At 37.5% G+C, this 125419-nt stretch overlaps 2 protein-coding genes, 1 long non-coding RNA gene and 1 other non-coding gene across 5 annotated transcripts; 2 read left to right on the top strand and 2 right to left on the bottom strand.

The window, feature by feature from the left end:
• The first annotated feature begins 15347 nt into the window (after positions 1-15347).
• On the top strand, positions 15348-30083 carry LOC134801001 (uncharacterized). Its single transcript, XM_063773497.1, has 5 exons — positions 15348-16177; positions 18264-18399; positions 27299-27501; positions 29119-29279; positions 29924-30083. The coding sequence occupies exons 1-5, from the start codon at positions 15455-15457 to the stop codon at positions 30030-30032; spliced, it is 1332 nt and encodes a 443-aa protein (XP_063629567.1). The 5' UTR covers positions 15348-15454; the 3' UTR covers positions 30033-30083.
• Positions 30084-60557: 30474 nt separating this feature from the next.
• Positions 60558-64651, bottom strand: LOC134801262 (uncharacterized). Of its 2 annotated transcripts, XR_010145655.1 has the most exons (4): positions 64473-64651; positions 64221-64388; positions 62940-63041; positions 60558-61700 (listed from the first exon to the last, which is right to left on the bottom strand). It is a non-coding gene; the product is annotated as an uncharacterized LOC134801262 (long non-coding RNA). The 2 variants fall into 2 exon arrangements; XR_010145654.1 differs by having other exon boundaries at positions 64221-64651.
• Positions 64652-77876: 13225 nt separating this feature from the next.
• LOC134801000 (facilitated trehalose transporter Tret1-like) lies at positions 77877-107145 on the top strand. The gene is made up of 7 exons (XM_063773496.1): positions 77877-77989; positions 93861-94016; positions 94419-94501; positions 99935-99997; positions 104755-104915; positions 105199-105374; positions 105630-107145. Exons 2-7 carry the CDS (start codon positions 93869-93871, stop codon positions 106571-106573), a joined length of 1575 nt encoding a protein of 524 aa, XP_063629566.1. The 5' UTR covers positions 77877-77989; positions 93861-93868; the 3' UTR covers positions 106574-107145.
• Trnat-cgu (transfer RNA threonine (anticodon CGU)) lies at positions 81937-82008 on the bottom strand. Its single transcript has one exon. It is a non-coding gene; the product is annotated as a tRNA-Thr (tRNA).
• Positions 107146-125419: the final 18274 nt, after the last annotated feature.

Genomic DNA, 125419 nt, shown 5'->3' with positions numbered 1-125419 from the left:
ACCGAGTATCTCCACATGCGACGCTATAAAAATACCCGCGCTCCACCCCAAAATCTAAATGTAGGAGATATAAAGTACAAAGGAGTGTCAAAATTTAAATACTTAGGCTGCACCGTTACAGACACCAACAATCGTGACGAGGATATCAATATCAGGATCCAGAATACCTTGCGATGCAGTGCAGCCCTTCATAAGGTGTTAGTTTCCAAGCTCCTAAGTAGACGCGCCAAAATCCGAATCTATAAGACCGTGATTCGCCCAATCCTGACCTACGGATGCGAAGCGTTGACTCTGACACTCAAGGAAGAAAACATGCTGCTAGTGGCCGAGAGGAAGATCCTCCGTAAGATACTGGGCCCAAAAAAAAAGACCGGACGGAAGCTGGTCAGTCCTTACGAACCGTGAAATCGAAAACCTAGTGGCTGAACCTAACATCATGGGAGAGACTAAAGCTCACAGACTCCGTTGGTTGGGCCACCTTGAGAGAATGGATGAAGATCGGAACGTGAAAAGAGCATACCTGGGCCGACCAGCAGGAAGACGTCCTATCGGACGCCCCAGATATCGCTGGTGCGACATGGTGGAGGCGGACCTGCGCGAACTTCGAGTCAGCAATTGGCGAGAGGTCGCACAGGACCGAGAAAAGTGGCGCTGTCTTGTGTCGGAGGCCAAGTCTCATTTTGGGTCGCTGAGCCAACGGAGTAAGTAAGTAAGTAAGTAGATACATAAGTAAATCATTGTGAACATGCGTCATAGCCTGAAACGGATATAAATATTACAGCAGCCTGAGTCATAGCTCATATCATAAGGCACTTTCTGACAGATAATCCATTACCAATTACAGCACTATTTTAATTAAGGAGCTCGTCGTATTAATTGTGAGATGAATCATATATGAAAGAGACTGTCAACTAGGCAGAACAAGTAGTAGGTTATTGGTTATTCATGTTTAGTTTGCTGTTATGCGAAAAAACATGCAATAAATAATTTTAAGTCCTTCTTTTATTTTAAGTCTTTCTCCGGGAGAAATCCCACGGGGGCAGTGCCGCGGGAATAGAATTTATATATTTTTACTAGCGACCTGCCCCCGATATACTCGTAAGTCTAGTGAAAATAACCGTGGATCATTCAAAACTGTCACTCTATACTGAATTACTATGACTACAAACTATTATGAGTTGATCGCGAACATACAGACGGATAGACAGACAGACGCGGCCGGGGACTTTGTTTTATAATAATTATAATAATGTAGGGATACTAGTAATACGGTGCGAAGCAAAAAGTTCTCGGCCATAATTTTTAGTGCTAGTGGAAACATACAGGTATTTAATGCACAATAACAATTAACAACCATTTAATACGTTTCGTCACTTCACCTCACCAATTGACTTCACTCTAAGCTGGACAATGTTCCGCGTTACCCGCAAGACATAATCAACTCTATCTCGTATAGCTAAGGTCGATAACCGTGAAGCTGGAGTTAAGACCTACTTAAGGTGCAAGGTGTTCCTAATGTGGGTGTAGCGGACGCGAGTCGGACGCTCAAGAGAACCAGTGCGAATGACAACCATGTCATACATGCTGGGGTTTTTTCAGACACCTAACTACTCATAACTTTACAACTAATATTTTATATCCTAAAATAGTAAAATTAAGCTTGTATGTCCTCTGAGGCGGAGCGGAGTGGGGAATCACCAATAGCATTGGCTGTAATATCCGCTCCGCAGGCTTACCCACACCTCTCCGCTCTGCTCCGCCTTTAAGGACAGGCTGCCACAGTTTTGTTGCTTCAATTTATTCAACCGATCAGTCATTTTAGTACAAAATAGGTACAAAACCAAATAGCTTGTGTCTTCTTCTTCTCAGCATATTTGCGTCCACTTCTTAATGGTGGGACAAATCTGATCTCATTCTACTCTCTGACTGATTGTATAGCTTCAACTCGCTAAGCATTTAGAAGAGCAGCCCAGTTAACCTGTGGAGGGTCGCTTAATGAGACCGTTTTGATAAAGCACCCTGGAAATAGGGCCGGTATCATGGAGTGTTTCATTTTGGCATTGTTCGGGACGGGGGAAATATCGCGGAACAGGGTAAAGGTGGGTCAACGGCTATAAGTCTACCTTGTAGGTATACCATTCAGTTTGGCACTGACATAAACGCTATTAGCGTGAACGTAACTTACTTGCTATGTATTTTGCTCGTACTGACATAGTGAGAACGAGATGTATAGAAAGTAAATTACGTTAGGCGCTAGAGTATGTCAGTTTTGACATTGCCAGGTGTCAGTGACTCATGGTACGGCTACTGAGGTGGATGGTAAAGTTATTATGGTCAGTTATGGACTGGTTGAAGGCTTGGCAGCATGATGCTGATTTGTTACTTAACATAAAGTACCTATAAATGAAATACTTATTATTGTAATATAGGTAGAAGGCCCCAACGTTGTCTGTTCTCTTTATTGTTTTATATGTGTGCTCTTGTAGGGATGTGAAAAGTCGATTTTAATCATGTTATATATCGATAAACGCTACACAGCGGAACGAAATAGCGATTAATTGAAGCTTCAATATCTTCGTTAAACATAAACATAATTGAAATGCTAATGGATAATGAATATATTATAATATAATAAAATAATACAATTATTGCGGAACACATATTTTAGTAGGTATTTATGTATTTTAATTAAATATCTGAACTTTCCCTTGATTCCCTGCTGGGGCGTGACGATGAAATTGTGATCTGATAACCACAATAAAGAATAAAAGCGTTTTTGTTCATTTTAGGTATCGTTAAACCTTTGAAGTAAAATTAAAATTGCAAGAAATGTCGATAGTTTATCGATATGACTTTATGGACATGGCTACAGCAAGGTGGTTCCACATTGTTAATCGTACACTAAACAAAAGTGGTCACAGTGACAGCTCGCTTAGACGTAATCTTTAAGTATATTATATCTATGGTAGGGTAAAGGCACCAGTAGTCAGCCTTATAACGACTTTTTTAAGTTTGAACGTTCAGCATTTCTACAGGATTAGTCGGATAATTAAACAAATGACATAGTTAGATCAATTGTTTATCATAATTTTAAAACAAAATATAAAAAAAAATAACAATCCTCTTTATAATATCTCTAATTAAGTTTAAACAAAAAGTGGCACTTTTCTCCAGTAGTCAGCCTCCAAAATCCAGTAAGCAGCCTCTGTGTACCCAGTACTCAGCCTTTATAATATTCATAATAATTTGATCAAAATCACTTATATTTATATCATAACATTCATAACCAACAATATGATTATCATTATTTTTTCTTATAAGTACATACAATTCTTATGACACGAAATTTGTTAGTTAAGTACTATAGTACTTAACTAAAAAAATTGTCAAGCGGACCCCAGGCTCCCATGAGCCCTGGCAAAAATGCCGGGATAACGCGAGGAAGAAGAAGGTATCCGGTAAAAAATAATGAAACGATTCTGATGCAGATCTAATAATCATTAATAAACAAAGTCATATGTAATCACCTACCAGGAAAAAGCAAAATGATAGTTATGTATAGTTAACGTCATAAATATGTATACACTCTTGAACCTTATTTCAATCAATCAATCAATCTTTTTTATTGCGAGAACATAGTTGAATTATAATTATATAAGGTGATAACATTTTTAAAAGCGTCTTATGTTCTACCAGAGAAGGCATGCAATATAATATTTACAATAAGCTATTTACAAGTACAAAAACAAACTAACAAATCAATATATACACTAATGTCAAAAAATAATAGAAAATCAAATGTCTAAATATTACACAAAAATAAATTACTTGGTCAAATCAAAACAAATAGGTACGTAACAATTTTATAGTATTAAGTTTTTATGGTTATTAGGATCTTGGCAACTAAATATTATTTACTAAATAGTCCTTTACGGAGTAAAAACATTTGTCTAGCAGCCATTTCGTAAGTGTTTTCTTGAAACAATTTGTAGGACATTCTATGATACATTTAGGCAGCTGGTTATAAATTTGGATAGCCATACAGAACGAGTTGTTTTTGTGAAGCTTAACTCTAGAACTCGGCAAGAATAATTTATCTTTGTTTCAAGTGGATCTTGGATAGAAGGTACTCTGCTTTTCAAAAAATTCAGGATGTTCTCTTACAAACAAGCACATCTGTTTGATGTACAAGCATGGAAGTGGTAATACTTTTATTTCTTTAAATAAGGGTCTACATGGTTCTAAGTAGTGTGTGTTACAGACGGCTCGTACACATTTTTTTTGTACCAAGAATGCATCATTAATATCTACCGAATTCCCCCAGATAATAAGCCATAGCTAAGTAGAGATGACACATAACCGTGATAAGCAGTTAGTGCTACATCTCTAGACGAGGTTCTGCTTAACTTTCTTAATGCAAAGACAAACTTGTCCAATCTATCACATACATAGGCAATATGAGCTTTCCAGCTACAAAATTTGTCAATAAATATACCTAGGAATTTGGTTGTTTCGACTTCTTCTAATTGGTAATTATTATACTTTACGTTCAGATCAATGTCAGTATTTTTATATGTCCTAAATTGCATAATGTTCGTCTTGTTAATGTTTATTTTTAATTTATTGGTGTGTAGCCAGTCAATTATATCTGCGAGAGTTTTATTAATGTTATCGTTAAAAGTATTTATGTCATCTGATTTAATTATTAGAGTAGTGTCATCAGCAAACATTATGCAATCTTGTTTAATATGCAGTGGCAAGTCATTAATATATAAGATAAAGAATAAGGGCCCTAAAATACTCCCCTGGGGTACACCACAGCTATTGTGGCTGTACTGTGATCGCTTAGTTATCAGTTCTCCATTTTCAATAGTTTGTATTTCCGTACATTGCTTGCGATCTGAAAGGTAGCTATTTATCCAACTGTAGGCATTCCCTCTTATGCCATACCACTCTAATTTATTTAAAAGGATCGAATGGTGGACAAAATCAAAAGCCTTGCTCAAGTCTAGGAATATAGTTGCTACGGGCATTTTTCTGTTTATCGAATCTGTCACTAGTTTTATAAGGTTAAAGCATGCTAACGTGGTTGAGCTACCCTTACGAAAACCATATTGATTTATGTTTAAAACACAATTTAGAAAAGATGATAACCGATTATGCATGGCTTTCTCTATAACTTTCAACGAGATAGGGTTTTAAAATGTGGCCATATTATTGGCGGCGACGTACCAAGCAACGTCAATGGCTGAGTATTGGATCCGCGGAGTGAAGTGAAGAAGTTCCAGTGGTCAGCCGCATTATAACGTAATTTCAAATGCGGCTGACTATTGGGTTTTACTTAAAATTGACTAGGGCATGCCTAACTAAATTTGAAAATGTAAAATTAACGGTCCTAACGATCGCATTGGCTCGAAAATAATAAAATAAACGAATAACCCAAAGGTCAGCCGTGGGGGGCTGAACACTGGATTTTTTGGAAAAAAGTGTTATCCAGTGGCCAGCCGCCTCAATTTATAAGTGAAATATTGATATTTTCATCAAAACATAATCCAATTTAATAGATAAACTAATAAACAAACCAATCATTAACAAAAATAATAACTTATAACATTAAAACATAGTTTTTCTTGCCTGTTAAGAGAACACCACGTGCAGTAAAAAATATGGCGGACATGACACTTTTGCACTCGTCGACAAACAGCACCTGTAAGAACGAGTATATTTCTTCCCCCCGTTCCCTCACCGCACCTGTCGTGTGACGTATTAACCAATAAGGAATCAAAGCTCCTATTTGAGTACTCGCGATTTGTTTAAACGAATATACCAGATATTTATGACCAATAAACGACTCAAAAGGCTGACCACTGGTCCCTGGCTGGCCACTGGTGCTGTTACCCTATAAGGATTGGGTGTTGGGAAAACTCAAAACTCAACTTCTATTAGAAAATCACAGTGCAACTTCTTTACCGATCGATATGTGGATAAAACCGGTTGTTTTGCCGAAATCAAAACCGAAGGTTAGGTTTTGCTCTACTTTCGGCCGAGACAGAAACCGAAACATTTTAAAATAATAATAGGTATTTATAGAAACATTTTTTAGTAAAGTAATTCTTCGGCCCTTGAGAAAAGTGAAGTTCGGTTAGATAATTTTGAAATACTTATATTTCCCGCGTACGCGAACTAGAGTAATGTAATCAGAGGGCCTACCGCGAACCACGGTCGACGTGTTGCCTCCCTGTCACACTTACGTACCAATTTACAAGTGCGACAGAGAGGCAGCACGTCGAACGTGATTCGCGGAAGGCCCCCAGTAATCAGCGGTTCGTTATGGAAGTCGGTTGACATTTGCATAATGCCCGCCAACTAGCGACCGAGCCGGATTGGATCCTCCATTGGCATAATAGGATATTCTACTATGTTCCAATCAACATTAACCAAAGATTCTCAACGAGAATTTTATTTACTAATTTATCTGTTAAATATAGAAAAAGTCGAATTTTCAAAGTGTCTTTGAACCTATAATTAGATTTTTATACAGGGTGTTTGGTACATCGTTTGCCAAATTAAAACGGCAGATAGGTTGAGTCATTTGCTATCTTCCCAGGCCTAGAAATTTTTAATTTTGCGCACGTAATTTTTTTCAGCTCTGTGCCAGTTTTTCGTAAATTTCAAATTTTTACTTGCGCAGTAGTAAAAAAAACCATGGCCAATTTTTTTTTCTAGGCATGAGTAGATATCAATTGACTCAACCTATCTGCCGTTTTAATTTGGCAAACGATGTACCAAACACCCTGTATAAAAGAGTTTTACAATCCAGCGCGGGAACGCTGTCTGCGTGTTGGGCACCCTCCCGAGGGCCCCATTACCTATTTTACCTATTTTAAATTTTTAGTTTTAGTCATTTTAATTGTAGCTAGTTTTAGTTTTATATTCCTGTTTATGACCTTTAGTAATTTATATTAATAAATGAGTTACACAGGTTTTTTATTTTATGAAATAGGAGGCAAACGAGCAGACGAATCGCCTGATGGTAAGCGACTACCGGCGCCCATGAACACCTGCAACACCAGAGGGGTTGTAAGTGCGTTGCCGGCCTATGACAAAGTGTGGCAATGTCATCGTTAAATTCGTTGATGCCAAACTTTCTATGAAAATATGACATCTAATATAATGACACCCTTTGATCTATTCAAACCGGTGCAAAGTTAGCTTGGACGGATTCTAGCTTAGACAGACTTTAGTAAAATTCATTCAAATCACAGTACCGTAAAATGGGGTGAGTAGGGATTGCGAGGAGAGTCGGGTTATGAATGAGGAGAGAAGGGATGACAGGGGGGTGAGATAGTTTTTAAAGGCTACTGCTACCGAAATAATGTATTCCTATTACAAATGGAGCTACAGTAATATTCATAATAAAAAAAAACGATTCAACAACGTTTCAAAGTCACCTTTTGTATGAAATCCCATCTCACCCCAACTACGAGGGACTACGGGGTGAGGAGGAATTTTGTGTTTATCGTTAAAGTTATGAAATGGAACTAGGTACCTAAAATCATAAAAACACTAAAATACAAACGGCCGGAACATTTATTAATAAAATTAAGTTTGCATAAAATGTAAAAATAAAATGTTATCGAGGGTTGAATGTCAGTTTTGTCCCTACTCACCCCATTTTACGGTATATTGTTCGGTGACTTCATATTTGTAGTAGTATGGTGACTCACGACGCCGAGGAACAAAAGCTCCTTGTTGCAACACGTACCCATTATTGTTAATGTTAACACTGAAATACGACAGACGCGTAAATTGCTACTTTTGAAAGCTGCAAGATATTGTTATTTATTGTTATCATTTTTTTAGCTGTAAGATTTTACACGAGCAGTTGTTGGTTCTAATGAAACAGTCACCGGATTAGGTATAATTATTGATCGTAGTGTTAGCATAGGTCTCCGTTTTTTGACCGCAGCGTTAGCAAAGGTCTCCGTTTTAACTCGGGCATTTAGCTTCGCATTTAGGTACTCATTAAGTAAGTATGTTCCATTGGGCTCGGGGTATGAAAATTCATACCTTTTGCGGTGGAAACGGCGGGCTGAGTTGAAACAATTTGTGCGTGACATAGGCCGTCGACTTAGGCAAAAGAGAGAGGATTTCGGCATAAGGATACTTATCCGTGGCACGTCACATTTAGTTTGCAAGTCCGAATTTGTTATAATTAAAGCAAACGTTTCTTTCAGTGAAGTCACAATTAGACTGAATCCATTTGCCATGACCATAAGATCATAGGGTCTCTCGGCCGCTGTCGCAACAGACTTGAACCTGTGACCTGTGTGTGCGCATTCATTGCACTCACCTTTCAGAGAGGGGGCACTCATAAATTACCACCAGGTTGCATACTTTGAGACTTTGAGCTAGACGATAGATCTTATTATATCTCTAGAAAAAGCAAGCCATATTGCAAATGTTACTTAAACTATCTAACCAATTCTTTGTTAAGTATGTATTTAGCTTTACAGTGATGTCAAAATAAGATCAATTTTATAAAATTTGAATGTCGCTGCGAGACCAAGTTAGACCAGGGACAAGCCCAGTCGAGACAAAGGTCCTGTGAATATGAAACAGACCGCTAATCGAGTCTAATTGTCTCATTCTCTGCCTCGCGTCGCACGCGCATGTTTCATACCCATATTTGTGAAGTGTCAATTTAATAGCTAAAAGTATTGCTGAAATCTGTTCGGTAAAGTCGCTCTCTGAAGATTGAACTCTGTGGTTCTTTAAGCAAATTGGTTGTAAAGTCGGGTTTTATACTTCGCCTGCATGTTGTCAGTTTTATTGGAAAAAAGTGTTTGAAAGTATAAAAACTTGTGGAAATATATTCTGTGGATGGTAAAATACCAAAAACTGTTTTTAGTGGAAGTTTTACAAAAGTACTTACTGTTTCGTGGTATGTGAGACGTGTATGAGTATCTATTTATCTGGTAAGTGGAGTTACCCATGAATGAAGATACTCATCCATACTGAACTGAAGGCAAATTTTGAGAATAGGTATATCGAGAACTTTCCATGCTTGTGGAAAATTTCGAAATTTTTGCATCATTCCGTCAGAATTAGGAACATTAGTACCTACCAATGTTTTAAGGTACCTACCTTAAAACAATCAAACTATGTATACATATACTAGTACTTCTTACAATCAACAAGGTCTACAACTTCTAAACGTAATTGAGTTGGTATTAAGAACCAATGTTATACCTATTTGGTTAGCTGCATTTTTTCTTCTCCTTAAGTGTAAACATAAGTATTTAGCCATAGAGCTAATACATTCCAATAATAGTCCCACTTAAACGAAGATACTCAAGTAAATAAATTTGGGACCATAGCTGGAAGCCTTTGGACTATGGATGGGTGATTATAACTATGTTTCCGCCACAGATAGGGCCCCCCATAGTCCAGCGGAGGTTTCGAATGAGTTATTTTTAAGTCATATGATATGACCTGTAAGTAAGTCCCCATTCCCTTACCTACGCGGGACTTCTTAAGTAGAAGTCTGTGACCTGCTTAATACGTGAGTAATCTAGTGTTTATATTACGTCCTCCATAATAACATCAAGCATTCGTATTGGTACTAATTACAATTAGGTACCACTAGAATGATTGGTAACATAACATCAGGTGAATCATAGGTTAACAGATACTTACTTAATTAAAACAAAGGTTAAGGGCCTGCATATTGAGAGTCAGAGTATTGTACACCAAATTCTGGCTGATTGTGCTGTAACCAAATACTAATTAACCCTACCACCATTTATAACCAGAATAACCACTCATATTCAAACAATAAATAATTTGTATTTGCAGTGCGCAAAATGACGAACTGATTAACGTTAAATATGGCAGATGTTATTATTGTGGACATTGTGGTTAAGTAGGTAGGTACCTACCTAATATTTATTTGGTTTAAAATTTAATAATTAATTTTAAAGCAATAGAGATGAAAATTATTGTCCGTAACGTAGACAAATAGGTAATTAGGTAGGTACCAACATATTAGGCACCTATGCATTGGAGGCTATTGCGTGACAGCAGCACCCTCTTCGTCAGATAGTACAGTCGGCAAAAGTAATGGATGAAACAACTCACTAAGGGTCGGTTGCACAAACCGTCTGTTGCCGTTAAAGAGTTCGCAAAATTTTATGGTCCTGCCAATTGCCAAAAGACTCCATTAGACTTTTGTTCATAATTTATTACTTTCTACTATTAAAGACGAAATTCCTTTAGAAATCTAAAGCGAATTCCAGCTAATTCGAAAACGTCGTTAAAAGCTCAGCTCTCGCTTACTTAGTACAGGAACAATAAGCAAAACAATGTTCTATTCAGCTCGCGACTAACTTCATAACTCTTGCATTCAAGTAAGTTAAATCAGCGAGAAGTTGGCTGCACTTTATATTACGCCACTTGGGAATTAACGACGTATGTAACTGTACTCGATATCTTAAATTCAACCTTATGTAGCGTGGAATACAGTTGAGATTCCTTTTGATTGTTACCTAAAATTTTGACGTCTTGATAGTTATAGGTACACGTTAAAGGTTAACGCATACATACTTAACGTACTCGATCAGTCGATAGGCTATAACAAAACTTAAAAAAAGTTTGTTTGTTGTTGGCTGATTCAACTTCTAAACTACCATATTTCCTACAATGTAAAACGAGGTTGGGGAGAGCCATGATTGACCTTCTGCTGTCTCTAGATGCCGGGCGAATAATTATCTTCTGTTCTATCAATTGCATCTTAGAAGGTGCTCGCGATGTCCTGTGTATTAGCAATCACAAAAACAAGCGTGCATTTAATGCAAGCGAGTAAAATGCCATTTGATCTTCCACCCAGAACTAGCAGCCTAAAATCGACTAGTAAATTTTTGTCACGAAGTTTTCCTTCACCGCCGAACAACTGGCAAATATGAAACGATATTTCGTACATTTCCAGGACGCTCATTCATTCAAGACACAAGACACTCGACGACCTACAAATAGAAAGCCGTTTGCGTTAGGCCTTAGCGTTCCGTGTGTTTGTGACCTATTCACCGTGTGAAAGTGTGCGTTAACCTTAAGGTACAGAGTTTACCCTGCCTCCTGAATGCTAAGTAGGCATTTTTATTCGCCCGCTTTCAATTTAAGTTGGTTCGTACTTGGGCTTCTTACTTTCCAGAGGCATACCAGTGTTTCCAAGATTATGTTCCAATATTTTTATAAAGGGTTCATCTAAATACTCGATAAAATAACTGCACATTATATTTCAATATGTTTTACTTGGAGCTTTATGAATTTGACTTGACAAGCGAAGCGAATGTCGAGCGAAATTCGAATTCGCGCGCGATTCCATAATATGCCAAGACTCAAGCGTAACGTCAAGTATAGACTACGCAACTACGCATACGCAAGTTACACTAGGCGGTACGGTCTATTCAAGGTGCCTGGGGATAGAGTCAGTCCATGAAAAGTCTGCGGCGGATTTGATAGCCCACGCAGTGCACGTGTTATTTTAAACGTCAAACTTCTATGAAATTATGACGTATAAATGACACTTGCACTGCGTGGGCTATCAAATCCGCTGCAGACTATTCTTGGTCCGACTCTAACTTCTGGTTTTATAACCCCCCTTTCGAAGTTACGCGCATGCACCTTACCTAAAATAGCCAGAATCTGTGAATACTTCTTTTTAGGGTTCCGTACCTCAAAAGGAAAAAAAACGGAACCCTTATAGGATCACTCGTGCGTAGGGTTGCCAACTTTTTTTTGGTGGAATATAGTATTTTCCAGAATAATAAGGCATCAAAAATATAGTACATTTCAAAAAAATATAGTACTTTTAGATAAAATACTAAACATGAGTGTAATATACGTTTAATCGGAAATATAGTATTTTAGCGTACTATATATTTTTCCCAAAGTATGTAGTACAGAGAGCCAAAATATAGTACAATACTATATAATATAGTACGGTTGGCAACCCTACTCGTGCGTCTGTCTGTCTGTCCGTCTGTCACAGCCTATTTTCTCGGAAACTACTGGACCAATTAAGTTGAAATTTGGTACACATATGTAAATTAGTGACCCAAAGATGGACATGCTTTTTTATAATTTAAAAATACATAGGTTCGAAGTTATTTAAGAAAACTACTGGGTCTAAAATTTTGAAAAAAATACAAAAAAAATAGTTATTTACCTATAGATGACAGGAAAACCTATTAGAAATGTGCAGTCGAGCGTGAGTCGGACTTAATGTACGGAACCCTTGGATCGCGAGTCCGACTCGCACTTGGCCGGTTTTTATATGTTATTTTAGTTATACTTTAGGGACACACGTAGCGACGTTTGTCCTATAGAGTCAGAAAAACGTATTTAAAAACGTATTTTTATTGAATATTTACTTACAGTAAAGAGGTTCCATAGACGCCAGTGTGTTGACCTCTCTAATGCAATGATAGAGGTCTTATGGAAATGGTTATTGACTCGACGTCTGGCAGTTAAACACACATTTGAAGGGCACAATCGGTGCAGAAATAACTTAACCAAACTTATGTTTACGTACACACGATATGTTTGCTTAAGTAGGGTTAGACGGTGAATAATAAATAATATACAGGGTGGAAAGGCACGACGATCCTTCCCGGAAGTATTAGGTCGTTTAAGTGATACAGAGACTATTGGTAATGGTAAGAATCGTTAATTGAGTAAAAAATAAAAATTGCAAAAATACTACTTTTTAACTGTGGTGATAACCCTATAGCATGTGCACATGACGGCTAGATTAAGGATCTCCGTCGGGAAAGCTCGGGACTTTACACTTTTTTCCGATCGTTGACAGTATCGCAATGATGTATGAATGACGCATAAATGTCAAATAAATCAAATGCATGCAAAAATATTACAAACAATTTTATTACTTTCTTAGATAATTACTTTTTTCCAATATTTAATACTATCTTCTTTTCACATACGGTGTTCAAATGGAGGTATCCGTGTATTACAACGCCGCCGCAGCCCGTACCCGAGTATGTCGATGCACATGCGATATAGTGTATGCTCTTCGTCATTTATCCTCCGCAGAAAGCACCAATTAGCCTTTGTCTTATTTCGTCCGCAGTTTCACATTCCGTTTGGTTTGGTACACCATATCTTTTACACAGCCCCACAAATTTAAATAGCCACGAGCATCTAACATTTTTATTTGAAGAATATGACATTCAATAAGTATAGTTCAATGAAAATTTAATTTCAAACATCAGACGTCTTGTCTATTTCCTACCACGCAAGAAGGTTTGTTAGTTTGGTATTGAAGAAGTATTTATTCTTGATTTATTCTTAGTATTTCATTTTTGCAAGTTCATTTGGTGCAACTAACACAACCTACATGTAATTTTTTATTATTTTAAATAGTTTCCAATTATTCGAAAATAATTTTGTGAAACGTGTTAAGAAACTAAAACCTTTTTATCAGTCAAGGAAACCAGAGATATTTATAAGACGATTGCGTACTTTTGAGTGGTTGTCAATGTCACCATTTGAACTGTCGTTGTAAACAATGTTGTGGTTAGTATTATTAATATTAAGGAATAACATAACTATTTGATTCAAGTATTGAACAAGTGGATCCACTAAGAAAGCGAAAATCCTGCAATGATTCTTACCGTGCTGTAAGCAGACCTAAAAATGGTTAGATGGCAACAAATTAGCATAATTTCCTGTCGAATACTGATTGTTTACAAGTAAGTTCATTGACCCTGTCACCTGTTAGGGTTAGAACAAAGTAGTTTTTTGCGTGGATGTTTAAAAGGTCATAATTTAGAAACGGTTGCCCATATTAACATAGTTTCTATGGAGAAAATATAGAGCTTAGGCTAAACTATCTCCCATTTCCGGAAAGGATCGTCGTGCCTTTCCACCCTGTATAATAACATAAATATTTGGGGACAATCTTACACATACTTATATGTAGATCTAGCCCCAAACTAAGCAAAGCTATGGGTACTAGGTGACGATATACGTAAGTACATACTACTACTTGGTTGGCGCGGATACCCAAAATGAGTCTTGGCCTCCAACACAAGAGCACGCCACTTTGATCGGTCCAGAGCGGTATCCCGCCAGCTTTCGCCGACGCCCAGCTCACGGAGATCTGCCTCCACTCAGCCAGTGCCAGTGGAGACGTAAGTACATACTTGTATAGATAAATAAATACATAGATAATAGGTGTACAAATGTTCATACTAATAATAGGGTTTGGTGTAGAGTTAGGGGTAGGGGTAACCCTACTTGGGTTACGTTAGGTACGGTAGGGTAGGGTGCGAGTTTTTAGTTTTAAGATATATTTTATAATAATATGTATGCTAGTTTTAAACTATTTATCTATGGGCCAATAGTTGCCTGAAAATTAATATTTTCATTTCATTTCATACCCTCAGACTGTGATCGAAATAAATTATTTTGCACTATCCTCCGCCTGCGACTTCGTCCACGTTTATAACGGTCTACTCTATTTTCACCTCCATATGGGTTGAAATTCCAGAACTCCTAGCTTAGTGAAGTTTTGCATTTGAAGAATACATATACGTTTTAAATATCATGGGCCAACCCTCAATGGTTTAGGTTGTGTGTCTATCGGTATCTACCTATATAACGAGACTGGTATATATTGATTAAATAACCATCCAACATTACAATGATTTTTTTAATTAAGCCGAAAAGTAATAGACTTAGGGAGGTATTCTACCAATCCAATTTCTTTGTCCAATAAGTATTGCGTCTCACATTTTGCTTTAATGAGAGAGTGGGACGCACTGACATTGGACAAAGAAATATGACAGGTGGAATACCACCCTTAGTAGAGACAAGAACTAACATAATCGCAACGACTTGGATATGTAAAAAGTAAAAAGAGTAAACTTAAGTTTGCGTATGTTCTAATTATTACAGTCTAATGTAATTTTTTTTATGACAAAGGTTATTAAGGATTGCGAGGAAGCCCATAAAAACACATGGTAACATTAGAATTTTCATACTTGTTTAGGTAATGTGACAACCCTGTAGCTTTATTTACAAGTCTCGTTGAAGATCGCGAGGATAAACAAGGGATGTTGGTTCAAGGAATTATAATAACTATGTGAAATAGAGGTAGACAAATAAAATATTTAAATGTAGTATTATTATAGTATTAAGAAACGACGAGGCCACAGTTAATTAATTTGGTACGTACTAATAGAGATCTAAAGCTCGAACGCAATAATTCTGTTATGATTTAATTTTGTCTTTTTCACATAATCAATTTCTTACCACTGTAGGTACTGTACTGTTCAATCTTTGTTACAGAACATCAAGAATCATAAGAACCGTTAACGGAGGATTTTAAAATTAATTCTACCCAGTATCGTTTCAAACTACTTTACTACACAAAATGACAGAAAAAGCATACACGTCTTTAGAAGACCAGTATCAAACCGTTAATGTGAGAAGAACCAGAGAAGAAATTACTACAACCAGTACTGTCGAAGAAATTCTCAAGAAAATTGTACCAGCTAAAAGTTTTCTGTACAGAAACCAGGATAAGAAAAATGATAGAATATTCAGTTCTTATTTACCAATGGACTCTGGTACCCCAAAAAAGCCTAGAAGATTCTTCAGAATGAGTTCATACGAGTATCCAATGTTCTCATCAAAAGAAACTAAAACAGAAAATCACAACGACAGAGGATATTATTCAGTAAAAACTAACAGCAGATACTATATTCAGAAAACTTTCAAAATACCAGAAGCTAAAACTAAATACAAATCAGTAACAACTCCTGAAGAAGTGAGTGAATCTATTGTAGAAGATCATTTGTACGAAGATTTGTGTTACACTGACGTAGAAAAAGAAAAAGCCGAAGAAGCGAAAAGAGATCAAACTCAGAAACCTTATAAAGTTATGATTCAAGAGCTATTCCAATCGTTCAAACTGCCATTCTTTAAGAAGAATGAAGAGGCAGACGTTAAGGAAGATGCTAAGGAAGTAGTTGTCGATGAACAAAAGAAGGAAACTGATGGTAATTTCTACGAGAATGGCGAAGTGGAAGTGGTTGCAAATATGTACGATTCTGTACACGCTGTTCGGCCGGTAGAAGGTGCGGCAAAAGATCGGGTAAGAAATTATTTTCCTTTTAGGTAAGCCCGGTACATTTCCTTTTCGGGTAGACTCAGCTTTCCCAGATAACTGCCACTCCTTGTATCTTTTAATACCACTGATACTACTTTTGGGTGTGGCTTTGGATTTTCGGCTGATTTTGAAATATTAGGAGGGGGGGGGGGGGGCATTCCACTAAAAGGAGAACTTTGGAGATATGACGCGCATTCGCATATTAATAATCTGCAGAAATCTGTAACTGTAATCTGTATCTGTAGCTAACTTAGCTTTAAATTTCAATTATCAAACGTTATCAGCTTCTTAGCTTTATCAGAAGTGTTAAACAAGTACCGTCACGTACCCGACACTTTTTCGGGAATGCCCCAGGGCAATATTGAAAAGTTGTTTCCATATTTTATTTTCGACAAACTTGAATTAGCCTTAGATGTCTGTATGTGAATTTGTTTGAGTTACAACTCAATTAAAATTAAAACAACACAATTAAATGTGTGCGGTGTTGTAGTTTTTGTATATATGTAGGTAATATGTATTATAGAATATATATGTATTTAGTTGTGTATATATGTATATATTTGTTGTAGGTAAGCTGCTAACATTATAAGTAACTAAGAAACTTTTCGTTTTTATTATTATTATTCTTTTCTTTTTCTTTTATTTACGCTGTTGGTACAGTACGAATGTCTACCGTCTCCAATTGGTTCTCCCTCAATTGCTCAAAGGTTAACTGGAAGAGATCCCTTGAAGGGATAAGTTCGCCTTTGTACTAATGACGAATGTTATTTTTCCTGTTTTGTTTTGATTTTTGTACAATAAAGTGTTTTACTACTACTACTACTATTAAAAACATTAGAGGTATATGGTGCGGATCATTAAGTTTTGGATCGTTAGAGTCCTCTTGATAACATCTGCAGAGAAACATACAAACGAAAAGTAACAAAAACATGCAAAAAATTTAGCCAGAGGCAACATTACGCCTCGTTTCGCACGTGTTCCCACAAACAGAAGTTCCTAACAAAGTAAGTTAACGAGCCCCCGAGCCCTGTTTACGCGGTTATCACACTGATGCCGTGCGTATCCTGCCGCTCCGGTTTTTTAACACGAGTAACACGACGGTGGAAAACAAGTGTCCGCCTGATATTAGGCTGCCACAGCGGCGGTCTATGGGCGCTTGCAACTCTAGTGGAACTACATCCACGTTTCCTACCCATTAAGTTTATAAGGGCCTTCTCAGGAGGGGCAAATAGTGGCCCGTTATACCCAAAGGAACACTGGAAACCTTACTCACCGCCAGAAACGCAACACTCCATAGTTACTGTGGTCTTGGTACTTCCCCAGTTGGACTGATCCAGATTCAAGTGACATATGACACTTTGCTGTGCCCTTTGGGTTGGTCATTTTGGACATAATGTAGTTTAAGTTTAGGAACATACCCGGGTCCGAATGTGGGTGACACAGAACAAGCGTGCGGGCTCGATCGCGTCCAATGTGAAGACAGCTTAATGCCGCAGGTATATTGTCGACTCGGTTAAACGCCGACGTGCGGAATGAATTGCTTGTCATAATGAATTTCAATATCATTTCATTAAGTTTTAGGGATTAGGGAAACTGAACACGTATTGAATTTTCGAACGTTTGCAAAACGTGTACGTGAAACATAATGTATTTAACTAGAGGTATGATCAACAATGGTACCTATATTTATTGCTCTACGAGTCATTTTTCCCCCTCGAATATGTAAGATGTAAATAGTACACATGAAGCACTCGAATTAAAAACGAATTATGCTTTCTCGATATAAAAGGCACTGTATAGGAACTTTTAACCAACACTCATTTTAATTCGGTCCCCAGGGGGCCTAGCCAAGATGGCAATCGTTTGCGCTACGACAATGGAAGGATATCTGTCTCTCTATCGCACTAATATGGAAGAGTGACAGTGAGACAAAAAGCTTGGCTAGGTACCCAGGTACTCGCCTCTCTATTTCGCCTCTCTACCTTTCTATAGACTCGAAACGGCTCGGATCCCCTTCATCAAAATCTGACGTCAATATAAACTATACCATAAACCCTTCCTTGTCTTGTAGGTGCAGATGCCAGTGGAAGACTACCTGGAGCCCATCCAGGTGGAAAGGGACCACCAGTACTGCGACGTGGCGCTGAAAGAGGACTCCCTGCTTCAGTACATCATGAACCTTTTCGAGAACTTCGGGATGCGGCGAGGTAGGTACCCGAGGTAGGGTCAGCAAATAAACAGGCCTGGAGCTCGATTCTAGTATAATGATTTCCTATGGTTTTGAACTGTTTTTGATTCGACCTTGACGTCTTGGTGATCGGCCCACATCTCACACATGACTTTCATTTCATTCGGTGGTAAAGTTTGTTTAAACCCCACGCTGAACATTCCTCTTTTCGAACCATTTGCTATATTCGTGGTTGAATTTTGAAATCTTTCGTTTGCTCGGGCATCAATATTAGCAGACCTCGTGGTGCAAGGCAAGAATCACAAGAATGCAATTCGTTTAAAATTTCCATTCGTCTCTCTTCATTCGATACCGGTTATCAAATTACCAATTTCTTTAGCTTTAAACTTATTGCGTAAAGACTATTTTTCTTACAAGAGAACTGAATTATTTATAATATTGTTTATAAGATTAGATGGGGTAAGAAAAACATTGGGTAAAGCTCAATGTTTTCCGTGAACAAATATACACGAATCACAATCGGTGTGCCTATAATTACCTATTTGAAGAGTTCCTTCGTTTTGTCCAGAATCGCATCTTCAAATCCAGATATGATAACAGTGGGGTCTTGAATTCGGGGAACATATAGTAAGAAGTTAAGAAAACAAAGCTCCCGACGATTTGATAATCTCCTACTTTTTAAGTCGGTTAAATGTGGGAAAGAACCGAAGAATTATTGTATCTTTGTGTTTTATAATTGTTAAAAACAGTAAACCGAGTCGTCCTTGTGTCAATTTGCAGTTCAAGTTAACAATATTAACAATTCAGAACTCGGACAGGTGCCGCTAAGCCTTGAGTCAACGGACAAAAGCTGACAAAAGCTCCCGAAGGACAAATCTTACAAACAAATTATGTGACTTTTACAACATTATTTTTACAGAATGGAATTTCAACGGATATAATTTATTTGTCGTAATTGAACTAGCCAGAAATTTATTTTTTTAAATTTAAATTGTATCAGTATGTATGTACCTGTCTAACGTTTTAAGATCGGGAGTAGATATAAGCCAAACCCGATTATCGCAGAAAAAATCGCTGCTCCATATTCTCTGAAACAGCTTTTTTTTTTGCGTGTTCGAGGTTGTAGGTACCTATAGTAAAAGTTGTAGTACGACCTACATAGGCGTTTTTTTACCATTTTTTCGCAACCTTCACAAATTCGCGTAACAACGGTAGACAGTTTCAAGGAATGCTTCACATTCACCTCTAAAAGAATAGTCAGAAATCAACAATAGGTTTCACTAAAACTTATAAGAGTCATAAGCTAATGAAATAAGAGCCCTACTAAATAGCTACTCAATGTAAACAAAAAAATATCTGTGACAATATTGTCTCTGTCTAATATTAAACTATAACCAATTTCTAATTCGGTTCGTCGCTTCGATTTATCTACTATTTTTGTGGACAATTGCTATTGACTGGGTATGAGTCATTCTTCATTTATTTATATGCTACCTATTATTCTTGCCCCATTCCTGGGCAAATATTTTTGCCGATTTAAGAACAATTTTGTGTCTGAATCTTCTAAATAAAAGAGATCATAAGATCCCGGGTAATAATTTGTCTTCAACACATTTAATAAAATGCATGGTATAATAATATACTCCGCCTGGTACTCCATTCCGAGATTCGCGTATGACCTAACTGACACGCGCCTACGTCATCATGCTGTTTACAGGTTCTCAAACTTTGAAATGTGGGAGAATTTTAACCAACGGTGAAAATTATTTTAACGGCATTAATTTTAAGTTATTCATGTAGAAACATAGTAAAATAAAACAAATCTAATGTATTAAATTAAACTTTATTTATCTATACAAGACAAACGTTTAAAAAACTAATTCACAGTTACACATTAATTACCAAGCTTACGACGTGAAAAGTTTGGAAAACACTGCGACTGCTGACACTGAGTGAGAAGGAAATAACAATTAACACGCGTTCGACAAGGATGACGGTTAGGGCATGAAGTTATCTAGATCCGAATTGTCAAATGTGCACAGCGCTATCCTGTGTTGCCAGTAGTATAAACAGAATTACCCGAAAGTCTGAAATTTCTTTCGTGAATCGGAAGATATTGCTAACGAGTAATTAAAAATGACATGTTATTGTAAAATTTAAGCTAAAATACATATAAATGAAAATTATAAAATTATAAAGAAATATTTTAACTTATTAACCATAGGTATAATGTACCCATGTAACATGTTATGTTGAAATAAAGTGGCAATGTTATTGTGACGTAGGCCCGTGTCACTCTGGGAATGGAAGACCATGTTTTATTAGACCATGATAAAATGTAATTATTTCATTCTTGTTTGCTATGAAATTAAACATTATTACGCCACTTCCACTTTCTCATAGTGTCGTTTTGTAAAAAACGTCTACTCATGTGGACAACATGTGCTGTAGGGCTGTGCGCGCCGGGGTGGCGTGTTGTATCGATAAATGTGGTCACTATTTATAAGAAACACAGACGGAATGATGCTTACCACTTTAGTTTGGTAAGTAAGAGTCACCATGCTTATAAAGGTTTTGATCAGTTATTTTGTGTTTACCTACGAGTAAGTAATGGGTACGAATAAGGTTCTGAGAGTAGAGTAGTTATGAGGTAGTTACCCTTTCTAATAAGGGAATTTATTTGTATCACAGATATTTGTTCCTGAGTTCGATGTTTTCTATGTAAGTAAGTATTTTCATATCTGTTATTTATATCTTCATCTAGTACCCACAACACAAGCCTCATTGAGCTTTCTGAGAGACTATGTCGATTTGTGTAGATTGTCTCAAAATATTTATTTTTTGTGGCTTTTATTAATTCATGTCCCCAGGATACCTTCGTATATCCTAATTAACGATGTACCAATACGTAATGAAATAAATGAACACAGGAGTGCTACATATGTTCGTTAATTTACATGTGTATGTGAGTAAAGTAAGCAATGAATCGACTTGGGCAGAATAACACTAGATTATGTTTTTAAATATTATTAAATGTTTGACCTTCAAATGGTTACTTGTTTAACATATATATGTGTGCCTGGTAATGGCATCGTAGCTTCCAAACAAATTAAACAATTTGAGTAATGTACGGAACCCTTGGAACGCGAGTTCGACTCGCACTTGACTGGTTTTTTAAATCTTAAAATGTATCTAGTCCGACGATGGGTATTACCTTCGTGGGTATGGAATATAACTTTGATTTTGAACTCTTTGAGTTGAACACCCAACCTACAAATAAAAACAGCGATAAAAAGCCGTGTCCCTTCACTACAAAACTGTCTCATTACTTTAGTAAATAGAATAAAAGTTTCTGTCCGTCACCATGTTAGTTGGTGTTAGTTGCACTCGGGACTGCAGTTGTGCTGCACTAACATAACGCGATAAAGTGACGTTTTGTGGATAAATGACAAAGTTTAAAGTCGCAGTGAAGTGAGTTTGAGTCGTGAAATATAAGGCGACTCACGTTTACCAATAGACAATATTGTTCCAAAACAAAGAAATAATAATTGTCAAAATCTTTAGCCTTACCACGAGCACAGAATAAATGACTGTCAAATGACACTGACATATTCGCTAGCGTGTGCGTAACTTACTTTGACTTTTTCTATAGATGGCTCGCAATTTGTAACTGTAGGACAGTTTCAATTTCAGCCGCTACTGTTTAGCTAATCTTTTTACGGACATAGTGCAAAATTGCTAACATTTTCATTATACCTGAGCTTTTGAAATGCTTACTGCAAAAGCGGTCGGAAGTTTTTGATGTAATATTGATTGCTGTGATAACAATAAGAATGCTCTATGTATACCTACCCGAGCGTAGTGTATCGAGGTACTATGCCTACGATGCCTACATAATATACATATATTTCCAACTGCTGGCCACGGGCAAAATATTGAAATTATTTTTGCTTAAGAGGGTTGATTGAGGGCTTCCCATACACCCTCTTCGCAGATGTATGCAGTTTTCCTCACGATGTTTTCGTTCACCGACTGGAAAACAGCGGTAGTTTAGCAGTTCAATTAGGGTTCAGTATGTATATATGTAGGTACATTTTAGAATTAAAAAAACGTTGTAAAGCCACAGAATATTTTATCAAGCAACATTTCATAATAGCACATGCAAAAACTTACCAAAACATTCTGGATCGTTGCGCAAACACAATGTTACCGACGGAGTAGTCCCTACGGAAAGATGGCGCCACTGGCGCGATCCGCGACGCGCTCGGAACGGACCCGGACCGGATGGCAACGTATGTGGTAGCGTACCTGGGCAAAGACTTTTAAAATGAAATATTTACCAATTGTATAAAAGGCGCAGAATTATTTATGATGAAAATGAAGCCAGAAATTTGATCAACTAACGAAATATGGATTAAATATGTCAGTGTCAAATGTGACGTTTCTTCAAACAATCACGTCACTTTTGACACTGACATATCTAATCCAATATCGTATCTAACCGTAATATTTGACGTATCCTAAAGTTCGAAACGGGCAGTAGCACGAGTAGCGAGAAATAGCCCGTAAAGTAAGATAGTCACAATTTTTTTGTCATATATTAAGTCCTTTAACATAAAGTTTAAATAAAACAAAAATAAAACTAGATTCACTTACTTACCTAAACCTGGTTAGTTTTCTTAAACTCATAATAAATGATAAATATAGTTACATAACACGCCAAACAAAACGCGACGCGTCTTCGTCGTACAAAATCGTAGTTTGTACTGTAACTGCAGGAGGGGGGAGGGGTCATTGAACTTTGCATTACGGTACTGTCGTAAATGTTATCTGATTATTTTAAATCTTATTACGATGGTATAAGGTCTAATGATGGTTAGCTGTGTTGTTGATTTGTATTAGTAGGTATAGGCCAACCTGATTTGAAATAGAGGGTATTATACTGTATTTAAAATAAATTATTTTGCACCATGCATGAAGTAAAGCACCAGATAATTATTAGAAAAACACAGATAGGAGTTATTTTTAAACACAAATTCTGTTTAATAAATCGGATAGAAATATAAAAAGTAGACGAGTTGACCGTGACGTCACGATGTAATATATGTTTCATATAAATTCCATATTAGCAAATCGTTTTGACAATTCTAAAAAAGTAACTGATTAGACTAGTAGGAAAATACCCTATTGAGCAGTGTTTTGTTAAAGTTAAATAGTAGGTACTTAGGTATCTAATTTACACGTACTTACTTATTTCGTATTGTATTTATTTTATGTACAGTAACAAAGATCCATTTAACCGATATTTTAAAATGTTTTAGTTTAGCGGTTTTGTCTGCTCGTTTGCCTCCTATAATAAAATAATAATATAATTCAGCCTATATACCTCCCACTGCTGGGCACAGCCCTCCTCTCATGCGCGAGAGGGCTTGGGCTATAGTCCCCACGCTAGCTCAATGCGGATTGGGGACTTCACATACACCTTTAAATTAATTCGCAGATGTATTGCCTCCTACATCATAAAAAAATTAAAAATAGTAAAAATAAAAATCAATTCTAGGTAGGTATTGCACACTCAGCCCATAGTTTGATTAATACAGACACAACAGGAAATTTCAGACGTATGTCACGTATGTTTACACGGAGACCAATGTCATGATTCAACTATAAATAACTTTGAATAGCGTCCACGAGCACCTAGTGTTATCGGTGACACAAATAACTTTTCGCCAGCTACCGACGATAAGCCGAAACAGAGGGCCTACTGCGAACCAGTTTCGATGTGTTGCCTCCCTGTCACACTTACGTACGAATTTATAAGTGCGACAGAGAGGCAACACGTTGAACGTGGTTCACGGTACACCCTCAGTTTTACATATCGCAGTGTCTTCTTCTTTATAAGGTAGACGGATACCGGAATACTTACCAAAATTACGAAATAAGTACCGGGATATTGGACTGATTTTTACGATATTTCAATAGGTATCGGAATTAAAGAGGATTGATATCGCAATATCTGAATAAATGATGATGAAATCACGACGAATACTGTAAAAAATATAAAATAGAAGATGGCCTGGCGCAGAAATTGAAATGTTATGGCTCCTCTACACGATGGGCCAACGCCGGCCACTCCAAGGGACGCAGCCATGCGGTAGAATGAGATAGCAATATCACTTGCTCTCTCTAACGCATAAATGCGTCCCTTGGAGTGGCCGGCGCTGGCCCATCGTGTAGAGGAGCCATTAGATGCCTGCATTAAATGCATTACAAATGCATGATGGGTGTTAATTACTTAACCATTAGGCGATTCGTCTACCCGTTTACCTCCTATCTTCTTCTTCAACCTAGCGGTTACCCGGCCTAGCTCCAGGGTCCGCTTTCCTGCTCAATCTTCTCCACTTTGCCCGGTCTTCGGCATCCTCAGGTGTGAGATTGACCCGTTTACCTCCTACATCATAAAAATATACAATAAGTATATACACCTATATAATATAGGTACGTCTGTGATTCACTCAAGTCAAACACACCCAAGTGTTATTTGTGATGGTCGGTGATGTCACTGTCGTGATCGCTTGTTGCCAGTAGGTACTTACTCTGTACATTCGATGTCAAACAAACGTACCTATACATATATACTATTGCTTCTTAGTGCGTCGATGTAGGGCAAATTGTGTATAAACATGTATATGTTGAGATATCTGTACGAGAAAACAATTAAAAAAATATAGACGTAGATTTGATCGAGAATGCAAGAGACGAAACTCTTGGTGGCATAAGGAGACACAATGTTACAATACTAGCAACGTCTCCACTTAAGAGGAAAGGGGTCGAAGACACGTGAACGCTTCTTAACTAATCCAGATCAAAAGCCTGTTCTAACAATCAGAATAAGCCTCCTGCTCCGCTATGCTAATCCGCTGAGCAAAAAAAAAAACCAGAAAATATTCTATATCAAACGAAACATTAGGTATTTGTCAAGCTTTTATATCAAACAAAAATAAACGAATGTTATAAAACTCGTCTTTTTGACACGGCTTAAATTAACCGCAATAATAAAAGTCAACCTTTGAGGGATGCTGCCTGTCTGTTAAGCGATCTATCAGTGTCAAAAGTAACGTTTCTGATTTGACAGATCATAAACATAACAAATCCAGATCAAAATTTATAGCGTGTCAGGCAATCAAAATAAGCCTTTTTTGGTTTCATTTCTCTGCTATGCTAAAATAGATAAATGTTTTTTTTTTAATAGCCTGTTTTGTGTCCCGCTGCTGGGCAAAGGCCTCCCCTTTCTTCCGCCACTCGTCACGGTTTGGTGCATGGTCCCGCCAGTCGTTGCAAAAATAAAATAAACAAAATATATAAAACATTACAAAACATAGTATAAAACATTTAAAAATATACCTATACGAATGTACATATATAAAGGCTTCTTGACACGAGCTAAAATTACCGCAATAATAAGAGTCAACCGTTGAGAGTTGCGCTTGTCTGTTAAGTGATTTAGGGGGTGTCTGTCTGTTGTCGCCGAAACAAGCCTAATGCATTACTCTAGATAGATTCGACCTTCAATGTGACGTGCCTGCGAAATTCGCTTGAATTTGTACATTTGTAATCAGATAATATTCAGTAGGTACGATTTACTTGTACAAACTAAGGGTAACATTCCATTTCTGACCGCAGCTGCACTACTAGTACGAACGCGTCGGTGTTATTGTCAATTTCCATAGTAAAATTAATGGTAGTGCTGCTGTCGTTGGAAATGGTCAAATGGACTGTCACCTTAAGATACTTAATGATTGTAATATTAATGAGACATTTCATGATTGTGATTTTAGGGTACCAATATATTGCTCGTAGCAGAATTTGGCATTTATCGTATAGATAGATAGGCGATATAATATTTCCGTGAGCTTTATGTTGTTAACTTCATTATTAACTAGGTGTTGCTGATATTCATATTATGAATTCGCTCATCTCACCTGACATTTAGAACAGTCTATAATGCCATTGGTGCTGACTCTTGCGCCTAGCATCGTTGAAACTTTTTTAAGTCAATAAAAAGCCTTTTTCACGACTCAAAATGTCCGGTACCTCTAAGCTACCTCTACTCTAAGTTGAAATTTCGTTATCTGCCTCTCTATCGCTTTTCTATATTCTTGCGACAGTAAGGTAGATAATGAAACTTCGAATTTCATTTTTCGCGGTAGGCACTCTGAAACCAAGTAAAAATATAACCACAGCGTAACAAGGCATTAGGCGAGGTTCATAGACTCATTCGTCTACCATCTCGGCTGACTTTCGGAGCCAGGTTATCAAAAATAGCTTGTAAATGATGTTTTAAGTAGAACCTTATTGGCCTTTATTGGCATAATCATGTAACAATGTCGGTGTGTTGGTGGCGAGTGGCGTGCGCTCTGGCACGCAACCTCTGCGCGCGCGCCGCTGAATCATGCGCGTTCTGCTGGTGTCGGATACTGCACTGCCTCACCGATGTCGTCGCAGGTAATACTCACCTAGATGTCGGATTGATTTAACTCTATGCATAAGAAAGTGTGGCAGTGTCATAATGTCCAATTTGTCAATTGCACAAGATAAAAAAATAACTTTTTTTCGTTATATATCTATCCCCGTAATAAAAAAAAACACACGATATTTTATTTAAACAATCCTCGCCTGATTCTCTTGAAAATCAGAATAAGGTAAATGTGGAGAAGACTGGCATATAATACTTTTGGTTTGGAAGACCATCATAGGCCAAGGACAGAAAGGAAGATCTTCGCTCCTTCTGCTCTACCGAACTTCTGTAGGTGGAGTATGTGTAGGTACAAATGCAACAGTCAGAAGCGACAAAAGATCTTGTAGACAGCCTTATCCACTTTTTATAATTTATTTTATTTTAACTGTTTCCGTTCCAGAAACGAACGAAGAGACCTCCGAAGACCTGGAACCTCGTAAGCCTGAAGAACCACCAGCAGAATGGACCAACAACATGGCCGGCCGCCCGCTGCCCGTGCCAGTCGAAAATGAGCCTTACTACATGCAGGTTTCTAGAAGTGAGGCTGAAGATCTGTTGAGAGGGGAACCTGATGGGGTGTTTCTGCTGAGGCCGTCAAGCCAGGCACGTAGTCAGTCTAAAAATAATTAGTAACTAACTTTTATTCATATCAAGAATTTCTATTTTACTAAAACCAATATCTTTGTCTCAATATAATGGAATGATTAAAGGAATTGACATTATTATTATCTGCCATTTGACATTCCAACCCAGAAGGCAGAAGGGAAACTAGGCGTTTATTGGATTAGCCCGGTTTCCTCACAATGTTTTCTTTCGCCGAAAAGCGACTGGTAATATAAAAAGATAAATACCTAGGTAGTACAAACATAAGTTCCGAAATCTATTACGAGCTGGAGTTTGAACCTGCAACCTTCGGATTGAAAGTCGCATGCTCTAGGCTACCAGATACCAGACCAGTACTTCTTCTATTTAAAAACGAAGATAACAATTAGAAGTATCATAAGTCTTATTTATTTGGCTTTATTTTAGATAATTTTAATTTAGTTTTAAAGCAGAAATTAGTTAAACCCAAACTATTCGGGCTATTTAGCTATCATGAAATGGTCGTGCACGTTTCTGTAACTACAATAACATAATAAATTACACTCAGTAAGCCGGCAATGGCGCGTGAGACATGATGGTGGATCCAATTAGACTTGTCGGAACGTGATTGCCGACGGCTGATGGCGGCGAGATGACGATAAAGATGCCTGTTCGTTGTACAGCTTAACAGCAGTTTGCTTGGAGTAAAAATAAAACAAAACTTTGACGTTTTCATACTACAGATGTACAACTCGCGGAATGTTTCCTAAAAGTTTGAAATTTGTGGACAATTCCCCGAAAAACTATTGAAGTAAATGTCCAATTTCAAGATGTATGAATGAAATAATGTAAAAATAGATTCTAAAGATTTAAATTTTCCATTGGCACATTAGAATCTCTAGCATTATATGTCAAGCTTGACTCAAATATGCAGTCGCGCGCGATAACGCCAGTCAGTTACCTACTTAGAAACTGTTTTATATTCAAGCCGTCATATTTAAGGTTTCCACCAGCAGTTCCACTTCACCGAAAACTAACGAAGGAGTAAAATCGGCCCGTGAATGGCTCGTGCTCGCGTGACGGCCGTGTAATTAGCGCACATCACACATGTGCCTCAAACGGAACGCATTTCCCGACGGATGCTATGTCTAGGCGTGAAAGTATTGTAGGGATCCGTAAATCCGTACCCGATGCGTACGGGGGCCCTTGTATATACCGGAGCGGCCAAGGTGTTATAAATATCTGAACAAAGCCTCTATTATCAAAGCGTTAAAGTGCATGTTTTGATGTCTTTGAGCACATTGGCTGCTCCGAGATATCTGATGATGTCTGTACTAAGCCTAAAGCATTGCATTGCAATGCAAACGTTTTATTGACGTGTGATAGAGCCCGTGGACCTAAATCTTGAATTTTGATAACTTGTTGGTTGACGTTATCCTATGTTTAAAAGGATCTAAGTTATACTATTCGCATGCTCCCACCTTAAAGGCTGGCAATTCACTTTACAACCCCTCTGGTGTTGCGGGTGTTCATGGGCAACGATAATTGTTTACCATCAGGCGATATCTGTCTGTTTGTTTGCCTCCTATATAAAAAAACTCATAGAACAAACTTTTAAGTTTTTTTTATTTATTGCAGCCAAACCATGCGTACACACTATCCGTATCCTGCGCCGGCGGCGTCCATAACGTAGGCGTGCGCAAACGCAGCGACGGGCGACTTGCGCTCGGCTACCCGCGCCGCGGTGAACGCGGCTTTACAAGCATAGCGTCTTTGCTCCGGCATCATAAACGGCGAAGGTAAACCTTTACAAAATATTAAGATAACATTAATGATTAATATCATTTACAAAACTGCGACTCGGTCCAACCAGTATGTATGACGCTCGATACAGCTCCTCGTCGAGATGTCATGTCGAGCTTTAACTTAAAAAACATTTTAATATATTACTCAATAAGAAGCCATCAGTAGCAGTTTTCACAAAATAAGATTACTAGTGCATATAAGTGAAAGAGAAAAGGTCGTATGATAGAACCTTGTGGCACTCCAAGCTGGTAAAATCAGCAATTAAGTAAATTCAGTATCGGTAAGCCAGCTTTCTGTTTTTATTTTGGGTTCAGGTATCAGCGATGTTTTAAAGGTTTTAAATAGATTATCAGACTGTAGTTATTTAGATTTGAGCATAGTTTATACGTTTCACATAATCAATTGCTTTGGAGAAGTTGTAAAATTTTTAATGTATTTTTCAAGCAAAAACTTGCTAGCATTTCTTCGGTTGTGTATGAGGCTTATTAGATAGTGATAAATATATCTTTTGGCTGAAAACGGCACATGCAAAGGCCTTAAAAAAACAAAATACCACTTTACTTTTTCACATTGTAGGTAGCTGTCAAAATGTGTTAAGTAATTGGTTTTTATAAAGATACCTACCATAATGTTACAGATTACTTCTTGTGGCCGGCGGCGGAGTGGTGGGCGCAACCACCCTCAACGAGCCCCCGCGATACTACCAGACTCCATCCAGCATACCTGTGCCTGTACGCACACAATGATCATGAGTATCAGGCAATGGAAGAATTGTATAACTATAATTATATTAAGTAGTAATTGCTTATCATTTAAGTTTCAGTATTACGATACTAACTGTATGTGTATAGTATTATAGGTAGTTACTTACATATATCTATTTTTATACATTTATAAGGAAACTCTAGAGTTCGTCTCAGATACTTTAAGTCTGTACGCGTACCCATTTGGCAAGCGACATAAATAGTGTTGCAATGTCATTATATACGTTAAATTCTTATAATAATATAATTATTATGATGTTTAGGGTTTTGCAACATCTTAAGAAATCGATTACATATGTATGTATATCGTAATACGGTTGTTTCAATTTCTAATTAATAAAGTAAGTTAGTCCGTTCGGAGTAAATTCAACTTCGAAATGTTTTAAAGATGTTACTCAAATGGAAGAGAATAAGATCTTTTAGAATTATGAGACCTGTCGTTTTAATGTCTGATTTAACACAAATGTATTGGAAAATAGACTTTAACATTAATTTCTAAGCGACCATCTATAACACTTTAGAAACTAGCCTATTTCGTAAACAGGCAACGCAGGGCAAGCCCTATATTTCTCTTAAATGTTAAATAAAACTCGACATATACTTACATGGCGCCCCGTAAAAAACTATTGGACATTTACGACCCAAATCTTTCAACTGTCACGGATGATATGCACCACCGTTATATATTTTATATGACCCCGTGACTCACCCCAAGTAATGGAACATCGATCAGCTATGCCATAGAGAAATAACTAAGCATAGAGTGCTCACACCTTACACCAGTTTGTTACCAAAACGCTTATTATTTTCATAGTCGACATCTAGCGTCAAGTAGTGGATTTATTAGTACTGCTACTTGACACGTGTGGTGTGTCACGACTGATGAAAAGTGTATTGCTCAACAATTTACAACTAACATTACAAGCAGAAGGAGTTGAAAATAGAGTTCCTCGCGACATCTATTGTCGAGTAGCAGTACTGATAAATCCGCTAGATGTCGACTACAAAAATAATAAGACTGATGACTAACAAAACTGATGTATGGAGTGAGCACTCTATGTTTACTTGTTTCTCTATGGCTATGGTAAGCCGGCGGACAGATAAAGATGTCATCAATATTGGGACCTGGGACCCGAATGATGGAAGATCGTGATACCACATTGAAAATATTTGAAGTTGATGACATGATGGCTAACTCACATTTGAATGCTTTTAAAGCATTTGATGGTAGAAATTAGTCATTCAGGCATCATTTGTCTGAATACTTATTACACAGCTTTATCGGAATTTAGGAGGACTATATGGGCATTTCTCAGGAGGGCCATTTTTACGTGTCCGGGGCAATAAATGATTGAATGTACTGTTCAATAAATCTGAATTAATTTAGGCATGATCTTCAGCCTATGTTCTGTCTGGGACACTATCAAATTATTTATTTATTATTTATATAATACAAGAAAAAAAAAATCAAATGCCAAAAATGATGTTCGGTGGGAGTGTCCCGCACCCAGATTTTATGAAACAAAAAATTATTACTCAAGATGGGGCATTAGATCGCAGTTATTATGGGTATTCACGCATAAGGTATTAGTTAACTTATCATATTCTTTATATCACAATAATGTGTTTGCTCAACTCATTGAATAAAACCAAATTTACGATGTGTCCCGGGCTAGTGCCTGATTTCGGTGTAATTTGCAAAACATGTCGGTACTCCTTCAAAGTTGTAAACCAGGAACTCAGTGTCTCAAACATAGTATGCTTTAGTTGTGCCTTAACCGTTGAATAGAGTAGAGGTACAGTCACAGTATATTAAAGTGATTTTTTAAAGGTTTCACCGTCCTTCGGTGGGTTTGGTTCTATGTTTTTTTGAGATCGGTGGTGCAATTTACTCCGAAAGTTTCAGTGCATTTATCGTTATGCAAGTGCTTAAGAAATCCTCGAAAGTACGTAAATCCATCATTAATACATCTCCTCTGTATCACTCATGCTATTTCTGTAATTGCTAAAAAGCGATTAATTTTGACATCACTGGTGTTGATTTCCTTGGATTCGGTGGATTTTTTGACCACCGATATCAAAAAAGTGATCACTGAATTCAAATCCTGCTTTGTAAACTAGCTTGTTGTACTAATTTATCACACCTAAAAAGTGCAAGATACGTTGTATAAACGTAAAATTATGTTTGTAAGTAAATTAAGTCATAATAGGTACAAAAAATCACTAGTTTACTATGAGTAGTTTTTTAAACCAGACGTGTGTTGAAACTTGTAGACCCAATGTTTCTTTCTCTGTCTTGATGTTCTCTTCAAACCAATGAAGTAAATTATGTTAATTGTCCTCTGTATCACCTGAGGCCCTACACCTCGATAACTTTAAACGTGTCAGCCGTGTTAAATGAATGCAGATCCCACTTCTTTTACAATAACTTGTGTATGTAAGTATTATGCACCCAAGGGACGGGATGTTCAGAACAAGGGATTAAAAATAAAGTGGCCTTCTAATGTCGAGATCGCTTCAAAGGCACTGAGCGTACTTTACTGATAGATATTTCTAAAGGATAGCCATAGACACAAATTGAACATAGCAAACGTTTTAACAATCCTCAATGTCTTACGTCTTTATGTCTAAATATAGGAGTTACAAATTAGCTCAAGTGTTTCAGAATGCTGGAGATCTCCAGCACCCTCAAATAATTAACAGGTTATTAGATCTTCAAGCATTAGTCGACCACTTCAAATAGTTTTAAATTGATGGAGTTCACGCTTTAAAACTCTGTTATTCAAAAATACTTGTTTTCCGTATTGCATCACATTGCTTTATAAGTGCATTAAATATTTTTTGAGCATTGAACACCACTCAAAAGTTTCTTGTTTATCGAGTGTAGGTAACATAAGTTTCTTTTTGATGCGTGTGCGGTCGGATTGTGTGAAACAAACATCTTCTCCTTTATGGCACTAATGTGCGAATTTGTGGTCGACATGTCTGAAACTCGTTCCAGGACCATACATCGCCCACCACCCTATTATATGAGAGGACAGTCAAATAGTGTGGGATATCTTCTAGAGATGTTGTTTTACAAGCCGTAATTAGGTTATTTTAAAATCTTGGGTCTATATCTATTAAATTTATGTAAGCTTTCGAGATCATTAGCCTTATTACATCGCTTATAATCAAATAAGAATGAAAAATATGATTAAAATGTAATATGATTGAAATATAAAATTGAAATGTGATTTTTGTGTATGCATTATTGAATTCGGTGACGCCAATTGATTTCAGTGCCTGCACATGATTTCGGTGTTTTTTCAATCTCAAATATCTTAAAAACTATAAGGTTCTAATGGAGGCCTCCACTACCAATATTTTTTATTGTAAGGCTAGATTTTAGGAAATAAAGTCGCATATCAAATAAGTTAAAAAAAAAATTTGGCACCGAAGTCAGGCACCGAACGTCATCTCTGAGAAACGCCCATATAGGAGGAGGGATGAAAGGAGGATTCCTGTCATAATTTGTAAAGGAGTTTATCAAATCAGCAACATCGATTTTGACTGTTAGTCTGAAGTCTGAATCCAAACAGAACCTTTATCGCACGCTACGTATGTAGCGCCTTAGCGAGATTTTACTTAAAACACTCTCAGCTGATTTTGGTCACAACTTCGGAACAATATGACAATATAAGTGCGGCATATCAGATCAATATCAAATCATGGTAAGATAGTTTTAGGTTTGAATGCAGCTCCAAATCCGACACCATTACAATATGTAATGATTCGCCGAATCCGCCAATATACGCTGCGATTCGATTGCCAATGACACAGACTAGTCTCAGTGCGTCTATTGGACTGTCGAATCACAAACACCTTTACAATCCAACGTTAATAAAACACTGACAATAAGGTCGTGGAAATATATTTTTGGAACGTTGGCTTGTAAAGATGTTTGTGAACTAGACTGGACATGTGTACCTAATTAGCATAAATAATTCTTTGGGGGCTACGGGGGCTTATGGGGGGTACGTCACCTCCAGCACAGAATAAGTAATAGTACTACCGTACAGAAAGGACACTTCCTACAAAGCCGAAGTTTGACAGCGATTCAGGGTCGAGGCATGATATCCCTTTTTAACTTATGGCACTATCTCTTTCGACTACTAAACTTAGGGTTGTGAAAATTCAAGTAATTATCTTATCTGTGGTCGTGCACGCAAAGGGACGTCAAGTTGTGCCAACCCTAATAATTGCTCGGAGCAATGCTGAGCCGAATGGAGCCGAGTTTGCACGAAGTCAGGAGTGTCTCCCCACTGCCTCCAGGAGAGGGGCCTCGATCTCCGCTCAAGGTTGTTCCGCAGAGGGTGTCCATCGCAGTTCAACACGGAAACGCAGCAAATGTTTAAAATGAGGTTAACTTAGGTACAATCAGCAGCAATATAGAAGCTAAGCGGGCGAGGTGTTCAAAATGATCTTAACGCTACTTTATTGTTAAGAGAATAAGAGCGCGTCAAGGTAATTTTGAATACCTCGCCCGCTTATTAACTTCTGCTGCTGACTGTAGGACTGTAGGTAACTTTGCATAGTATTGGCTTTTTGGCGGCGGGTTTGTGTGTCTCTTAAGGGAGCAATTGCATCTCCTGGCCTGCTTATCAATCCTGCAGCTGACTGTACTAACTGTTGTAGACTGTAGGTTATGTACACACTCCCGTAAACACAATTTCTCGCTTATTGTGTTTCAGCCGTTTCAGGGGCCGGTTTCACCAGGCTTCAGTTGCTGTTGTTTCATTTATGAAATACTTTGAATCAACTGTGATTTCCTTAGCGCCACTTGCACCATTCCACTATCCCGGGGTTAACCGGTTAAACCTGGAGTTACCATGGTTACCATTACAATTTGACACTAGGTTAACGGTTTAACCGCTTAACCCCGGGATAGTGGGATGGTGCAAGTGGGCCTTACAAGTAAAACGCCAATCGAAACTTTAATACTGTATGGAATTTGTCACGTGACTTTTCCTAGCATCTATCGTCCAGATACATTTTTTTATTCGTTTGGCGTATATGTATATTGACATTTTTTCTTAAAGTAATATGTGATGTTCATAGGTTAGGCGAATAACGCTAAAGGATGACTCAGATTCTGGCGCTTCGTTTTCTATGGAAAGCATCACGTGATCACCGGTCATCTGTCATAGAAAAGTATGCGCCGCGCCGGAAGCTCCGGCCCGGACCCGGCCCGGTCTAACGTGAGGCATCCTTAACCCGCCCCACGTTGGGCGCCAAATGTAACAAGCATTTTGGTCTTATTAAGCTATGGACTATTGGTGGTACTCAGGGTTCGTGGGTCTGACGCTCTATTGTCACACTACACGTCTGTGTTATTCCTAAAAATCTATTTGCCAACTAAATTAATTCTAGAGAGAGAAAATGAGTAATATTGGGCGCCAGCACGCTATAGAGCGTACAAAATAGGTAAAGCTAAGATAAAAAAAAAGAAAACTATTGTTCAAGCTCGACACAATTAAATATAATTTCCAAAGCTTCACACAAGGAAAACAGTAGTAGTACAGTAAAGCAGTACAGAAAATAACCTTATGCTATTAAGTATACTAAGAACACTATGCTATCGGACTGGCTAGGCAGTTTCAGTTAAAGTTTATTAAGTCTATACACTAATTATGCACTGAGCACTTGAAGTTTATTAAGAGGCCACTATTGCGTGAAGCTAATTAAAGTCTATTAATACTAGCACACCTAAATCACGTGTTTATAGTAAAAAGACAGTCTGGCTGTGTCCACGTGTTACGCCAGAGGCGCATAGGTTGGAGCCAAAAGCCGCGGTGACACGTGCCGAAACCGTCAGCCACGTGTCCAAGTGGCCGCCTATCTACCACGCCAACGTCGCGATGCGCAACAGTAATCACGAGCTCGAAAGAGCCAATAACAAATTAGATCTGACCACACCTGAGTCACGTGTCCATAGCAGAAGACGGTGAAGCCTTGGCCACGCACTGCTCCAGAGGCGCGCAGGGGAACAGCCAAGAGTCGCGGTGACACGCGGTGATACCGTCAGCCACGTGTCCAGGTGGCTGCCTGCCCGCTTCGCCAACGTCGCGATGAACAGCACGAAGCTCCAGCCCAAGGTCCACAGCAACGCCCAGCGCCGACACGTGCCCGAAGAAAAAACCCAGGGTAGAGACCGGCATTAAAGCTAAAGAAAAAAACACATATTGAAACGCAATATGAAAAGGATTGAGGTTACGCACATGTTAGACCTTGTTCTCCACTGAAATTAACTAGACATTAACCAAACTGACACACCGATCTGGTATTTACAGGAAAACTTACAAATTGGCCATGCGGTCATCCGACACACATGGACAAGGACAGAAAAAAGGTTACACTTCCTACAATAAAATCGCAAATGCTTACCCGGATTTCAATTGAAGCTGCCGATGCTACACTGCCGACATTTATAAAAAAATAATCCTAATTTGCCCTTACAGGGACTTAATATGGGACGCCATGTTGAGTTCTGTTTGCTGTAACAAAAGAAATGGAAAATCAGTATTGACAAACGTTGCAGAGAGCGGGCTATATTCTCCTAACATTAAACACTTGCGCTGTGACTTACCTTGCTACAAGAAGTCGAGGTGTATTCCCATATTTTACAGGGATGGCTCCCGTACAAAGCGACCAGAGAAGACCTGCACCAACTTTCTCACATCGCTGCGGAAATCTCAGTGACTTGATCGCGCTCGACAATCAATTTCCTCTCTTGTTATTTTTTTTTAATCTACATCCGCGCTTCACAGCCAAGGAATTTTGCCAAACATTGCAAACGATGTCCCAAACAATATTTGAAAATTATCATATTAAAAGACTAACGATATTGAATATTAATATTTTAGAAGAATTAAACCTAAATCTTTCAATCATTAAAGAAAATCTTTAATACTAAATAAGAACCATAAAGTTTCCTAGAGTAACAGCTTGCGACTAAGTGATCAAGTGCCATCTTGTGCGGATAGATGGCGCTGAAGACAATCCTGTGCGGTCTGTCCAACCACAATGCCGCTAGGTGTCGTTGTGAGTACCAAACTAAACAAAGGAATTTCCGCTGCTACGTTTGAAACGTAACAATGTATATTGACATTTTTTCTTAAAGTAATATGTGATGTTCATAGGTTAGGCGAATAACGCTAAAGGATGACTCAGATTCTGGCGCTTCGTTTTCTATGGAAAGCATCACGTGATCACCGGTCATCTGTCATAGAAAAGTATGCGCCGCGCCGGAAGCTCCGGCCCGGACCCGGCCCGGTCTAACGTGAGGCATCCTTAACCCGCCTTGCCCACTTAGTTCCTTCTCACTACGAAGAACAAACCAACACTATCTAAAAATTGACAGTGTATAATAAAATCCTGCGTTGATCGTAAATCCCGAAACAATTCACTTTACATAGCGACTATAGCGAGACAACCGGATCAATGGCGATTGGGTATCGACCACCAAGATTAGACAACTGTAGACGCGACATACTACCAGAATTACAACTATTGTGCCTACATGTAGAAACAATTCACTTTACATAGAGACTATAGCGAGACAACCTAATCAATGGCGATTGGGTACCTATCTACGATTACTTTAGACGGGACACACATACCAGAATGACAACTACGTATTGTCAAAAACGATCCACTTTACATATACTAGTAGTTCGCCCCGAACTGAGAACTCGCGGTTAACCAAAAATTATACAGCGATTGACTTTGTTAGGTACTCGTATAGTGCGACATAAAATAATAGGAAATAAATGAGGGCACCACTTTCTACGTAACTGTCACATTTTTGACGTAAAATGCTTACACATGGCAACAATTTAGTATGGACATTTTTGAGTTCCATTTTATTTAATTTCTACTATTTTATGTCGCTCTATAGGCGGCAATGGATCAAAGATCGCGTGTATTTATTGCAAGGTCTGTGGAGCCCTTAACTGAGAGATTTAAGCAAAGAGTAGTATGTATAATATAGTTGGCCAAGCAGATCTTGTCAGTTGAAAAAATGTAGGCGCGAAGGGATATGGTATCATAGAAAATTTGAGTTTCGCGCCTTTTTCTACTGACAAGATTTGCTTTTTTGCATCAATTTTAAAGCGCCATTTACAAGTTTAGCGTTAAGTAATACAGATGGCGCTATTTTTTCGAATAAAGGACTTCGTATACGGCTGCCCCTCCCCTGGATTTAAGTCACCACTCGCCACTATAGAGATTAAAATACCTAAACTGTATCTGTGCTAAGCCGAAATATTTCCTGTCAAATGTCAAATACATATATTATGTTTATTCTATTTTATTTTACTCTTGCTAATTATTTCAAAATGGTAAATTTAAAAACGATATTATAAATGTGTAAGTCGAGCACTTTCATTTGATACTAAACTCGACCATGTTTCTTGCAAAAAATGACCAGAATAGCAGGACCTCTCACAAACAGCTTTTTGGCCTTCTAAGCTCTTATAGCTCAATAACCCCTTGATCGGGCCTGCTCATAATTTAATGACTAAAATAATTAGCCCTCAACTACACGTTTACCCAATTAGATTTAAATTAGAACAAATTTACTTAAGTTCTTGAGTATCAAACTATCTTCTGACAGTTCAGCTTAAAAACATCGAAATGCCGGGAAGTGCCGCTAGCCAGCCGCGTGATCAAAGTCGAATGTAAGAAATTCGCTTCGCTTCGCTCGCTCGTTCGAAGAAATTCGCTTCGATTCGCTCGCTCGTTCGATTAGAGGGATGATGACACATGTTGAATTTTATAACAAAATTTAGTATATATACGCATACGCTATACGCAATATTTCACCGACAAAAACGCAATTTTCTTGTTTTGTTCATAGTGTTCATACTAAATTGAGTCGCTTAACTTCAAACTCGGGTAAATCCATCTGTCAGATTATGCGATTTTGGTATTAAGGAAAGGTAATAGGGTAGATATTTGCTGAGAGGGTCGAATGGATTTACCCGAATTTGAAGTTAAGCGACACACTTCAAGATGGACTCTCAGTGACCTTGACTTCACGGTCGCTTATCGTTTTGTTAGGGGCGTTTCGCGAGTGAAGTACGACTGTCGGACTTTGACTATCATTTCTGACTTTTGTATTGCTTTAATGCAATGGCTCCCATATAGACATTTGATCCTAAAAACAAACCTGATTGATTGATACCATCAATGAAAATTTGTCATGTAGCCTATTGGGACAGCTATGAAAGGAACATGCCACCAAAGCGATAGTTTGGTAAATTGTGATTTCCCTTATTTGCTCTAAAATTAACTGGAAATTTTGCTTTTTCGTCAGTTACGTGTTTTTGTAGGTACAGTGGCGTTCAAAAAAGTGCATGGATAAATGTCGACCGTAATGCCTTAAAATTACGGTTTAAACATCTCCATGAACTTTTGAACGCCAGTGTACACTAAAGTGTTTTAGCCTCACTGCTGCTTTAAACTTGTAGGCACATGAAAACATTTTTTTCACTTCGCTGGTTTACTATGACAGGGTGATATTTATACGCCACACACTAGAGTGGTTACGGAAACTGCGATTCCAACTTTCCTAGTAGGTCACGACAGTGTTGCACTGCCGGAATATTCCCGGGAATATTCTTATGTTGTGAGAATTATTCTCAATGCGCGAAAATGTGTAACATCAAAAAGAAAGATAAGATTGGTTTTATGTGGATTTCTCGAAAATGCGTGAATTACTTACTTCGTTTTCGCTTATTAAAGAATTCATATAAATATCATGAAATTAGGGTACCTACTATTACTATTATATATAATGTAAATAGCCAAAATTAACAAACTATACCTACATGTGCACCAGAATTAAGAAAATGAGGTACCTATCTTATAAGATGATAATACAAAAGTCACAAAATATTTTGTATTTATATAATATATTTGTTTTTTTTAAGATTAAGGTGAGACGGGGTAAGAGAAACATTGGAATATTTAAGAGAAACACTTTCACAACACAAATTTTCAAACTGTTTCTCTTGCCCCAAGCAAAATTAACTTAGTCTCTCTTACCCCACTTGACTTGACTAAGTATACATATTACGATTATGATCTGTCTACACTCTACAATATTTTCCATGGGAATATTAAAAATTCCCGAATATTCCCGACACAGCCCATCACTAGCACACCCTCAAGAATAAAAGGGAAATGAACTACTTTCGAGTTTTGTCTCGGGTTAGGGTAATATCGGGATATTCCTTAGATTTGCGACACGAGGCCGAACTTGGACGATTGGGGGAAGGTTTTATGACAATATAAAAGATTACAGTTTTTGTGTTGAGGGCTTTTATCCCTATGAACAATGTGAATAGATTTTTTGCAATAAAAAACCTTAAAATACCTTTAATAATAAAAACATAAGCTTTATGAATAATGCTAGGATTTAGTTAATACTTTCAAACCACTAGAACGATTTGAAATAGATATGTAAGTATTACGTGGGTAGTTACAGTTTTCGCCTTGAGGGCATTTATCGTTATGAATAATGTGAATAGACTTTTTTTACAATAAATAACCTTAAAATCCCCTTTAATAATAAAAATCTTTCTTTCAAAATCATAAGCTTTACGAATAACGCTACAAGTATATAGTTAACTGTAACTTACCATTTTCTTACATTTACAGTCAAGAAATGTCATGCAAACTAAATAATTTTGTCTCATTCACACTCAATAAATCGTTATAAAAGGATCTATTTTTCTCACTTCAACTCAAAAACTTCACCGACTCTCCATCAGTAAAGTTAGGTTTTTGTTGTAAGAAATTAGTTTAAGCCCTTCAAAGGGTTGATGAAACTTTTTCTTTTCATCTTCTAATTTCCTGTGGGCTCCAGACAATTGTGTCCCTTCTCATAATTTTTTGTGAATAATTTTCCTTTTTAGGGTTCCGTACCTCAAAAGGAAAAAACGGAACCCTTATAGGATCACTCGTGCGTCTGTCTGTCTGTCCGTCTGTCACAGCCTATTTTCTCGGAAACTACTGGACCAATTAAGTTGAAATTTGGTACACATATGTCAATTAGTGACCCAAAGATGGACATGTTTTTTTTATAATTTTAAAATACATAGGTTTGAAGTTATTTAAGAAAATAGCCAATAAATGACCCCCCCCCCCTTTATCTCCGGAACTACTGTGTCTAAAATTTTGAAAAAAATTCACATAATAGTTCTTTACCTATAGATGGCAGGAAAACCTAAAGTTGGTCAAGCAGATCTTGTCAGTAGAAAAAGGCGGCAAATTTGAAAAATGTAGGGGCAAAGGGATATCGTCTCATATTAGAAAATTTGAATTTCGCGCCTTTTTCTACTGACAAGATTTGCTTGACCATCTATATTAGAAATGTGCAGTCAAGCGTGAGTCGGACTTATGTACGGAACCCTAGAAACGCGAGTCCGACTCGCACTTGGCCGGTTTTTATACGGTGGTGGTGGTAAAGCAACGTAGGTACAGCATAGTAGGGGACGAGTGCATCTCCTGTTCTGTAATAATTTCACAATAAGAGAACAATTAGGGTGGCAAATAATTTTGGCGCTATTATTTATACTGTGTTATGATAGTTTAGGATTTTTATCATTTAAAAGTAAATTCTACCAGCCAACATGAGGAAACAACAACAACTCAGAACTTCTATCAAATGACTTTGCCACTCTAGTCAGTAGTGGATAAAATGCAACTTGCTTATCAGTTTTAGATTGAACAATAAGGAGAAGAGAGAGAGAGAAGTGACGGGGTAGTCCAGACGTCCAGGGCGTTAGCCGCGTAAGCTAAATACTCCGTACTCCGGGTCGAATCCAGCCTCCGCGACTTAATACAGTAAAATTATACATTTAGCGTTTGCGTCAAATCTGGTAGTTCTGATTTTTTGCAGACTTATTTATGATGTTGGTCCAATGAATAATCCAAGTTGGTGACCTCGAGCGCCGAACGCAACTTTGTCAAAAATCGAAAAACCTGCGAAAATTTCGGTTTTTGTTTAGTTTTGGGCGATTCTAACCCTAAAGGACTAGTTTTTGATAGTTCCTTCCTTAGACGTTTTTAAAGAAGACTAAATTTGCTACAATACGAGATTAGAACTGTCTCTGTAGATTGAATAGTTTCCGAGATAAAGGCTTTCAATATTTAGATTTTTTTGAAATGAAATGAAATTTTTGAATTTGATATGAAAATGATATATATATATATATAACGTGCCCTAGCTCCTAAGAGTAGGAAGAAATATAGCAAAGATTGGACCTGTGGATCCGACATTTCCCCTCCCTTTTTGGGGGGTATGCACGGTACGATCTCGTAGCTACTGGGCCAAATCAGCTTTGTTTGACCTTAGGAACAATCGTGCCAAGCGGCATCGCCTGAGTTAAAAGTGCATACTCACTGCACTCACTTAGCTTACGAGCTCAATTTCAAAAAATCTAAATATTGAAAGCCTTTATCTCGGAAACTATTAATTTGAGGTTATAGGTATAATAAAAAGAGCGTTTACGAACTGGTGCGGTCATGTGTCATGAAAACCATATTTGGGTACAAGTGCTAAGAGTCCTCGAAAGATTAAATACCTACCTATACTTCAATAAACTTCCGATTTTAAGGCCAGCAAAATCACAAACCGCTATGGTTGCTCAGATGTGTTTAATGAAAAATAATCTTAATTTTTACTGATGCCGAGTTATTTTCTGAATCATGGTCTAATAAAACATGGTCTTCTATTCCCAGAGTGACACGGGCCTACGTCACAATAACATTGCCACTTTATTTCAACATAACATGTTACATGGGTACATTATAGCTATGGTTAATAAGTTAAAATATTTCTCTATAATTTTATAATTTTCATTTATAATGTATTTTATCTTAAATTTTACAATAACACGTCATTTTTAATTATTCGTTAGCAATATCTTCCGATTCACGAAAGAAATTTCAGACGTTCGGGTAATTCTGTTTACATTACTGGCAACACAGGATAGCGCTGTCACATTTGACAATTCGGATCTAGATAACTTCATGCCCTGACGGTCATCCTTGTCGAACGCGTGTTAATTGTTATTTCCTTCTCGCTCAGTGTCAGCAGTCGCAGTGTTTTCCAAACTTTTCACGTCGTAAGCTTGGTAATTAATGTGTAACTGTGAATTAGTTTTTTAACCGTTTGTCTTCTATAGATAAATAAAGTTTAATTTAATACATTAGATTTGTTTTATTTTACTATGTTTCTACATGAATAACTTAAAATTAATGTCGTTAAAATAATTTTCACCGTTGGTTAAAATTCTCCCACATTTTAACCCATTAGCGGCTGAATTATTTTTATGTCGCCGATTTTGATGATTTTCAGATATATTAATAAATTAGGCCTCAGAAACAGAAATATGAAATTAAAATTTAAATCCGACCTGTAGTTTAGAAAAAAAATACTGATGCCGCATGGCATCGCCAGCCCTCTACCGTGTCAATAAAAACATGTTGTTATTTGTCAGCATTTATTGAACATGAAAGTTATAATCACATTTGGCAAAAAGTCCTGCAACATTGTTATCTAGATTGGCTTTTACACTGTTCCAAAGCACATTCTACGTACATCCTCAGCACATGGTACCAAATATGTAATGACCAACACCATCATAGCGAAAATCATCAGCAACTCGGATACCAGTCTGAGATTGTCGCAACCCTTGAGGACAGACTGTTTATTAAGAAGTCTGCATACGTCTGTATACTAATAACCAGCAAGTGATAAAAACTGTCATCACAACGTAGCTTGATGTTCCCAATTCTACTATATTGGCTAGAAAATCAGTGGCTCGGCGTATAGGAAGAGTCGGTTTATGGTTCTATCTGAAGTTCTCTATGGAATGGAAACCGGGATCACGATGTCTTAGATGTAAACAGCATCACCCTACCACACCAGATATCTTAATAACAACCAGTGATGTTACTAATGAAGTAACAACCAACTAAGTGGGTTGGACCTAGATAGACTGTATGGGCAAGAGGTTCAACATAGCCACTAAAACTCAAAATCCTTACTTTTTTGACAGTAATTGTATTCGAGATTTTTAAAAAGCCCGATAAGATTCTAAAATCATGATGAAAACGCTAACAAATAGGGGAAAATAAAACATAGAACATGTAACACATATCAAGTGATAAGACCACATAAGCGGCTAATGGTGCCGTACGGCATCGGAGAATTTTCTCATGCCATATACAAAATCTGAAATCAAAATTTAATAGTCTATGTATATCATTGCATCAATTATACATCCCACGTCCTGATAAAATACATTACATAAATATTTTACCAGAAAACCAACGATTTCTGACCAGTTTACTTAGAATAAACACCAAAAATTTGTATTTTTTTCTATACCCAATTTTTGGGTACCTGAAACCAGCAGGAACAATTCAAGTTGCTTAAAACATGTAATTAAATTGATAACTGGTATCCTTGAGTATGTAATTAATCACAAAACTCCTTCATTTTCTGCTTATTGTATCTTTAGAGAGCGAAATACTAAGCACAGGAAAAGCGATGCCGTATGGCACCGCCAGCCGTTAATGGGTTAAAGTTTGAGAACCTGTAAACAGCACGATGACGTAGGCCCGTGTCAGTTAGGTCATACGCGAATCTCGGAATAGAGTACCAGGCGGAGTATATTATTATACCATGTTCTGAATGAAATAATTCTAATAATACCTAAGCCTTTCAACAGCCTTTGAAAATTAGCTTTCATCTAAACCTCTAAGAACCAACATTAAAGCCATCTGCAATTAAAGGAAGCTAATCGTATTCTAACCTAACAATTACACATAGGCCACATTATCAATACCGTCAATACCATCCGTAATATCTTAGTTATAAAGTATATTTTAGCTAGGCTGGAGTTTTATTAAGGTTGTACAACTAACCGGCGGAATCCTTCAGGGTTTGAATGGGAATATGATTGAGGGAAGCGGCCATTTTTTATTTTAATTGTGGGCTGCGGGTAACTGCGACAGAGGGCTGAATTACTTCTATTTCTGTAGGAAAATACAGAAATGCTATTATATCAGTAACTTTTTATTTGAATTTTAGAATTCCGGACGAGCCTCGCGGTTCAGTAAATGTTATTTTATTGCCAAGACTAATGGCTGTATTCGTTTGACTTAATCTGTAATTTTGACTTGCGTATTTGTAAGAAAGGGATGAAACATAAATTAACTACTTAATTGAGGGTTGTAAAGTTTTATGAATAAGGAGGATAAGTTGACGGTCATCATGAAGGAGTTTTGTCCTTAGTCTTAGAAGTTTGTCATCATTTTATGAAAAAATATGCCCAGACGAGAATTTTCCTTCGAATATTCGAGGATTTTCTTTAATAACATGTGAAAATAATCGTTTTTGAAAATAATCATGAACTAAGTATGTTTGACAAAATGCATTACTTTCCTTTACCTATAACATTATCGAATGGCAAAAATACATAATAACATAATCTTTATTGCAAAAAGTTACAAATACATCTTCAGAACTCAACTTACTAAACACACATCGTTAGTGCAACCAATTAAACTTTTATCGATTCGAATCGATAGAACGCTCGCTAACCGCCTCTAATCGACTGAAGCGATAGGTAAATCGCAAATCGCCTGGGATGTAGGTATGCCGAGTGCCGAATTTGTGGACTTTGTATTCAGGGCAATAAGGACGATATCGGAACAGTAAACTTTAAGTTGAATCTTGTAGAGCTATGGAGGGTTAAAGCTGGCTGTTCGTGTGTTGGTTGTTACTGTAGCGATAAGAGCGAAATTGCGTCTGCCTCAGGAGTACCGTAAAATCACTCAACTACAGCTCAATTTAAATAAATACAGTCAAAATACATTCTAATGACTCCCAATTCCCAACTATCTTGGCCTAACCCTAATTAAAAAAAACAACGGGTTGCACTCTGGGAGTGCCGGCAGAAGTGAAAACTCAATGACATTGTAACAGTATTTCGATCAGGTCACGTGTCCGTCTTACGAAGCGTCTTACGTCTTACGCTGTCGCGAGTTTAACGTTTTTTCTCCATCACAAAAAGTGCACAGCGCCGCTAAAGAAGTTTTCACTTCAAAAATGTTGCTAGTTTGTTATTTGAGATGACTAAGTGAGATGCCTGTTATTAAAATCAGAATACGGCTGCAAGATAGAAAGCCACAAAATCTTGCGGCTTACTGACCATCACCATCATGGTCACAATGTTATGTCATCTTGAGGAATTCTATTTTTTTTTCTTTTAATCTAAGCGGCCTGCCTCGTTTTAATAAACTTTTACAGTACAGTCACTTGCAATAATATGTTACTCTTCGAAGGCCGCAAAAATATGTGATACGCTCTACGGCTCTACAAATAAAATCGTGTCAGATATTTTTGCGGCCTTCGTTGTGTAACATATTAATGCAGGTGACTGTACATATGGTGCTACTTTACCGCCCTAGGGCGGGATTAAGAATAATACGTACCTATTCGAAGATTTAAAGGGCCATATGTACTGTAAAACGTTGTACAATACACGTGCGTAAAGTTAATTTGCAGCTCGTGTCGATTTAAAACACCCCTTCGGTCGTGTTTCAATTTATCGCCACTCGTTGCGAATTTCCTAATTTTCGCACTTGTATCGTAATATTCGTAATGTAGGTACTATTCTTTTGTAAATACCTACCATGTTTGTTTTGGGAATGAATATACCTAAGTGTTTATCTATCTAATATGGTATAAATGAACTCGCCCTTGCATGCCCACCTTTACCAAGAAATCTCGGCCTCGCGGCTTGAATGGGCGCATTAGCGAGATCGCGAAGTTTGCTCCCCCCTCCCCCTTCCCCCCTTACCGCCTTGATCCTTAGCGTAAGCGCGATACGAAGCCCGTATCTGATCTGTTGAGATAAGCAAACAACATTAACAATCTGGCTTTCTTGTTTCTTTGTAGAAAAACGAATTTAGCAATGTCACGAGATCTCAGGAACAATGTGGAATTTTAAAACTAAAAGAAAACCAAATCTTACATTTATTTACATTATAAGGTATAATATCATTGTAACGGCTGTCACTTAAGAAGTTTTATTCATAAATCACCTGTAACTCAGATTTCCTTATTTTTATAATTTCCACAATTTTTCTTTCATTATCGTAATCTTATTATAGAAAAGCGGAATTCTTTTGACAGAGGAATTTACTCTAATCTTACTCGTCATTGCTTTTCCATTTCGCCTTATAAATATAAATAGGGGTTTTGTGGCCTTTTAACAAATATTTTCACTGGCCGACGGATCACGTTTTCTTTTTTATGGAAAACTTACTGTGCGTCTGTTGGTCATTTTTGGCAAATCAAATGTAACGGAAACTATATTGGTAAGTAGTGTAAGTACCTCAGAAAGTGACAAACTCAGAATATGACGTCCTCAGAACGTGACCTAACTCGAAAGTGACCTCCTGAGAATGTGACATACTCCGCCTAAACCGGGCCGAGGCGTCCGACATGTCACACGGCTGATCGGTGATTACGTGGCTTTCCTTAGAAAACGAAGCACCGGAAGCTTCGGCCCGGCCCGGCCCGGTCTAGCGTGAGTCATACACACCTTTATAGTACACTCATCTGCACACTATGCATAGCACCTTGAGGTCGATTCTAATTTGACAATTTGTTATGGTTTGGAATTGGTTATGACATGACTAACCGGTAAGAAGAGGGAACGGAATTTTATGGTTCGCAGGGAAGGGTTGCTTTTCGGTGAAGGAAAACATCGTGGGGAAACCGGACTAATCCCAATAAGGCCTAGTTTCCCCTCTGGGTTGGAAGGTCAGATGGCAGTCGCTTTCGTAAAAACTAGTGCCTGCGTCAAATCATGGGATTAGTTGTCAAGCGGACCCCAGGCTTCCATGAGCCGTGGCAAAATGCCGCGATAACGCAAGGAAGAAGAAGAAGAAGGGAACGATATAATACCGGCTTACTCTCGTCTTTCGGACACTCACAGAAACACGTTGTGAAAGAGCCAGTAATAATTTACTCGTTCTATCTTGCTTCGATATTTTGAAATTAAGTTAAATTTTAGGGTGTGTAATGATCCGTATAACAATTTTTGATATATTTTCAAAAGATATAACAATTTTTGATATAATTTCATGGTGTATAATCACTTAAGCGGTATGATGAACTTTTGATCTAACAACAAAATATCTATTTTCATGGGGTATAATGTTTAATCGATTTAACCCTTCGAGTGGCATTGTCCTCCTCGAGGTCTCTACGGTAAGTGGCGGAGGCCGCGAGACGGACAGACATAACAAGCCGGTTGAGTGGCGCAGCCATTTTGGAAAAATATACGTCAAGTGGCGGGGCCTCAACGGGTGATCATCGCGAATTTGGCGCGTGTTAGAAATATGACCGTTTGCCAAAAAAAATCTATGAATGATATATACAAACTATATATCACTGAATTCAGCATAAAATTGGTTATTTGATTGTATACCAATGAATTATATTCTATTTATGTGAATTATGCTAGACTTGTTCTAATCTCATATTACCAATTTTTTCCTACTTTTATGTAAAAATACGTATAATTACGAAATAAAACAATTGATTGTAGAAAAAGCAGTCTTTATGACAAAACAATACATTTAACACGATTCACACAGTTTATTTCACTTTTTATCAGTGCGTATTCCGTTTGAATGTTCGCGGCTCGACGACAGTCGGCGCGTAATGGGCGAGGTGGGGCAGGAACATCACGTTATTTCTAACAAACTTTGTTTTACGCGGGAATTCGACCGTTAGGGAATACCATCCTTGTTTATTGACGAATGCATCTTGCAAGAGTGAGCAAGCAAGGCGTAGTTTTAACGGTTTTATTTTAGGCGCGAAATGCAGCGACGCACAGATGCCGCGAGACGGTCTCTGCCAATTACGGGCTTGTTATGACCGAACCTTCTCGCGGCCTCTGCCACTTAGAGGCATATTTAAAAAAATGGCGGCGCCATTTCTCCTACCGTTCAACCGGAGGTGCTGCCACCCGAAGGGTTATAAGCTATTCGATATAACGTTTACTGGATATAATGAATATTTGTTATAAGTATTTATGGTATAATGTATTCAAATGTATAAAAATAAGTTGAGGTTATAATAAAAAAAGTCGGTTCTGGCGCTTCGCCGGCCGCTACCGCGGCACGCTCGCTTCGCTCGCTCGGCTCGTGCGCTGTAGGGTCGCAGTTCTACCTAACACTCCTCCTCGTTTCGCTCGTCGTCGTACCTAACTGAGACCTGCCTTAAGTTCGAATACGTAGGTTGTTATAATAGTAGTAAATATTACAAATTATACCAGTACTACATTATGCCAACTGAGCGTTATATCGAACATAATTATATCACATATACGTTATACGGTGTTAATGTTAGATTAGAAGTTGTTATATTACAAGTTCATTATACTTGACGATAGTTAGACTCTCTAAGAATATACCATGTATTGTTATAGCAAAAGTGCATTATGTCCCTCAATCGTTATATCGACTAAAATATATCAAAAGTTGTTATATGGACCGTTACGCACCCTTAATTTTAACCGGTTAAATCTATTCCACAAAAACGAAAGTAGGTATAAACTGGTACCTCAATAGAACGGTTCTTTAACCGGTATCTGCAAACGGAAACGAAATCCTTTTCAACGAAAAATAAAACGGTTTCCGAGTCCTGGTAACAGTAACTGGTAAATCAATAAAATAAAATAAAAAATAGAATAAGTAGGTAACACTATAACGATAATAACATTAATAACCTTCTGTGCTTGCATAATAATATAATAATTCAATTAGCAACACCAGTAGGTATTAATAAACCAAAAATCAGTCAAGATTAAAATTAATTACACAAGATGTTTACTCAAAGATGCAGCAAAGACGAAAGAGTCAAGTAAAGACTTGATAATATTATCGCGTTTAAGACAGAGTGGGCGACCGCCCCGAAACCGCTTCCCATACAAACAGAGTACCCATTTTCCTCTCTCACAACATTCACTCTTGCTTTAAAGATACTGAAGTCATATTTGTCAGCGAATACAGGTTCTTTTGAGTTTGTTTTCGAATTTTGAATTATTATAAGGGCCTATTTTAGATTTAAGCTAGTTATTAATTTCGTTTAGTAGTACCACTGTATATGGGCCCGATTCTGATTTTGAAATAGACATCTATTAGATATCTTTTAGAGACCACCAAGATACGATAACGATATGTTTAAGATCTAACCTGTCAAATTTAACATTTGCGCGATTCTGGAGATATTCTTGAACGATTTCCTCAGGATATGACTTAGAGATCCAATTCACATCTAATAGATATCTTACTCTATCTAACGTAAAAGTGACATTGGTTGCCCGAATTGCGCTGCAAAAGAGAACTAGTTGATATCTAAACTATAACGTATCTAGAATGGATCTAGTACGTGTCGTCTCTTGTGAATATCTAGAAGTTCGAATACGGCAGTATATCTTGTATGTAAAATATGTAAATAAATGATTTTTATTTTAATAATAATTTGGATTTATTAAAAGTATTAGAAGTATTAAATGTATTACTTAGTATTGAATTAGTTTTTCGCTTCTAATTCTTTTAATAATAAAAAAATTGGAAAAAGTCAAACGACCCATTTACCACCCACACCAAATTACGCACACTTTCCATAATTGTCTGAGCGAAAACAACTGTCTCTGTTTCAGCTTGTGCAAAAATAATTTATATGTCCGGATGTTCTCCTCTACAGGTCGCAATTTTCAATCAACTCTTGTGAAATTTTGCGAGCAGGTTCAATCATTTTTTTTGTTAATCAGTTTTCCGATATTTTTGCTTGCGAGGTCTACGGCTCATCGAGCCACTAGTAGTGTTAATAATATCCAGAGAGGAAAATGAGGACTAGCTACGTTTGTATGGACAAGCGATTGTCGGTTGTCCCCTCTCCTCTTAATTAAAAGAACTTTAATGGAAACTCCGCCGTCAAAGAATTAATTACTGCTATGGATAAACAACGACCTAGCTCTGTTTAACCTTTCAAGAGGACTAATATTGTTACTGGCTTGAACGGAGCTGTGATCGAGCTGCTAAACTACGGAGATAAAAATACCTAATTGTTTTTTTAACGTGTTTCCTGTGAAGTTCTAAGATGCTGTATTTAACTACGTAACATTGTACATGAGGACATAAAACTTTTTACAAGATTTTATTTAACTTGCCGTGTTAGTAGCTATGTGTGGATCAAATCTTGGAAGCTTAGTTACAACTACATACTGACGTTTTGTTTGACTATATTATGATGGAAGTGTTATCTAATCGTGCTTAATAATCGTATATAATTTATAGCAAACTTATTGCGATAAATCCCGTTTCTTCAAAACGCCGAAAAGCGAAGGAAGTGCCCAAATGCCCTGGAATTAGATAAATGGGTCTACAGACAGTTCCCGACCTGGCCAGGGTTATTAACGACTTGTTATCTCTGTAACACGAACTGAAGACACAGTTACGAGTAACTAACCGTAATGTAAGATAAGGACTAAAGATCTATTAATTGTGACCTGTAGGCGTTCACAAACCTTTGTGAATGCTGCTTACTATATCCCCGTATCGTTTGAAAGTTACACACCGCGAAAATATAGTATTTGGACGTGAACACACACTGCTGATGTCTGTAATATTATAAATACCGACTAGTATTAAAAACACATAAGGGCAAAGCCGGCAGATACTGAATGTCAGGCAAATTGTGGATGAGTGCTGCGAGTTCCATACGCCAGCAATCACGTGTTTCGTTGACTACAGCAAGGCTTTTGACTGCGTCGACTGGGATCGCTTGTGGGATGTCCTGTTGGGGTTGCGTGTACCTCGACATCTCACTGCACTGCTGCAATCCTTATAAGTACTGCAACAGCCAAGGAGTAGTCAAATTTGCCCGAATCACGTCAAACCCTTTCAACATCCAGAAAGGCGTCCGGCAAGGGTGCATTCTCTCGCCAATCCTATTTAATGTATACGGTGAATACATCGTTATGAGAACATGCAACGGCTGGAATGGTGGCATTTCCGTGGGAGGGCGTAAATATCGAACTTTTCAGTTGGTATCAATTACTTAAGCAAGGTTTAGACTAGCAAGAACTTGCATGCAATTTTCATTAGGTACATTGCGGTATCTGATCAAACGTTTGAATGCAGATTATCTTAGTAGTCGCAATGTAACGTAAATTGCATGCAAGTTCTTGCTAGTCTAAGCCTCGCTATATTTAAGAAATGTTAATATTTTCAAATAGCTTTTCGATGAACGAAATCATCGCGGGGAAAGTGGACTACGCCCAAGTATTCCGGCTGGGTTGGAAAATCCGATGGCAGTTGCATTCGTAAAAATGAATACCTGCGCTCTCTTGAGATTAGGTTGCCCTAGCGGACCCTAGTCTCCTTTAGAATAGAAAAAACATTAACATGAGAAATAGGATTATAACCATTCAAATTATTTAAGATCAAATTATACTGGAATTTGCTATGGAGTATAGTTTTGTGAATACTTAAAGTGAATAAAGCTGATGTGATTGGGAAAGCGCAGTGGTGTGATGTGTGACCCTCGACCCTACTATCTGCCATTCATGTATATTATACATGAGGCGCCGCTAGGGCGAGACGTGATTAGGTGTCTTTAGCATGCGTCTATACTTAATGTAATTTATTTGGTGCAACAAAACACAAGCTGTTAAAAATAGGTATAATATAAAATACTTAAATTAAAAAATAAATAAATAATGAGAATTGGGTCTAGTTTAGCTTGTAAGATTTGTCTCAGACAAACATGAATTGTATAGACTGCATAAATTCAAAATTATTTGGTTGTTAAGAAAAAGTATTTTTAAAAACTTAGCTTTTAGGGTTTTAATATAAGTTTCCACACATGTATTATATTAAAAATATCTTTAATAATATCTCATGTTTGCCCCACATTACTGAGGTGTAATCCAAAGAATCGTATCTTCGAACTAGTTTCATACTGACATACGACCTTTAGTAATGTCCTAGAAATAGTTTAGTCTAGCCAAGGGCCTTGGCTTCTTTATCTATTGCATTTGTTATCTCTTTCTCTGCTTACAAGCTCTATGTATTTTGCCATTTTTGCCCCAGGAAGTATAGGCCGAGAAATAAATGCATCTGATGTTCCCACAGTTTGATTTGACTTTAGGGATTATACTAGTTGGCGTTTTATCAATGGATTTCTCCACGTGATAAAATATCCGTCAATTTTAAACACCGGGCGATTGAAAGTGATGGACGCCGTTTTATCACGCTGTCACGTAGACAAGAACGACCATCATATCCGTGCAGGAGCCCGATTCCATAAACTTGGTTTAGATCTAATTTTGATATGTTGTATCTTGAAGATCGCTCACACAGATTGGTGCAAGTGAAATGAAGTAAAAGTCGTGCGTGAGATGTAGGTGCCCTGTGAATCCAATACACTGTATATCTGCGTTATCTGTATATTGTTATTTCACAGGGTACAGATGCGCGTAAATCACCAAGACCATAGTCAAAGTCGTATAGAAATCATAAATTATTAAATAAGAGTCAATTTCTAGTAATTTTAGAGCCGTAGGTATTTCCATTTTGTCTGTCTCTATAGATTAGCTTCCAAGCTCTAGATCTAGCTCTAGCTTCTAGATTTCGTTAAACTCGGTGCAGTATTTTAGCCGTGAAAATAACCAGAGAAAGATACTTTTGCGTAGGATTACAGGTGGCGTGACGTGGCGCAGAATAAGGCAGAATGGCGCTTTCTTATGCCGGAGGCTAAGATCCTTTTTGGGTCACTGAGTCGGTGAAGTAAGTAAGTAATAAGGATCATAGGTACGAGTACCATAACCTTTACAAAAATAGCACAAGCACTTACTCGATTTAAGAAGCCGCTACCTGAATTAAAATATATATTATCCTTGAAAAATATTCTTTTAATCTTTCACCCTCTTTAAACACCTTGCGGCGTCATCAGAATTTAAATAAGGCTTCATCAAAGACGCTCTTGAGGTCGGATAAATTCGATGCAATGGAGATAACAGCTTGAGTCGTTTGAGAGCTGATATCTGACCACGATAACTTTGCACGAACTTGGAAGGAAGAATGCATACATATACATACAAGTATTTGATGTAGCCCTTGGCATGAAAACTTAGCGTGGTCCGGTTTTAACTGTGTGGCCCCCGGTAGCAGTAGGTACCGGTCTTTTAAAAATATACCTACGTCACATTTATATATCACTTAGTTAGTAGGTACTACAATTTAGCGCAAAGAAAATGAGTCATTTGCATGGCCTCTTGTTGTTGAAAATGGTTCAAAAACGTTACAGTCACGTTTAAGTACTTAAGTACCTAGGTAGTTAAAAGTTGGGCCCCTTTGATTGACATATAGTTGTAAGTCATAAATGTCATAATGTATTTTTAGTCATATTATCATTAGTCCTAAAACTGAAACCGTTAATTTTTCAGGATTTTCGTAAGGTTATCCCATAGAGAGGTTAGGTTAGGTTTGTTTTATGGCAATCCTGAAAAGTTACGCGTTTCTGAACCAAACAAATTATTACTAACGAAAACGGACATATAGAGATTAGAGAACCGTTAATAGTTTTAAATAATTACAGATTTTAATCTACAACTCGTAAAACATTGCACAAAAGCGCGTCGTTTTAAATTCGTGCCCGATGCAATTTCATACATATTGTATCCAATATGGCGAAATGCTCAATATCGGACGGATTGGTGTGCATCTGTGTAATAACAGGAATCTGTGCGCAGCAGGAAATACTGGGGTATCAATAATAAAACTACCGCTTTAGCATACTTATATAAATTTATTGCATAAATATAGGGGACTTACCTACTGTGTTTGACAAATTCTCCACTAGTCAACTATTGAGTTGGTGGTGTAAGAAAAATGGGTCAAACAGATCACTGTGTTATGTCTTTCCTGTAGACATACACAAGAGTTAAGGGCTATAAAGGTTAATTTTCTTATTTAACCCTTATCCACGTGAAAAGGTCCTCCTTTTATTAAAAGAACTATGATAAAATCATTACTTACATGCCCACAAGCTGTTAACTATTGCCCACAGGAGAGAAAACTAGTGTGTTATCGCGAACAGCACATTTTTCTCTCCTGTGGGTAATAGTTAACAGCTTGTGGGCATGTAAGCAATGATTTTATCATAGTTCTCTAAATAAAAGGAGGACCTTTTCACGTGGATAAGGGTTAAATAAGAAAATTAACCTTTATAGCCCTTAACTATTGTGTATGTCTACAGGAAAGACATAACACAGTGATCTGTTTGACCCAATATATGGATTTTGTTTTAAAAACTGTTAATCCATATTTTCGGTTTACCTTTATTTTGCCGTCAATTTTTCTGCTTCTCTTTGTAGAGCAACCTTTGGATCCGATTTCTAATTTCTTAAGAAGTATTTATCTATCTTCTGGTGAATGCTGATGAGTACATAAATATTTATATCGTACATATGTATAATTGTATATTGTAGGTCTATTTCCTATATTTTTCCGTGAGCAGTGCAGCATATGTAATAGAAAGAGACCGTGTACAGACTGAATAAATCCCGCTACCGCAAAACGTACCTGGAGGTGTATTTGAATTTTATAAATATTAACTTGGTTTGATATTGGCTACTGGCTATTGGATACTCGCAGTGCGTATCGCTGATACTACCATACTAAGCACTATATAATACTATAATATTTTTCAAGTTGGAAGGGTAGGATTATAGATGGCATCTCCATACAATTTATAACCTAAAAATGCCAAATGTCGCAACATTTTTTTTTAGGTAAACAAACAGTCACTACAAGAAAGGCTTAAATATAAGTATTTTTAACACTATATACAGTATGTGTGACCAACACCGTTCACCACTTATTACAATTAGGTACATACTTTGATTATTCGGAGCTTATACCTCTGGAGCTTAAGGCTCCGGGAGGCATTGACGAGGTAAAGGTTATTATTACGTTGAGTTCTAACATCATAAAATTACTTAAATATTTAACGCTTAATAGTTAACAGTGCATGCAGCATTACGTTACATAAGTTATATGAAATTATACATAGTTAGTACATTAAATAGTACATTTTGATTCGCTTCATATCACTAGATATTACATATTGTTACTATGTCTAAGTACATCTGTTACAAGTTTTTTATATACACCAGCGGGCTTAGCAAGGTTGTACGACAAGGTAGTTATCACGCAATAGGTGTGGATAAAACGGCCGTTATCGTCGGTTTTATCGTCCATACTATGGTTGCAGACGATATATGGAGTTATCCACATTTGACAGCGGTAGATGATAGAAGACAATTTGCATAACATGGTCGTTGGATAAGATGTGGATAATTTGACAGATTGTCCCATTTTGACAGTTCAACTTAGTTAATTTTAACTACGTGCTTCTTAGATGACGATAAGCCTTGTCGTGAAAGCAAAAGTAGTGAATAATCATATTTTAAGGTATAAATTACAGGTAAATATCAGTTTTTCTATGATTATATTGAGAGTTATTAGTTACAATGTTCCGCTGTATATAATATTGTCAATATTTTCTTCGCAGGGAAGTCAAATTTTATTATTGAAGAAAAATATCGTAAACAGCTTTAAGAAACACTTGCAGCCCATTTGATATGACGGACGAAGAGTTTCGGCATATTTACAGAGTGCGTAAGGAGTGTGCAGTGCATTTACTTATGTGCCGAATTTAACGCCGAGCTTCAAAACGGTGATGGGTTACCTACCAAAACATCTCAAAGGTAAAGCTATAAAATTGCAGTTATAAAGTTGCTTATAAAGTTAATATGTATTCTATGCATAGACCCTATTATATTTGAAATCATTGATTCTATGTAAAACAGACGTCTTAATGACAATGCTACTAAACTCTTCAATACTAGGTACCGGCCTCATTATTATATGTAAAAGTTAGTATGTTAAGATATCTGTTGTACAATCTCTTACTTATGCTACTAACCTACTAACAGAGGTTACTTAAGCTACTATTTACTTCAACATTCATATCCTAACCTCCGAACCTAAGGGGGAAAATCTACTTGACAAAATTAGATTTACAGTACCGGTCAATAACATATCACCTTTGTGTGTTTTTGTATGAACTTGTAGTAGGTTAGTTTGTAGATTTCATATTTTACTAGTCATTTTATATAAATAATATCTGAGAGACCGAGCTTTGCTCGGAAAACATATAAAAACTCAAAAATGCGTGTTTTTCCAGAGATGAGACCTAGCTAAATTGATTTTTCGCCCCCGAAAACCCCCATATAGCAAATTTCATCGAAATCGTTGGAGCCGTTTCCGATATCCCCGAAATATATATACATATAAATAAATAAATATACAAGAATTGCTCGTTTAAAGGTATAAGATATTATGAATACTGAAATACTGTGAACTACAATAAGAGACTCAGCATATTACTAAAAAAGCTCTTTAAAAATAATGAAGTTGACCATACATTAAAACAAAAAACCTCTATGAAAAAGTCATTACATACAGGGACGTATTTACCCTAGGGCCATCCGGGCCATGGCCCGGGGCGCCAATCCGCCAGGGGCGGCGTATGGGCCGTATGGCGCCCCTGCCGAATTGCCTTTTGTTTTTCTTCTTTGACTTCTGGGGCGGCGAAACGTATTGGCCCGGGGCGCCGAATTTCAAAATACGCCCCTGATTACATAGACCAATTTTTTTCATCGCTGGACAAGGAATACTACTAAACTACCTAAAGCTGTGGAAGTCACTCACAAATATAAAAAAAGTTATACCGTAAAAGCATGGAGGTGATATATTATTGGCCGGTAGTTTAATTAGGTACTTATTTGTTTTAGGTTCTAACAGTATACACCACACCAGCAGCACACCTACACCACCAGCAGCAGCAGCAGCTGCTGATGTGTAACAGTTACACCTGCTAGCTGATGGCAACTACCAACGTGGGACTAGTCAAGATCATGGCTTGTCCATTGGAGCACTACTTACTGGATTGGCCACACTACTGTAAGCCTGAACCTCAAGCAGTTTGTAGATGCTGTAAACAGAAGGTAAGTTCTTTTGACTTACTGAATTAAGTATTAAACTGTGACTTTCCACAAGGAATGTCTTAGTAACTTTTACTTTTTTGAATAAGTATGAGTGCGGCTGTATTGTGCATTGAGATATGTACCTACCTATTGTTTGATAGTTATGTATGATAAGTAGTTATCTCTGGCATATATAATCTGGGAATGCAATACTTATTAGGTTTAACTAAGGCACCTAGTTCTAATGTGCTGCCTTGTTTAATGGATATTATTCCTGGCGATTGTTTAGTATATATCTTGAGTGCACTAGACTGCACTCATGTGAAAATACTTACTCCATCGCTGCCACATGAACCTACTTTTACTTATTTCCTTCTTTTTCTTCCAGAAAACGTCTCGTGGATCAAGGGAAAAATTAGAGAAGACGCTCCTAAAAAACTTCCTAAGCATGCAAGCATACACAAAACCGGCTCTAAATAAGCTTAATAAATACATATTTCGCCTATTACTATGTTTTACTATCACACAAATACCTACCTAATTTACCTATATTTCTATACAAGTAGAGACTAGTAAACATTCAAGACGGATAATCTTCACACAGAACACCATTCCCGGGCATGCTTCAATGTAGGTGTCATTTATTCTTATTTTTCATTTTAGCCTTATGCGTACAAAATTTGTGATATATAGCTTCTAAACGTAAAATCCGACTCATATGCAGTATAGTACAATGAAAGCATAGGTAATAAAAACATTTTAGGCACGTTCTTACTTAAGAGGAAAGGGAGATGGCCGCTTCCGCTTCTCCATACAAACGTAGTCCTCATTTTCCTCTCTGGATATTGACATTATGGAAAATATTTTTACATAATTTAATGTATATTAACCATAAAGCTATGCCCCTACGTTCGAATTTTTGATTATTGTAAAAATTAGGAGCGGAAGACAGATTTCATACAAATTTTTAAATGCTCCTAACTCTTATAATAATTAAAATAAAATAAAAAAAAGAACAAATGTAGGGGCATGGCTGTAGTTGATGTTGATATGATATACAACAAATTGTATCAAAATATTTAATGTTATTCTCCAGAGAGAAAAATGTGGACTACGTTTGTATGAAAAGGCGCGTCTTAACGACACGTCTAGTGAGTCTGGCGGTCAAAAGGTCAAATAAAAATATTCCTAAATGCTCTATTATGCTAATAAGTCTACTTTAGTGACTATAACTGCGGTCAGACTCAATACGCCAATAACTAATGTTGAATATTAAAAACTATGTTAAATTCCATTTAGGTAGATACAAGAATGACAATTCTCGTCACTTGTGGTGTTGTCAAGTCTTTTTTTGTTTACTAAACTCTATAGATAAGTTAACAATTTCGGCTCTGTGCTAGAGAGAATATTATAAATGCGTAAATAAAACAACTATTGCCAAAAAATTAAACAAAGTTTATTTACACATTAAATGTAGGTGTACAAACAAATCATTCACTGCCGTACCCGGTGTGAAAGTGCCCATCATGCCAGCAGCTTTATCGCTGGATTACTATGAACAACTTTTGTACCAGGAACGTCTCGGAGCGAGGGCAGTGGCGTAGCTAGAGGATATGGCGCCCGGGGCAGGCACCAAATTTGCGCCTCCCCCCCCCCCCCCCCCCCCTCTCCGAAACGAAATGAACTAACGAAATGGGACCAACCCCTAAGTCGCGAAAAAAATTTGGCTGTTTCATACATTTTGGCTGGTCGAAAGTCTATGGGAGGGTAAACTCTTTTTTTCGCGATTTCGAGGTTGGTCCCGTAGCAAAAGTTGCTCAGTATAATCCCAAAACCTCCCTGGCAACGGGAATGTAATTATTTTTTAGCCATCCTGTATAGTGTATAGGAATCCTCAGTAGTCCACATATCGATGAATGTCGTCGATAGACAACATGTCACAGATATGCAGCAGCAGCTATTGAAGCATCAGGTTCCGTCAACTACGGCTCATATGCGCCAGCCGGATAAAGGGCTAGCGATCCACTTGCATAGGTAGTCTATTGGACAGTCCATAAGATGGTAACTTCGACAGGAGACCCCTAACGTAAAAGACGCGCTAACACTGGACACAACTCTGAAGCACTTGGCCCGCTCGCCTTATAAAACGAAAGCATAGCAACTCCCGCCGAATATCCCTCTGCTTGATAGAAGTTTCTGGCATAGAGTATTCACACTACGGGATGGTGGGCGGTAGGGCGCTACCGTCGTCTTTCAAGATCGAGTTCGATGCAAAAAGAGTTTCTAAATGATCGTCTTTCTCCCTTTGCGCTGTGGGCCAGATTACCATCCGCATTTCACACTTCACAGTGGTGGTAAATACGACTGACAAAAGTTTCCCTGCTGCCTTTGGCAAGGCGGAGAGGTAGTCTTTAGCCCATTTTGGCGCCCCCCCTTGGACGTCGCCCGGGGCACATTTATTGCTATTTCATAACTGCTCATCTATAAGTTTCGTTTCCAATATAAATAGAATGCTTAACGGTGTAGAAAAGATCAACATTCCTCTCAGACCTCCAACAAAAAGGGGCCAAACTGAAAACCAGCGCTGGACGCCAGTCTAGCACATGCTGAGCTTGGTACCCACGGCCAACATGTCTTGCTAAATGTAATTACCTATGTATAGAGTAGACAATAAGTTAGTACTTAACCTAGAATAACTTAGTACATACTTAACATAGAATTTATATGTAGGTATATGGTTTGTATTCCTAATATTTTTTCTGCCATCAACTTATCATGTTTTGGCAATGGAGCATTCCATGAAATTGACTACCGTTTGTCCCGTAGAAATGCAGATTTTCTGGAGATTTGCAGGTATAAGAGTTTCCTTTTCTATGACAAATGGTCAAACATGCACGGAAAATTATTAGCTTGCTTTAAATGGCGAAAAAAAAAAGTCGCAACACAGGAAATAAAATGCGTTTGTACGGGACAGCTCGTGGAATGCTCCAATAAAGTGGCATTCAGAGTGTAGCCTTGAGGTTGCCAAGCTAAGCAACCAAGTCAGGTGTCACGGTCTTCAGGTCCTCAACAGGCCCAGGGTATGAGTGTCCGGTTCTCAGGCGGCACCAGATTTTCCGAGGAAGGTCAAACCCTTTTGGTTTTTTAGTTGGGTCAGATATACAGCAACTCCGAGCTGCCGAAGCTGACCATTCCGCTATCCACCTATCCGAAATATTAAAGCTGCTCAGGCTCCCAGCTGTAGCACAGGGTCAGGGTGGGGTTATTCGTGATATTCTCAGCCTCCCTCTTCAACGCCTTGAGTCGTCGGATGTGAGGAGGGGCAATGTGACTCAATGCCGGCAGCCAGTGGCGGTTGTAGATCGGATAGTGCCTGAGATGCATCGCATGGTCTCGTTGAGCTTAACGTCCAATGTATGGGTATGTGCACTTTCAAGCCTCCAATATGTCATGACTGAAACAGAAACAAATTATATTAGATGAGGTCAGGCGCAGGCTAGTACTTACAGCGGTTCATTGCCAAATTATGTGAAATTAATGTCACTTTTAGAAAGCTCTCGTTTTTAAGCCAGGGGGATTTTTATGTTACAGTTGTCCGAATTATCGATTGAAAATAAATTGAATTTTGTTCTAGTAATTATTTATCCGTTATTAAAGTTGTATTATGTATCAAGTGTAGTTCTGTACCACGATATTCTATACGACACAAACATACCCACACACTTACATAGGCTGCTAAAATCATTCCCATAGTCAGGTATAGGTACAATAAACCATTTTACCAAACACAAAAAAAAATATTCCAGCTGCCAGCAGTAAAGAAACCAGCTTCTACTCCCAAGCCCTAACAATATAAATAAGTTTTTAGCAAAAATATCATTTTTGGTATAAGCTTTTATCGCTGACTGTACTTTTCTTTCAACAGGCAACTAATACTCACTAAGACTCAGACTCAGACTCAGAGTCCATTCTAACAACACCAAGCACAATTAGTTTGCGTTGTTTTATCACAGTGTTCCCATGGCCACCTCATATCTCCATCATCAGATAGGCTCCATGTCATCATAATATTGCAATTGTCATCCGATTTACATATTGTTATGTAAGTATGCAAAATTTCATCTCAATTGGAAATCGGGAAGTGGGTCAAACTTAGCTGTCAAATGTATATGGCCAGCTTTAGTGCTAACATAGGTTTAAGGTTGACTGGTAGAGAATGCCTTATGGCATTAAGTCCGCCTTTTGTACTATAAGGTTTTCTTTTGTGCAATAAAGATTAAATAAATAAATAAATAACATAACTGTTCCTAGTATTCCTATATTACATATTATAAGTAAGAATATTGTACTAGTAGGTATTATATTATTTTATAATCTTAGTAGAATAGGTACTAATACAATTTATTTGTATTGAATAAGGCCGGCGCCCCACTGCTGCGCACGCTACATCCACGGCCCACGTTTTAATACAAACCGTGGGCAAGCCCACGAAATTTTGTATAGGAACGTGGGTCATGTACATAGCGTGCGCAGCAGTGGGGCTCCGGCCTAATACCGTCCGAGAAATGGGCCCCTGCTCTACAATATATATCGCACTCAATCTATCTGAGTTTTATCTTCCCTCAAATAAAAGAAAGATAAAGGTCGGTTATCCAAATATTATGACAATTACTTAATTACAATTGCCAGTCACCTGTTCGGCAGCGCTGCCTTCTTGTAAGTCGGAGACGAAGATTCCTCGGCCGGCTTCCGTGTGCCGCCCCTCGATGATCATAATGCCCAGGCCCGACGGACCCTGGAAAAGAAGATCATCATCATTAACTTAAGAGTTACTAAGTAACTTGTCGGTGGAGTAACTTCCAGCTTTCCCTATCTTGCACATAGCGTGCGCAGCAGTGGGGCGCCGGCCTAACTCTTGCAGGGAATTTGTAAGTTACTTGTGGGTATGGCTACTTTATTTATTTTATAAACTTTATTGCACAAACATATATAATTACGTAAAAATAGCGAACTTAATGCCAAAAGGCATTATCTACCACCTACTAGTCAACCATAGAAACAAATATGTGACGTTCCACGGCAAAAGGTACCTTATGGCAGCTGGCGCTTACGTCGCATAGCGCCGCAATAATATTGGAGCGGCGTTAATAGTTAATAGAGTAAGCGCCAACCGCCATAAGGTACATTTACCCGTGGGACGTCACATATAAACACTAAAGGTTGGTGCAAAAACCAATCAAAAAGCAAATGCAATAGGTATATCTTAGATATACATACTAACATAAACATACATATATGTTATAAAAATAAATGTACTAATATGTATATGGGATGATAGACACTAGACGAGACATTTAGCAGATGACTACCGAGCATGACTACTCAAAAAACAAATTTTCTTGGAGCTTGTCTTACAGGTAGAGGGAGTGCATTCCATAGATAGGTTGCCTGAACGGCAAAACAATTAGACATAAAACGGTTATAAAGAGGAAGGACTTAAAGTTTAAGTGAGCGGGAGTTCACATCCGGAACAGGCATAAAAACTAAATACTTATTAATAATATTTTATCTTTATGTCTTAGATTTATGGCATAAAGTGTGTCTTTTTCTTTGTCAATAAACTTTATTCTTGCTACAAAACTAGCTTCTAGAATATACAGAGTAAAAAAAAATTTTTTTTTTAAAGTGATGTCTACGGGTTTCAAGGATGTTAATATTTGTTAGAATGCGTATGCACTTTTTATGCAGTGTGAATAAATGTATGCATAGGTAGTGTTGTAGTGTAACTTTTACACATCATTTTTGCCAAATCAACTTCCTGAAATTATAGTAGTGATAGAACAGGTTTTTAACAAACTTTTGTCACTTAGTAGAACATAATAGATAGAATGAGAAGAAATAGATAATAAGTGTCAATAATATTAAAAGGCACCAGAAAATTTTCATGATTTTAGTTTAGGAAAGGTGTACTTACATCTTCAATCCTTTCTTCTGGATCTTAGAAGTTATGTGCAATGTGAAGCATTGCATTTTGTATCTCTGGCTTCCGAGAGGCTCATGGATCTCCCTGTAGGTGTAGGCGAACAGGGGATGCTGAGTTATATATATTTGGCTAGCATTTTCTTGTGCGCCGAAGCATCGTCTGAAATTAAACATATTCATGACAAAACCAGTTAATGATCAAACGAACTATAACTTTTTCTATAAATAAATTAGAGAAACTTACATTTTGGGTGGCATTTCCTTTAGTTCACACAGCAAATCAGTATTTTTCTTCGACTTAGTTTGTATGTTCACTAAATTCACTGAATCATGCGCGTACGCGATGCTTGTCAATGTCAAGTGAATTGTCAGTTGAGAAAACACGATTATCCGTGCATGTTATAATGTAAGTCAATTTGTATAAAGCTGTCACTCATTTAAACATTTTTAATTTAGAAGTGTAGTAATAAAACTAACTATTCGTTTTCAAACATCGTCCGACACACGTCCGACATTTTAATAAAGCCAGGCATTAAATGGATTTTTCATAAACTCTAGGCATAGACAATCGTGGTCACTTACGAATGATAGTGGATAACTTTATACGATATCGACGTGGTATTCTTATCGTAGCCCGTAACCATGTTCAGCAAAACGATAGAAATACGACTATCGTTAAAAGACGACAGTAGATTCCACGCGCAATATGATATAACCTTGCTAAGCCCGCAGAACTGCAGCCAAAAATATCCACCTGTACGGTTACCATCAGTTTGTCACTGACATAAACGCCGTCGAGAACGTAATTTACTTTCTATACATCCCGTTTGCACTAATATACGAGTGCGAGCGAGATGTATAGAAAGTAAATTACGTTCTCGACGGCGTTTATGTCAGTGACAAACTGATGGTAACCGTACTGGTTAAAATGTGTGTTATAAGTGTGGACGAGCCTGCGAAGAGGAGCGCGCTCACCGGCGCGGCGTGGGTGCGGCAGCGGCCGGTCACGAGCAGCCGGCGCGGGCGCGTCTCTCGTTGTCTCGTTGTTGTTGTTGTTGTTGTTGTTGTTGTTGTTGTTGTTGTTGTTGTTGTTGTTGTTGTTGTTGTTGTTGTTGTTGTTGTTGTTGTTGTTGTTGTTGTTGTTGTTGTTGTTGTTGTTGTTGTTGTTGTTGTTGTTGTTGTTGTTGTTGTTGTTGTTGTTGTTGTTGTTGTTGTTGTTGTTGTTGTTGTTGTTGTTGTTGTTGTTGTTGTTGTTGTTGTTGTTGTTGTTGTTGTTGTTGTTGTTGTTGTTGTTGTTGTTGTTGTTGTTGTTGTTGTTGTTGTTGTTGTTGTTGTTGTTGTTGTTGTTGTTGTTGTTGTTGTTGTTGTTGTTGTTGTTGTTGTTGTTGTTGTTGTTGTGTCGTTGGCCACTTTATAACTGAGCTTATTATTAAGGGCAATACAATCATAGTGGTTGTTGCAGAGACCGTACAGTACCATAGATTCGAGCAACATTCGCCTGGAACTTAAATCTAACAGATCATATTTTTTTTAGTAACTGCTGGTAAGATAATCTTTTTTTGTAGCATCGAAAGTGCATAGTATTTAAGAATGTTTTTTGGACTGTTTCGAGAGCGTCTGAGTATTTAGTATAGCAGGGGTTCCAAATTGTAACAGCTTGTTCTAAATGGCAGCGAATTAAGGACTTGAATAATTGCAAATAAGTATTTGGTCTTCGAAATTCCGTACTAGACCGCATAACAAAACCGTACATCTTGAATGCTTTATTTATTATGCTATTTATGTGTAAATCTAGGTGCAGCTTTGAGTCAAGAGTGATTCCAAGGTCCCTTATAGATTCAACTATTGCAAGTTTTGCGTTACATAAGATGTAAGAGTTATTTATAATTAATCTTTTTTTGGTGAATTTAATTAGTTTGCATTTATCAAGGTTTAGTTCAAGTTTATTTGCAGCACAATAGTCTGAGAAGCAATCAAGGTCCTGTTGAAATTTATTACAGTCTCTTTCGTCACAAATTGTATGATATATTTTTAAATCGTCTGCGTATAAAAGAATATTACAAAATTTAAAACAAGTATTTAATTGACATGTATCATCGTACCCTTCCATTTTGGAAAATATTATAGTGGATTTGTGTGCTGTAGACCTCGCGATAAGCTTCATAAGTTTAAAAAGTGTAAATTAAAAAAGGCTTACTTCGCCGGGACCTTATCACAGCGAACTCACAATGGTCTTAATTGATAAGAACCCTACTGACACAGATGCGAATAATTAATGTCAAAACTTGTTGAGATTTCTCAGATTTGAATGTGGCTGCTCGTAGAATTCAAATAGACTTCATAAATATTATAATTTACGACGCACATTCTGGATACCGATAGATTTGCAACAGGGTTACGTTAGGTATATTCCTAAAAAATGTTTTATGTATTTGAAACGAATAATAACATAGGACATGAAAATATAAATAGTTTATTATGTATCTGCATGTTAGACCCCAACATTGTACTTGTAGCTTGACCCTTGTAGGAAGACAAAAATATTTTTGTGTTTAGATCCTCCTATTTTGTAATTTTTATCGCTCGCTTTAGGCTAGGGGGTGGGGGTGGGTCAAAGCGCGTTTAGGTAAGTATTATTTATTTATTTATATATTTTCAAGATGCATAATAACACAATCTTTTTCTCTTATATTAAAGTTCGTTAATTTTCCTGTCAAATGGTATGAAATTTGTTTGTACATTCAAATAAAAAAAATAAAACTTAAGCCTTCGTTAGCTTACCCGCTTTAGGCGTCCCTCCCCTAAAGCAGCTCTGCTTGCGTCTCCCCAATCCCAAGACCCAACCCCTTACTTTACCTACCTACTTATAGAAACGTTTCAAGTAGGTAAGCCAGAAAGGTTAATGATGGCTATTGCTATGATTTGGTAAGCTCGATAACACCTTAACCTTACTATCTGTGAAGCTATTTATTGAAATTGTTATTCAATAGGTGTTTTTTTCGGAATCTCTCAGTAGATAACGAGGTATGATAGGCACTAAATAATAAAAAATATGCTCGAAGAGTTGTCAACCTAACTTGCAGTGCAAGTGACCGTTGCTACCGAGAGATGCCTACTCGTACAATAACCCGGAGGATTAAGAGTCCGCAGCAAGACGACGGATTTCACCTTCCCATTCAAACGGAATTTCGTTCTCATTTTAAAACTACGTGTTAGATTCTAAAAATACAAGACTAAAATCTAAAAAACCGGCCAAGTGGGAGTCGGACTCGCGCACAAAGGGTTCCGTAGCATTACGCAAAAAACGGCAAAATAATCACGTTTGTTGTATTAGTAAGGGAGCCCCACTTAAATATTTATTTTATTCCGTTTTTAATATTTGTTGCTATTGCGGCAACAAATACATACATCATCTGTGAAAATTTCAACTGCCTAGCTATCACGGTTCATGAGATACAGCCTTGTGACAGACGGACAGCGGAGTTTTAGTAATAGGGTCCCGTTTTATCCTTTGGGTACGGAACCCTAAAAAATATAATTTGGAAAAAATTAAAAATAAAGTTAAATATGTACGGAAGAGGACTGGGCGAGTCCAACTCGCACCTGTCAGGTTTTTTTTTAGGGTTCCGTACCCAAAGGGTAAAACGGGACCCTATTACTAAGACTCCGCTGTCCGTCCGTCCGTCCGTCCGTCCGTCTGTCACCAGGCTGTATCTGACGAACCGTGATAGCTAGACAGTTGAAATTTTCACAGATGATGTATTTCTGTTGCCGCTATAACAACAAATACTAAAAACAGAATAAAATAAAGATTTAAGTGGGGCTCCCATACAACAAACGTGATTTTTGACCGAAGTTAAGCAACGTCGGGCGGGGTCAGTACTTGGATGGGTGACCGTTTTTTTTTGCCGTTTTTTGCATTATGGTACGGAACCCTTCGTGCGCGAGTCCGACTCGCACTTGCCCGGTTTTTAATTTTGAGGAGCAATAACAAAGCTGTTTTCCGTGCTGTCTACTCAGCGCGTGCGTTTTAATAGTTACGCAAAGTAAGTTATGATTTATTTATACTTAAAGGGGCCCACTGATTACCAGTCGGCCGTATGATATCGGCCTGTCAGTCAAAAGCAAAATTTGACAGCTCCGAACAACTGACAGGCTGATATCGTCCGGCGAACTGGTAATCTATGAGCCCCTTTTAAACTGTCGTGAGTAGTGAGTAGCTTGTATAGCTTTATTTTATACTGAAGTAGTTTGAGTTAGCTCCACACCCGCTGCAGTTTGCGGTATCAATGTGTGAATCTTTCATTATCAGTATTAATTGACCCTCCCTGTACCTCCGATAGCATATCCGTCTGTTACGTAAGGAGAAATGTTGACAAACACACTGATAAACACTTGTTTACTCCGTTCATCTGTCTAGTCGTTGTCGTAAAATAGTCGTAAAATTTTATTTCAATTCAATCAATGATGTAAGTATCAGCTTCCTGTACCTATTTTATGTCTGAAATGATTAAAAAATAACTCTCGGCTCGATTCGAACTCTAAGATACGTCAAATATTAGGTCTAGATACGACATGCACGGATATGATGGTCGTTCTTGTTTACGTGACAGCGTGTTAAAACCGTATCCGTCACTTTCTATCCTGCGGTGTTAAAAAGTGATAGTTATTTTATCACGTGGATAAAGCCATCCATAATACGCCTACTGGATTAGATATGTGACGCAAAAGTGACGTTTTTGTTTGAAGAAAAGCCACTTGACACTGACATTTATATCTAATCCATATCGTACCTATCTAGACCTAATATTTGTCGTATTTTAAAGTTCGAATCGGGCCGTCTTTCCATTGGTTCTATTCTTAGTCTGAGACTTTCTCAAAAGTCAAATTTAGTACCTAGGACATCTAGGTACGTTTGCGTTCTATAGATACATGTTATAGAGCTCCACTAAGAAAGGCTTTTTGAAAATTCAACCTTTAAGGGGGCCACAGTAACAACTTACCATCAGACGGCCTCTACGAGTAGGTAATCTTGTTTGCGACTGATAAGTCATATTTTCGACGCAGGTTTCTTATGATGTTTTCCTTAACCGAACAGTATTTATTATTTTTATTTAATCGTATGGCATGCACAAAGAAGGACAATCAGAGTATGGCTTTGAGGTCGCTAAGCCAGGCAACCAACTCAGGCGTGACTGAGTTCAAATCTTCAGGTGGTCCAGAGTACGAGTGAAGGGGACAGCGTTGGAATATATGGTCAGTGGTCTGCTCTTCCTGCCCGCATTCGCAGAGCGGAGAATCTTTCGAACCCCATTTGTGTGTTAGAGAATTACAGCGACCATGTCCGGTTCTCAGCCTATTTAGGCGACACCAAAGTTTGCGAGGGTGGTCAAACCCTTTTGGTTTTTTTTTTGGATCGGTTACATGGGCGGCCAGCCCTGTTGTAGCAGGAGGCCATTCCGCTTTCCACCGGTCTGAGATATTGAAGTTGTTCAGAGTCTGGGCAGCAGAACACGGTGGGTTACGGGATTTTAATCGCTGAGGAGGTGGATGGCAGTATTTATTATTATAGATGGTCAAGCAAATCTTGTCAGTAGAAAAAGGCGCGAAATTCAAATTTTCTATGAGACGATATATCTTCGCGCCTACATTTTTCAAATTTGCCGCCTTTTTCTACTGACAAGATCTGCTTGACCAAGTATAGGTACCTACTTATGTAAATACCAAATATTTCGTAGGTTACCGACGCGTCGTGATAACGATACGCCATATACATACAGCATACAACGTTTGCTAACGTTACTTTTTGACTACCTACTTTTGTTACAAATACAGTAGGTACCGGCCAAAAATATACCTATCACCTTCAGGTTACTACGCCAAACCTTTTTAGGGTTCCTAGTTAACTACGGAACACTAAAATGTTTGCTGTAAAAACTTGAAGGTGATATATTTTTTGTAAACGGATGTGTCATCATGTCGATAATCGCATTCGTCATATGCCCGCGGGCGTTATTTCTAGAAGATAGGCCCGAGCGGAGCGGCCAGACTGAACCCATTAAGTGTTAGTAATGAGTCCAGAGTCGCTACGTGTCTGCTGTCGTGTCGCAGGGCACAGGTTATCGCATCAGGGGTACTCAAGCAAGATTAACGAGAAAATAATTGGATTAAGTATTTACAAAAAACAGTTGTGTGATATTTTTCAGGGTTTTCTCGCCATTATTCTGAATTTACAAAAGTAAAAAAAAATCCTTGTCTTTGTCAGGTCAGGTTTATTAATTCTTACTCGTGTGTACGTCACAAAACCGACTTAGAAGTTAGAGACTTATAAATACTTTTTCGACTCATCGACGTTAATGGTTGGAATAAGACTTCGTATATTTACCAAACTATACTGCCGTATTCGAACTTCAAGATATTCACAAGAGACGACACGTACTAGATCCATTCTAGATACGTTATAGTTTAGATAGCAACTAGTTCTCTTTTGCAGCGCAATTCGGGCAACCAATGTCACTTTCACGTTAGATAGAGTAAGATATCTATTAGATGTGAATTGGATCTCTAAGTCATATCCTGTGGAAATCGTTCAACAGTATCTCCAGAATCGCGCAAATGTCAAATTTGACAGGTTAGATCTTAAACATATCGTTATCGTATTTTGGTGATGTCTAAAAGATGTCTAATAGATGTCTATTTCAAAATCCGAATCGGGCCCATAGTCACATGCCTTTTTTACTATGGGCTCTCGACTCAACTATAATGACTTCATTACGAAACGCTTTAGTGAACCATAATGAATTTGACCAATCACCTCTCGCCGCCGTGAAGAGCTTCTTTTTAATGAAAATAAAAGAGTCGCTTACGTGTCGATTGTCATGTCGCAGGGCATAGGCTATCGCGTCAGGGGTGTTCAAACAGAAAAAAATAATACTTTGAGTACCTAGTAATTAAAAAAAGTTAATAATATATTGCGCATAAACCAAAGTTATTTAATACAAGTTAATCATCATCTTCCGTTTGCAAAGCAAACACAAACACAAACACCACAAACACAACTCTTGCGCAAACATAATTATCTGGAGCAAACTCCGAAGATACGAATAAGTACTTTATTTTAATATTTGCGACACAGATTTGGCAAGCCCAAATGGTTCACTCCAGCTAAAAACGCATCCCCTACTTCAAAAAGTAAATATTAACGTACCGTAAAACCACCTAACTACAGTCCAGTACTCCACTCACGGTCCACAAGTGCAATAGGTACCTACCGTAATTGTGTAAATAGCAGTGTACTTTTTGCATTCGTCTGTGTTTTTACTTTCATTTTTATAAATATCTTGCCATAGCGTTATATACATTTTGACTGCTTTATACTCTGCAAGAGATTTTTTTTGACATAGCTTATATTTTGACATACATAGGTAATTTTTTGACATTGTATTTAGTATGTTTATTATGCTCTGACATACTCTGACATTTTATTTATACTGTATTTGACTTTTATTTTTAATTTTTATTATGATTATTTGATTGTTTTTTAATTTTTTACTTAATTCTTAATTATTTAATGTATTATTGTTTACAATCTGACGATCTTTTTGTGAATTCATGTTATTTGGAAACATTGTGACATTGTGACATTGTTAAATACCATGTAATTTCCAATAAGAAATAAATTAATCTAATCTAATCTAATCTAATCAAATTACATACAATATATATACAGTGGTACTACTAAACGAAATTATTACTTAACTAGCTTAAATCTAAAATATGGGAATGTAGGGAATCTGATCATATAAATATGATATTCGAATAAAGCCACACATGAACGAAGAACGGATTCGAGTTAATTTGGACCATATTTGGGAGCTTTTAGACTATCTATAGTTGAGTGGTTTATGGTAGTGCACCAGGGACCGACGGAGAACCAGTAATCCGACACTTCAAGCGTTTGTTAGACAAAGTGAACTTTCTTCATTGTGTTTTCAAGTAAGTTTGAAAATAAACATTGATCCATAGCGGACGCGATCCGCTTGTAATTAATTACCAGCAAGATAAATATTCAAATTAACGATCTAGGAAAACTGAAACCAGTACATTTCTAGTGTTTATTTCAAATAGCGTAAAACTACCCGACTATAAGTCCAAAAGCTCCTAACTATGGTTTAAATTAACTCAAATAATATCGTTTGGGTGGGACGTTGAATATTTTTATTAATCGCAGAAAAAACTCAGACAAAATCAAATAAAACATTGGCCTTTGAGTTGAAGTTGTCCACGATAGTTGTAGTCGGACTATTTAGTTGGGTGATTTCGGTATAGGATAAAATACCACAGAGTTGACAGATAAACAGAGGTTTTTACCTCTGGTCGCTTAAGACAGAACTGTGACTCTCGAAAAAACTGACGGCCGATTTGAAGCGCGCGATGCGAGCGCAGAGCGGCTCGGCTCGCTGCACAGGGGGCCTACCGCGAACACGTTCGACGTGTTGCCTCCCTGTCACACTTACGTACTAATTTACAAGTGCGACACAGAGGCAACATGTCGAACGTGGTTCGCGGTAGGCCCTCTGACAGCTGTAATGCTCGGGTTGTATCGTGTTACATTACACCGAAATGTTACAAGTCAGTCGCCACCTTTCTTGTATTACCTATGAGAGCAATACAAGAGTCTGCTGTAGTAGACGTTTATGAATAAGGGGGTAAGAGTTTATTTCACAAAAGAATATTACAACTCACTACATAGAGAAATACAAACATTTTCATTATGTACTCGTACATTATTTACAGAGTGCACGAATAGCATAATAGTATTTTATACAATCGTGATATAATAGAGAGCTTTTCAGTCTAGTACCGTGTTTAGACAACGAAGCTTGCTGAGTTGTCTAAGTAAGGTACGAGATTGAAAAGCTTGATTATATCACTATTGTATACAATACTTTTTCTACGCGTCAACAAAAATAATACTTTAAACTAGTAGAATCATACAAACAAACCAAACCAAAAGCTAAGATACGCGATTTACGCGAACAGCCGCGATAGCTTCATACTGGTACGCGACCCGGCCGCCGCGCCCCGCGCCCTACGGCGGGCTGGTCAACGACACCTTCTCATAACTCATGAGGCCCTGGTACTTGCTCCGCGCTAAATTCAATTTTTGACAGTTGTTTTCTCGATTTCGGCCATCGTAGCCTATGGAGACTAACAAGCAACGCTAAGTGGTTTTCGTAGTCTATGGATGTTGCTATATTAAGGGTGTCACATGCGCGTTTCTGACTTATGAAGCAATTGTTTCTACTATACAACCTAAAATGAATAATTATTTTGAGCTATGGTTTTTTTTGTCCTCTTGATCGCGGCGAGCTGTGATTGGTCAATTTCATTATAGTTGACTAAACTGTATCGATATGAATATTATAGTTGAGTTGGGAGCCCATACATTAAAAATACCCAATTGCAGTTTGGTATAAGAAATCTTAATTCAAGAATTACAGTCGACGAGTCTTTTTCTACTCGTACTTACTAAAACAACACAAAGCAATTTATTTATTTTTGTAACATAATGTACATAACACACGTACAGTGTGAATCAGCAAGGTAACGGTAATTTAGTACAGTGAAATTGTATCGCGCGAGCGCGGGCGGACCGGCGGGCTATTAGGATTTAAGACCTTTATTGTGTTCTTGGTTACAGGTAAGCGAGTGGAACTGAATCTTTGTCTGAGCGAATGAAATCGCTAAGACAAAGATTTTCATCCCCAATAAGACTGTTGTCTGAAAATTAATCTAGTCTAGACATTTCTAATGCCATTTGGAAAGCGCTTTATTAATAAGCCTCAGATCAAAGTCGAGAATGCTTTAATTCTATCTCGTGGGACATACATTTTACATTTAAGAGGATACTTGACGAGCGCTTCTCAATGAAAACGTAGTTTCCATTTTCCTCTCTGGCTTTGACCTTAATGAAAATATTTTAAGATATATTAACCACAGCTATGCCCCTTCCTTTGACTTTATTAATATTATTTAATAATACAAAAGTTAGGAGTTTCTAAAACTGCTTTTCTGTCCTAAGAAAAATCTTTGGTATATATTTGTTTTAAAGATACCTACAACTACATCTAATATTTAAAAATGTGGTTTTCCATCAGAGAAGGGTCCTTAATGCACATGAAGCATACGGACCCTTTTCTTAGTGAAAGCAACAAATAATTTCCAAAATGTACGTTTGTATGGGGAAGCGGTCGCCCACTTTACTCTTAATACAAATGAATTGTAATTTCCATTCCAAACTTTATCGAGATACCCAGATTCGTATTATTATAATGAATTTAACGTTTCAAGTCTCTCAAAGACATCTCGTCTCCAACGGTCTCGGGGAGCCTTATTTTAAATTTATATTTAATGTTTGGGTACCTAAAACTTGTTTTGTAGTAGGTAAAACATCAGAACAATGCTTTTTGTTAGTTTTTTATTCCATTTTAAATAGTGGCTAGTTAGCAGTAAGTTGTCTAAGTACCTACCTGCCACATATGTGACCAATATTCCTTAGCAAATAATTTATTTATTCATCAAAAATGAAAAATTATAAAAAAACCGGCAAACCTACCTACCATATTGACTTAGATATATTACATTACGATTATTAGATATTGACCTACATTTTAGTTGGTAAATATTTCTGGACCAGACAAATCAACAGTTTTAGAACAAGAAATTAAAATTAGAAACGGCCTCCAGGTAAAAAAGGACGACTCACGTTAGACCGGGCCCTGTCCGGGCCGGAGCTTCCGGCGCTTACTTTTCTATGACATGACAGGCGATCACGTGATGCTTTCCATAGAAAACGATGCGCCGGAAGCTCCGGGTCGGACACGGCCACACGGTCTTGTCGACCCCCGCACTATCTTCTGGTCCATGATGACGTTGTCTCAGTCTCGCATGCGCTGAGGTTTCGGCGCCATTCATTATAGTTATTAATTAATAACTATAATTGTTTCAAACTTGGCGTGTACACTACAGAGCCACAAATCAAAGCGACCCATCTTGGCGACCCCTGCACTATCCTCTCTACGATAACGTCTCAGTCACGCATGCGTTGAGGTTTCGGCGCCATTCATTATAGTCAGTGGCGTAGCTAGCATGGGTGGCACCCGGGGCGGAAATTGTGGGTGTCACCCCAAAATTCAATCAAAATTGTAAAATATAATTATTTAATAAAGTAATAGTAATTTATGTTTAATATTCCATAGCTCACAATTTACTCCATCGCTTTCATTTTAGATTCCATGAACTCTCAATAGTCCACACCCTAGCGGGTGTTGCCTCTGCGCGCGTTCTATGACACGGGCAAGGACAGCATCCGCTCGGTGCAATCCACATTTTCATAAGTGTCAAAAGGGCATACTGTACGTGTTGGCTTGGGCTCCGCGCACGCCCCCCAAAGGTCCGAATCATCATTGTCCCGTGAAAGATATACAAATAATTTATGTTAAAAAAAAATTTTTTTTGCAAAGTGCGAGATTTGGAAGAGATTCTGTAAAATCCTATATCACAGTTAATTTCAAATAGTCCAGAGTCACCCAATTAGAAACAGTGACATAGTTTCACAATTACAGAAATAATCACATAATAAAAAAAATACCTTTCTGAATTAAAAAACCCTACGAGGCGCCAACATATTATTGTTACATACCATGCAGGTGCCCACGAGGAACCCGAGAGATTGTAACCACGCATTTCTGAGGCCAAAATAAGGAAAAAATACTAAAAGAGTTTACGTCAATTTCGCCAAAAAAAATGTTTTGCGATTTTTTGTAGGTACGTATTTGTACATAAAATGTAAATGCAATTTGTAAAACTATCTCCCAAAAATAATTTTACCTTTTTTGTCAATTAGGTACAGAAATAATCACATAATTTAGAAAAAAACCTTTACAATGGTCCTGAATAAAAAAAAAACAAACCTACGAGGCGCCAACATATTATTGTTACATACCAGGGGCCTATTTCTCGTACGTTACAAGTTCACAAGTCTACAAGCTTACATTTAAAATTTCATTGTACAAGTATGTTTTAATTCTGTTTCTCGTAGGAATGATTACTACAAGTGCTACAAGGCGGCTGTCTAAAGTTAAAAAATAGGTTTGTTTACTATGCAAAAAGGAAATGCAATGGCCATTATAAATGTTATCTTAATGTCAATGTCACTATTATGCATCATAATCTTAATAAGAGGAAAATAAAATGGCTGACTTGTGTTTTCGGAATATACAAGCGTATAATAATACAAGTAGTAATGACAAGCGTTTCTCAAAATTATCAATTAAGTACAAGTGTAAAATCAAACTCAGTTTCGTCAGTCACTCTATGAATGTTTACAAGCTTCAGGGTGGGTCAGTTTTTTTTTATAATACGGGTGAATTCGTTACAAAATTATTATGTTATTGGTCATTTACTGGATCTTTCCCAATTATAATAATTTCATACGAATGAGTTTACTGTTTTTTTTTTGGAGAATAAAAGCTAAATTTAAATAATATTACTGATTTTAACGAAGTGCATTCAAAACTTACACGTTTGAGATCTTAAAAATGCAATATGTTCATTTATTTATTAATCGATTTTTACCAAAAACTCATATTAGCAGTTTATAGAGACTCCTCATTATTTCGCGATAAGTCACAAGCTACAAGTATAAAGTACAGCTATTGAGAAACGAAATTACTATTTTAGTATATAATATCTACTAGTGTTTGTCAACTTGTGAAACAATAACACTTGTGAAAACACTTTTATCCCCGCTCTTGTAACAATTATACATTTACGTGAAACGGAAACTTGTAAAAAATATTGAAATACAAGCGTTACCATAGATACACACTTGTATTACAAGACTTGTAACGTACGAGAAATAGGCCCCAGGTGCCCACGAAGAACCCGAAAGATTTTAACCACGCATTTCCGAGGCCAAAAGAAGGAAAAAATATTAAAAGAGTTTACGTCAATTTCGCGAAAAAAAATATTTTTTCGATTTTTTGTAAGTATTTGTACATAAAATATAATTGCTATTTGTCCCGTTTTACCCTTCGGGTACGGAACCCTAACAATTAAAAAGATGTTTTTTACCTGGCTGGTGGTACTGGACTCTGAAACTAGGCGAATTCCAAAACAGTTTATAGGACATTTTAGTCTTTAAATATAATCAGGAATATAATGTCAAAATCTCTCGGGTTCCTCGTGGGCATGTTCTATATTATTTTCTTAATGGCGAATCTGCCACAGTTTTACGATTTTTTATAGATGACACTACTGATGTTCACGGTCGGGTGTCACCCCTAAATGGGTGACACCCGGGGCGGGCCGCCCCCGCCGCCCCCCCCTAGCTACGCCACTGATTATAGTTATTAATTAATAATTATAATTGTTTCAAACTTGGCGTGTACACTACAGAGCCACAAATCAAAGCGACCCATCTTGGCGACCCCTGCACTATCCTCTCTACGATAACGTCTCAGTCACGCATGCGTTGAGGTTTCGGCGCCATTCATTATAGTTATTAATTAATAATTATAATTGTTTCAAACTTGGCGTGTACACTACAGAGCCACAAATCAAAGCGACCCATCTTGGCGACCCCTGCACTATCCTCTCTACGATAACGTCTCAGTCGCGCATGCGCTGAGGTTTTGGCGCCATTCATTATAGTTATTAATTAATAGTGAGTGAGTGAGTGCGTGGGATTTGATTAAGGTATTGTTATTAATATTTTTACCAATAGTTGAAAGTTGTTTGGACGGATTTTCCATATTTTAGATTAGTACCTATTTAGTAGAAATTAATACATTTTGTAAGGTTTGGCGCATTGATATCGTAAGGCGCATTACTTACTTAGTTCAGAAGTTCTATTAATAGGATTTAATAGTAAATAAGTATATACATATTATTTATTTATTGTGCACCATAAAATTAAGGGGCCCACCGATTACCAGTCCGCCGGACGATATCAGCCTGTCAGTTGACCGCAAAAGGCCACACACTAAACAGTTCTCTGTCAGTTTTCGGCCTGACGACTTACACGAACCGATAGTGTGTGGCCGCCTGACGATTCCAGTCAGCGCCGACAGATATCCGCCGGACAGTCCGTGGCCTCGAGTCCAGTCAAACACACATCATGAGGTAGCCGGCCGGCGATCGACACACGTTACAGCATTAGTAAATTCTACTTTATTCCTAGTACTTAAGAGTTCATAGTCCCTAAAATAAGCATACGACTTTTTGTCTTCGAACATCACGGATCCAATACTTAATTTATGACGCTGATATTTGCTTGTAATTTCATACACAATTTTAAGGCCAGTAGACCTTATTAACCTTAAATACGGTAGGGCTTCTGTCAAATTGAAATAGAATCAGTAAAAAAAAACAGATATGTACGTTAGTAAAATTCAACTTTAATTCTAGTATAGTTAGAGTTCATAGTTGATTCATAGGCATCAGTTTAATTTTAAGGCATGAATACAACAATGCGAAGGTTGCATAGTATCTAGTTTGTCAAGACTTTTCTTTATTTATCATGTTGTTACCTCGCAACTGTTGTTTACTGTCAGTCAAAAATAAATGTCATAGAGAGAATTATAACATAAACCTTATTTTTTTCTCTATTAATTTTAAATGTGACATGTTATTATAGTATTTGCATGGCTTATATATTTGAAAATACAGACTTGATTATTGATTGCTGGAAGAGTAAGTAACCGAGTAAAAAAGGAGCAAACATTGAAAGATTCAAATAGGGAAATTAGCGTCCCAATATAACAACACTGGTTAAAATTTTAATAGTTCTCAAGACAACGCCGGGAGGTATACCTTCGATGGCGTTCACGGCAGCTAGCAATGAAAAGACTAGCTATTGTGCGTTTTGATTCCGCTATAAAAACACGTGGTAGAAACACTAGCGCAAGTATGGAGGTACCTGCTTAGACAAGAGATAAGACCTACGCTTGAAATTCTTCAGCTACAAGTGGGATCGGAATTATGACATCATTAATTCATTCCGTTTTAAGTTAAGAGAATATCTGGAGCAAACTGTGTTCGGAGTTACAGAGCGTGGCGTGGCGATATTACCTACCCGAAATTCTCGTAATATGTGACAATTATTACAAAAAAAGGATATGGAGTCACAAGCTGCAAGCGGTGGATTCAACATACTTTTACTTACACCGGCTCTTATTTAGGTACTATCTATGTATACCAAATTGAAAGAAATGAAAATACTTTACTGTTATGTTTTTGTTATATTCATTCTACTCTTTTAAACCTTTTCTACATAATATTAGGTCTACTTGGCCGTTACCCGAGTGATTTTTTTGTTTGATACCTTGTAATAAATAATTTGGCCAAGCCCGAGATAGCTCGAGGCATTTAGTGTTCCGCTCGCATCGTTATATTTTACAGAGGTTGTTTGCCTGTTTTTAGGATTCCGTATTCAACTACCCTATAGGAACCCTTATAGTTTCACAACCCTTGTAGTTTTTACTATATATTTAATATATCATTAATTCTTCTTCGGCGGGAACGGACTCGATTAGATGCATAGCCTGCATCAAAAGTACGTCGCGGGGACGGTAATTTATGTTTTGGGAAAGTATCCTATGAAACTCAGTGACACATTCATCCTCGATGTAATCATTTGCAAGTATATACGAAAAGCGAGCCATTGTATTCGACAACAACCTAGTGCGTAGGTGGCACCTTTGTGGCACATACAGTAAACAAACCACATTGACACATCACACGTCACGTCAATCACATGGCCTACCGCGAAACAAGAAAATCGAAATTTCGTTATCTAATCTCTCTATCACTCTTGCATATTCGAGCGATAAAGAGGCAGATAACTAAATTTCGATTTTCGCGTTTACCGGTAGGCCCTTGTTAACAAACCGCCTTGATGCATCAATGTCATATTTTATTGTCTGTGAAACCTTGTCAAAAACAGTTTAAGGCACAGTATGTATAAGTTAGTCTATGAATTTACTGAGTCGGTAGTGCTGCACTCTGGCGGCAGAACATTGCAGTAATATCCCCTTTTAACCAGGTTTCACTATAGTAGTCAAAAATATGTTTACATTTTTTGCCTTATTACAAAGGAATAAGGTCCAAAAGTGTAAACATTATCTTTGACGTCGACTGTCCATTTTGATGAAAAAATTAAACTAGTTGAAAAACATGAAACTGAAGGCTCTCGACTGACAGCAGATGACGGCCAACAGGCCACCGGCCGGCTATCTGATAATGTGTGTGTAAATTGGACTGCAGGCCACGGACTGTCCGGCAGATATCTGTCGACGCTGACCGGAATCGACGAGCCGTAGTTCGAATAGCCGTCAGTCCAAAATCTGAAGTAGAACTGTTAATGTGTGGCCTTTTGCGATCAACTGACAGGCTGATATCGTCCGGCGAACTGTCAATTTGTAGGGACCTGTCAAAATTATATCAGACTATTGCCGGCGGACGGCCGTACGGTGGGAAACTGACGACTCGTCTGTAGTCGCAGAGGTGGCAGCAGACCATTGCCGGCCGGCAATAATCGCTTATGTTTGTGGACGTTATTGGTCTAGGACGGCAGGCCGCCCGATAAGGCCAGAGACTGCAGGCGGACTGGTAATCAGTGGGCCCCTTTAATACACATAAAATTATACGTAGGTTATACGTAGTGGTGTAGATTAATTTTACTTGAAATGACAAGCTATTTTTAACCCAGGTTTTCCCTACTTAAGTTCTCCGCCTATCTATACATACTTAGTATAAGATTTCGCAAATGTACATTGTTTTTTTTCACTATGGTTGAAAAAATACTGTGAAATATGCACAGTTTTGGTACAGATCAAAACTAAATACGTTTGGAGCGTTCCTTAATTTTCGAGAACAGATTTTTTTATTTTACATATTAGACATACCTATGCAGCTATGCACCTTAAGAATGAAATTTGTACGGCAGAACGAGATAGATATCAAACGGGATATTTACCTATATTAAATGTACAAGTATAATTATTCAAGCTATTTATAAAAGTTCATGTGAACTTCAGATTCAAGAACATGTTACCATTTTGAGCTTGTTTTGATTTTGACCGTGACAGTCGTAGTGATTGACGTGCACCTCACGCACGACTTTCACTTCATTTCGCATGCACCAACCAGCGTGAGCGATCATCAAGGTCGGATCGAAATAATATCAAAACCTTAACAAATTGTGAAATCTGAATCGTGCTCCAGCCAGACAGATAGGTACATACAACATAACGGATAGGGGTCATAAGAAGAGCTACATAACGGAACTTTTTAGCACAGTTTCAATTATAGAGGTCTTAGTTGCGATGTGGTATGTGGTCAATTCCTGAGGCAAAATTAAGAAAAGCGCTAACATCTAAGTTGCAATTATAGAGGTTCCAAAATTTCAATTATACAGGCCTTTTGGTCTCAAGGGACCGGGACAGAACGTTTGGTTGCAATTAAAGAGATTTCCCACTTATCCAGGTGCCAATTAACCAGGTTTCGCTGTATTTTACGAAAGCATTTTCGCCCAAACTAAAACGGGATTGCTTCCCCTGCGCTTGCGCGATCAATAGTTATTGACAAAAATTATTAACTGAAATGGATCTTATACACTAAAGAAAAGTGACCAAGTCCACCGGTGGCCGAGGCGGGAATCGAACCCGCGCCTTCAGGTTACGCGGCTAACGTCCTGACCACTAGATCACCCGGCCACGGCGATACCCGTCCCATCCTCTGGTGTATGCTGTCTTTGAAAGGCTAGGCGCCTTTGACCAACTTTGAATATTATAGTAGTGTCACTACTTACAAAATAAATCTAAAAGCATTTCGTAAAATAATCGGATTTGTTCCCTAGTTGGATTTAATGCTATAACCATGAGACAGAGTTCTCCTTTAGGGCACTTAGACCTAAGTAATGTTATGTATGCACATAACATACTTAGGTCTAACACAACACACAATGTAAACGTCGGCAGGGTCGGCCTAAGGGGAGATGGCGGGACGACCTGGACACATTTCTCAGCAGTCCAGTTGCTGCAGTTAATCGGGAAGATTGGAAGTCTAGGGGGGAGGCCTTTGCCCACAGCAGTGGGACACGTTATAGCCTCGTTAAAAATATATGTAACGTATATAGGATATGGAGCCTGATAAGTGATAACCTTAGGTAACATTCACGCTTGCTTTACGGAAGGTCATGTATGCTATCATGATATAACTGACAAACAAGTGTCATGCAGTTTCTAGCTAAAGACGGCAACAAAGTGGAAACTCTAGAATTCTACTTATTGGACAAATCACAATTAAGTATGATTTATAATGAAAAAATGAATGAGCGTTGATATTGACAAATCAGAATTGCATATTGATGAAATATTGCAGACTGATAGAATAGATAATGATTTAACTTGGGACTACGTAACGCAATTGGTAATTTAAGAAGACAGTCTATATATTAGCACCTACTTATGGTACATTATAAATATTATAACTTACTAGACGGGCCCGCAGCTCCGCTCGCGTAAATGAAATAAAGAGTTCGTCTTATGTTTAGTTAAATACCGACATTATTATGTATTCAACCCTGCCATGGTTTAAAACTGTGATAGGGATTTCTTATTTGTAGCCGTTATTTGGATAACTCAATTCGCAAATTTGTCAAAAAATGATGTGATTTGATAAAAGGCAAGATTGTATTTTTTCATCTACACGTATTTATTTAAAACTTGTTTCAATATAAAATTATTATTTGTTCTTATAAACATAGTTGCAAAAACGTTCATTAGATTAATTTTCGCCTTAAGACGAATATGGACGACCACCGCCCTTAAATCGCCTTTTCATACAAACATAGGTAGTCTAGTCCTCTCGGTCTTGCGATAGCTCTCGCCAGTCGCCATGGCCGAGGTTGAGCAGGTCTTGAGCAACTACGTCGTTTCAGCGGTACCTAGGACGTCCACTCGGGCGCCTCCCATTTTGTTGTCCCAAGTACCTGCGCTCTCTTCACGGCACGATCCTCTCCCATTCTCTCTAAGTGTCCGAGCCACCACTGAATTTAGCCGCTTTTGTCTCTCAATATTTCGCCACTATATCGGACCACATCCTTATTTCTAATGGCAACAAAATTATATTACGATATTTGGCTGACTGCTGACTGTATATTTGCTTATTTTTATCAGGTCGCTCAATAATATCTGAACATGCACTTTAATCTACCTACATAACTTACTATCAACTTTGTATTTTTGGCCCATCTCAGCATTCTTAGCCCGTTCCCCGGACGAATGGCAATGTTTGCCGAAGCCGTGAAAGTCAATCTGAATAATATAACTCAAAAATAAATTTAAAACAACAAAATACAAATTGATAATAATAATATAGTAATTACTTTGATTGATAAGAATGATAAGTCATATATGACATAAATCACTCGTATGGGCTCTATAGACTAAGGTTGAGGTTGGCAGCACTTTTTATTTTACTTCGTGTAAAAAAACTCAGAAATACCTGTATACCAACATGACAAACATAATTTAGTTTACTTTAACTTACGGATTATTTGGTCTAATCTGTAGCACCGCCAAACGAAAGCAACCGAGAGTTGCCCAGAAATGGCCGATGTCGTAAAATGGAGATTGTTATGAAAGTTTCTTTTCCTTATTATAAATTAAATACGCATCGGAAGCGATAGTTTTTATGCTCTAGTTCTATTCCCATATGTAGATAATTGATTTGAACAGGTTTTTCTTATCATACGTGTGTCGTATTCGAGAAACGTGTAAAAATACTTTTTTAGAAATTTGTAAGGCGCCATCTCGCTTCTTCCCTCGTTTTTTATCCCGTTCTGGTTTTTCAATTTTATATATATGATGATGATGATAACATACATATTTTATTCAGTTTTGACATTGACATTTCAGTTCTGTAAAACAGTCAGTCTTATGGCAAAAAACACGAAATGTTTTATTTTAATTTGCATAAAATTAGACATAATTATATTAAAATTAGCATTCTGAATACAATCACCGTCTATCATGTTTCAAACTCGTCCCTAACGTAAACAAAGCAAGATGAATTCTAAATATTAGATTCATGATAAAGTTTCCAACTCTGGCGTTTAGTTTTAAGTGCTTTGTTTTAGCTCAAAACTTAAAGTATTAAGTCTTGCTTTTTGTTTTGAGGGCTTGTATTTATAAAATAATATCTAATTTCGCTATTTTATTAAATTGCAAGTGCTTCGTTTTGTCTTCGCCGGGATTAAAATTAGCCTTAGCAATGGGATTAAAAATAATTAGGATTATTACTGTGTGTTTTTAAAAAAATGGCCGAAGACTGCTCAAAACTGGGAGGAATGGAACTCGCCCACCGAGGGTTCCGTACAAATTTAACTTTTTTTTTACAAATTTATAATTTTCAGATTTTTCCCTGTACTTGTAGTGCATAGTGTAAAGGCGCCCACTGATTAACAGTCCGCTGGACGGTATCGGCCTGTGAGTTAGAACTGACAGGCCGATACCGTCCGGTGGACTGTTAATCAGTGGGCCCCTTAAGACGATGTTACTCGCCAAATTTCATAGTTCTAGATCAATATTTTTTTTTTATAATTGACAAACAACAAAACTAACATTGACATCTCTGTCTGTCTTTTTATGTGATCGTTGTCACGTTCGCTTCGTCGTTTTAGTTACAACAGTTATTTTATTACTTTGTTTAATAAAGTTTAAATCATTGAGCTATCGATAACAGCGGCCTTCACACTAAATTCGTCTTTACATTGATACCACAAAATACACTAACGGCCCAATTCTAACAACGCTTATAAGATGTTACAGTGATACGATACCGGTCTTTCAGTGTCAAAAATGATGCTTTTGGTTGTAGAAATGTAACTTTTAATACTTACAGATCGGTATCGTATCGCTGTGACATCTTATAAGCAATGTTCGGATCGGGCTGTAAGATAATATCTACTAAAACATAAATATTATCAAGTTAACGACCTTTTAATATTAAAACAAGCCGCTGACGTCAAAACTTACAAGTGAATTATTTGATATTTAAAATATAAAGTTACACGTGAATTATTTGATAAGTATTTAAAATATTAAGTCTTCAAAGGTATCGTCTAAATTAGTTGGTAAGTACATTAGTACAGTCAACTACAAAAATTGTTATGCGTTTGTAATTTAAGAGAAGATTAATGTAATTTGATAAGTTTTTAATTAAATTGGACACTTAATGTTTTCGGTTACTTCACCTTCAATTTACATCATTATTTAATAAAGTAGATAAAATTAATTATTAATCAACCGACCGATTGAATAACAATACAATACAAATACTTTTTTATAAAAGAAAACAATACAGAAACAGAAGTAGAGGCACACAACAGGCGGTCGTATCGCGTAAAAGCGATCTCTTCTAGACAACCTATAAATCTTCATTCGTTCATTGTAAACATTGTATTTAGGTACCTAATTAACTTAGGTTGTCTTTAAACTTTTATGCCTTTCGTCTTCTTTTGTTTAAAAACATGAAATGTACGGTGTAAATGTGACTATGAGCTAAACTTGAAAGCTTGAAAAATATTTTATTTTTATTTTCATTGCAGTATTTTTACTGCACTAAACATTAAATCCTGCTGCATTGCCGGCAATTTTACTGCCGCAGGCAATAACTTTACGAGTAATTTATTTGAATTTATTTCTTCCAGTCACTTCCCCTGGATTACCTGTTTGCAATGGCTTAGAGTGTACACTTTACAGCGCTGCGTTGCAATAAAATAGGATTTATTTACAAGATTTATTGGAATATTCGTTAAAATTTAAAATGCGTTATTTATTGTTTTTCATCGCACTTGGTCGTACGTTTCAAGGGTGACTTTAGACAACTTGCAGGGACCGAGCTACTAGTATTTAAAAAAAAAAGTTGCGCACATGAGAAGTTATATTTCATACCACGCAGAACTCGTGATAACAAGGCCTAGGGTAGGGTCAACCGGGGTAAATGCGACACTTGAGATAAATGCGTCTTTTAAACGTTTCTTTTAAATGGAACATGGAGGAAAATTTAAGTTTGGAAGATATCTTCAAAAGACGCATTTACCACAAGGGACGCATTTACCCCGGGTGACTCTACTTGACCTTAGAAAAACGGACGGACCTATACCTACTAGCATATTTTATTAGAAAGGTAGTTTTGCCAACCCTAATTTTCAATGAACTACATAATCGATAAGATAATTTACTGATCTTATACGATCAATTAATTTTTCTCATCTCTCCTAATGTCTTATTATGCGCTATCCTCGGTGAGCGAGTCCGACTCACGCTTGACTAGTTTTCCTTCGTTTTTACATCTAAGAATCGTAATAAAACACCGTCTTCTTTGACGTATAAAAAGCCAGAGGATTCCCTCGTTTATTTTCTTGTGTTTCAAAGGCTTAATGAAGTTATCATTTTAATATTTTCTAGGGGAAACTCTTTTGAGACTGTAATGACATTGGAACCGCGGTAGAAGGAACGAAGCGCAATTAAATAATTACAATACTTAATGAAATAGATAATTATCTTACTTTTTGAATAAAATATTCACTCGTTATATTCCTATAAGGGGATAGTGGACGACGGCTTCTCCATACAAACATAGTCCCCACTTTCCTCCCTGGATATGGATATTTACATCGTGGAAAATATTTTACACAATTTTTTGTATATCGACTATTATTGACCATAACTACGAGTATGCCCCTTCGTTTGACTTTTTGGTTTTCTGGATTACTATAAGGGTTAGTGAGCTATGTTTTTAGCTCACTAACTCTTATAGTAACTCTTATAAATAATAACTAAAACATCAAAAAAAATCGAACGACCCCTCAAGCTGTAATTAATAAACATTAAATTGCGTAAAAATATTTTTTATAATGTTAATATACAGAAGAGGAAAATGGGGACTACGTTTATATGGAAAAGCGCTCACGTGACGTCGTCCCCTTTCCTCTTAATGGCAATGGCAATACCAATCTCACCACAGTTATTTATTTCATACAAGTAGCACACCTGCTATCATCCTCTACTTGTTCCGCTTACACCCATTGCCAGATTACATGACATATACGAGTACATGCATGTGAACATGACATATACCATACAAACAACTAACAACTGCCGTATATCACCGCGGGAATGATCTTGTATTATCAGCAGGCCTTAGGGTTAACGCCCACAGAAGTGGGCGGTGGTGTTGATATCATATCAACCAGGGCTCGGAACCGGTATTGGAATACCTGTTAAACATCATCCTCCGTGCGTTATCCCGGCATTTTGGCAGGGCTCATGGAAGCCTGGGGTCCGCTTGGCAACTAATCCCAAGAATCGGCGTAGGCACTACTTTAACGAAAGCGACTGCCAAAGTTTTAGAGCCCTAATATGTTTTTGCTGGAAGTCTCGCAGTTTAAGCAAACTCTGCATGACAAAGTAAGGAAATGTCATCATTAAACTAAAATTTTATGAATGAATGTAGTTTAAAATGACGCCTCTCTCTTTTCGCTCGCTGACTTTGTTCTGTTCAAGTCAGTGCAAATTTATATATGAACGTTTCTGTTCAACGTCGGGCATAAGGGCGATGCTCATGTGTGTATCAACCTCTACCCTAAACCATCCCATAATTTACATAACAAATACATAATTAGATGTTTACAAGTCACAGCGACGTCTGTCTGCTCGTTGGCCCTTTGACTGCCTGGTAAACAGACAGATGAATAGCCTGCTTACTGTCACAATACAAAACACCCTTAGTAGAGCGTTTTCACATTGCCCGACCAAATGTCGGATGTCGAATAACCCATGGAGGAAGATTACTGCTAAAGAGCTTAAGAGCAACGATACTCATGTGTGCTTCACCCTTTATCCTAAGCCTTAGCGTAATTTACATAACAAACAATTCCATGTTTACATTGTTTACAAGTCACAGCGATATCTCTTTCTGCTCTGCCTCTTTGACTGTCTGGTAAACAAAGGGATAAATAGCCTGCTCACTAGGGATCGGATACCGGTATTTTTTGTATGGGAACGAAAACGGTATTATTTCGTTCTTTGTTCATTAATTTATTTCTAATTGGGCAATCAATCAAACTAAAAACACAACTTAGTCCTACATTTGAAGTTTTTTTTTTCGAAAAATATGGTCATTTCTAAGTTTTTGCGAAAAACCTGTTCCGATCCCTGCTGCCCACTATCACAATACAAACTATTACCCTTACTGTTCTTTATTCTTTATTCAGGTAAACACTAAGTATAAGTTTACAGCTCCAGCCAAGGCACTTATACTGTTAATAGGTACATAATTATGTTGTCACTATCATAAAATTAGTACACTTATTGTATTACACACTTTTCGAACTATCTTTAGAATTAAACATACATATTATGTATTACTAAGTTAGATAGAGATTAAAAAAAAATCTGATATTAAATAACATAGGTAGAGTTTAAAAAAATCCTGATACCGTAAAATGGGGTGAGTTGGGTGAAATTTGACTTTCAAACCTCGATAAAATTTTATTTTTACATGTGAAAACTGAATGGTGTATATAATAAGTGGTTCGGACGTTTGTATTTTAGTTTGTATTTTATTTTGGGTAGTTCCATTTCATAACTTTGACGATAAAGAGGAAAACCCACCTCACCCCGTAGTGCCTCGTATTTGGGGTGACAGGGTTTTCCATACAAAGGTGATTTTGGAAGATTGTTGGATCGATTTTTTTTTATTATGCGTATTACTATAGCCCCATTTTAAATTGGAATACATTATTTTTATAGCAGTAGCCTTAAAAACACACCTCACCCCCCTCTCAAACCTTCTCTCCCCATTCATAAGCCATAGCTCCCCGCGAAACCTACTCACCCCGTTTTACGGTACTACGTTGTTTGGTTGTGGGGACGGGCGGCCACTTGTCTGCGAATATGTCTGCGTTTTGGACTGTAGCTATGAAGTTATTTAGTAATTCTAATGCTCGGTACGTGGGTGCGTTTGAACCGTGATAGGTGCGAACATTTGGATATGCGAAAAGGTCGTTACGTACAGTCGCCTTCAGATATATCGGAGCGGTCAACGCGCTCACAAATATCTGAACACGTCTTGTCAGGACATTAGAGTCCGTGTTCAGATATTGTGAACACCTTGGCCGCTCCGATATATCTGATGGCGACTGGGCGTTAAGCCTGTATTCAATTATTGTATTTCTGCTCGTGACGAATCGGAGGAGAGGCTAACACAAAATTGTAGTTTTTATGTTGAATCGTTACACGCTTTTACGAAAGCAAATGCAATAAAAAAAACAACGGGTTGCACTCCGGGAGTGCCGACAGAAGTGAAAACTCAATGACTAGTCCAAAATGTCTGCAGCACTATGTACCTATAATTAACCCATCCTCCTTTCTATTGAAAAACTTTAGTTCCGAAATTGCTGGTCAGTGAGCTTGTTAAAAATTCGAAATACAAATTTGTAGCGTTAATTGTTTAAAATTCGAATAGAAATTGTAAAGTTACCTTGCAGACCTCGCATCTAAATATATTTGGTCATTATATTTTGAGTTTTATTCACCAGTACTAGAGTTCACTTTTATTAGCGATTTCATCAAGATGTAGCTTTATTGAATTATATTTTAGTGATATAAAGTTAGAATGTAACTGTGAGATCCTCGTATTTCAACCCGTACAAGATTAGAACCTTTTTCATGTAATGTCATTGAGTTTTTCTTTATTGATTTAAATGCCATCTAAATGAGTGGCCATCTAAACCTTACGGTCACGTGATCGCGTTACGCTGTCTCGAGTTTATCATGTTTCCTCCACTTCAAAAAGTGCCCAGCGCCGCTAAAGAAGTTTTCACTTCAAAAAACACACAGAAATTAAATTATATTTGCAAGGGCAGACTCCTTAAACCTTATTAGGTTAAAGTTGGTTCGATAGGAAAAACCGGACAAGTGCGAGTCGGACTCGCGCACTAAAAACAATCGCACATCAAACTGCAATATCGCTAGCTTCAACTGAAACTTTTGAATGATTGAATAGAAAAAGAACTCTATCGACAACGAATAAAGAGTGATTTTCGAAGGGCAGTGAAAATAATAGCGTGCAACAGTCAAACACAATATTTTAAAGTCGACGACTGAGCTATGTATTACGTCGATCCTCAATCCGGCCTTTCAATTTGAGGTGCTGCGCCGCAGATAATATATTCATACCAGTAGACGCATTATAATAGATATGAGATCAAATTAATAGACCAGCATATGAGAGATGGTAGACAGACGAATGCGCTGGTTCGGACAAATGATGAGAAGGGACGAAGAGTACGTTAGTTAAAAAAGGCTTTAGCTATCCCGGAAAAGAGAAAAGGCAGAGAGTGCCCTCTAGCTACGTGGTGGATAACTGTAACCAAAGACCTGGAACGGGCTCTGCTGGACACACAGACAACCCAGGATAGGGGATACTGGTGCCTAAAGACGAGGCACCAGTATCCCCTCAAATGAAGGTATAACTCTAAAAAGATGAAGATGCACTGAAAAAGGTTTTTCAAACGCTCTGGTACAGATACCACGGCACTATTCTCTAAAGTGTAGTCCTATCTGGAAATAAGTTTACGTTGTTTTATCACAGAGTGCCCATGGCCACCTCCCGTCTCCATCATCAAATCAGTTCCATGTCATCATAATATTGTATTGTCATCCAATTTATCAATGTATGCAAAATTTCAGCTTAATCGGAAATCGAGAAGTGGGTCAAATTTAGCTTCCAAGATTTGACCTTCACTAACTAACATACATACATATTTTCACCTCAGCAGCTCGAACAAGGGTACTTTGCTTCTTAAAAACAGTGAGCAAAATGCGATTTTGCTCACTAAGTCATTTTGTCTCACTCAGTGAGCAAAATCGCATTTTGCTCACTGAGTGAGACAAAATGAGTGAGCAAAATCGCATTTTGCTCACTGAGTGAGACAAAATGTCATTTCTACATGCGGGGTCTAATACAAGTTCGATATACTTGGGTTCTATTATCTCTGTCCCTCTAGGTATGTTCTCACTGCTTAGGGTGAAAAATTTTGTGTACTACACGAGATCAAAGTTATTTACATCTCGTGCGCTTTTGAATCCCTTACTACGCTCAAGATCCCTTATTTCGCTTGCACGGGACTCAAAATAAGCACTCGAAGAAATATCAAACTTTGATCTCTTGTTGTACAAATAACTATTACATACCTACTTAGGGGCAAGCTAAATAAAAGCTTGTAAAAAGCATGAAATTTAAAGAAACTAGAAAGCATGAAAACAGACATTATTTTGATTTTAATGACGACATGTTACTTCAAAAATAAAACTACTGAAACGGATTATATCGCGTATATTGAATTCAAATTGAATTAATTCCGTTTCAATAGTTTTATTTCATGAGTAGCGGTTTACCGAAGACAATATTATGTTACTTCAAATTCAAATTGGCCTCTAGATCGGTCTTATGTGTGGGCACTGGAAATGTATACTGTGCTGTGGAGCCGGCGGGCTTAGGTGCAAAATTCCCGCCGCCCCAGTGGCTTTGCCGTCTCCCGGGATTGCACTCCGGGGTTCTAAACTGGACAAAAAATTACCGTAGCAATACTACATTCTACAATTTATTTTCAAACTTTGGCAAAACCTACATGTAGCATACAGAATTTAATCTTAGCTAATCAAAACTTTTATTAACCTATCACAACTTTTTTTAATGGCGGGAAATTGTATTGTATTGTGTGTATTAAATATTCAAAGCTGCGTGTGGAATATATTTATGGAGTAGGAATAAAGGATGACTCACGCTAGACAGGGTCAAGCCCGGGCCGGGCACATGCCATTTTCTATGACGGCTGATCGGCAATCACCGGAAGCTCCGGCCGGCCCTGGGCCGGTCTAGCGTGAGTCATCCTTAACTGTCATACGTGTCAGATAATGGTACATTCATGTGGACCATTTTTTTAGTCAAAAATATAGTCAGAAAAAGTAAGGGTAAATCGCCTAGCGGTACGGGCATGTGGTGCGAAAGGGATGAAAGCCATGTGACGAGAAAGGTATTTAATTACGAATGAATGTGGAGGGAAGTACGAGGAAAGGAAAACCGAGGAAAAAGTGGATGGACTGTGTGAGAGATGATATGAAACGAACGCAAGTGAATGATGAAATGACGGGCGACAGAGAGGTGTGGAAGAGAAAGACGTGCTGCGCCGACCCCAAGTGAATGGGACAAGGCCAAGAGAATGATGAAAAATCTGAAAAATATAGTCAAAGCGTCGCCTATATACCTACTTAGATGTATAGATATATTCCGGCGTTGGTAATTGCCTATTAACCTGCATCTATTGTCTAGTCCATTTATATTTCGCAATGGCTATACAAACGCGAAAACCGATACACGTAATAATTAACTTTCGATATGTTTCCTCGCATTTCTCTTCAAGACGTTTGCTTCGTTTTTCCTGACCTTTGACTTATTGATTCCTTATAGGGTCTCGTATTACGGACAAAATTGACTCCTGATATTAAATCAATGATCTTTTGAGGTCATAGGTCACGTATTTAACGAGAAAGGGATTTTTGGTTTGAGGGGACTCTGAAATACACGTAGTTAAATTCAAATTCAAAAATTCAAAATTAAAAATATATTTATTTATGAGAGAGAGAGTAGGTACCTACACCTACTATCTCTCATGGAAAGCCACTTATTAAAAATAACATACAGTTAGGAAATTCTATGTATAAAGGCGAACTTATCCCTTTGAGGGATCTCTTCCAGCTAACCTTTGAGTAGATGAGAGGAGAAAATAAGAAGAGGGTGACAAATGCTGAAACATGTACAATAAGGTACCAGGAAGACAAAGGATATGAATACATGCATAATTTATAGGATAAAAACATATAATAACCCAAAAAGGAATGGGGAAATTACACTAAAATTAGCAAGAAGTACCTTATCGCAATAAAATCCAAATTACAAAATTAACAACTGTTTTAATCTAAAAAAAAAATCAAACTTAAATACGCGATTAAGTCCCGAGTGTAGTTTGATAATATTTAATAATCGTGAAAGTTTAAAATCAGTGTTTTAATCTTGTTTTGGCCGTATAAGTTTAAAATATGTAATATAAAAAGTATACATAAATATAATATATATATATATATATATATATATATATATATAATTTTGCTCGTAGAACCGATGGCCATTGGGGCGGAAAGGTTCTCGAGTGGCGACCACGTACCGGAAAGCGCAGCGTGGGTAGACCCCCCACAAGGTGGACTGACGACCTGGTAAAGGTCGCGGGAGTCCGCTGGATGCGGGTGGCGCAAGACCGGTCATTGTGGCACTCTTTGGGGGAGGCGTATGTCCAGCAGTGGACGTCCTCTGGCTGATATGATGATGATGATGATGATGATGATGATGATGATGATGATGATGATGATGATGATGATGATGATGATGATGATGATGATAAAATTTTGGAAAACATTTCATAAATTTAATTATTTTTCAGAATCCACAATGGAGGCTGAAGCCAGCGCGTCGCACGTCGCCCCGATCCTGGAGACAGGCAACGGCGACGTCAAGATGCTCAAACGGATGGAGACAGTCCCCGACATCAAGAGAGACACAGCGGGGATTACTACGCAATACATTGCTACTGGCATAGGTAAGATCATTATGACTATTTCTAGTTTCTATCTAAGTAAGACATATAAATGTGTAGTAGGTATGAACATACTTAAAAGAATGGAAACAGTACCTAAAATTAAGAGAGACACAGCGGGGATAACTTCACATTTATCGCTGCAGGCATTGGTTAGTTGGTCGTTATCATTTTAACAAAAGTTATCATGCTCTTATTCAATCTTGATTCAAGTAGGGCATAGTATTTTGGGGTACTGGCGATATTGTGTAACGCTGCTTATTCTGGAGGTATCGGGTCGTAAAAATGCTAAAAAAGATAGAGTCTGATGTCGACTGCGACAGACAGAAGCAGAAAATATAACAATAGTTATTTGTGCACAGTTACGACAGTTTAGGTTAAGGAGTATGTTTCTATCTGTTTCAGTTAATCTCGGAGCCTTCGCTGCCGGAGTTTGCGTAGCCTGGTCATCATCAGCACTGCCGCTTCTCACCAGTTCCTCGGGGGTAGTAAGGAATTCATTTTTATGCCATTAATAACATATTATGCTAAGAAGAAAATATGCAACAGCTAATTTTGAATTTGTGCACTCTCAAGCGAAGAGAGTAATGCGATCTCTCTTTTAAGGTACCGTTCGGATTCAGACTACATCAGCATTACTACTGCAGCAGCAAAGTCGCGCTGCAATACTGCAGCAAGAAACGTCAAAAATTACTTATCAAGAAATTTATATTCAATTTGTCATTTTCTGCAGTAATTCAGGCGACAGTATGCTGTGTAGTCTAAATTCGAACGGTAGGAAGCAAAGTGAAAAGATTTAACTGAACCAATAAGCTTCAATCTAAGTCTCTGTCTTTATTTTCCATTAGGTGAAACTAGGATACAAATATCAGATTTATACCCGACATTGATACATGTAGACGCTATTAAGAAGCATGGTCGGTCGTTTTAGAGTTGCCATTGTAGAAAGTTTAACAAAAAATTTAGAACAAGAATTAGTACTTCGTGTGGTAAGAAAATTAGGCAGATTTTCCTACTTTTTCTTAGAAGTTCAAAAGATAGGTAACTACTACCATAATTCTTACTCGTACAAGTACGCTGGGACGTACGAGGATAAAGCTATGTAAATCGTTAAAGTATGTGATACTTGCTTCGCTATTATATCTAAGAGTATCCTCCTCCAAGCTCCCAAGGCACATTGTCTTCAGAATGTCTAATAAATCAAATTACAAAAGTTCTAGCCGCTAAAACCAAGTCTAAACTGCACTGCGCACTTTCAAACTCGCATCGAAAACAACCCTTAGAACTGTTTCGCGCGAAACTCAACTTTACCTCACCTATTTTTAAAGTACTTACATATTTCTTTAAAGTTCTATGATAACGAAAAGCGTATTTTTTTTTACAAAAATGACCTTTAACCGACGATATAAAATCCTATTCGGCACAAATTAGATTATTTTAAGCAATTGGATAGCGGTATCATAAGTCAGGATGTCACCGCATGCAGGTTTCGCTGTGGCAATATTTGTACCTATTGTATGTTTGGAAATATTGCTCAAACTGTAAAAATAAACCCATTGCATCTCTACAACTCGTTGCATCACAAAATAGGCAAATATCTACGCCATATGATCACTTGATTCTAGTTGAAGGAAAGGTAAAATTTTTCAAAGTTAACAGTAGGATTTTTTTGTATAAATGGTAACTGCCCTGGCACACTATTAATACCTATTTCATCGGAAGATTTACAGAAGTTAAAGGATGGTTCATAATTAATGGCGGAATCTCGTACCAGGATATAATAGTTGCGTTTATTAAAATCTTCGCTTAGTTTTGGCACATTGGTTATTAGTTTACTTATCCCGTTATTTAACCCCTGGAGCGCCCCAGTATGGAACTCCTATACTAGTTACCAGCACACGTGTCTGTTTAGGGCGCTCCACGGGTTAACGGCTTGTTAGATTTTATAGAGAATTAAGAATAACGCTATTTCAATCTAAAGCCTCGGTTTTAACATATTCTACAAATAATTTAAACCTATAGCCGGCGATATTACCAGCAGTGGCAATATTCCCCTTCATATAAACAGCACGTCACTAGCTCTCGAAACTTGTACAAGTTCGGGCATGAATTTCACTAAATCTGGCCTAGTTTTGTACATTTTGCGGGTTTTAGACACATTTACACGGGAAACTTGCCAAAAGATAGCAATCATAGTATAAAGGAAGCCAGTAGTTTAATTTGGCGTTTGGGAATAATTATCGTTTCAATCGTCCGGACGACCCGAAGGGAAAGTATCTATAGGTTGGTTATGTCCAGTTTATGATTTACATTTTTGCAGTTTTATGCGGTTTCGAAAAATCACAGTTCAAGTGGTGATTTTCTAGTAGACAGTAGTTTGGTTTTGTAAGTCAATCTATCTTAAGAAGTACAGTCAGTAATTAAGAATAATATATAATAATACAACAAAGTTGCATTACTGATTTTAACTCTGCCAAAGACTTATGAAAGTTATGAAATTCTGTAGCTTGCCAAAGTGCTGTTACAGTGTATTTTAAATAACGCATTTATTTTAACGTTTCCTTTATGTCTTGGCACGCCAAATAGCTGCACACTAACATCTGCAGCCTAATTACCTTTGTACATCAGTTTTTTATTTAAACGGCAGTTCAAATATAAAATGACCTTGAATTTATTTTTGAGGACACTAGTACCAGTAGTAGTAGTAGTAGTAGTAGTAGTTTGGTAGTAGTAGTAGTAGTAGTAGTAGTAGGGTACCTAACCTACATACTAAAGCAGACCTATATCAACTTTTACTAGCTTTTATCATCGAGTTTCCTGTAACTACCTACTCCTATCTACTTGTATTTAGCAGAAAGCTGTGCGACATAGCAAATATTTCATATCTGATATTTGTTCACGTAAAATTCTACAGCATTACAGCTAGGGGCGCCAATGCGCTGTAAAATTAAATAGATAATAGTAAAGTTACAATAATAAAATTATATGATGAATATGACAATAATTAATTTAGCTAGGTATGTTGATTCACAAAAAAGTAAAACATTTTTATAAAGTTTATGATGTTTGTCGGGAAACAAGTCGCAGTCCGGTGCAAATATACCTACAACATAATATATGAAAAAAAAACATACATTCAAACAAGATAATTTATACAACAGCGGCTTTCTAAAGAAAACCTTCTTTTTTATATTTGGGAAATTTGATGCCCACCCTACCGAAAATCGCGATCTCTTTTGATCCTCCTATGAAAACAAGTGCCCCAAGATGTTTTCCTACTCATTATAATTATACCTGCTATAAAAGTACTTACTATCAAAATCGGGTTTAGTAGGTAAGCAATTTCCCCGAGCCCGCAAAATGAGTTAATAGAAACTTTCCCATATAATTAAGTAGGTGGTACTTAAAATTTATCAACTCCAAAGTAAGCTTTGCCTTCTGAATACCGAAGAAGCTAGTTTGAAAGCAGTGTAGACGGGCGTTTATGTTCGCAATAATTTATTGGCTACGTGCACAAGTATTACACTTTGCGAGATTTTACCGCGATACACAACTGTGTATAGCTGTGTGTGATAATCGACTGATTAACTTCGATTATAGTAGTCAAATGGGTTGCAAAAAGCGACCACTCATTAAAAGTGGTAAAAATGATTTTTTTTTGTGTGCTAGAGAACTTTCAACTGTCATATGACTATTTTAACGCTCCATTGCCACCAGGCCCTGGGTTTTTCCAGTTCGTACACAGCAGAAAAAATGCCGGGTTCCTGACATAGTTCCAAAAGTTATATGCTATTATTTATATCCACTAAGGCAATAACGGTTTTCAGCGTCGAACACAACAAGTTACAGTAAAAGAAAGGCATCATTAACAAATTGGCCGTACAATTTGGTTAAAATTGCAGAAATAATTTGAAATGAAACTTGCATCTCTCTTGTTCAGGTTCAGTTCTAGTCAAAAGTCAGCTTTAAGTAACAGGCCAATTCTGATATCAGAATGACAACTAAATAATGACATTCAGATATCATGCATTTGTCTCGTACTTGTCCGTACATGTATTGGCGCGAGCGAGACGCACGGTAACTAAATGACATCATTCAGATATCATTATAATGTCAGTGTTCGTTCGAATTGGCCTGCTAGTCAAAAATCAGCTTTTAAAAATAGGTTATTATTATTACTTGGTCTCTACGCGCGACTAAAGATCTTCGCACTCGTAGAAGTCGTTATAAACTTTCAATTTCAGTCCTACACATTTGAAGAATACAGACATTAAGAATAGCAAACTTAGCTTAGCGTACTCCCATTTTAAAGGCCGGCGATGCACTTACCACCCCTCTAATGTTGCGGGTGTCCATGGCGATGGTAATCGTTTCCCATTAGGCGATATGTCTGGTCGTTTGCCCCCTATACTAAAAAAAAAATTTAACCTAGCGTTTCGCCCGCCCCAAAACCGCCCGTCCACAACCCCGCGTGCGGACAGGAATGCTCCCCCGGGATAATTTATCGGCGCCCGCTAATGAAAACAATATTTATGGCACCCCGGCTTATTACGGCGCCCAGGCTTATTACCGAACCCGGACAATTAGTCATTTACGTGCTGAGATTGTTATTGTTTCTAGTAGGCCAATCACCGAATGGGCCCTACGGAAGACCAGCGCTGGCTCTATAGCTAGCATCATGCTGAGTTGGGTCCATTTCGTGATGCACACTTATTGATGTCTTATTTCTTTGCTGTTGTTGTCTGTACATGTTCGTACATGTTTTGTGAACGTCACGAATAAATATCTTTTATTTTTATCTATCTTTATCAATCAAATTAGATAAAAAAACGTTTTGAGAAATCCAGGAAGCTAAAAATCGTTTTAATACCTTCATTTGGACCTAAATGCGTGTATTAGGTAATCCGAGTTTGCGCAATCCCAGATGGTGTTAGTGTTAGGTGTTAGTTGTAATAGGTAACATTTTCTGTACCAACATCATCATCACTATCTGAAGCCTTATGTACTTACATTTTCATAATTTATTAAATAATTTTCTCAAAAGTTATTTATTATATTTTCATAATTTTATTAAATAATTTCTTAAAATAAAACTGATAACTTTCCATGTTTCGATATTGATCCTCTTTAATTACAGTGTTACATCGGTAAAATCGAACCGATATTCTGGTATTTCGGGATTCCGGAATTTTTGCTCTAGTTGACTACTCTCTTTTAAAGCAAAAAATATAAAATTCATCGCCAAAACCGCCATTTTGATTGCGGCACTGCAGTCTCCAAACGCAACCATTAATCATAACACGTTGGAACGCGACTGCAGTGGATTTTATAGTACTTATTGTAGCCCATTTTGTTGGCACTTATTGAAAGTAGACCGCTGGAATACTGTGAGCTAGACCTCGCACACCCGCCGCCAAAATGCAGCTCCCATACAATCGAAGTAACGCTTTCATTAACGACACACTTGAATCGAAATTAAACTTTCGTGAGACATATTTTAAAATGTTTAGACGACAACGGACTGAAGAAGGACCCCCGATGGATCCGAAACATGTTGCTAATAGCGACTAAAAATTCAAGTGAGTGAAACCGTTGTCGTCTAGACACACTTGAATGCTTAAATTATATGGCACTTGGCTTTAAATGAATATTTACGCAACATTTATCTATATCTAGTACTAGTGTTGTTATTTGCGCAGGATCGGGATCTTGTTTCGGAGGCCAAGATTCTCTTTGGATCGCTGAGCCAAAATAGTTAATTAGTTACACAAATAAAATAGAGCGAGTAGACGTAGTGTATGTATCTACTCGCTTTAAACTGGCCACACTTATCCCGCAGTTATAATACACTATCCGTATTGACTTTACGTTATTAGATTAAAAAGCGAAATCAAAAATAAATGATATATTTTTTTTTACAGGAACCGAGTGAAATGCGAGTGGAACAAACTTTGCCGACCAACGGAACTGAAACCAGACTTGAGGTACACATCACCATAAAATATCACTTAACACTACTTTAACAACCACCGACCCTTTAAACGCCCTACTAGGCATTAAAAGGGCCATTTCAGAAAAGAGTCGGGTAGGTAATGATATTTTTTTTTATATCCGCGATCCCAGGCACGCACAGCCATCTCGCTCACGCTTACGCTCAGTGAGAAAGAGAAAATAACCAGACCTAAGGAGCCTTAAAAAAGCTAAACATGTCGAGCAATAATCGACTTAAAATACGTGGGTGACCGGGTTCAATATACTTAAGATGTCAACGGCATGCAATACAGATTTCTGCTGGTTATTAAGGTAGCTGCTAGACGCGTCACATCCCTGACAAAGTAGACATTATTGTACCCCAAAAGCTCTCCTTTTGGAAGTCGGTTAAAGCAATAAGGAAGGTCTCTTGCGTTTTAGTAAAGGCTACAAATATAATGACCACCAAAAAATACTTAGGTACCCTAAATAAAAAAATCATGCTTACCAAAAAAAAATACTGAACACCAAAAAAATAAGGCCTAAAAATACAAAAGTACCACCATTTTAATTACGACTGCACTTCAAATTGTATTCAAACACCAAATATATTGAATGATCACCAAAAATCATTAATGATCACCAAATCTTGAAGACCAAATTAATGCGATATTTTCACCTAAATAAACCACTATGATTACCAAAAAATTTATACATATTACCAAATAAAGTAAACTGATGCCAAAATTACTAGCCCCTCCCGCTCAACCCCCCGTACCCCGCCCCGCATACCTACCTTACCTAATCTACTTTTCTAGTAGCATTTCGTTATGCTACTAGAAAAGTAAGTCAAACTGCTATCAGTTAAGTGGGTTAGGTTAGCAGTGCGACCCTTACAGAAACGAAATGGTACTAGAAAAGTAGGTTAGGTTAGGTTTGAACTGCGACCTTTACAGAAACGAAATGCTACTATAAAAGTGGGTTAGGTTAGGTTAGAACTGCGATCCTCACAGAACCGAAATGCTACTAAAAAAGTGGGCTAGGTTAAGTTTCAACTGCTACCCATACAGATACGAAATGCTACTAGAAAAGTGGGTTAGGTTAGGGTTGAACTGCGCCCCATACAGAACCAAACTGCTATCAGAAAAGTGGGTTAGGTTAGGTTTGAACTGCGACCCTTACAGAAAAGAAATGCTACTAGACAAGTGGGTTAGGTTAGATTTGAACTGCGACCCTTACAGAAAAAAAATGCTACTAGAAAAGTGGGTTAGGTTAGGTTTGAACTGCGAGCGCGAACGGGAAGTCCGGGCCGAGGCTGACCCAATGCGCCGCCGCCGCATAGGCCGCAGACGTGCCGCTCATGAGCGGAACCTGCCGCCCTGATGAGAGCCAGCGGGCGGCGGACATGGGGGCGTCCCCGCCCATGACGCTGGCTCCCGAGATGGTATGCGCAACCTTGTGTTCCGGAAGCGCTTCCACAGGGAAGATCACTAAAAAATAGGGGTATGGATCCTAGTCAGGATAGCCGCTGCGGGGTCGCGGACGCATTGCGCGAGCTTCCCCGTAACCCCGCATCCATAGCGGCGAGAGGACACCATGGGGTTTAGTGGGTAGTGGGGCCTCTTTACAGCCCTGAGTCCCACATAATCGTCCGGGTTTCTCCCAGGCCCGGCGGTATGCGTAGACGCATTCCCCATGTAAAAAAAAAAAAAAAAAAAAAAAAAAAGGTTTGAACTGCGACCCATACAGAAACGAAATGTTACTAGAAAAGTGGGTTAGGTTAGGTTTGAACTGCGAACCTTGCAGAAAAGAAATGCTACTAGAAACGTGGGTTAGGTTAGCTTTGAACTGCGACCCTTGCAGAAAAGAAATGCTACTAGAAAAGTGGGTTAGGTTAGGTTAGGTTTGAACTGCGACCCTTACAGAAACGAAATGCTACTAGAAAAGTTGGTTAGGTTAGGTTAGAACTGCGACTGTTACAGAAATAAAATGCTACTAGAAAAAGGTGACGAAGTGGATTAATTAACGATAATTATATTAAATATTTGCACATTTTTAATTAAAATGTGGTTACAATTTTGGTGGTCATTTACTATTTTTGTGTTTACAATGATTATTTTGGAGTCATTTGCTTTAATATGATATTAAGATTTAAAAATTTGGTTATAATTTTACATTAAAATGGAGTTCTAATTTTGGTGGTCATTTACTATTTTTGGGTTTAAAATGATTATTTTGGTGTCATTTTCTTTAATAGGATAGCAAGATGTAAAAATTTGGTTATCATTTCACATTAAAATGGGGTTTGAAATTTGGTAATCATTTAGTATGTTTGGGTTAATAATGATTAGTTTGGTGTCATTTCCTTTAAAAGGATAGTAAAGTGTAATAAAATTGGTAATCATTTCACATTAAAATGGTGTTATAATTTTGGTGATCATTCATTATTTTAGGGTGGTAAAATAGATTTTTTTGGTATTAAATTTTATTAAATCTGGTGATCAGTTAAATAGCAGCCTTTAGTAAATACTAGAAACAAATGAAAAACATTCCTAGGAAAACATACCCTGCTTGAGGTAATGCTGGCTTTACACGAGGTAAGCTACTGTCGCTTAGCACTTCCCACTTGCACTTGAACTACTTTTGTGTACAGTCAGCATCAGTAGTAGCGGGTAAAACAATATGCCAAAACATATATGCCACCCTGGATAACTTTTACAAATACAGATAAATCGTTAGTTTGCGTTCAAAAGTATCTGTTACCATCTAATATTTTTTCTAGGTACAGTCACCACACGGGATTGTTATGACACATAGGGTTCTTGCTAACTTGGAAATTCTATAGCGTAAGTATTGAACAACCAATTAAGCTAGGACCCTAAATGGCGTAACAATCGTGAAGCGTGATGGTACATAGGTATATGTCGCGTTTTGATACTCAATACTCAATACTCAATACATGGTTACAGAGGTGGTATATACATTTTATAATTACAGATCACATTATGTACCCTGTTGGGCGCAGCAAAAAATAAGGAGGGAGGCACTTATATAATTATTACAATGATAAAAATACATATAGATTTCACTTAATACTAATGTTACTGTCTTCTAAATATTCATTTAAGGAATAATAACATTTCTCAATCAGTAATTGTTTCAGCTTGCGGATAAATGCTGTTTCAGTTGTTTCCGATTTTAATTCTTCTGGCAATTTGTTATAGATTTTTATTGACATTACAATATATATGATAAGCTATTTGAGAATGGTACAGTATACTTTTGACGCGTAGTTTGATCCGCTATTTTAGATGCTAACTGTATAAATTAAAACCATACCGTCTTAGGGGAATTGCAAGTGTACCTAAATAAAATAAAAAATGAGGTCGCTCAGTTTTTTAGTCACTCGCACGATAACTTCCATATTTCGGAGAGCTTAAGCCTCCATTTTCAAGCTTTTTTAAAGCATTTACACACAAAAAACTAGCTCCAGCAGTAACTATATTACCGCCCACTCGGGAAGAAAAACTTCCGTCCCTAACCACCGGCGCGGCGTAAATGTCGCTAAGTTAACTAAACACGTTTAAACCGAGCATAAGATATTCCAGTTATGTCTGCTCCCCCGGGCTTTAGTAACGCAGTTTGAGAACCGCAAATGTAGAAAAAAGAACGTGCCTGGAAAAACGGAGTATTTTGAGAACAATAACCGAGTTAAAATGTCTGTATGTATATGTGGGTTGTATGAATAAATGTCGCATCGTTGCTTGAGGGGGAAGCTGATATCATATACTTATATACTTACACATAATATTATATTTATAAAGCCATCGTGCCTTGGTTTTGAACAGCGTTTGTATACACAATTACCTTTATACATACTAGATAAGGACTCATCATGAATGCTTAATAATTATATAGAATAAAAAAAGAATTTATCATAGATGTGAAAAACAAGACATTTTCTATTTCCGTAGGTTAGGATTTTGTCCGTAGTGTTGACTTAGCGCCCTTAATGCTATAAAAACCTCGCCATAATATTTTTAAACAATGTTTCTTGTTTCATTCTTTTAAAATTTACAGTTCAATTGGACGATCTCTAACTTAGAAATTTCGTTAAAAGGATGACTATTGGTGGCTTTACCCTATAAAGTTTGAATTGTTATTGTTTAATGAGCTGCGAATTTGCCTTGGAGAAATTATGAATGAACCTACAAATTATTATTTTCTAGAGGAAATTTGTTTCTTTCTGTTTATTTTTACAAGAACACGCAGACTTTTACATTATACTCTAGTAAACACAAAACATTTTCCGCAACTCGGCAACAAGTTCTAATGAAGATGGATCCGCGAAGAAACCTCATATAAACTTGCCGAGTAATTACGGTACTGTCCAATTGATTGTTGGACTGTTGGTACCCACTAAAATACCCACAGATTCTAGGTATTTTTATGTTCATAGGCGATGAAGAACGCTTCCTAATACACTTTTCTATAAAGGTACCATTCGGATTCTAACTGCAGTTACTTACTGTGGCAGTATTGGGGATGGACTAATGTCCATTCCAGTAATCTGCCGATCTGCATTCTTGCCGCAACGTCAAATTCAATGTTGAAGGCCGGATTTTTGACATTTGTGGCAGCAATGCAGTCGCCATCAATGTTGCAGGGCATGAGTACAACAGTAATGCTGATCTGAATCACAACGGCGGTACCTTTAGACAGCTGTATGATTGTGATTATCATAATAGCAAAAAATCTTCTTTATCCCCAGCTAACAGAGTCCGAGGCATCCTGGGTGGCTTCCCTTCTCTGCCTGGGCGCAGTCTTTGGCTCCATCCCTGCTGGACTCATCTCTGAGTACTTCGGACGGAAGAAGACCTTGCTGTACCTGGCGCTGCCGCTGCTTGTGTCCTGGATCATGGTTGGCTCAAGGTACTACGTTATCTGAGAATATAAACTTAGAAACTGACTAGAAGGAAAATGCTCCATACCATCACTTATCAAGGACATTATTGTTTTCACAGCTACATGCTTGTCTGCTGGTTTGCCATGGCAAAAACATTGCACTTGAGAAACTGATATCTGCGGTCCCTTTCTGACAAATTTCTGTCCACAGCCTAATCATCTATGGTCTGAACTCAGGACGGTTCATGGCAACCCCATTTTGTTTAGGCAGCCATTGTTTATGGCCGTTAACCACCTGTTTCTCTTCCAGTCCGAATGTGTACGGTCTGTACGTAGGGCGGTTCGTGGGCGGCGTGGCCGTGGGTGCCTTCAGCGTGGCCATCCCGCCCTACGTGGCAGACATCGCCGAAAAGCACCTCTGGCCTACACTGGCTAACTTCTACCACGTGCACTTCTCCTGTGGGATACTGTTTGGATACATAATTGGTACTATATTAACACATTATTCTTCATTCTTCGTTAAACCGATGGCATATATTGGGAAGCCTAAGCAAGAAAGATCCGCGACCTTTGTCCAGCAGTAGACGTGTTTCGGCTGATATGATGAAGTCATAGTAACAATTCACACAGTCACAAAAATCATATTTATTTAAAAAATTACATCACATGCACTGTTAAAGGTGACACTTACCTATTAAAGGTGATACTTCATCGTGAGTTGATACTATTTTTTCCTTCCAGGTATGGTGCAAAGCACATCCTGGCTGTCCATCCTCTGCGCCAGCATTCCGACCGCCTTCTTCATCGCCTTCATCTTCCTCCCCGAGTCTCCTGCCTACTACATGTCCCAGGGAAAGAACGCCGAGGCCAAAGCTGCCATGAGATACTTCCGAGGCATTGACAACGATATCGACTCAGAACTTAAAGCGTTGAAAGAGCAAATCAGAAATTATGCAAGAAATAGAGTAACTTTCAAACAGCTCTTCAAAACGAGGTCCACTTTGAAAGCACTATTCGTCTCGTTCGGACTTATGATCTTTCAACAGATGAGCGGTATATACCCTGTCCTTTTCTATACAGAGAAGATCTTTAAGGATTTCTCAATCTCTCTTAATCCGCCAGGAGCAGCTATAATTCTAGGATTCTGCTTAGTTTCTTCAACATATTTCTCAACTATGCTCCTCAGGTCTTTTAGAAGAAGAGTCTTACTTATGATTTCTTTTATGACCATGGCTGTAAGCTTAGGTTCCTTAGCAATCTATTACCATATGAATGCTGGAAAAATTCAGGAAAGCAGCACATGGGTACCTCTTTTCACTCTCTGCATCTATGTCATCGTATATGCCATGGGTGTTGGACCTATTCCTTGGTTAATGTTGAGAGAAATCTTTCCTGCTAATGTGACTAGGAGAGCATCAGCTATAACCGCTGGTTTCCATTGGTTCCTTGCCTTTGGAGTCACAAAGCTGTACCAGAATTTAGTAGCCAACGTAAAGACTGGTTGGACATTATGGCATTTTGCGGTTACTTGTATTGTTGGAACGATATTTGTTTATTTCTTCGTACCTGAAACGAAAGGGAAGACTTTAGAGGAGATTCAACAGGCGTTTGATGGGATACAGAAGAAGAAGAAGCATAGACATGTTATAGAAGTTGAGAGCTTGTCAGATGCGGAAGCTGTGTAAGACTAAATCGTAGAAAAATGTTACGGCAATCCTACTTTAATTTAGGAATAGAAAGATATATCGGATTTATACGATCCAATTAATTTTAAAAATTTCAAAGTTGTTATGTGTGTTGTTCATATTCCTGAAAATTCTCAGTTAACAGATGGTATACGATAGATTTAGAGACACTGGTTTTTATTATTGTATAAATACATATGTATAAACTAATATTTTGTTTAAAGGAAGTCGAACGTCGAAGAATGATGGGGTATATAAATATTGTGTGGTTTGATTCGAACATTTTCTACCAAAGTTAGGAGTAGTATTTCGTTTTAAGAAATACTTTTATTACTTATTTGTTCGATAACCCAACTACTTAAATATTTGAAGGAACGAATATACTTTGTAAACAATGCTGTTTGAATAAATGTTTGAAACCTACGATATCTTAGAAAAAAACGAATAGTCTAAAACTATGAGTTTGGATTATTTGAGAAGATCGAGTTTTAACAAGAATGATGGATGAAAGTTACATTAGCTTAATAATTCGTTAGTTTAGATAGGTTTTATTAAGTTATTTTTCTTAAATTATTATACGGGCTGCAGTGTAGCTACTAGTTATACGTCTACTTATGTATTTATTTTATTGAATAATGATATTGAATTTAAAAAAAGTAGTTTTCATAGCTGAGTTTGACCCTTATCCCAATGAATAGGTATTTGTTAAAGGCACGTATTTAATCGGTCAACTAATTAATCGAATTTGAGCAGTTTAAAAAATAGAAATGGGTACTAAAATTAATAGATTGGCAACTAAAACAGAGCCTTAAAATATATCAATATGAGACAACATTTGAATGCCGTACAGCTTTTGTTTATTTTGAGGCAGGTACCAAGTATTTATTTGGCAACTGAATTTATTATATATTGGAGACCGTTTATGAAGCACATTTTAAAAAGAAAACGGCTATCTATTAATAAAAAAAATAAAGTTCTTTCATACAATATTTTGTTTGGTCACTACACGGTCAACATAACACGCTCCTCCTCGCTTCGCTCGTCGTCGCACCTATCTTTTGACTCGTGCAGATCACCGTGATAACTATTGAAATTAGTATTTAAAATTTTAAATCCTAATGGTTTAATGGCCATTAGGTGTTTCATGATTAGGAATTTCGACTTACTGACCACTGGTAAATAAATTTGTGGTGTTTTGTGGATTAGGAAATTTGACAATTTAAAGTACTATTTATGTATATGTTTAAATTATTTAAAAATGTAGTATTTAAAGCTTATGAATAAAGGTATCTTAGGTATTCTGTATATATACATATATAAACAACCAAATTTTATGATCTCTTTACAATATTAGTTGCCCACTTATTATTTTGGACGCCAACCTATCAATTCAAGTTCACTATATTTTTTTTGGCTGGCTTGATTTTGCTGCCAGTTTTTTAATAATATGATGCTTAAATTTGTGGCTAATATAAATTTATTGGCGCTAAAATATTAATGCACAGCCTAATTATATTATTATATGCCCAGTGAAACTTCCTGTTTAATATTTTAGTTGCCCGGTTAATAATAAGCCTTTGTTAAATAAACTGTCAGTCATATCACGGTTTGGTATCTTATTGGGCAATATGTTGGGAAATAGACCTATTACTTGTTCGCAAAGATTTACAACGCAGTTAAACCAATATTACAAATTTATTCAGACTTTATTTGAGTGCTGTTATTGATCGACTGACAAATCTAAAGGTAAACAAACATTTCATGGAACGGTTGCTATCCAAATACAAAATTTGACTAGGTTCTAGCTATGGCCAGTACTGTGGAACCTTAAAGTAGGCGCAACTACAAATATCACATTAACAATATTTCAATACGCCCCTTTAATGTGCATATTCTAAATAAATGGTAACACAATAAAACATACAAACAAATCAAAGTGATATCAAAGAACAACTATTACAAAAATAAACAATTAACAAGTAATGCCCAAACCACGCATACACTTATAGTGCTTTTCTCTAGGCAAAGCCTTCGTTAATATGTCGGCAAGCATTGAGTCGGTCGGTAAGTACTTTAACTCAATACTCTTATTGTCCTTTAATACACTTCGTACAAAGTGGTACCTTATGTCAATGTGTTTACTCCGAGAATGGAACATTGGATCGCTCGCAAGACAAATCGCCCCCTGATTATCTACATGTAAAGATAATGGTGCAAACTTATGTAACCCAATTTCAGTAAGCAAACTGTTCAAGTAAACCGCTTCCTTCATTGACGAGGCCAAGCTTACGTACTCCGATTCACAGGACGAGGTGCTGACACATTTCTGCTTCTGTGACTTCCAGGACACGCATCCATCTCCTAACATGAAAACATAACCGGAATAAGAACGCCTATCTATCAAACACCCTCCCCAATCAGCATCCGAGTAACCATGCAATGATTTACCCGTCTTTTTGTAAACAAGCCCATATTGTTTTGTGTGCTTTAGGTATCGCAGCACACGCTTTGCAGCGTTCCAGCATTCCTCATTAGGGCAATCCAAGAATTGACTCAATACAGCCACCGTATTCGTAATGTCGGGTCTCGTTCCCGTAGAGAGGTACATCAACGAACCTATAATTTCACGATAAGGATACTGTTCACTTTTACTGCACTTACTCACAGGTTTTTCTATCTTTTGCTTCACTTCCATAGGCGTAGATATCGGTTTACTTTTATCCATATTAAATTTAATTAATAAATCATCAATATATTTTTCTTGTGACAATTTCATTCCTTTGTCACATCTGTCAAACTCTATGCCTAACATATATTTCGCAATGCTATAATCTTTCAATTCAAACTTAGTGGCCAGTTCCTTTTTGAAATCTTCTATGCATTCACCTCTTTGCGAAGCGACGAGAATGTCATCCACGTAAACTAATACAAAGAGTTTAGTTTGCGAATCTATATTTTTGAAATAAAGGCACGGCTCATTTAAAGATGCTTGCAATTCCATGCATTTCAGCTGCTCGTCCAGTCTGATGTTCCACTGTCGACCAGCTTGTTTAAGCCCGTACAGCGACCTTTTGAGCCTGCACACACTGCCTCCAGACCTCAGGTCGCATAACATCTTGCTAGCTCTTTCATGCAAAACTGAACCTGGCTGCTCCAATCGTGTTAGATCTTGCAAACACTCATCTAGGAGATCTGGCACCTTCATATATATCTCCTCTTCTAATAATCCATTTAAATACGCCGTATTAATGTCCAACTGATGAATTTCAAGATCTAGTTCCACTGCAAGTGCGACTAATAATCTTACCGAGTCAAGCCTAGCGACTGGCGCAAAGGTTTTCTGGTAATCGACGCCGTAACGTTGGCTAAAACCTTTCGCAACTAGTCTGGCTTTTTATCTTCTCAGTTTTGTCGACATTCAATTTCGTTGTCAATATATAACGGCAACCAACAACATTTCGACCCATAGGTTTCTTGACAACATCGAAAGTATCGTTCTTGATTAAACTTTTAACTTCTGAAATTATTGCATCTTTCCATCCTTTTCGCTCATTACCGGATAAGGCCTCCTTTAGGGTTATTTCGGCGACTCCAACGAAATCCTCACAGTCTGCATACTCGTCATTGATGAGTGAGTCTACTGATGAGTTATCAGTCGACTCAACGCCTTCTTCCAAGGGAACTTGTGGTTCCAATGGAACCTGTGGCTCTACGTCAACCATGTTGTATATCTTCCGTGGACGTCCAACATGACCTCGTTCCAGTCGCGGTCGCCCTGGACCTCTCTTTACTATCCTCCCCCCATCAACATGAACGTCGTCTTGATGATGATCATGTTGAGATGGTTGGGCGACAGTGTCTGGATCGTCTGTCATTTGGCGGGCTTCGACGGGAACATCATCTCCTCCCTCGGGCTTTGGATCACGACCACTCGATGACTCAATGCACTCATCCTCGTGATTGGAGATATGTATGACCGGATTTCCACTAGTTTGAGTCGGATGGAATTCTACATCTACCGATAAAGGTTGATTTTGAATATTTATCGATTCTCTCTTATCGATTTCGAAGGGGTCAATCTTCAGGTTCACGTTTTCAATATTTTCACTTTTTGTTTCGTGAAATTTCACATCTCTTGACATGATAACTTGTCGTTGTTTCGGTATCCATACTCTGTAACCCTTGCGATCTCTAGGATAGCCTACAAAGATTCCTTCCAGACTTCTTGGTGCGAACTTATCTTTCCCGGTTGACTTGTCCAAGATGTGTACCTTAGATCCAAACTTATGTAAGTAGTCTAACTTGACAGGTCGCTCAAACCATTTCTCAAAAGGGATCTCACCTTCAAGACTTCTGGTTGGACAACGGTTTCTTACGTGGCAAGCTGTCGCTACAGCATCTGCCCAGAAACCCGGGGAAAGTCTTGACGAAATCAGCATACATCTCGCCATTTCTACCAAGGTCCTATTCTTCCTTTCGGCTACCGAGTTCTGCTGAGGTACTCCAGGAATTGTCAATTGTCTTGCTATTCCTTCTTTCTTCAGGAACTCGTCGAAATCTCGATTACAGTATTCGCCTCCGTTATCTGTGTGGAGATAAGTTATTTTACGTCCGAATAGGTTCTCTACGTGATTTTTATACACCTTGAATGTAGTGAAGACTTCACTTTTCTTGCTAAGAAAATATACTTCACACCATCTCGTATGATCGTCGATAAAGGTTACGAAATATTTCGCTCCATTTATTGACGTATGCTGCATGGGTCCTACGACGTCAGAATGAATGATTCTTAACTTTTCATCGCATGGCCCACTCGACCTAGAAAAGGGTAACCTACTCATTTTTCCTTTCGCGCAAATATCACAATCGTACAACTCAGTTACATCTGTCATCTTTAAGTTCATGCCAGATTTGTTTAAGACTCGGACAAGATCTTTCGCATTTAAGTGACCTAAACGCTCATGCCACGACCATACGTCAACCTTTCGCTCAGAAATCGCTGACACTCCTTCATAATGTTCCTCAACGTAATAAAGGTTACCTTTACGATTCGCGACAAGTTTAGTGTTACCATAGCTATCTTGAACACTAGCTATGTTTTTCTTGAACGTAACGCTATACCCTTGATCAGTAATTTTAGCTACTGAAATTAGGTTACATCGCAAATCCGGAACGAATAGAGTATTAGGCAGTTGCACTTCAGTTTTAGAATCATTATCACATGAAGAAAATCTTACTGTCCCCTTACCTTGTACGTTTGTGCTCGAATTCGTCGCTAAATTTAGCTTACCGGACAACGGTAGTAATGTAGTACCAAATTTATCCGCATCGTTGCACAAATGTGACGTACACCCACTGTCGACGATCCAATCTCCATTCTCGTTGCAAACAGCATTAACATCTGAAACACAATTGAATGTTACAAAATTGGAATCAACATTTTGTAAGTCACTTGAGTTCGACACATACTTTGCACTATCTATACGTTGTTCTTTCTTCTTTTGTGTACACTCGGAAGCTTTATGTCCATGCTGGTGACATTTGAAACATTTGTACTTAAATTTCGAATTAGCCGGCTCATCACATGCGTGTTGACGTTGCTCTGTACCACTCTTTGGCTTAGAAGACCTCTTTCCTTTCACAAGAAGTGCCTTGTCTACACTTTCTTTTCGATTTCTGGAATGTTCTTCTTCTAATATCTTAATTTTCAATGCGTCTGGTTTTGGCAACTCATCTCAAGATTCTATGGCACATCTGAAATTGTCAAAACTGGACGGCAAACTATACAAGAGCATTATAGACGTCAAGTCATCATTCATTTTTATATCCATGTCCGCTAATTGGCTTACTACATCGAAAAATCTCATGACATGTTCTCTCAAGTCACCATCTTCATCCAATTTACGCAGTAACAACTCTTTCAACAGCGTAGCCTTTTTCGCAGGCCCCTTGGAAGCATAAATGTTCTTTAACTTTAGCCATACCTCGCGCGAAGTCGTGCATCCTCTCACATGTCGCAATTCGCTTGGTGTTATGGATAAAATTAGGTCGGACTTAGCTTTAGAATCTGCTGTTTCCCATTTAGCTGCTTCGGCTGCTTCAGTTGGTTTCTCTGGTTTCTCGATACTTCCATTAACGTATCCCCATCCGTCGTTTTTTATTAACACTGCTTCTACTTGGATCTTCCATGTTTCGTAGTTTTTATCGTTGAGTTGATCAATTCTAACAGTAGTACTACTCATTTCGCTGAAAAATTCTTTCTAATACCGTTAACACTATTCTCGATCACTGATCGTGCGTAGGCTACATAACCATTGTTGGGAAATAGACCTATTACTTGTTCGCAAAGATTTACAACGCAGTTAAACCAATATTACAAATTTATTCAGACTTTATTTGAGTGCTGTTATTGATCGACTGACAAATCTAAAGGTAAACAAACATTTCATGGAACGGTTGCTATCCAAATACAAAATTTGACTAGGTTCTAGCTATGGCCAGTACTGTGGAACCTTAAAGTAGGCGCAACTACAAATATCACATTAACAATATTTCAATACAATACATATTGTATGTATGTTCTGGTGAAATCTTACAAGCCAAATTACACTCACTTCCCACTATTGGCTCGATTTTGAGCTCATTAGAATCTCTACCTTCTTACCATAGCCTCAGACCAGGGACCGGAACCGGTTACCTTAACCGGGGTTTTTCATAGGGTTATTTTAAAAGTGGTTATAAAAACCCCTACCATAACGGTAACCGTCTGATAAGGTAACACTTTGATTCGGTAACCGTATCAGATCGAGTTAACCTCGGTTACCGGTAACCGAAATAAAAACCCAGTCGATTCAGTTACCTCATAATAAGGTTTTGAACCAGTTCAAACGATTGTAATCTTTACGCACACTCAAATTGAACTTATTATTGAATAACCGTGGTTGGCATGGGCGGTCTATTAAGTCTCCAGCACAAACATGTTTTTTTGTCGGTAACTTCGCTTATTGTCAATTCAAACAATATTGTACTTTGGGTCCTTAAGCTAAAATTGAAAACATTATTGGGCGATTACAGTATTACTTTGGAGCGACAGCCGCAGCGCGGCCATTCCTTTGTTTATCTTTATACCTGTGTGTTCTTATTGTTTTTGTTCATTTCGGAGCAATTCTAGTTTGGAATTTTTAGAAAAGGGCTTGCTGCAAGTAAACACCATCCTATCCTAGCAATATCTGCTATTATTTAGTTATATTTTTAATGCTACTTAGATATTATTTTTCTATTTTCGGGTTCAAACTTGGTATGTACCTACAGAGTAAAGACTGATTTAAGGAAATATTTTAACCTAACTAGTAATTTTACTGGTAGGTATAGTTTATCTTTAGATAGAGTGATTAAAAAAATCACTTTGTGATAAAGATACATGCGTTAGCGGATTGTGGTAGTGTGGTAGATATTTAACCATTGTTGACAAATGACATAATAGGTAGTTATTATGGGCTTATTTTATAATAAGCAACTACTTTTAAACGTTTTCAGATGCGGTGAGTTGTGTCGGCTAAAAGTCGTAATTTACCTTGTTTTGCTTAATGCAGCGAGCAGAAAATATATATATTATCTATAGCAGTGATAACCTTATTTTAATACTTCAAATCTTTCATTAATACCAGAATTCATTATATTTATTGAGTATCTGTAACATTGGTACCTAGGTGAAATAATTTTGATTAAATTAAATAGATACATACTTAGTAAGCAATGTTGGGCATTCAAGAATATAATCATTATTTGAATAAGAATTCCTAAGAATAAAATCATGTTGATTTTATTTCCGTCAAAATTATTCCAATAATTTTGATCGGAAATAATAAACGTATGTGAACAAATTTAATAAGAATAATCTCATTCTTAATCAAGTAAATGTAATCATGATTTTATATTCTTAATAATATTCCTGGATTAAAATGCAGTCTAGGTGCCGTATAGATAGAAGTAAATAATAATAGTTTCTTGTCTAATTTATACCTAATTTTATTACTTTAATTTACTGCCGCATAGTCTTTGTATTGGTCGATACCCGTATTGCTTTTAATGTGATAACTTAATCATCAGGTACAATTCAGCTGATCTGACCGGATGGTGGATAGCGGAACACTTCAATGGCTCACTGTGCTTAATTTAATGTAAAAAATAAAATACCGGCCAAGTGCGAGTCGGACTCGCGCAGGAAGGGTTCTGTACCATTGCGCAAAAAACAGCAAAGAAATCACGTTTGTTGTATGGGAGCCCAACTTATATATTTATAATATTCTGTTTTTAGTATTTGTTGTAATAGCGGCAACAGCAATACATAATCTGTGAAAATGTCAACTGCCTAGCTATCACGGTTCATGAGATACAGCCTAGTGACAGACAGACGGACAGCCGAGTCTTAGTAATAGGATCCCGTTTTTACCCTTTGGGTACGGAACCCTAAAAAAGGTGTTTTTAAAGGTATGATAAGGAATAGCTCGATATGGTGTATTCCTATTTCTCTCCGCCGGGCACAGATGGGAATAGGCATTAGGATGTAGTTTCAGTGTCCGAGTTACTACCGAGACTCATTGTGTTTTTAAAAGTTCAGCTGATATTTAAAATTTGCATTCATTATTAGACGGAAATCAATAGGTATTAATATCGTTTCACACACCGCCTACCGCACGTGTCTCAAATCACAAATTCTGTCAAAAAATTCACCACGCCACGACTAAATCTTATTGTTATTGCCAATGAGTAATAAATGACGGTCTCAAGTGGAAACACGCCAAATAATACAATACAATAATTCATGCTGCGATCTGCGACTTTCTGCAAATCTAGTGATAAGCGTAGGACTCTTTTCTTACCTGCTGTAATTTGCTATCTCATTCACTTTCCGTATGTGTGAAAGAGATAGCATACGTAAGACCTCAAGGCTGATAAGAATAATAAACAAAATGCATACTTAATTGGCAAAGGAATATACATTGAACCATCATAATTATAATTTCGCAGTTTACTTTTTATGTAGCTTCATTATCAAATTATCATCACCGTTTCGAAAGCTTCTAAAAAAATGTACCTACCTATCTATCACAATCACAACTTTTACGCTAAAAAAAATTCAAATCAATCCGACCATTGAAAAGAGGAGTGAAATTTATTTTACAAATTATATACATTGTACTACAAAAGTTAACTTAATTCAGAATAACATTCTAATTGAATATAATGCAGAAAGTCGCAGGTCGCAGTATGAATAACTCTGTCACTGAAACCACATACTAAACAATACATGAAATGAATGAAATGAACGAAATAAACACAATAAATACAATAAACAAAATAATCAAAATAAATAAATAATATTAATCATATAAATAACATTAATAAAAATAATATTATTAATAAAATAAATTACATTAATAAAATGAATATAATTGATAAAATAAATAACATTAATAAAATAAATGTTATTAATAAAATAAATATTATTAATAAAATAAATAACATTAATGAAATAAATGAATTATAGTAAATAAATAAACAAAAAAGTTAAAAAAAAAACAAAATTAAGAAAGTTAACAATTAATAAAACAACTATTTTTTTTAGTATTTTACTGACGGCACATCACTAAATACGGATGTTGCAAACGTATAAGCAACCGATAATAAAGGTTACCATAACCGAATAAAAACCTGTTAAAAACCCCTAACAAAAACCCTATCGCGATGGGGTTTTGAGATTAACTCGGTTAAAGGTTAAGGTTACCGTTTCAATAAGCTTACCATTACAATCAGGTAACAGTATGATAGGGTTACCGAATGATACGGTAACCGAATCGATTGGGTTACCGAATGGATAGGATTAAGCGTAAAGAGGGGTTTTCCGGTCCTTGCCTCAGACAGGTACTATTCATAGAGTCAACACTTATAGAAATCAATATTTTTACCAGAAAAGTATCTAGAGTTATAAATAAACAGTTATGAGGTCGTAATCAATTAATATCTGGCCGAAAATAAAATAAGCAGTTCTAATTAAGTCAGTGGTTCTAAAATATAGCGAATTTCTTTTTCAGTCTAGTAACAACTTTAACTCTCCCATAAATTTTCAAAGATTTCTTTACACTTACAATAAAGTGTAGTTTAAAGTTCTTTCCTTCTTCTTCTAGAATAACACGATGTTGCAAACTTTGCTGAAATTTCTACCGCGCTATGCAACTTTAAACTTTTTAAAATATAACTTTAATACTGGTGTTACAGCACCGAACTAGAATATCTATGAACTTTGACTTTAGTATTTTTCATACTCGATGGGTAGGCTGACAGGTGTCATCTCAATATAATTTTACGAGATTTGGTGTTTTTAGGTTATAAATTATATTTGTATATATTGTAATGCCGTGTTTGACTTTAACCAGGGCGTAACTCCTCCCTTCGGGCAAACTCGGCTCCGTTCGGCTCAGCATTGCTCCGAGCAATTATTAGGGTTGACATATCTTGACGTCCCTTTGCGTGCACGACCACAGATAAGATAATGGCTTGAATTTTGACAACCCTAAATAGCCCAAAGGGATAGTGCCATATATTAGAAAGCATGATTGGACCGTGAACCGCTGTCAAACTTCGGTTTTGTAGGAAGTGTCCTTTCTGTACGGTAGTACTATTATTTATTCTGTGCTTTAACATAATAATATAATTTTATATTAGCCAATCAAAACTTTGACTGACCAATCGTGACTGTTTTTGACAGCGGGAAATTGTGAATTTGGTAATATTTAAAGCTATGGGATGATATATTTAGGTTAATATATAGTTAATATATATAGTGTTAGTCGTCTGGACCGTTTATCGAAATATAAAATGTAGCGAGAGATGTATAAAAAATGCAAGTACACCTGAAACCTAGGTGGCGTATTCCGATTGTAACAACAGGTTATGAATTGGATGTGGATTTGTTATGGATATGATCTGTCAGCTGTCCAACGTGATAATATATGTAAAAATAAGACTTTCTGTGTCTGATAACTGTCTATATTAATACCAGTAATTTAGAAACTATTAGCGCCACTTAGGCTATAAAGCTGATACTAAAAGCAATAAAAACATCACATTTATATTTCCATATAAAATATTTCAATTCCATTGCTTCTAAGTAGATGTATCGGAATAGGCCGAATCGTCCTCGGCAGCTATTTACTGTAGACGTGAGGGCACTGGGAAACAGGCGATTTGCGAACACTAGTTCCAGGGTTCCGTGTGGAAATCCGTAAAAAAACTTTTTTTCAACACACAAATCGCCTGATAAATAACTACCGTCGCCCATGGCCCATGGACACCTGTACCGTCACCAGCAATAATATGTTACACAACGAAGGCCGCAAAAATATCTGACACGATCTTATTCGTAGTACAATAAGTGCGCGTCACATATTTTTGCGGCCTTCATTGTGTAACATATTATTGCTGGTGACTGTACAACCAGAAGGGCCACAAGTGCGCTGCAAGACTTTACTTTTTGTTCACATTCACTTGCGTGTTCTAGGCAGTGAATGTGTTAAAAAAACACAAAAATAAATTAAATAAATGTTTTTTTTTTTAAACGGAGTACGCTCTTTTCTTGAAGGTCTCTTAAAGGTCGTATCGGTCCGGAAAAACTGCGGGCGACAGTTCTTCCTCAGTTTAGCTGTGTGAGGTATGAAGTTTCTGGAGAAACGCAGGACTGCCAACCAAGTTGATTTGATTGAAGTGGTGTTTTGACGTAATCTGTTAAGTAAGGTTTATATAGAAAGAAAGAAAACTGTTTATTTGCAAACACACTTAGGTAAACAATCAAGTGCAAACATTAAACTAGTGGCTCTATGAGCTGTAGACCTCGCTAACATAATAAATGTAAGACTCCGCCATTTTGAAAAAAAAATCCAAAAACTGAATCGACAAAAACAATCTATTTGATCATCGAACCTACTCACAAAATTTCACGAGAATCTGCGACCTGTAAAGGAGAACATCCGGACATACGAAACCATGCCCAAGCGGAAACGGAGACCTACGTCAGGCGTGGCTCACACCGCGATTTCGTCGCTTTGCTACAGGTAGCTACAAGTACATCCGTTCCACACCAATTTTGGTGGCTAGCCATAAGCCGCGCGTGGCGCTGTCGCCACCTAGCGGCCATATCTGTCCTGATTGTAACAGACGCGTTTTGTTAGAGAGTGAGTCTTCTGTACCTAGTACTATTATTTATTCTGTGCCTTCGTTAACGCTCGGTCAAGTAACTATGCGTGCCAACAAAAAGGCTCAAGCTCAGCATTGTGCCACAGCTGCAATCAACTCGGGCCTACCGCGAACCACGTTCGACGCGTTGCCTCCCTGTCACACTTACGTACGAATTTACAAGTGCGACAGAGAGGCAACACGTCGAACTTGGTTAGCGGTAGGCCCTCAGCTCGGAGGCTGCAGTGGTGATTTTCAACTTGCTCGTTGTTGATGAGACGATCGCTCGCACTGATTGATGCGTGCGAAATGCACTACGAGTCGTGTCCACTCAAACAAATTGAAGCAGAACCCTCACAAATAAGCCGGAAAGTTGATCTTAACCCCATTTTTTATTATTTTCTATGTTGAAAGTACCTTGAGCTATGATTGATACGTACGTGCAAGGCATCGGCAATGGAACCTATGATCAGACACGGCTATAGCATTATAACCCTTATTATTTTAACCATAAGGTCTGCAGTAAAATTAAATGGTGATTTGTAGTCTAGGTAAAGCCTTGTCTAGGTTTTTATATTTATACTTAGAATAAAAATTGTAGGTGTTGTGTTATCTTTGGAATAAAGATAGCTTGCGTACGGTTATAGCTGTCATCTTTAATAAAACCTAGCGTTTTATGGATATAGTATAAATCGTATACAGATGACAGCTGTCCCTGCTCCCTGCTAAGCTAATATGGCCGCCTTTTTATCATTTGTCACCATGCCTGTCACGTTCTAACAAGTATGAAAGTGCGAAAGTGACGCATGACATGACAGGTGATTAAAATGCGACCATGATATCCGTGCTGTACTCGAGATATGTCGCAAATATATACTATAGTGCTTTTACATCATAGATAAAGAAACAACGGGTTGCACTCCGGGAGTGCCGGCAGAAGCGGAAACTCAACGACATTGTAACTCAAAATATTAATAACAGCGCCATCTAGTGCAAAATGTCTGCAGCACTATGTATAATTGAGGTTAACGCCATCTAGCGTTATTTCGTCGCATTACTTGAAACCCCTAAGCACATCACTGTGAGTACTACAGTTATATTAATACCAGTTTGAGGGAAACTCACTAGATGGCATTTAAATCAAAAAAGAAAAACACAATGACATTGTCCGTCACACGTGACGTCACGCAAGCGCCCTGCGCCGCCTAAACGAAACAGCAGGCTCAGGCATACATTTTCGCCGCGCGGTACAAAGAGAGGGTTACGCCTTACGCCTTACGTCTTACGCTGTCTCGGGTTTAACATTTTTCCCCCACCTCAAAAAGTGCACAGCGCCGCTAAAGAAGTTTTCACTTCAAAAATAATGGAACGTTCAACGAAACTTCCCCTGTGTGTTCCTTCCCCTTCATGCAATTACACACATAAGTATTTAATTCTACCGTGTACTGTTAATATCCACACTCAAACTCCGAGTTATTAATTGTTTAATTGTTATTTAATTGCGGAACGTGACATGTTCCAACAAGTTGTCGAAATTTGTTGTGCAACAATGATCGAGTGAACTTGTTAATGAGTTTAAATTAGACATTATACTCCCGTGGCAAAAGGGAGTTCAGGAAGTTGATTCTAGTTTAAATTTTTTTAATGGTTTTGATACGGCCTTGTTGATCGTCTTATCATATTATCATATTTATCTATTGCAACCATGGTATTTTTATTGATATTACAATGTCTGGGTAGTTCTGACATTGTAATATCTATAAAAATACCATTGTGAGGGCATAGCAATATTACATGCTTAGGATCTAATCTTAAATCTATGTGTATAATATAAAAGTAAGTCAATTTAGTAGTTTTTTTTATGACTTCCACTTCATCTCGCATGCACCAAATCAGAATCGAGATCTATGTGCAAATATTGTTTATTCTGTATGAACACCATTTTATAGGCCCTGATATTTTTATATACCGTCATAAAAGACACCGCGTTTGCATCCAAACTTCGATTCCACTGGGGAGCAATGCAAAAAGTAAACGAGAAAGCATTTACAATCCGCAAACTTGTTATTTTTACGGGCCGCGTGTGTATTATGGAAATGTTTTACGTTTCTTTTTTTTACGGCTTTTACTTGTTTTATTTTTATTTATTGAGGATGTTTTATTTTTTTCGTTTTATTTATACTCTGGCAAACCAACATTTTGTCATTACAAAAAGGCGCGAAATTCAAAATTTGCAAGGGAAATCGATCATAATCGATCCTTCGCGCCTTCATTTTTAAATTTGCCGCCATTTATTTATTCTGATAAATTTAAGAAGAGTAGGTATAGGTAATTAAAATTTGGTTAGTTTGAAGATCGGGCCATCAGTGATTACTAAAAGAGATTTTTAAAAGAAAAGACCTGATTTTTAATTATCCCGGAAACCCTTTTCCAATTCAACCCAACAATTATGAGAGTGTAATCAAAGTTGTAATTAAAAGTTAATTTAAATTGTAATTTTCGCTGTAGATTGTCAGTTCGGATGTAGACGAATATTTCTATGACCTCTTTAACGTTTGTGTGTTTGTATGTTTGCGATAAACTCAAGAACTACTGAATGGATTTATATGCGGGTTTCACCTATCAATAGAGTGATTCTTGAGGAAGCTTTAAGTGTACATATAATTTGTTAATCCGTGCGAAACCGAGTCAGCTCGCTAGTATTAAATAAATTCATTCAATTGCCTGCATTAATTATGCGCGTGCGATAGAGACAGGCAACGGGTCAATATTCGAAATTTTTCATGTTTGTCGTCCATATTTTAGTTTGCAAGAGTCGACATTTTATTAGACATACATAATTAACTAAACTGATGAAACAAGAAGCCTGCAATTAAAAAAAACCGGACAAGTGTGAGTCGGACTCGTCCACCGAGGGTTCCGTATTCTGTAGTATTTATTGTTATAGCGGCAACAGAAATAAATATGTGAAAATTTCAACTAGACAGTTGAAATTTCACGTCACGGTTCTTGAGATACAGCCTGGTGAGTGGTGACAGACAGACAGACGGACAGTGGAGTCTTAGTAATAGGGTCCCGTTTCTACCCTTAGGGTACGGAACCCTAAAAAGTACCTACTCAAGCATAACTTTCGTAAAAACTCGCATTTAAAGCCTAAAGGCGTTCAGACTCCAAAACTCCCTGAACTGTAAATCATAAGCAAAACTAAGACTCCCCACGGGTATATTTAACTTACAACAAAGAGAAAGTTGCATTTTAGGAAAACACTTTGAGCCACACCTGCTTTTCATTTGGACGAACTTATTTCGCGGGAGTTTTTGCTTGAATTTTTATGGGCACCCTACGGAGCGGACACAGTGGCATTTTCCCTAACAAACCTACATCTCAGATAGAAAAACAGAAAATGGCACTCCAGTATTCAAAAGTATACTGGCGCCTCATTTGTTTGAGCTTGTTGAAAACTTATCCAAAGTAGTTAGTTGTTTGAAGTATCAAAATTAGTGGGCTTTAGGCTTATTTTGGCCTGACCATATAATTTATTAATTTCTTCCCTATTACAAATAGTTCAATGACTTTTTCAAAAGTCTCTATTGTTTCCCATAAAGTTTTAAGTCATAATGGTATTGTTTGTCCGCATTTTCGTTAGTCATAATTTGTTTTTTGTCAGAAACGCGTAACTTTTCAGGATTGCCATAAAACAAATCTAACCTAACCTAACCTATCTATAGGATAACCTTACGAAAATCCTGAAACGTTAACGGTTTCAGAATTATGACTAATGATAATCTGACGATCATTACATTATGACTTTCATACATACATGACTTTCAATAATTATGTCAAACAAAGGGATCCGGTTTTTCAATGGCTGTTATAGCTGTTATACGTGGAGGAGTATTTAAACGTTACCTAGAGCCCCAATTACATTTAACAATTTGTCATAATTTTGAACTGCTTTAGTATAGATACGATCTTGAAAATCGTTCACTGATTGGTGTATGCGAAATGAAATCTAAATAAAACTGAAAGTCGTACGTAAGATACGCGTCAATCACCAAAACGATCGTCGAGGTCGTATTTAAACCAGTTCAAAACTTTAACAAATTGCTCAATCTGAATAGGGCTCCTAGTGTTAAGACCATGGCGTCCGTGTGTAGCACGCTCGCTTCAAACACAAGTTTAGTGTTCCTCCATATTTCTGCCGTTACGTCTGCGGCAATAAAACGACTAGGAATTGTATCCGCTTGTGTTCCGACAAGAATGTACACTTAGATGTGGTTTCAACGAGGAATGCGAGCAACGGAACATATTTATTTTGTGTAAATTGTTTACTATAAGTACTCGTAAACGGCTTTATACGCTTTTACCGCAGATTCTGTAACATACCATAATGAATATCCCCTTTATTGCACACTTAAATTACCTGCATACTTAAAGAAAACGGTACGAATAAAGGATGACTCACTAAAGGATGGCTGGGGCCTGGCCGGAGCTTCCGGCGCTTCGTTTTCTATGGAAAGCACCACGTGATGAACTGATCACCGATCAGCCGTCTTAGAAAATGACATGTCGGACGCCTCGGCCCGGGCACGGCCCGGTCTAGCGTGAGGCGTGAGTCAACCTTAAGGGCGTCCGCTAGCCCGCGCGTGTGCACGAGGAAGATATACTTATAGTCTAAATCTCGCCTAACCATGTCGGTCGATCGTGTTCCGAATAAACAACATTTAAGAGTGTTAAAAAACTCAATATAACTTAATCATATAAGATCTTCTTGATAGGAAAAGTATAATATTGGGACCTTTTAGCAACCTTAGCAATCTCAACGTGTTAAGTTTTCTTTCAGGGCACAATAAATCCTCGATGTATGTGATATAAACAGAACACGACTAGAAAGTTTTCCCCGTAATGTATCGTTGATAATGGCAGTCCATTTGTCAGTGAATTACCTTCGTTTTCTAGCTAGTACTCACAGTAATTACCTAACTTAGTAAGTGATAGGATGGTTTTTGGACTTTTTGGGACTTTTGGGCTTTCTACACTAGGTAAGTAATATTGTGATTGATACACATTTTTTTCTTTAAATATTTTAGGGCGTCTGCTATCTGGCGCGGGTGTACGGAGTGGGTGAGCCGTGAGGTGATTTTTGAACAATCATAGCGCTTTTTTAGATCACAATACGGTTGCCAAAATTTTGATTAGCAATATTGAGTATTTTCTCTAGTGACTTCATAGATTCAAATCCAGATTTTTTGACTTTCGCTTGTCAGAACAAGATCAGGAACATAGGTCCAAAATGCACCATAAAATATTTAAAAAATTTTTGCACAAAAGCTAAAAATATGAAAAATCCTTCTAAAATAGTCTCGCGAAGGCATGCTGCGGATTTAACCTACAATGACACCCGCGTGCGTGCGCCTGCTCCGTGTACCCGGCCCAGCTAGCGGACACCCATAAGATTTGTGATTTCAATCGACAGATAAATCAGTGCGTGTAACTGTACATAATTAGCCATTGAAACACTCGTGTGATCCTTTTATGAAACTCGTTTCTTAAACCCGCACTCGTATTTTAATGCCTATCATTATGTGGCAGTCACATAAACAACTAACCTATATTAAGGTAGAAGTACTAGTGCTCGACGCTGCACTAGTATTCGACATGGGCACTTTATGTCAAAGTGACAAGGATTAAATCTGAATACAGAAAAATCTTCGCCATTTAAATTTAACCTATATTACTTTGACATAAAGTGCCCATGTCAAATACTAGTGCAGCGTCGAGCACTACATAGGTACTACTTCGTTAGTTATTCTATATGAAAGATTCGGTGCCCTTAGCCTATTTTGTCTGCAGCCAATGAGACTACCTCCATGTCGCCTCAAGCCTCTCTCGACTTTGACCTCTTTGTGTAGCACTAATCGGACTGCAGCCAGTCACGGTCATAAACATGTGTACAAAAGTGAACCTTATTGCAATGGAGTAAGGAAGAGTGTGTACATGTTTATGATAGACGAGGGACACTTGGGCAGGTGATATAATGAGGGTTATGTGAAAGGGCTGAAGAAAACGGTAGCGTAAGCTTATTTTAAATAATAAAGCGTCTTTTTCTTTCCGTTGTTTTTGACTTATAAAATATTATCCAATTGGAAAAGGTGTTTTATTTTATTGTACGAGTAAGTATTTAACTTTTAATAAAAAACCTATTAATCGATCGTGGGTTCAAACCCCGGGTCGTAACAATGTTTTTTTCGGAACTTATCCATATAGGTACCCACGATATATCATTAATTCATTAGATATTTACCAGTCGTTTTTCGGTGAAAGAAAACACCGTGAGGAAACCGAACTAATCCTAAAGGGCCAGTTTGCCCTCTGGGTTGAAAGGTCAGATGGCAGTCGCTTTGCTAAAAACTAGTGCCCATGCCAATTCTCGGGATTAGTTGCCAAGCGGACACCAGGCTCTCATGACCCGTGCCAAAAAAAACGGGATAACGCGAGGAAGATGAGATGGCAGTTAGATTGACGTGTTACTCTAACTCTCGGTCCTACAAAATAAACATAAAACGCCAGAAAAGGTCAAACTGACGCGAAAAGTTTTTGTCCTTAGGTACTTTG

The sequence above is a fragment of the Cydia splendana genome, chromosome 21 (genome assembly GCF_910591565.1).
Source record: "Cydia splendana chromosome 21, ilCydSple1.2, whole genome shotgun sequence".
Lineage (NCBI taxonomy): Eukaryota > Metazoa > Arthropoda > Insecta > Lepidoptera > Tortricidae > Cydia > Cydia splendana.
This window is presented reverse-complemented; position numbering and strand designations above follow the sequence as displayed.

What these genes read in the sequence shown, in the direction of transcription:
- LOC134801001 (XM_063773497.1), top strand. Translation starts at nt 15,455, where the DNA reads ATGACAGAAAAAGCATACACGTCTTTAGAAGACCAGTATCAAACCGTT. An exon ending in AAGGTGCGGCAAAAGATCGG is followed by an intron (nt 16,178 to 18,263) that starts GTAAGAAATTAT and finishes CTTGTCTTGTAG; the next exon opens with GTGCAGATGCCAGTGGAAGA. An exon ending in GAACTTCGGGATGCGGCGAG is followed by an intron (nt 18,400 to 27,298) that starts GTAGGTACCCGA and finishes TTTCCGTTCCAG; the next exon opens with AAACGAACGAAGAGACCTCC.
- LOC134801000 (XM_063773496.1), top strand. Translation starts at nt 93,869, where the DNA reads ATGGAGGCTGAAGCCAGCGCGTCGCACGTCGCCCCGATCCTGGAGACA. An exon ending in GAACTGAAACCAGACTTGAG is followed by an intron (nt 99,998 to 104,754) that starts GTACACATCACC and finishes CTTTATCCCCAG; the next exon opens with CTAACAGAGTCCGAGGCATC. An exon ending in TGGATCATGGTTGGCTCAAG is followed by an intron (nt 104,916 to 105,198) that starts GTACTACGTTAT and finishes TTTCTCTTCCAG; the next exon opens with TCCGAATGTGTACGGTCTGT.